General features: G+C 42.9%; 1 protein-coding gene across 1 annotated transcript; it reads right to left on the bottom strand.

The window, feature by feature from the left end:
• Nucleotides 1–51,195: 51,195 nt before the first annotated feature.
• On the bottom strand, nucleotides 51,196–137,434 carry MYOZ1 (myozenin 1). The gene is made up of 6 exons (XM_030203401.1): nucleotides 137,286–137,434; nucleotides 119,864–119,954; nucleotides 89,167–89,354; nucleotides 69,653–69,914; nucleotides 66,176–66,350; nucleotides 51,196–51,873 (listed from the first exon to the last, which is right to left on the bottom strand). Exons 2-6 carry the CDS (start codon nucleotides 119,931–119,933, stop codon nucleotides 51,642–51,644), a joined length of 927 nt encoding a protein of 308 aa, XP_030059261.1. The 5' UTR covers nucleotides 119,934–119,954; nucleotides 137,286–137,434; the 3' UTR covers nucleotides 51,196–51,641.
• Between the last annotated feature and the right edge of the window lie 6,745 nt (nucleotides 137,435–144,179).

The raw sequence follows: 144,179 nt of genomic DNA, 5'->3' as shown, positions 1-144,179 counted from the left end.
AGTAGGATGTTGCAGGGCAGCAGGGAGAATGAGAGAATAAAAAAGGATGCTGCGTACTAAGAACAGTGGGGGAGATTAGTAATAGATGATCAGTACTAAACTACCACTGAAGACAGAAGTGTTGATGCCAGAGCCACTACTGCCGATGGGATGGAAGCGTCACTTTCAGACAGGGCACCAGTTAAACTACATCTGGACCTGAAGACACTGAAACGGATTGGGCCTAATACTGATCTCTTTGTGGTAGAGCTGCCAAGTTATCCATTCCAGGAGGGAGACTTAGTTCAGTCCTAGATTTCTGCAATCTTTATCCTGGTGCATTATGGGATATGCAACACTGATTTTAATAGATAAAATCATGAACTACAAATACTACCCAACTTTGGGATGTAAGCTTAAAACCAAAACCAGCCAAAAAGTCTCCCTTCCTGGAATGGGTAACTTGACAGCTCTGTTGTGGTATCCAGATGCTTACTTTCCCTTCACCAGATTGGACCCCATTCACTTATCACAATTCTCCCAGTCCTCTTACTCAAACAACTTTCCACCCAGTTTGTAATTTTTCTTCTAAGGTTCAAATTAATTAGCGTGCTTTACAGAAATCCAGATAGAATACTAAATCAGTCGACTGCAGTAGATGCTGCCCGGCTATTTAAAGAAATTAATCACTTAGTAGTATCAATTACACAGCTTTTGTCAAAGCTAGTTTGCATATTTTGACAGGTGCCACATTCACTTCAAGTCCTTTCAGCCAATCGGTGATCACTTTCGGTATTATCTCCACCCACTTATTGGCATAGCCATGCCCCTTCCCATCCATTCTCCACCCATTTTGATGACCTCACAGGAAAGTCATAGGCCACATCCCAAAATACCACAGAAATGCCCCCTGAACACACACCCTTGGTGGACATATCCAAGATGGCTTCCATCTGTCTGAAATCTTGATGACATCCAAGTTAAACCACATGACAGGAAGTGACATCATAGACACTGTTGCTCCATGAGTGGGCTTTTGTAGACATTCAGACAGTTGACATGAGTTTTGTTAAAAAGTAAGAGCGGACGTATCAATACAGTTTTAACTTTAAGCCAAGTGACATTTGCATCCCATAAAAATATACTCATATCACCCCTCTCCTCAAGTCCCTTCACTGGCTTCCGATCAGATACCAAATACAGTTCAAGCTTCTCCTACTCACCTACAAATGCACTCGATCTGCAGCCCCTCCTTACCTCTCTTCCCTCATCTCCCCTTACGTCCCTACCCGTAACCTCCGCTCTCAAGACAAATCCCTCCTTTCAGTACCCTTCTCCACCACCGCCAACCCTAGGCTTCGCCCCTTCTGCCTCGCCTCTCCCCATGCTTGGAACAAACTCCCCGAGCCCATACGCCGGGCCCCCTCCCTACCCATCTTCAAATCATTGCTCAAAGCCCACCTCTTCAATGTCGCCTTCGGCACCTAATCACTACATCTCTTCTCAGGAAATCTCATATACCCCAACTTGACATTTTGTCCTTTAGATTGTAAGCTCTTCTGAGCAGGGACCGTCCTTATTCGTTAATTTGTACAGCGCTGCGTAACCCTAGTAGCGCTCTAGAAATGTTAAGTAGTAGTAGAAGCTGGTGGTGGCTGGACTCGACACATTACATTACATTCAACTCAGGTCAAGTAAGTGAAGGCCTAATCCCTAAGGAGAGGAGAGAGAAGAAAGAAAAAAGTAAATGTGTATGTGGAATATGTTGACGAACTCAAGGAAAGGAACTCATGAGGAACCCTGGGGGAAAATAAACTGTACATGAAGCGCTAGGATCAGTCTTACAATACAAGTGGCAGCAGTATGCTCTCATCTACTTATTAAGAATGGGAGAGGCAGAATTGATGATATTCAAGCCAGCTGAGACTTATTTAATGCCATTCTCAGTGTGTTATGATATGTGTCATTTCAGACTACAGCTACAACTTGTGGAAGAATGCAAGTGATCAAACATCTCTTTCTCGTCAGCATTGAAGGCCAACAGTTATGAAAAGCAATTGTGAGCACAGGAAAAGACATGGGAGAAGCTGGTAGACAGGAGTCCTAGAAAAATGGAGGGGAAACAGCAAGAGGGAGATGGAAGGGAGAAAGCGGAGTTTATAGGAGAGAAACAGTATATGCAGGAAACCAATACATTAGTGTTTAACTTTCAAAAAGGAGACTATGTTAAAATGAGAACGATGAAAAAAAATTTAGAGGAGCGGCTGCGAGGGTCAAAAATTTACATCAGGTATGGATGCTGTTCAAAAATACCATCCTGGAAGCCCAGGTCAAATGCATTCCGTGTATTAAAAAAGGAGGAAGGAAGCCCAAACGACAGCCGGCATGGTTAAAAAGTGAGGTGAAGGAAGCTATTAGAGTTAAAAGAAAATCCTTCAGAAAATGGAAGAAGGAACTGACTGAAAATAATAAGAAACAGCATAAGAAATGTCAAGTCAAATGCAAAGCGCTGATAAGGAAGGCAAAAAGGGACTTTGAAAAAAGGAATGATTTGGAGGCAAAAACATATAGTAAAACTCTTTTTAGGTATATTAAAAGCAGGAAGCCGGCAAAAGAATTGGTTGGACCGCTTGATGACCGAGGGGTAAAAGGGACAATCAGGGAAGACAAAGCGATGGCGGAGAGACTACATGAATTCTTTGCTTTGATCTTCACTGAGGAAGATTTGGGAGAGATACCGGTGCCAGAAATGGTATTCAGAGCTGACGAGTCGGAGAAACTGAATGAAATCTCTATAAACGTGGAGGATGTAATGGGGCAATTTGACAAATTGAAGAGTATCAGATCTCCTGGACCAGATGGTATCCATCCCAGAGTACTGATAGAATTGAAAAATTAACTTGCGGAACTATTGTTAGTAATATGTAATTTATCTTTAAAATCAAGAGTAGTAACAGAAGATTGGAGGGTGGCCAATGTAACGCCAATTTTTTAAAAAGGTTCCAGAGGAGATCTGGGAAATTATAGACCGGTGAGCCTGACGTTGGTGCCGGGCAAAATGGTAGAGACTATTATAAAGAACAAAATTACAGAGCATATTCAAAAGCATGGATTAATGAGACAAAGTCAACATGGATTTCGTGAAGTGAAATTGTGCCTCACCAATCTATTACATTTCTTTGAAGGGGTGAACAAACATGTGGATAAAGGTTAGCCAGTTGATAATATCTGGATTTTCAAAAGGCATTTGACTAAATACCTCATGAAAGACTCCAGAAGAAATTGGAGAGCCATGGGATAGGAGGTAGTGACCTATTATGGATTAAAAACTGGTTAAAGGATAGAAAACAGGTAGGGTTAAATGGTCAGTATTTTCAATGGAGAAGGGTAGTGAGTGGGGTTACCCAGGGGTCTATGCTGGGACCACTGCTTTTTAACATATTTATAAATGACCTAGAGATGGGAGTAACTAGTGAGGTAATTAAATTTTCTGACGACACAAAGTTATTCAAAGTTGTTAAATCGAAAGAGGATTGTGAAAAATTACAAGAGGACCTTACAAGACTGGAAGACTGGGCGTCTAAATGGCAGTTGACGTTTAATGTGAGCAAGTGCAAAGTGATGCATGTGGGAAAGAGGAACCCAAATTATAACTACGTAATGCAAGGTTCTACATTAGGAGTCACCAACCAAGAAAGGGATCTAGGTGTAGTCGTTGATGATACGTTGAAAACTTCCGACAGTGTGCTGTGGTGGCTAAGAAAGCAAATAGAATAGGTATTATTAGAAAAGGAATGGAAAACAAAAATGAGGACTTTATAATGCCTTTGTATCGCTCCATGGTGCGACCGCATCTCAAATATTGTGTTCAATTCTGGTCACTGCATCTCAAAAAAGATATAGTGGAATTAGAAAAAGTGCAGAGAAGGATGACAAAAATGATAAAGGGGATGGGATGACTTCCCTATGAGGAAAGGCTAAAGTGGCTTGGGCTCTTCAGCTTGGAGAAAAGACGGCTGAGGGGAGATATGATAGAGGTCTATAAAATAATGAGTGGAGTGGAACAGGTAGACATGAAGAGTCTGTTTACTCTTTCCAAAAATACTAGGACTAGGGGGCATTCGATGAAGCTACAAAGTAGTAAATTTAAAACGAATCTGAGAAAAGTTTTCTTCACTCAATGTGTAATTAAACTCTGGAATTCGTTACCAGAGAATGTAGTAAAGGCAGTTAGTTTAGCAGGGTTTTAAAAAAAGATTTGGACAGCTTCCTACAGGAAAAGTCCATAGACCATTGTTAAAATGGACTTGGTGAAAACCCACTGCTTATTTCTGGGATAAGCTGCATAAAATGTTTTGTACTTTTTTGGGATCTTGCCAGGTGCTTGTGACCTGGATTGGCCACTGTTGGAAACAGGATGCTGGGCTTGATGGACCTTTCGTCTGTCCCAGTATGGCAATAGTTATGTACTTATGTAAGAGGAGGAAAGACTGAGAAGGAGGGGTTAGTACTATGGAAGAGGAGGAAAGGAGAGATAGGGAAGACAAAAAGAGATGGAGGGTGAATGAAGAATGAAAGACAGATGAGAGGGGAGGTGTGAGGAAAAAGATGAGAAGAAATTGAAGGAGAAAGTAGAAAAGAACAAACTCAAGGAATTGGAGGAAACTTGGGGACAAGAGTACTGAGGATTTACAACTAGGGAAGTGTTAGGCTGGGATGTGAAACGGGGTGTAGAAAGGGAGGGGCTAGAAGAATTGAGAAGGAATGGAAAAGGACAGAGAGACATAGAAAATTAGACAGAAGAAAGGGATAGGTCTGAGAAGGGGGTGAGAAGATGAAAATAAGGGAACCAAGGAAGAATAAAAAGGGAAATGAGAAGCTGGGTAGGGGTAAGACACAAAAGAAAGAGGCTGAGTAATATGGAAAGAGATGGAGCTAGTGAGCGGATGACAGCAGAGAAAGATAGATGAGGACTGTGAAATGGAAGTTAAGTGCAAAGGGTGAAAAGGAGGAACAGAAGTCTGGGGGGGAGAGAGAGAAGGGGAAATTAAAAGCTGATAGGCAGATGAGAAGAGGGGAAGACTGAGGACCAAAGGTGAAAGAAAGGTAAAATTAGCTGAGTGGAGAAAGAAGCAGAGAAAAGAATGGAGGGAAAAAGATGAAAAGAGAAAAAAAATCAATGACAGAGATAAAGCAAAGAAAGTAGAAAAGAGAAGAAACAGAAAATGAAAGAGGCCCTTGAAAATGACAAACATTATCAGAAAGAAGAAGAAAGTGAAACTGAGGCTAAGACTTTGAACTAGAAAACAAAAGGGGTCAACATTTGTGATTTAAGCATGCAGGAGAGGCTCCTGCCTGCTTGAACACAGCTCAGGAGCCATCCTTGAATAATTCAGTGGACTTAAATGCATACTGCTGTTGAATATCCCCTCTGACTGCTGCAGCATTGTGTGGTTAGTAGTGTGGTAATTCATGGGCAGGAACAGGGAGAATCCAGTAGTTATGCAGGCACCAGCTATATTCAGTGCCAGTGCACAAATAGCTAACCAGGCAGATAGGACCGCACAAAACGGCAGTTCTGACATTACCCAATTAGCTATGTAGGTGCCAGCACTGAATATCGGCCAGCCGCATAACTTCCAGGTCGGCAGCTGACCTGGATATGGCCCTGGCACTGAATACAGCACGTGGTGGCTTTAAAACCATTGGCCAGTTAGACTGAATATTAGGAAAAGGTAGGGGGGAAAAAGGCATTTTATTATTAGTTTTTAATGTCAGCTTTGAGAATGTTCATTTCTTATATCTTTGTATTTTGATCGATCTAGGAGAAAATGCATTTTAATTTTTTCTTGCTTTGGTATTAAGACTACATACAAAGTCTGGTTTTCAGGTTTCCATTTCAGTTTTTGTCTGTACGTTTCTGTTCCTAATTCAAGGTCTTTGGGCCCTGTTTACTAAGCTGCGCTAGAGGCGCTTTAGCATTTTTAGCACCCACTAACCGTGTAGACGCCCATAATATTCCAATGGGTGCCCACACGGTTAGCATGTGCTAAAAATGCTAGTGTACCTTAGTAAAAAGGGTCCTTTATTTACTAAGAGTTGGTCTGTGCTTTGAAAGTTTGACAAATGGGGTATTCTGCTAACATATAGCTTCTGTATAGGGATGTGTACCGGTATTGTTTGAAATGCTGCCAGGGAGTGAGTTAGTGGTTTTGCACTGAGAGGTTTACTATATAGTTTATGCATATCTTTTTACAGGGCTTTGTGTTAATTCACAAATGGGACCTTTTATTAAGCTGTAGTAAGTGCTAGCGCGCGCATACCATAGCTTAAAATGGCTTACTGCAGGACACGCTCAAGTGTCCTTTGGAATTTTATTGTGGAGTGAGCACAGCTATACTACCATGTGCTGATTAGCGTGTGAGCCCTTACCACCTACGAAACAGATGTCGGTAAGTGCTAACAAGCTAATTTTTTTTGTTTGTTTTTAACTGCCATGCACTAATGGCAAACTTAGCACATAGCCATTATTTGGAAAAAAAAATGGAAAATCAGCCATTTTACCACTATGGTAAAAATAGCTTTAGTGCATGGAAAAAAAACAGCGTAAAGGCGTGCTAGGGCCACCTTTTACTGCAGCTTATTTTATTTATTTATTTTTATTACATTTGTACCCCGCACTTTCCCACTCATGGCAGGCTCAATGCGGCAGGCAATGGAGGGTTAAGTGACTTGCCCAGAGTCACAAGGAGCTGCCTGTGCCGGGAATCGAACTCAGTTCCTCAGTTCCCCGGGACCAAAGTCCACCACCCTAACCACTAGGCCACTCCTTAGTAAAAGGACCCCAAAGTGTATGTCACTGAAGAGAGGTGCTACTGAGGGAAGACAAGAATTAGAATATATTTTTGCATGTCAGTTGAAAGAGAAAATATCCTAATTCTACTTTGCTCCCATTGTATAATTTCTGTGGATATAGAGTAAGTCAGACAACTTGTACTGAGATTCTATTGTATCTAGTACAAATTCCAAACTTCATTCTGATATAGAAGTTAACAATGCTATAACATAAGTTTAATTGAAGTCATACTGGGTGGTTGAAATTGGTGGGGTTATTTTTATTACTACTGTACCGAAGACCCTTGAGACTTTCTTGTAATATCTTTTAAAAGACATGTAGGGGCAGGAGTGGGAAAGGGCTGTGCTGTGTGCATAACAAAATAAAAACCATACAAAATAAAATAATACAATCAAACATCTCTCTTACTCATCCCACCTAACACAAAACGTTAGAGCCTTTTTACTGAAGTGCAGTAAAGTTTTACACTCGCCGTGCAATAACTGCAAAGCCTTTGCAGTAACTTTTAGGAGCACTTCCTACAAAGGAGTGGAGAAGTGGCCTAGTGGTTAGAGCACCCGTCTTGCAATCCAGAGGTGGCCGGTTCAAATCCCACTGCTGCTGCTTGTGATCTTGGGCAAATCACTTAACCCTCATTGCCTGAGGTACAAACTTAGATTGTGAGCCCTCCTGGGACAGAGAAATATCCAGAGTACCTGAATGTAACTCACCTTGAGCTACTACTGAAAAAGGTGTGAGCAAAATCTAAATAAATAAAACTTCCCATCCAAATAGAGACCTTTACAGAGTAGTGGCAGATAGGAGGTGCAAATGCATCCATGCTATCCGCATCAGTAAGAGCTGTAACTCTGGGGTTCTCAAACCAGTTCTTGGGACACACCAAGCTATTAAAGGATATCCTGGGGTAATTCTGTGCAGTCTGCCTTGCAGGCACAGTGACACAAATAATGCAGGCAGCCAGAAAATGACTACCTCCCTCCCTCCACACTCACAGTCCAGAGAAGGAGCTGCACAGCCCCAGGGCAGGTTGCTTCCTCCTCTGCTGCCTCAGTTCCTCAGTTCCCAGCAGTTCCGCATGGCTGTATAGAGGCCCGAGTGGCTCAAAGGTACAGTCAGGCCTGGGACAGCAGCCTGACCTGTGGCTCTCCTCCTCCTACAGCTCTAGCCCAGTGAGTGTGCAGGAGTGGGGAGGGGCTATGGAAAAATATGGAGTGTGAAGGAAGGGGAGCTAGACTGTGGATGCAGGGAGGGGGCTGGAAAAAAGATGGGTGCAGGGAGGAGGGCAGGAAAAATATAGATGTGTGTGCTGAGGAGCTGGAAAAAATAATGCTGGGGGAGCCTGGAAAGAGGGTGGATGGAGTGTGTGTGAGGGGGAAACTGGAAAAAAGATGGAGTGTGGATGCAGGGAGGGGAATGAAAAAAGTTGGATAGAGTTTGGGGAGCTGGAAAAAGGTGGATGAAGTGTGTATGCGCCATGGGAATGGAGTGGAAGTCTGCATGAAAGTGAATTGAAAACTGCAGTGGGGGTGGGGAGGTATTTTGTTCCTGGGGGAGATGCTATCCCTTATAATAGGGGAATTCTGCACACACAAAAAATTACAAATAGAGTGTACCGAATTTTACAGAATTCTCAATTTTTTCACAGAATTCCCCCTGGAGTAGAATATGCATGAGACAGATTTGCACATAATGGAAGAGGTGGGTACAAAATTATCTCATGCATATTCATTGTGGATATCCTGAAAACTACTACTACTACTAATTAGCATTTCTATAGCGCTGCTAGGGTTACACAGCGCTGTACTAGGTGTGTCCAGAGGACTGGGTTGAGATCCCCTGCTGTAACTTCATGAGTGCTAACTGAAAGATGCAGTTCAAGTCTATTCCCTGCCTGTTTCCGACCTCACTCCAGCTGTTACCATGTGAATTAATGCACACTGTCATGCTAACATGGTAAATGTTACTGCTGGCATGCGTGTAGTAATTCACACAATAACTGCTTACTGTACTTCAGTAAATAGCACCTTTATCTGTCAACTTATTCAGCACCCACCTCAAAAAGATCACTAGATATAATGCATGGAAATGTAACTTTGACCTGCCATCCTCCATACTTAGCTTGGTCCCTGATAACTTTCCAAAATTTTCTGTGTAGCGCAGTGGTTTTCAACCCAGTCCTCAGAGACCACCTGGTCAGTCGGGTTTTCAGGATATCCACAATGAATATGTACAAGATAGACTTGCATGCACTGCCTTCCAGTAATGCAATTCTCTCTCATGCATATTCATTGTAGAAACCCTGAAAACCCAACTGGCGGGTCCCCGAGGACTGGGTTGAAAACCACTGGTCTAGAGACATCACTTGAGAAAAATGTTTCCTTTGACACCACTGTGCCAGAACCCCACATCTGAGGGTGCATTTTGTGCTGCCTGCTTTGGGCACCAAAATACCAAGGATATCTACTTGGAAAAATAATCATTTTCTCCCACAGATTTTCTCCTGTTTTTGTTCTTGTAGCAAAAATAAATTCACAATAAAAATACAACAAATGGAAGTCTCTATATTTCCAGCTGACCCAAGATGCTGGGAATTGAACTTGGGCCTCCCACACAGCATATGAACCATCAGGCTTGCCCATTCATTTCAAATTTTTATTGCTAGTGAAAATGTTATTTCCACTAACTTTGTATTTTAAATTAAACTGTAAACAAGAGTACCACAAAAATTTCCAGCTACTGCTTTGCAGCAATAAATACCAGTTACTGCTCGTTTGGGTATTTATCATTTTTAAAAGTGATATTTATCCCACAGCCGTCAACAATAACAGAAAATATTATCATTTGCCAGTGTGGCATTTGTACAGAGTAGTCAGCATACCAAGAGCTTCTGAGTTCCAGCAGCTAGTAAAAACATTTTTTTAAAGCATATTAATTGGATTTTCATTCCACTTGGCATACAACTCCTGTACTGGCTGCTGTTAGTACAGTATTATTTGGGTGGCAGATGGATCTAGTCGAGGGCTACTACACTTTCCGGGAAGCACTTAAGTATTTGCTTCATATCTGAAACAATCTTCCTCTATACTCTGGGCAAGTCACTTAACCCTCCATTGCCCCCTGGTACAAAATAAGTACCTGAATATATATATATAAACCGCTTTGAATGTAGTTGCAAACACCTCAGAAAGGCGGTACATCAAGTCCCATTTCCCTTTCCCTATACAGCGTTAAAAAAGCACAGCATCTCCGTGTACCACAAGTAACAGTACACCTTTCTTTTTAGAGCAGCAGGTATTCCTGCAGTACTGGATGCGGGGGGTAGACTTCGCCATTTCTCAAAAGAGACCCAAAGCACACATATAATGCAGCCTGAGCCTCCCATAAATTCACACACAGCACAACCAATTTCCCTGCAGCCTGAGCCTCCCATAAATTCACACACAGCACAACCAATTTCCCTGCAGCCATCTTCCAGGATCGATTTCTTCCAACCCCTATAAGAGGGAAAGAACGAGGATCACACTACTGCAACCATTCTTTTTAACCTACAAAGTAGCGCCTCCTTTCTCCATACACCCAAGGGACTGAAACTCCATACATAGCCCAAGAGGAAACTTCCCTGGCATCACTTCAGATTGTTTGACTCTCCGCCCTCCCTTAACTTTAACTACAAGGTGAGCCGACTGGAAGCATCGGCACTGCTTACTAGAAAGGGTGGTAATTACCCTAGGAAAATATAAAAGCACAGCGAACGGAGTAGCGGGAAGTTAGTTTGTCATTGTGCGCGGGACTCACCAGTTGGGGGAGGGGGTATTATTATTATTTTTTTAACTCTAGAGTGCTGCTGTTCCAACCTTACGCACCTTCTTCCTCCTCCTGCTCCAGATTCTATTTCTTACCGCACGGCTAGCGCTGCTATAGCTACGGGGCAGCTAGGGCAATCACTTCTCGCGGGAACACCTTCGGCTCGCTCTCGTGCGCCCACTGCGCCGGCCGGCAGCTGGCCGGAGGGACGGAGGAGGTGTGGACGACCCGTACACGGTTGGACACCCGGGAGATCTCGCGAGAAGCTGGTGGCGACCGGAGAGTGGCCGCTTTGTGTTCGACTCCTAGATCTGGTCGAGTGAGTGACAGCCCGGCGGCTGAAGGGAGGGGAGCGATAAAAAAGTAACTGCGTGTGTGGAATATGGCGACCGATCTGAAGGAACGGCGCTCAGGAGGGACCCTGGAAGAAGAAAAAAAAAAAAGCCATGTACGTGAAGCGCCGGGGTCATTCTTGTTATACAAGTGGCAGTACCGCGCTTACGTCCGCCGAGCTTTAAGCCATCTGTGACATATTTAATACCATTCTCAGTGCATTATGGTATATGTTGTTTCGGGTTATAGCTACCACTGTGCTATGGAAGAATGCAAGTGACCACAAAGTCTGTCCAGAAACAGAGGCACTTGGTCAACACTGAAGACCAGAAGTTATGTAAAGCAAATGCAGTTAATACAGTAAGAGGAGGTGTCAGCCCCAACACGTCTTAAAAAGCATATACTTTCTCTAGAACATTAGTTGCCCAGAATATTAAAAAAAAAAAAGTTGGCTAAGGAATGACACTTAAATCTAGAGCCTGACTACTAGAAAAACGGGGCACTCTTCTAGCATTCAGCCTTTTCAGCTGTTGCAAAACCAGTACACAAAGATAACTGTCAAACTGCCCCAGAGGGAGGGTAAAAAGAGTTGCCCCTCAATTCCTGCTCTGCTGCCACTTCCTCCTGCCCTTTACTGATCATAGGCCAAGGTACTGATAATCAAGTGGCCATGGGGCCTAAGGAAAGTGTGTCCTTCCCAACTGCAGCTGTTTGTAGTGTACTCTTAGTATGATATTACAATTCTATTACAGTGCAAGAGACAGGATAGGGGAGAAGAGAAAATAAAATTAAACAAAAATATGAAGATTAATACAATGCACAGCAGAAGGCAGGACGCATAGAAAAAGAATGCAAAGGGATAAGGACAGCAAAGGTAGACGGTGAAAAGAATCCAAATGAGGGGAGGTAGTGAAGAAAAAACAAAAGTGTGAAAGTGCTAGATAATCAGAAGCAAATGCAGGTGCTAGAGGCTATTAGTGCCCCATGATCAGAGCCCCCAAATGCATGGAACAATGTGCTCACAGGCTTTGACCACAAGTAGCATGCAAATGCATGCTAATTGGTATTTTATTATTCCTCCCCAATGATCAGCAGGCAGCACACCAAACCCTACACCTGCTCAGAGCTGGCATTAAGGTTTGCAGACCATTGAGGAGGAATGGTCAGCCCTGTCCAGCATGCTAGCAGCCCCCCCTTCCCCCAATAGAAACCTCCCCCCACAGGAACCCCATCTCAAGCCAGCGACACGGGGGCTGGAGGTCTGGCAAACACAAGCCCCCCAACCTGATAGTCTAGCAGCCACCTTCCCCATCCTCCCCCATACCTGAAGTGATAGAGGAGGGAATAGTACACTCCCTCATCCAGCGCCACCTTGAAAATGGTGCCCAGCCCTGCCCAGGATGCACCAGGCAGGGCTGGGTGCTGCCATTTTCAAGGCGGCGCTGGAAGAGGAGGGAGTGTACTACTCCCTCCTCTGTCACTTCAGGTATGGTGGGGAAGGAGGCTCCTAGACCACCAGGTTGGGGGGCTTGTGTGTGCGGCCCACTGGGCCACTGGGGCTTTTATTGTGGGGGGGGGGGTTGGGGGGCTGGTCATCCACCGGATCTCCAGCCCCCATGTCGCTGGTTTGGAATGGAGGTTTGTGGGGGCAATAGGCTACCTGGGCCTTTCATTGCAGGGAGTTCCCACAGACCTCCAGCCCCTTTGTTTGACAGGTCTGGGCTTTTGACAGCCCTAACCTATCAAACAACTGCGGGAGGATTGTCCATGAGCGCATGCTCAGGCACAATCCTCCTGCACTTTTGCCCTATAATCAGAGATAATAGCGTGCTTAAATTTGCATGCTATTATCTCTGATCATAGGGGCGGTAAAGCCCCGTTCTGTTCAGCGCTATTTTTAGAGCACTGGAACAGCATGGGGCTTTTGATCATCTGCCCATGGGTTGGGACTATTATAAAGGTATCCTGTATGGAAAGAGTGGAACCAAACAAACTTAGCCATGCTTAGATGGCAACTCCAGTAATTGGGAAGCAAAGCAAATGCCAGGCAGATCTCTACAGTCTATGCCCTGATTGTGTCTGGACAGATCTGGATGTGCCGGAGTGGGGCTTCGATGACAGCTTCAGTAGCTGGAGAACAAAGCCAGTGCCAGGCAGACTTCTACGGTCTGTGTCCTGAAAATAGCAAAGACAAATCAAGATCATGTATGCATATGTAATATCTCATCATTCCTTATGCTGTGAGTTTATCTTGTTGGGCAGACTGGATGGGCCTTACAAGTCTATACCATCATATACTATGTTACTATGAAGGTCTGGTTTGGGAAGGAGTTGCTGTGGCCCTGCATCAGTATTGAGGAAGCACAGCAGACATTAACAGTCTAAACCAGAGAAACCAGCAGTACCCTGCGTAAAAGTAGTGTGCCTTCTAGTTCCAGATTTGCCCAACAGGGTCAATCCAGGCATGGGTTTATCCTATTGTGTGTATGGACGTGTAGTCTTTCTTTTTTTTTAGGGTGTACAGACATCATATGGGTCATAGTCTGCAGCAGGGCTATCCTATACTTTTTATTTTTTGTCCAAGTATCTTTATTACATTTGAAACAAAATAGTAGCAACAATAATAAAGACTTTGCAAAACCTCCATTGAATTAGGCATAATAACAAAAAGAAGAGACAAACTAGGTATATATACAGTAAGTATTGGAATTTAAATGGTTACAGACCAAAATCAAACAAAAATTTGCCTTAAATATATTTCTTGTATTTGTAGAATTGACTGCCACCAAAAATGAACATTAAGGGAATTATGTTTCCAATATGCCAATATAGCTTTTTGTGCAATGGATAGAAGTAAATCAAAATATATTAAATAGTTTAGTATGATAAGGTGGGAATGAAATCTTAAGATTACTAGATTTGAGTATCATTATAGTCAGTATCAAAACTAAGTTGAAAGATACTGGAGATGAACTTCCAAACAACCTGCCAGAAACAAGGGTTTTAGTACATAGAAGAGTACATAGTACATAGAGAAGAACATATGAGCCTAAGTTTCTTGTTCCAATTTACAAACAAAGAGGATATGAATCCAGTTTGGCAGCTTGATGATTAATGAAGAATAAAGATTGAAGAGTCACTGCAGAAGCTAAGGCTCTATTAGAAGTTGGCCAGAAAGATCTCCACTGTGTTGGGTGTCAGAGAGACTATTAACTCCTCAGACCATAAATGTTCCAAACCTGATGATACATTTGAGGTCTGATCTCGTAGCAGCTGATACAGTTTAGAAGCTTCATGGCCCGACGCACGGAGGAGTCCTATTAGGCTACTCAAAGATGGTTGATCTTTCAGTAATTATTGACTTATGGAGCCAAGCAAGGTTTTGTAGTTGAAGCCATTAGCGTGCACTAAGCTTTAGTAAAAGGACCCCTTAGAGTCTAATTCTGTTAGACAAGTATGTAAGTGAGAAAAAAAAACAGATGGTTCTTCAAATACGCTGGGAAGGTGCATACCAAAAAAACTACCTGTTCCTCCTATCCTATTCCCACCCATCTACGTAGCACTATCTCTCCTACTGTCATCCCTTTTATCTGTCATATCCTCAATCTCACTTTCCACTGAGACTGTTCCTGATGCCTTCAAACATGCCGTAGTCACACCACTCCTCAAAAAATCTTCATTGGACCCTACCTGTCCTTCCAACTATCGCCCCATCTCCCTCCTCCCTTTCCTATCTAAGATACTTGAGCATATTGTTCACTGCCATTGTCTTGACTTTCTTTCATCTCAAGCTATTCTTGATCCACTTCAATCTGGCTCTCACCATCTTCATTCAACTGAAACAGTGCTTCCTACAGTCTCCTGGTCAGATCCAAAGGTCTCTATTCTATCCTCATCCGTCTTGATCTATCTGCTGGTTTTGACAATGTTGATCACCACCTACTCCTTGATATGCTGTCCTCACTTGGATTTCAGGGCTCTGTTCTTTCCTGGTTTTCTTCTTATCTCTCCCATCGTACTTTTAGTGTATACTCTGGTGGATCCTCCTATCCCACTATCATTTGGTGTACCTCAGGGATCTGTCCTGGGACCTCTTCTTTTCTCCATCTATACTTCTTCCCTTGGTCTGATCTCATCCCATGGTTTTCAGTATCACCTTTATGCGGATGACTCCAAGATCTACCTCTCCACACCAGAAATTTCAGTAGGGATCCAGGCCAAATTATCAGCCTGCCTGTCTGACATTGCTGCCTGGATGTCTCACCACCATCTGAAACTAAACATGACCAAGACTGAGCTTCTTATCTTTCCCCCTAAACTAACCTCTCCTCTTCCCCCATTCTCTATCTCTGTGGATAACACTCTCATCCTCCCTGTCTCATCAGCTCATAACCTTGGGGTCATCTTCGACTCCTCTGCACATATTCAACAGGCCTGTCATTTCTTTCTCTATAATATCAGCAAAATTCATCCTTTCCTTTCTGAGCACACTACCAGAAGCCTTATCCACACTCTTATCACCTCTCGCTTAGACTATTGCAACTTGCTTCTCACAGGTCTTCCACAAAGCTATTTCTCTCCCCTTCAATCTGTTCAAAATTCTGCTGCATGACTTATATTCCGCCAGTGTTGCTATGTTCATATTAGCCGTCTCCTCAATTCACTCTGCAGCTGCTCAGTACCTGTCCACTCTTATCTCTCCCTACACTCCTCCCCAGGAACTCCGTTCACTGGGTAAATCTCTCTTATCTGCACCCTTCTCCTCCACAGCTAACTCCAGACTCCGTACCTTTTATCTTGCTGCGCCATATGCCTGGAATAGACTTCCTGAGCCGGTAGGTCAAGCTCCATCTCTGGCCGTCTTGAAATCTAAGCAAAAAGCCCACCTTTTTGATGCTGCTTTTAACTCCTAACCCTTATTCACTTGTTCAGAGCCCTTATTTTATCATCCTCACTTTAATATTCCCTTATCTCTTATTTGTCCTGTTTGTCTGTCCTAATTAGATTGTAAGCCCTGTCGAGCAGGGACTGTCTCTTCATGTTCAAGTGTACAGCGCTGCATATGTCTAGTAGTGTTATAGAAATGATAAGTAGTAGTAGTAGCATCAGGAAATATTTAACTAGGAAGTTAAAACTCAATAGAGATGAAACCCAATGTCTCATTTTCTCGTCCCAATACAATAATGTTCCCCCCTCGGCAATTAACGCACAGGGTTCATCCCTTCCAATCTCAGACCACTTGAAAATCTTAGGCATAACAATTGACCGCAACCTAACGCTAGCAAGCCAGGCAACACGACCAAGAAAATGTATCACACTATGTGGAAGCTCAAACGTATAAAACCTTACTTTCCCAGGGATTCATTCCACAACATGATCCAAACCATGGTGCTAACCCATGTAGACTACTGCAATAGTATTTACGTAGGCTGCAAAGATCAAATCATAAGAAAACTACAGACAGCACAAAACACAGCTGCCAGACTCATCTTCGGATAAACACACTTCGAAAGCACAAAACCCCTCCTAAGAAGCTTACATTGGCTTCCTATTAATGCTTACATAACTTTCAAAATATGCTCAATAGTCCACAGAATCATCTACGGACTCGCACCAGATTACATGACAGAACTTATCGATCTACCAAGAAGAAATGTGATGAGAACAGCAAGAACCTACCTAACCCTTCACTACCCCAATTGCAAAGGTATAAAATACAAATCTTCACGTGCCGCCAGCCTCTCGTTTATAGGCACATAACTTTGGAACTCACTACCCAAAGACCTGAAACTCACAGAAAACTACCTACAATTCAGATAAAACCTGAAAACACATTTTTTCAAGAAGTCTTTCCCCCCTGGATCTGCCTAATCCCACACCACCATACATCACGAAAAGTTCAGAAATGGAAAACAATAATATTAACCTTTCTCACAATATGCTGATATATCAACCTAAGCGTTTATTGTACTTCTGTATTATGTACTAGACTACTACAAATCTAAATTTTGTAACCGCCTTTTTAACAATATGTAAGCCACATTGAACCTGCCATACAGTGGGAAAATGTGGGATACAAATGCAATAAATAAATAAGTCTCAATAACTAGCTGGATAGAAAGATAATATATATGTCCAAGGCACCCATGGTATTCATTTTCTGAAGTATCTTAAGTATCTGGGCAGTATCAACAGTGACAAAATGATTCCAGAAAGGATCCCATCTGCACAGCATTTCTAAAGGTGTGCTACCTTTGCATGTTTATGACATACTGTGGGTTTGGTTCTGTTGCACAAGTGGCACTTTTTTTGGGACATGCAGTCTGGAAAAATAGGTACTGCAAAATCAAATAACTCAATTTTGAACAGATGTACCCCAATTGGGAGCCCAAGGTCCTCACCAAGACCTGCCCTGTGCTATGCAAAAAAAAGAAAGGAAACTTGAAAACATCTGAAAACATAATTGGCTGACATTCAGCCCACAAAGGCCAGCGGCTTTTAAACTGCTGACTGCTGTGGTATAAATTAAGCCTGGATATTAAATGCTGGGCCATGACTGAGACTGATATTGAAAATCCAGGTCAGTGGGGCTACCTGTAAGTTACCCATACACCAGCCAATATTTCCAGCCTAACTTTGGGCCTCTTATGAGGCAGCACTAGCGGTTCTCGGTGCAGCAATGCCGAAAAAGCCCATTCACTTTGAATGGGCTCTGTTGGCATTCCTGCGTGGGAACCGCAAGTGTGGCTTAATAAAATAAGTCCTTTATTTCCTTACTTACCTGGTTTGCAGACTGAATATCGCCACTAACCAGATAATCCTGGCTCCACCTAGACTCCGCCCCTGGACCACCCCAGCACTGTCTGGACAGTACTGTGGTGGTCAGAGAAAATATTCAATGGCACTGCCCATTTAAGGGCCACTGAATATCCCCACTCAGCCCTCACAGTGCAGTTTAACTGGGGCAGGAGTCTCCCCTGTTAACCCCACTTACTTGTACCTAGGTCTCATTACATAAAATGGGACCTGGGGTAAAATAGCATGGGTTGGTGATAAAACAACATGTTAATAACTTTGTCCCTTAATCTGACACAAAGTCAGTGCAGATTGGAATGGCAGCTGGACTGTTGCATTGTTTCTTTAAAAATGAAAAAAAAAAAAAAAAAGATTATGAAGCACCTACAAGTAATTTGTAAGATCATTATAGCAAGGTAAAATGTGCTGTTGTGTTTCTTATTCAGGACCGCTGTAACCACCTATGGGACTCTGGGATACACTTTTGTGAATGGGACCCTCCTCCCCATGCTATCCAGACCAGCAGTGCAGCTTCCTTATCCCCAGAGCCATCAGCTGTTCAATCTAGATAGCATCTCCACCCCTCTGGACCTGGGAAGGGAGGTGAGGGAAGGAAGATGCCAAGCATAGCCCATCCCAAAAAGTGAGATTTAAGGCCAGTGAGTGAGGTATTTCTCATGGTGCATTCCGGGTATAAATCTAGCATAGTGGCAAAGGAACCAAGTCTTGAGGAAGGGATGCTGGCTACTTTTATCGACAAGTAATGCCTTCATGTGAACCTAAACATAGATTTCATGGCATGTTACATATTTTAAACTAAACCATTTCAAGGACTTAGCAACATTAACCACATACATATCTGTGGAAACAATTCAACTATATTTAAAGATTCCTCAAGATGAGACACCAAAGAAGGAAAAAACACTCCACAGATGGAATCAACCAGGACATAGGAGCCAACTTTTCAAAATTATTGGGGGTGCTAAGGCCAATGAAAATAACCCCTCCCTGGACACATACAAGGAATTTTCTCAATATTGGGGGTGCTCAAGCACCCACAGAGTCGGCTGCAATGAACAAGGATAAAACAAAAGTGGAGCACACAATCCATTACTGAAACCAGAGAATACTTATTGCTAGCATCAACAACATCTGCAAGAAGACAGGCACAGCTGTGTTTCGGCGCAAATAGTTCCTGCATCAGGGGTCAGATAAATTCTCACAATAGAATTAATACAAATTGCTTGTAAGAGTGAACACTGGTCAGAAATCCTCAGTCCACTGTGGGATATAATATCAGTTTAGAAAACCACTGTGGAAACAAATAAAATATTCTGAGTTAGCATGCCATGAAATGTGCTCATTGTTGCTGACTCAGCATTTTTGATTTGTATCCACAGATTTTCTAAACCAACGGATATTAGATCTCACAGTGGGCTGAGGATTTTTGACCAGTGCTCACTCTTGCAAGCAACTTGCAAGCATCTCTTACATAAGTGCACAACTATGGAATGGGCTTTCAAAAGCTGTGAAAACAATCCACGACCACTTGAACTTCAAAAAATCACTAAAACCAACCTCTTCAAAAAGGCCTACCCCAACGACCCCACGTAACCCTCTTCATCTACCAAAACACCATGACTATGATCGCACAGGACAACACGCAATCTTCATCCATTTTGACCCTCCACTTATACCTCATACGATCACTATACAACTTTGTATTTGTTATCCACCGACTGGGCAAACGCCTTTGACGGTACTTTGCAAGCCACATTGAGCCTGCAAATAGGTGGGAAAATGTGGGGTACAAATGCAATAAATAAATAAATAAAATTCCTTCCTAAATGACCCAACATAGGCTGTGTTTCGGCACACAGCGCCTGCATCAAGGGTCAGTGAAGTGGTAATGTCTAGAAAGAAGCTAAGGCTTTCTGTAATGCTGACAAATTCGATGATTGTCCCGCTTTTTACAAAACTAGTATGCTGGATTGTCTGGTGAGACTGAAGTCAGAGCCATCCCGTTGAACTTTGATTAATAAATCAAAAAAAATTTAAACCTGATCAGACACATCAGGACTGCCACCTCCATATACATCAGATCCTGCAAAATGTTCTAAAGCCCTGTCTCATATTATAACAAACTAAAATTATATGAATGTTTTGATGTAATCTCAGTAAGACCAACACAAATCCTTGCACTACAAAACACTATCCAAAAACTTATGCAAAACACAATCAGAACCTTAATCTACTATAAGAGCACTAACTCCTAGTAGGACTCAAAGAGGAACAAATGTTATCTGTGAAAAGGCAGCATTGTAAATTACACTGGGCTCTAAAACTCCATTGCGCCACCTAGTGAGAAAACAGAACAAACAGGATTGCTACAGATCTCTAGTCAGAAACAACTTGCTAGCAGAATATCACACCTTGGTCACACGCACAACACACAGACCTCAACAAATATGAAACAAGGGACCACAGATCAGCAATAGAAATATGAGGACAAAAGCAAACAGAGAAATAGAAACTGAAGTGCAAGATATCAAAGATGTATATTTCCAAAAACTGACATATTCCAATTAATAAATTAAAAATAAAAACACCCATTTCTACCTTTGTTGTTTGAATATTCTACTTTTCCATTTGCTTTGGTCCCATGTCCCTTTTCTATTCTCTGTTTTTTTCCTGTCCATTTTATATTTCTTCTCTCTCCATATCTATCCATCTTCACTTTGCATCCCTATTAGTCCTGTCCAGCATTCCTTCTGTGCAGACCTGCCAATTCTCCCACTTTCAGTGGGAGACTCCCACTTTGGTGGGTCATCTCCCGCACTCCCGCAAAAGCGGGAAAGTCTCCCACTGAAACACTGCGCAAGGGGATCCACTGCCAACGCTGCTTCTCTCTTGAGCAGCTGCAGCAAAACAAGAAAAACAAGCATGGGGCCACAGCAGCCTTCAGGCATGTGCTGTCAACTCTGCCGGTCCTCTGCCCCTGGAATGGGAAATCAACGTCAGCAGGGGCAGAGGATGGCAGAGCTGACAGCGCATGCCTAAAGGCTGCTGCGGCCCCGTACTTGTTTTTCTTGTTTTGCTGCAGCCAGGAAACACAGGGTACTGGGTGGAAAGGGGAAGGGGAAAAGGGTTTCTAGAGGGAGGCAGGAGGTGATAAATGGAGAGAGCAGAGGAGAGAAAAAGAAAGAAGAGTGGGGACACTGGATGGAAGAGGGGTACAGAGAGAGAGAGAGAAAGGAGTGGAAAGATAGGGAGAGAAAGAGGGGACCTAGAAAATGGCAAGGGAGAGACAAGCTGCTGGGGAGAAGGAAGGGGAGCAAAGGGAAGACCCTGGCTACTCAGGTGGAGAGAGAAAGAGGAGAATTGTTGGGTGAAAGGAGGGAGAGAAAAAGGAAAATATTAGAAGGAGGGGGCAGAGAGAGGGATGACACTTGATGGAAGAGGGGTACAGAGAGAGAAAGAAAGAGAGAGAGATAAATGGAAAGATAGGGAGAGAAAGAGGGGGCATAGAATAGGACAGGAGAGAGAGAAACTGGGGGAGACCCTAGCTGGTCAGTTGGAGAAATGCTGGATGAAAGGAGGGAGAGAGAGGGAAAATGCTGGAAGAAGGGGCAGAAAGAGGGAAGATGCTGAATGGAAGGGTAGAGAGAGAAAGAGGAAAGACACTGGAAGGATGAGGAAAGAGAGAGGGGACATGCTGAATGGAAAAGGGTAGAGAGAGAGAGAACTGGTTACAAGGAAGGGGAGATAGAGGGAGACAATTGATGGAAGGACTGAGAGAGGGTAGATGGGTGGAAGGATGGGGAGAGAAAGAGGGATGACACTGGATGGAGGATAGGAGAGAAAGAGGGAAGGTGCTGGATGGAAGGATAGAGAGAGAAAGAGGATACGCTGGATGGAAGGATGCAGAGATAAAGAGGGGGAGAAAGTGGAAGGATGGGGAGAAAAAGAGGGGAGATGATGGATGGAAAGGGGGAGAGGATAGAGTTAGTGAAAGACCAGAGACTAAGAGGACGGGCATGGGGAGAACAAGGGCGAGGAAAAGATGAAAAGCCATAGGTAGATGAAGTAAAAAGAAGGAAATTAAAGAATGGATAGTAAGAGTGAATTAAATCTGGACAGAGAGAGAGGCAGAAAAATAAATTGAAGAAAACAAAAAGGAGAGAAAAATAACAAATGGACAGGAAACCCTGGCATGAGAGTTAAGAAAAGATGAAGGCAGGGCCGCCGAGAGGGGGGGGACAAAAGTCCCCGGGCCCGGGCCTCCAGAGGGGGCCCGGCACCACCGCAGTTCGGGCACGCCCGCCCTCCGTCGCTCCACCGCAGTTCGGGCCCGCGGCCCCGCCCGCCCTCTGTCGTTCCCGGAAGTTGGAACTATCCTTAAATGCCTCCTTTCACCACCTTCGCAGCAAGCAGCAACAGGGCAGGCCACTCCTTCCTTCTGTGTCCCGCCCTCGCCTGACGTAACGTCCGCGAGGGCGGGGCACGGAAAGAAGGAGAGGTCTGCCCTGCTGCTGCTTGCTGCGAAGGTGGTGAAAGGTGGCGTTTAAGGTTAGTTCAGGGCCCGGCCCAGTAGTGGGTGGAGGGGTGGCCCGGCGACGACGATGACTTCGGGTGGTGGGCCCGGGGGCGGCCTTGTCCCGGGCCCGGATCTGGCTCTCGGCGGCCCTGGATGAAGGAAAGCAGAATCAAGAGACTGGGACCAACAGAATTAGAAAAAGTAAATGGCCAGACAACAAAGGTACAGAAAATAATTTTATTTTTAATTTAGGATAAAGTAATGTGGTATTATTATTATTATTAACATTTCTATAGCGCTACCAGACGCATGCAGCGCTGAACACCTGACATAGAGAGACAGTCCCTGGTAGCTGTATTAATAAGGTTAATAAATGCAAATAAAACACAAAATAGAAAATAAGCTGATACCTTCAGTGATTTTAAAACATTTTTTGATTAGCCTTCAGAGACCAGCACTTCCTTCCTCAATTCAGGACAGGATAATATAAGAGCATTATACTGTCCAGACCTGAGGCAGGAGGATTTTGCTTCTGAAAGCTAATTGAAAAGTGTATTAGGCTAGGAAATAAAATATTTTCTGAAATAGCCATGGGATTGAGGTGTTCAAGGGGGTGGAGCCATGTTTAGTGGGTGGAGCCAAGGCAGAGTGGGGCAGGGGTGGAGGAGTGTACTAAAATCTCCCTCTCAAAAATTGGGACCCCTTGGCAGCTCTGTCTGTGTCCTTGTCCCTCCTATCTTCCCTCTATGCACCATCTGCCCTTTCAGTGTCCCTATCTCCTGCTTTTTCTAGCAATGCTTCTCTGTGTCCCCATTTCCATCCCCCCCCCCCCCTTTTCCAGCGCTGACCTTCCATGTCTCCATCTCCTCTTTCCTTTGCCAACATTACCTCTCTGTCCCCATCTCCCAGGCAGCCTTCTGCCGGCATCGGGAACTTCCTTCTGGCATGTCTTTCCTCCTCTGATGCAACTTCCTGTTTCTATGTTGGTTTGATGTGCCAGAGGGAATGCCCCAACTTCCGCAGAAGGCTGCCTGTCTTAGTGCTGCCAACAGAGAAGGACAGAGGACATGGGGGAGAGGGGGAGGAAGAAAGAGAGAGAGAGAGAGAGAGAGAGATTTGGACTTACAGGGGTTGGAGAGAGAGAGAGAGAGGGAGATACACCACACGTGGCCTAAATTTACCAATGGGCAACTGGGTGGTTGGGCCTTCTTTATGCGGAGACCTGGGGCAGCTTCCCTTTGCCTATTAGTTAGAGCAACCCTGTTCTTATTAAATGAAAAGTGGTACAAAAAAATATTACCCTCTACCAACATAATCGTGGTCACTTTTTACTAGTCAGGCAGAGAACAGAGGTCTTCTTAACATTTTGTAAACACACAACAGTTTTAGTCAGAGAAACACAAAGTAGTGTATGTCATTTCCTTGAGGTACAAGTTCTGATGCATTAGGAAAATGATCAAATGAATATCACCAGACTAGAGCTTCCAAAGGTTGGGGCCAATAGATAGATATAGGTTTGAAAAACATGCATTCCTCTTATCTATATATATTGTCAGCAAGCACCCCTCCGTGCTGTCCGCTCTTGCTTCGACACCTCTCTGTGCTGTCCGCGCTCCGCTCAACACCTCTCTGTGTGGTCTGCGCACCTCTGAGCACCTCTCCGAGCTGTCCTTCTTCGCCCACACAATTGGGGCTAATCCATCTCCTCAACAGAACTGTTCCGGCTCACTTGCAAAAAGCAATTCACAGTACTGTTTATTCTGCAGAGCACTTTTATTTCAGAGCCCCACCAGCAGGCGCATAGAGTATGCGCTGTATTCCAGCTGCTGGTCTCTGTACAACTTACTTCCCTTCTTCTTCCTCTCTCCCCACAAGCCCCCAACAGTTCCCAAAAGTTCAGTCTTGAGACTCCAAACCCAAATGAAATAGACCTTTGAGTCAGTCAGTTCCTCTACTCACTTTCTCCTACTGCCTAGGAGATAGAGGCATTTTCTCCTCCCTCACTTGTCAGCCACCAACACTCTGACAACCTCCCACAGAAAATGTACAGACTGACCTTCTTCATGTAATTACCCTCTGTCCTGAGCAGAAGAACTCCATTTGCTCTTGTTCAGCTTCTTTCATGGCCTTTTCACAGTCCTCCTCCAGCTCAATCTCCTCCCACTCAGGGTTGCCAGGTGGAAAATATTTTTCCAGCCTAAAGGAGCCCAAAATCCAGCCCAAAACCCGCCCAAACTCAAACCCCGCCCCTGACACCCCCGCCCCCGCGTCATCACCCCGCCCCCGCCGTCATCAACCCCGCCCCCGCCGTCATCGGCCCCGCCTTCCCCGTCACTAACCCCGCCTCCCACGTCACTAACCCCGCCTCCTACGTCACTAACCCCGCCCAAAAACGTCACTAACCCCGCCCACCGCGGCCGAAAAAGCCACCTAAAAAAACCGCCCGAAGCACAAAAACCAGCCCAAAAAACCGCAACCCGCCGCGGGCAAAAATTTCCCGCGGCGGGTCGCGGAAAACCGCCCAATTGGGCGGTAAAACCGCCCACCTGGCAACACTGCTCCCACTCCATGGAGTCTTCCCCCACCCTCTCTCCCAGGTGCTGCTCCTCCCCTTGATTGTCCTCCATCTCCCAATCACCTGCTGACCTTTCTGCCTGCTGGGAGTTGGAGTGCTGTCCCTCATGTTCCCTCCTCCCTTGCAAGTGCTGCTGGGTTCTGTAGTTCACTTCCTTTCTTGCAAGTCTCCTACCCCCTTTCCCCGGCAGAGAGTGATCTTCCTTTCTAGGCCTACTGCCCCTGTCAGTTCTTCTCTGCCTTCCCTCTACCTCCTCCTTACATACCCCCCCCGCTTAAGAACCTTTTACCCTCCCGGGGCTTGACTCCTTCAACCTCCTGCCCGGCCATTCGGGACAAAATATCCACATTCCCCAATAGTTTGCCTGCCCGATGCTCCACCCGGAACTGAAAGGGTTGCAAGGACAGATACCAACGCATAAGTCTGGCATTAGCGCTTTTCATATGCATTAACCATTTCAGGGGGGCATGATCCGTAATAAGCCTAAAGGGCCGTCCCTCTAAATAGTATTGACACATTTGGGTGGCCCACTTAATAGCCAGACACTCCTTCTCAATGGTGGCATATCCTTTTTCATGAGGAAGGAGTTTACGGCTCAAATATAACACAGGATGTTCCTCCCCCTCATGAATCTGAGAAAGTACTGCCCCCAAGCCCACCCCCGAGGCATCCGTTTGCAGCACAAAGGGTTTGTCCCATTCAACTGCCTTCAGTACCGGATCCTCACATAGCGCTAAACGCAACTCTTGAAAGGCTTCTTTCTCCTCCTCCCCCCATTTCAACTGATTCGGCCGATTCCCTTTCAGCATATTTGTTAAGGGCTCAGCCTGTGAGGCAAAATGGGGAATGAACCTGCGGTAGTACCCGACTAGCCCAAGGAAACTCCGCAGCCTTTTTTTGGTTGTCGGATAAGAAAACTCCCTAATACTTTGTACTTTATCCAACAAGGGTTTTACCTGCCCACCCCCCACCTTATAGCCCAGATATTTAACCTCCTGCTGGGCGAAGTGACATTTCTGGGGATTAAGTGTGAGACCTGCCTCCCGGAAAGCTGTTAACACCTTCCTGACCTGCCTCATGTGTGTAACCCAGTCCTCACTATGGATAATGACGTCATCCAGATAAGCCGCAGCATAACTCTGATGAGGCCGTAAGACCCTATCTAGCAGGCGCTGACAGGACGCCGCTGCGGAGTTTAATCCAAACGGCATCCTCTTAAATTGAAAGAGCCCCAAGGGGGTAGAAAAGGCCGTCTTGGGCTTAGACTCCGCAGATAAAGGAATCTGCCAATATCCCTTGGTCAAGTCCAGCGTAGACAGATACTGAGCCGACCCCAACCTATCTAATAAATCCTCAATACGAGGCATAGGATAGGCATCAGGCGAGGAGAGGGCATTAACCTGGCGGAAATCAATACAAAACCGCCAGGTATCGTCTTTCTTAGGCACCAGCACCACTGGACTTGACCAAGGACTATATGATTCTTCAATAATACCATACTCCAGCATTTCCTTCACCTGTCTAACCACCTCTTGTTGTTTCACCGGGGACAGCCTATAAGGTCTTTGCCTAACCACCCGGCCCTGATCTGTAATAATCTCATGCATGCTCAAATGTGTCTCCCCCGGACAGGGAGTAAGGACATCCTGGAACTCTTCTAGTAGTGCCCCAAGTTCCTGCTGCTGATCCTTATTTAACTCCTCTGCAATGTGGGGCTTCAGGGACTTAAAGATGTCTGAGATCTGAGGCCCCAGATCCTCCTCCTCCATCGCCTTAGTCCCGCCCCACAGCACCTTCCTTTCCCTCCACAACTTTAACACATTCACGTGATATGTTTGCTTTCTCCCCCTCTTATTCCTCACCTCATACGTAACGGGCCCCAATTTCTTAGTAATCACCCCCGGTCCCCTCCACCGACTTTCAAATTTATGAGGGCCATCTGCTATCATAATTATGACCTTCTCCCCTTCTGCAAACCCTCGCTCTTTCACTCCCTGATCATAATATGATTTTTGATATTCTTGACTTTTACCCAATTTATCCCGGGCGTAGCCCCCCAATCGTCGCAACCTACCCTTCAGGTCAAACAGATAAGAGACCACCGTACAGTCTCCTCTATCCGGTGGCACCCATTGTTCCCTCAGGATATCCAAAATTCCCCGCGGGCCCCTCCCATACATTAATTCAAACGGAGACACTCCTAATGAAGCCTGCACACTCTCCCTACAGGTGTATAAGACAAATGGCAAGAGGCGATCCCACTCATCCATACAGCTCCCCAACCCTCTACGCAAGAGAGTCTTAAGAGTCTTATTAAATCTCTCTACCAGACCATTGGTCTGAGGATGGTAAGCTGCGGTACGGATGTGTGCAATACCAAACGCCTCCCATACTTGAGCCAATGTACGGGAGAGAAAATTAGTGCCTCTATCAGTAAGTATTTCCCGGGGAAACCCCACCGTACAAAAAATGTGAATCAGCTCAGCGGCAATCACCTTAGCTGACACTGTACGCAGGGGCACCGCCCACGGGAAACGGGTGGCCATATCTAACACCACCAAAATATACACAAAACCCCTCCGTGACTTGGGGAGCGGTCCTACAATATCCATAGCCAGGCGGCCTAGCGGAACCCCAATACGAGGCAAGGGACATAAAGGCGCCCGCTCTGGCCCCCTCTCGGCTACCTTCTGACAGAGCCCACAGGAATTGCAATACCCTTCCACTTCTTTATAAACCCCTGGCCAATAAAACCTTCGCAAAACCTGGTCCAGGGTACCCTGTGTCGCCTTATGTCCCCCCAGCGGGTGATCATGAGCTAATCTCATGATCAGGCTACGAAACCCCTTGGGTATCACCAACTGTTTCTGCCACCCGCTCCCTATTGCCGAGCTAACTCTAAATAGCAGCTCCTTCTCCACCCTAAAATGCGGGGAAGAGCCCCCCTCCCCTTCTCGGGCCCTACTCCAGGCGTACTGCAAGGTCCCGTCAGACTCCTGCTCCCTCTGAAAAGAGGGAAACTGCTCTAGGAGCTTCCCCAGGTCCCTTGGAAAATCTCCTTCCCCCTCGACCTCTATCATGGCCTGCCTTCTTTTCCATTGAGCTCCCTTATTTTGCCGGACCCCTTTCCTACTTTTCCCCAGGGTACCAAAAATCTCAGGATGAAAGGGAAAAACCTGATCCAAAGGAAGAACCTTCCCACCCTCCTGCTGTGACTGACCCTGAGCCCGGGTAGTTACAAAGGCTTTTCCCCCTTTCACATATAGGGAAAAAGGGGCCCAGTCCCTCCCCAGTATCAGGTCCTGTGGCAGCCGAGACAACACCGCTACTAATATCCGGTGTGCCCCCATAGGCCCTTTTACGGTCACCCAATGTAAAGGATACCTAGTACTAGCCCCATGAATGCATTGAATAGCTACCTCCCCCTGGCTAGCCCCTCTCTGATCATACTTTCCCTTACTTATACGGGACCATAACCTCCTTGAAAGCATAGATTGGTCAGCTCCCGAGTCTAACAGGGCCTCCACTTTCACCCCCCCACCTCCACGACCTGAGTAAAGGGATTGGACACCTGTTTATAAGAATGAGAAGTAAAGCCCTCCTTGGCCCTACAATCCTTCCTTACGTGCCCTTTATGCCCACACCTATAACAAATACGATCCCCGGCATACCCCGAGACCCCCATTCCCCCTTCACCCATACCGGCCAGTTCCCTCTTTGCCTGCAGAGGCTTAGCCCCTGTCATATATCTTTCCTTTCCCGCCCGCACCCCGCCCCCACCCACATGTTGGGACTCTAGAAAGCATTCCATACTTTTAACAGCTTCATCCAAAGACCCACAGCCCCGCCTAATCAAGTCCCTTCTCAATTCTGCTGGTAAGGCCTCCAGAAACTGCTCCAACACCAGCTCTAACATTACTTGAGACACAGTTTTTTTCTGGTTCTAACCACTTGGTGGCCAAATCCAGTAATTTCTGGGCCAAGCCCTGGGCGTCTCTCCTTCTGCCCACCTCCACTCTCTAAATTTCCTTCGGTAGGACTGCTTACTTAGCCCATACCTGTCCAGAATAGCCCATTTAAGCTTAGCATAGTCCGCAATCTCAACAGCCGGGAGACTGCGAAATGCTGCCAGTGCCTCCCCGGATAATGCCGGAGCCAGTCTCATAGTCCATTGCTCCCCTGGCCAGGCTGCAGCAACCGCTACCCGTTCAAATGCCCCCAGGTAATCCTCTATGTCGTCCTTATCGGACAGCTTACCCCAGGGTAACCAGTTCATCCCCGTCAGGCCTCCGGTCAATGGTGCTCCTCCCGTTGCAGCTCCCTCTGGCATCGTCGGCCCTGGCTGTTCCCGTGCTCCTCCTTTCAACAACTCCTGACACAGTTCCAGAAGCGGCTGTTGCTGGGCCCTCGATGCGGCCAAGGAGTCCTCCATCAATTTGTGTGCCAGTTCCTGTTGTTTTTGGAATTGATGGGCCATGAAGGAAAACATCTCCTTTGGATCCATTGTGCTGGCCTTCTTCTCTCCTAGACAACACACAAAAACAACAACCTCCAAGTGCAGCTGCTTTTATAGGTTTGCCACCCTGCAACCACACCCATGCATCAGCAAAATCCCTTTCCAGCCCTGCTATATGCTCACCGGATAGCCCAGGATTTTGCGCCTTGCTCCTCCTTCTCTTGGAGAACCAGGAAGTTCTGTCAAATATCCCACCGCTGCCACCAAATGTCAGCAAGCACCCCTCCGTGCTGTCCGCTCTTGCTTCGACGCCTCTCTGTGCTGTCCGCGCTCCGCTCAACACCTCTCTGTGTGGTCTGCGCACCTCTGAGCACCTCTCCGAGCTGTCCTTCTTCGCCCACACAATTGGGGCTAATCCATCTCCTCAACAGAACTGTTCCGGCTCACTTGCAAAAAGCAATTCACAGTACTGTTTATTCTGCAGAGCACTTTTATTTCAGAGCCCCACCAGCAGGCGCATAGAGTATGCGCTGTATTCCAGCTGCTGGTCTCTGTACAACTTACTTCCCTTCTTCTTCCTCTCTCCCCACAAGCCCCCAACAGTTCCCAAAAGTTCAGTCTTGAGACTCCAAACCCAAATGAAATAGACCTTTGAGTCAGTCAGTTCCTCTACTCACTTTCTCCTACTGCCTAGGAGATAGAGGCATTTTCTCCTCCCTCACTTGTCAGCCACCAACACTCTGACAACCTCCCACAGAAAATGTACAGACTGACCTTCTTCATGTAATTACCCTCTGTCCTGAGCAGAAGAACTCCATTTGCTCTTGTTCAGCTTCTTTCATGGCCTTTTCACAGTCCTCCTCCAGCTCAATCTCCTCCCACTCCATGGAGTCTTCCCCCACCCTCTCTCCCAGGTGCTGCTCCTCCCCTTGATTGTCCTCCATCTCCCAATCACCTGCTGACCTTTCTGCCTGCTGGGAGTTGGAGTGCTGTCCCTCATGTTCCCTCCTCCCTTGCAAGTGCTGCTGGGTTCTGTAGTTCACTTCCTTTCTTGCAAGTCTCCTACCCCCTTTCCCCGGCAGAGAGTGATCTTCCTTTCTAGGCCTACTGCCCCTGTCAGTTCTTCTCTGCCTTCCCTCTACCTCCTCCTTACAATATAAAACTCACCCTCAACGTTCTATTGTCTGACATCACTGAAGCCAAGGTTCATAAGTTCGAAGCTCTGGAGCCATGAAAAACACAGTCTTGGGGCCCCGCCCTCACGTCAAACATGATGACGTTGAGGGCGGAGCAATTCACTCACACGACGGCGGCCAGGGCAGCGCAATGGTGTCACTGACGACGAAGGTGCTTTGGGTGGGGGGGCCAGAGTCACACATCGACGGCGACCACGGCGGCACAATGGCGTCACTAACAACGAAGGTGCGTTGGGTGGGGGGGACAGAGGAAAGCCTTGCTAGCGCCCATTTCATTGGCTCCAGAAACAGGCCTTTTTTTTACTAGTGTTATTATAAAAAAGGATGTATGGGGAAATGGCTGGGACAGGGTTTTCCCACACTGGGCAAAATTAGTGGATTATATAATAGTTACACAAGGTTTACATCCAAACATATTAAAGGGCAAATAAGGAATGTTGGGGTTAAAATTCTTAAGTCTTCCCTTTGATATGTTTGAATGTAAACCTTGTGTAACTATTATACAATCCACCAATTTTGCCCAGTGTGGGAAAACCCTGACCCAGACATTTCCCCATACATTCTTTTTTTATAATAACATAAAAGGAATGCATGTTTTCCAAGACTACTGTACACACTGAAGGTATGCCCAGTTTCATGTTGCTCTCTTATGTAAGACATGCAACTCAAGTTTCTTGTTGCTCAATGTTGTACCATTTGAAGCTCAACATTTTCCTCTCTCTAAAACTGCATCATCTGCTGCTTTGTGGGAAATCCAAATACCGATGAGCAAAACTAGTCTGGTAGGTAACAAGGCATCATACGCTGGATTAAATACGTCCCAAGAAACAGGGATGATATGCTGTAGCAGGTCCTGACATGACAATATATTTTTAATCAATCAATTGCTTGGTTTACACACATTATAGGAAAAATTTCCCCATGTCTGTGTAAGGAAGACCTGGTTATCTTACACATTCCCTCATATACTAAGACCACCTTTTCCACACAAAACGGCTTGAATACCTTCTACATTTGTTGGACTCAGTTTTGAAAATGAACACTGTTAGAGTGCACTTTAGTGCAATTGGCGTTTATCACCAAGATATAGAAAGAAACCCCCTCTTTGTACAGCCTTTAGTTGTTGAAGTCATATGGGGCGTGTTCCTATTGAAGCCTCCTATCATGCCTTCTTCAATGCATAGGACCAAGCTCCCTTTGAGCCACTTGATACCTGTAAACTGAAGTGCTTGATCTGAAAGATTTTGTTTTTGGAGGGGGGTGACTTCAATGTGCAGAGAATGTGAGCTCCAGGCTCTAGTAGCTGATCCACCTTACACTAAATGTTTTATTAAGAAGGTGGTTCTGTGCAAGGAGTGGCCTAATGGTTAGTGCAGCAGGCTTTGATCCTGCCAACCTGGGTTTGAGTCCCACTGCAGCACCTTGTGATCTTGGGCAAGTCACTTAACCCACCATTGCCCCAGGTACAAAAACTTAGATTGTGAGCCCTGTAGGGACAGAGAAAGTACCTGCATATAATGTGTACAGTGCTGCGTATGTCTAGTAGCTCTATAGAAATGATTAGTAGTAGTAGCCCTCATCTCAAGGTTTTTCCTAAGATAGCATCAGATTTCCCTCTTGGCCAGTCCTGCTGACATTTTTCCTCAGGCCTCATGCCCACACAGATGAAAGTGTATTGCACACATTGGACTATTGCATGCATATTTTAATATATTATTAAAATCATTTTTATCCATCAACGATCTGCTTTATATATTTTCCATCTTGGAGTTTGCAGATCGTCTGCCCCTTTGTTTCCTTGGACCTTTCCTCCACTTATGGCCAGGCAGGTTTGACTTTTGAGGGTCCATTTTACATTCACAGTATCAGAGATATGGTAGTGCTGGTAACCCACTTAAGATCTGCCTCCATGGAGGAAATTTGCACAGCTGAGACACAGTCTTATTTTCATTCATTCACAGCCCACTACTGTTTGGAAAAGGATTTCCAACATGAAAGCAAGTTTGGCCAGTCTGTCCTTTAGAATCTCTTTGGCAGTTAGAACCCAACTCCATTCCCCACCCAGGCACATTTATTTTTTGTTACAGTCTGCCTTCCAAAAAAAAAAATAAAAGGAACATGTACAAAAGACTCCTTGCCACCAAAGATAAATTGATGTCTGTTGTTGCAGTGCATTGTTCTTTATTCCCCTTTATTCTGTTGAAGGCAGCCTGTAGCTAGAAAGTCCCCCAGGCACATTTTTTTTCTGTCACAATCTCTCTCCCCCCCCCCCCCCCCCCAAATAAAAAAAGAAAAGAAAAAGAAAAATGTACAAAAGGCTTTTTGACACCAAAAATATGTTGATGTCTGTTATTGCAGTGCCTTGTTGTTAATTCCCCTTTATTCTGTTGAAGGCAGCCTGTAGCTAGAAAATTGCATGCTATGAGGACTTGCTATCCTGCTTGTCCTTGGAGGAAACCAAGGGGTTTACTAAGCTGTGGTAAACGCTAGTGCGTGTTTACTGCAGCTCAAAATGGCTTACCACAGGATGTGCTCAGGCATTCTGTGCTAAGTTTGAGACCTGCATGCTAAAACATATTTTTTCATTTTTCTGGGAGGAGGCGTGTCTGTGCTAATCAGTTAGCACATCTACATTACTGCACACTAACTGATTAGTGCAGTGCGCCCTTTTTGCCTACAAAATGGGTAGCGGTAAGTCCTCACACAGTAATTGTTTTTAATGGCAACGTGTGTAATGGAAGTGAATTTTAAAAGATTGGTTTTCAACTCTATCTGCCTTGACAGACCAGTGCACTTGGGGCCTGTATCTTTAATTAGAAGTAATTCTGTTTAATTTATTGTTTAAGTGCTATCTTAAAGGATTGCTTTTCAATCCTGTTTTTGTCTGATAATACCCTCTGAAATCTTGTCTTTTGACCGAAAGTAACTTTCCTTGTGAATACAAAAATAAGTTGGAATGTGGAAGATAAGGCATGTCTCTAACCAATTCAGTTTGTGCAGGGGGGAAACAGGATGTGCTCAGTGCTCAAGAGAGGAGCCATCTGGCCAGTGGTTTGTTTGCTTGGGCCGGAAGCATGTGACTGCATCCTCATGTACATTCTGTAACTTTCCTTTGGAGGCGTTCCTTTAACTTTCCATAGTTTTGGACATGAGATCAGCGCCTAATAAAAAGGGAGGGCTTGTCACAGCACAGTGGGGTTCATCTGTGAGCAACATACGGGCTACGCAGAAATCTGTTCCTGGTCCAAAAAGCTCCTAGCTCTTTCGCTGTGTGTGTGTCGGGCCCTCCTCAGCTCATGATAACAAGAGCTTGGACGATGGAGATCAGTGATGATTGTATGTATGTAATTATTGTTTCTTTCCTGGTCAAACAACTCTTTGCATTGCTTAGATGTAGAGGCCAGTGATGTAATAATTGTCTTAATCATTGTGTTTGCTTCTTTTCCTGGTCTAAGAGATGAGAGATCAGTGATGTAACCATTGTTTTCATATAGCTAATCACTGTATATGTGCTAACCAGTATATATATGTATATATTAACCAATTGTAGAATCTAGCTTCCTCTAATAAAGGTTTCATTTACTCATTACAAATTCAAAAGAATCCACGGTAATTATTGGGTAGTCTGTGTTAGTGAGACAGGCTGTAAATCCATAGCAGATCAACGTGTTAATGGCAACATTAGTGCATGACCATCAAACATATAAATGGCAAGTGACCGACTCACCTGCAAATGCGCAGTAGAGACTTCTCTCTCTGTCCTGCCCTCGCGTCAAGACGTGATGACGTCAGAGGGCGGAACAGAGAGGGAAACTGAGTCAGACTGTCGGCCGCTGCCGCTGGAGCCTGGAAACGAACATCGCGCGCACCAGGGGCGTATCTGCGTGGAGCCACAGGGGCCTGGGCCCCCGCAGATTTCGCCCTGGACCCCCCTACCACAGACCCTCTCCACCTCCCCCTCCCGCCCGCCCGGCACCAACCCGTCGCCGATCTTTGTTGGCGGGGGACCCCAAGCCCCCGCCAGCCGAAGTCCTCTCTTCCGTGCAGGATGCAAGTTTCAACGCTTCCTGTTCTTCTGAGTCTGACGTCCTGCACGTACAACGTACAGAACGTCAGACTCAGAATTTGGAATTCAGTCTGACGTCCTGCGCGTTGTATGTGCAGGACGTCAGACTCAGAAGAACAGGAAGCGTTGAAACTTGCAGCGGCGCAGCCTGCATGGAAGAGAGGACCTCGGCTGGCGGGGATTGGGGTCCCCCGCCAGCAAAGGTAAGTGACAGCAGCGGGGGAGGGTGTCATTGGTGGCGAGGGGGGGGTCCGGAAATGGCGGGGGGGGATCGGTGGCGCTGGGGGGGGGCTAAAATGTGCCCCCTCCCTCTGGCTCTGGCCCCCCCTACCGCTCGAGTCCAGATACGCCCCTGGCGCACCCCAACCTCCCCCTCCCGCCATCCCCGCTGCCGCTCCCACCCCCCCTCCGTATCGGGCTCCCTGCACTGACCTGACAGCGCCTCTCACCTCCGTGTGGAAGCGCTGCAGGCAGCAGCAGAGAGATCTGCTGCTGCCTGCAGCACTTTCACAAGGAGGTGAGAGGCGCTGTCAGGTCAGTGCAGGGGGCCTGGCACGGAGGGGGGAGGGAGCGGCGGTGAGGAGGGTAGCTGGAAATCTCACCCGTTTTAACGGGCTTAACGGCTAGTTAATACAAAAAATAGAAAATCGTCCATTTTAATTTCTGTGGTAAAAATGTCCTTAGTGTGTGGGAATACCCAATGTAAAGGCATTATAAGGCCACTTTCTATCACAGCTTAGTAAAAGGACCCCCAAGTTACTTACCTTTAGCTGGTGAAGACATATCTTACTATTCACGGAAAACACTTGCAATAGATAAGTAGCAGTTCTTTCACAAAGGGGCTAGGGAAGACTCAGGTTGAGTATTGCTGCTAAATAGGAAATGTGTTTTTGTTCCATGTTTACATTCAACTTTTGAGCTGTGAATATTTTCTTTTCTTTCTGCTTTGAAAGATAGCTTATGGAAAATCAGCCCTTTAAATTCAAGTATAACAGGAAATCAGCCCTTTAAATTCAAGTATAAAAGGTTTTTCCATCTTATTTCAAACAATAGTTAACCATTGCACTATTAAATCATCCTCCCAGAGCTTTCAGATATGCTTACAAAAGTAGAAACATGTGATTAAATTTTTGGAGAGAGACTTTACACCACTCCTGTTTTTTTTAGCTTTCAGCTCACTATAGGAATCATTGTCCTGCCCTTTTTTTTCATTTGAAATTAGCGTTACAGGTTAAAAAACCAAAACCAAAATCAGGAAGAATGTCAAAAAGCCAGAAATGACTTGGAGACTTCCTTAAGTAATTAGGTTACTTGCTAGCCAAAAATAGCACCACAGATCTTTAAAAATTATCTTTTGTGCAGTCTTTTTCTAGGGGTTGAGAAGAACCCCGTAAGTCCTACATTAAAAAAAAAAGTATATAAGAGGTGACTGGTGTTTTAAATAGGGAGAAAATTGGAAAATACTATAAAACAAATAAGAAGGGTCCTTCTGGATAGGGGAGGCTAAGGTGTAGGCCCACACTGAAAAAGGAAAATGAAAAGACAAAAGTCAAAAAGATACAGGGTACCAATGGGTGATTTAAATAAAAACAACTTTATTAGATGATCCCCACAATTAGTTGTTACAGTCATTAAATCACATAAAAGCAATTCAAAATAGAAAGAACAAAATATTCGGTTTCAAGGCCTTGGACTTCAGAGTACTTCAAGTCCAAGGCCTTGAAACCGAATATTTTGTTCTTTCTATTTCTTCTTCTCTGCAGGGGTCCCTAGGTGGAAACTTCCTTTTCTCACATACTTGCTGGTAAGCCCATTTTACAGACTCTAGCTTTCAGCTTCAGATGGTAGAGTGCCCAAGTTAGGCATCTCTACTGTATTAGTGTGTTGGACAAAAAGCACCACTCTCTTTAGCATCTCTAATCTATGCAGGGGTATATCTCCCTGATTGTGGTACAGTTGGGAGAATTGCTTGCTCTTCTTCCAAAAAGTACAAGTAAAGGTACTGAATAAAAAAAAAATGTACTTAAGATATACCCCTGATCTGAGAGGTGAAAGATGCACCTAGGAAATAGGTTCCTTCACCTCAGTACTGTGTCTACTCAGGTGTGAATTGGAGGTGCACCTGGTATGCTGCAGATTTTCTGTTTTTAGCTAGCTAATTCAGTATATAAAGTCTAGTGTGCTTTGGCTGGCTAAGTCAATACACCAACATTTAATAATTGTGCTAAGGAGCCAAGAACAGAAGGAAGCCTCTGGGCAAAGAGCTAAAAAGGTTCCTCTGATCCTGTAGAAAAGTGAGGATTCAGAGGACAAGCTCAGGAGCTGAATTCAAGGAAACAGACATTCCAAGAATGGAGGAAACTTCTTAACCCTGTGTGACCAGGTGCCAACAGTTAAAAGGTATCTGATTGGTTACCTGTTTCCTATCGAATCACTTACAAATTACTACTCCTGATTTACAAAGGTCTTCATCCATCTGCCCCCGAATGCATTGCCAATTTACTCATTCCATACTCCTCTCCCTGGCCTTTATGCTGCTCCCAACAGGCTCTCCTTCCACCCTCTGCCATAAGGCTTGATATCACAAGCCATGGCCTTCGCTTATGCTGGGCCTAAACTCTGGAATACTTTACCTCCTCATCTTGAATCTGACTCCTCATACCCCACCTTCAAAAAGCTTATAAAATCTTGGTTTTTCAGTTCAGCCTTTCCTTCATGATGCAGAGTATTTTCCCTTCTTCCCCCTTTTCTCTCTCACCTATTGCTCATTCTGGACTTTTAATGTTAACTGCCTAGCTGCCATATGGCGATTATCAGTATATCAAATAAAAGGAAATAAATAAATAAATACGATGGAGCTTTCTTTTACTGGGAGGAGAACCAGATTGTGGCATGGAGAAGATATTTGCCTAGAAGTGAGACCAAGAAGAACTGGACTGTGTCTTATAATGTTTATATAATACTAGTAAAACATGCCTGTTTCTGACACAAATGAAATGGGCACTAGCAAGGTTATCCTCCGAGTTCCAGCTTGGCCCCCTCCCTCCCCCCCTCTCATTCGAGTTCCAGGCCCCCCTCCCTCTCCTCTGAGTTCCTGGCTCCCCTCTCCTCCAAGTTTATAGTAACATAGTAGATGACGGCAGAAAAAGACCTGCACGGTCCATCCAGTCTGCCCAACAAGACAAACTCATATGTGCTACTTTTTGTGTATATCTTACCTTGATTTGTAACTGTCATTTTCAGGGCACAGACCGTACAAGTTTTCCCAGCACTATCCCCCCTCCCAACCACCAGCCCCGCCTCCCACCACCGGCTCTGGCACAGACCGTATAAGTCTGCCCAGCACTATCCCCGCCTCCCACCACCGGCTCTGGCACAGACCATATAAGTCTGCCCAGCACTATCCCTGCCTCCCAACCACCAGCTGCACCACCCAATCTCGGCTAAGCTCCTGAGGATCCATTTCTTCTGAACAGGATTCCTTTATGTTTATCCCACGCATGTTTGAATTCCATTACCGTTTTCCTCTCCACCACCTCCCGCGGGAGGGCATTCCAAGCATCCACCACTCTCTCTGTGAAAAAATACTTCCTGACATTTTTTTTTAGTCTGCCCCCCTTCAATCTCATTTCATGCCCTCTAGTTCTGCCGCCTTCCCATCTCCGGAAAAGGTTTGTTTGCGGATTAATACCTTTCAAATATTTGAACGTCTGTATCATATCACCCCTGTTTCTCCTTTCCTCCAGGGTAAACATGTTCAGGTCAGCAAGTCTCTCCTCATACATCTTGTAACGCAAATCCCATACTATCCTCGTAGCTTCTCTTTGCACGGCTTCAATTCTTTTTACATCCTTAGCAAGATACGGCCTCCAAAACTGAACACAATACTCCAGGAGGGGCCTCTCTCCCTTCCCCTCTGCCCTCCGAGTTCCAGGCCCCCTCCCTCTGGCTCCTCCGAGTTCCAGGACCCCTCCCTCCGAGTTCCAAGCCCCCTCTCCTCCAAGTCCCCAGCCTGGCCCCCCTACCTGTCCTTTGAGTTCCAGCCTGGCCCCCTTCCTCTCCTCCGAGATCCCCTCCCTCTCCTCCGAGTTCCCCTCCCTTCCCCTCCCTCCCTGTCCTCCAAGTTCCAGGCCCCCTCCCTCCCTGTCCTCCTAGTTCCAGGCCCCCTCTCTCCCTCTCCTCTGAGTTCCAGGCCCCCTCCCTCCTTCTCCTCCCCTCCCCTCTCCTCCGAGTTCCATGCCCCCCTCTCCTCCGAGTTTCAGACCCCTGTGCCTCCCTCCCTCTCTCTCTCTCCCCTCCGAGTGGCAGCCCGATTTGCGTTGCCCTCCCTCTTCTCCCAGTCCTCCGCCTGCCCCTCACCTTCCTGCGTGCCACCCAGAATTTAAAAGTTTTTACCTCGGGTTCCAGCAGCGGCAGTGAAAGGCGAGCAGGCATAGTGCTTCAGCCTGCCTTCCCTTCTGTCTCAGCTCTGCCTCTGGTCCCACCCTCATTTCCTGTTTCCGGAAAGGCAGGACCAGAGGCAGAGCTGAGAGAGAAGGGAAGGCAGGCTGAAGCGTCGTGTCTGCTTGCCTTTCACTGCTGCCGCCGGACCCCGAGGTAAGAACTTTTAAATTCTGGATGGCACGCAGAAAGGCGAGGGGCAGGCGGAGGACTGGCAGTAGAGGGCGGGCAACGCAGGTCGGGCTGCCACTCGGAGGGGAGAGAGAGAGAGGGAGGGAGACGCGGAGGTCTGGAACTCAGAGGAGAGGGGGCATGGAACTCGGAGGGGAGGAGAGGGAGGGGGGCCTGGAACTCAGAGGAGGGGGGGCCTGGAACTTGGAGGACAGGGGGAGAGGGAGCGGGCGATTCTCCTGCGATTGTATCCTCACCTCCAGCGTTCTGTGGCTGGCTGGTGCTGGTTTCCCTTCCCTCTCACTGATCCGCCCTCTGATGTGATCACATTTAGACGTGAGGGCGGACCAATGGGAATTGTGTTACAAACCCAGGCATCCAGGCGTAGAACGTTGGAGGTGCAAATTATTATATAGGATGTGGCTCTTACCAGTGCCCATTGTTTTAACCATTTAAAGGCTTAAGGGGTTCAGAACAAAAGTGAGACATTTGTGAAAGAGGAAGTGAATGGAGTGAGTAATCCCATGGGCCAAGAATCCTGAATTCCAAGGTTGGTTCTCTAGATGAAACAGAGTTATCTCCCCGAAGTGTGTATCCCTAATCTCCTAACATATCATGCAAACCCTGTGAGGAGCCAAAATCTGTGGGGGCTACACAATTACCCCTGGTTGTGAGTTTATTAAAAAACATTGTTTATGTTTGAATCTGTTTATTGAATCTGTTATGTTGGTGTTAAGTGAGTACAAGGTAAAGGTAGAGGCGTGATAGGTGTGCAGAGGGCTATAAGAGTCAAGGCCCGTGGTGCTCCGTTTGGTATAACATGCCTCTATGTATCACGTTGTTGCCTTTTGTTCTGTACCTGTTCATTATTTGGAAAAACTTCAATAAACATTGTTTATGTTGTCTTTTTATTAGAGTTCCAAAATATGTGATCTTGTTAACTCCAAAACATCTTATGGCCCTGGGATTGCTTCAAAAATATCTTTTATTATTGTGATTATAAGATCATTAATGCTGTGGTCTGGTCCTGAAGTATATTCTCTCAAGAATGTGTTGCATCTCTCCTTTTTGCTCCCAGTATGTATAGCTCTCCAGGATTTCAGCACTCCAAACTTGTGATTTTAAACTTTTTGCATTAAATTTTGGTTGCTAAAATCTGGACTGTTCCTTGGGCTTTCTTAAATCATACTTAATATTTTCTACTTATCAGGAACATTCACCCTTCTAAAGTTATTGTCCTCTAAAATGAAGAAGGAAGCCACTTATTATTATTTTTTTAATGGAAGCTGACGACATCCAGAGATCAAATAATGTCTCTTAGTTACTATTTAGGGACAGATCAAAGGGCTAGATTATGTCACTGTGGCAGATTCAGCTTCTTTCAGAAGATGAGCAGATACCTGCAGAACCACTGATATATTTTCTTTTGGAGTAAACATCTCTCTGTTTTGTTTTTAAGTTGTTAGATAATTTCTATTGTCTTTTATTGTTTATTGTAGCCATACCCATTGTTTTTATAATCTTCTTCCCAAACCACTCTTTAATTGGCTGTACTGTATTGACACATTGCATGGATAAGTGTGATGCCTAATCTGAGTTGGTACAATACCACATTGAGTCATAATAGTGGGAGAGACTACATAAAAGCTTTCTGAAATCTTTGTTACTACTATCACCTCAGGAATTAAAGCAAAAAAACAGAACTAAAAGAGGTAATATAATTATTATGTTTAGAAAGAAACACAGTAACGCAGAACAACAGTAGATAAGGATCATTACATTATATTTGTAGTGCATTGCCATAGACCCCAATTGATGTTTGATCTCTTCATTTATTTGTGGCTAAGGAATCTCTGCTTATCCAAGGCTTTCTTGATTTCTGTTATTATTGTTGTTTCTACCAGCTCCATTTGGTGATTCCACCACATATTTTCGGATGTAGCTCATGAGTCTGGACCACCAAAATGGAGTTACTGCCCGACTACCACGTGGCTCTTGCGGTAATTTTATTTTTGATGTGCGTCTGATACGCGCATCTGAAAAATATTTTTTATTTTCAGATGCGCATAACAAACGCGTGCCAAGTGTCATTTGATGCGCGTAGGTCATTACCGCCTGGATTCTTTACTGCTAGGTCAATGGCTGGCGGTAAGGTCTCAGACCCAAAATGGACACACGGCAATTTTGATTTTGCTGCGCGTCCATTTTCGGCAAAAATGTTTTAAAAAAAGCCTTTTTTACAGGCGCGCTAAAAAAATGGATCGGTGCGCGCCCAAAACCCAGGCCTACACTACCGCAAGTCATTTTTCAGCACGCCTTTGTAAAAGGACTTCTTTATTTTTAGTATCCCACCCTATGGGAAGCCTTTTGGGCAGCTTACAATTTAAAATAACAGAGGCAAAAACAGAGAAGTCAAGTTAAAACTCTAGACACTGAGACATGAGTTGCAGGATAAAGGGTAGAACTACAATATTAGTAGTACATTGAATATTAATTGCCAGGCACTTGACTACGCCTCAAGCATTCTGTAAATCAGTTCTTTTATATTTACTTAGGGATATTTTTGGTAATACTACTAGTTCATATTATAGGATTAAGAACAATAGAGGGAGATGTAGAGCTAAGTAGACAGAGCTGTCCAGCCCTGATGCTTACAATAAGTAATGTAATAATGTGTGATAAAATTAACAGTATGATCCATGAATGTTTTATGTGACTTGACAGCATTAAATTATAGATGAACATGTCTCGTTATTTTTAAAACTGAATAACAGTTGCCAAAGTGTTTTGGAAACCAAGCTATGCTTTATGGCTTCAGCAGTTGTACGTATATCATAGAAATGTTCTCTGTATTTCAAGAGTGCCCTCTGCTACTGCCACATGTACTCATGTTTCACCATCCTTGCATATCTGTGGTGTACTGTTTGGGAAATTATCTGCTGGATTCTATATAGCGTGTATAGAAATCCGCGCCAAAATGCAGGTGTATTCTATAACAACGCGTGTAACTGAATTGGCTAATCAGCATTGATAACAGCACTTAACGAGCAATCATGAGCACTAATTGGCAATAATTAGAATTTACATGTGCAAGTCGCTAAATGTATTCTGTAATGAACTGTGCCTAAATTCTAATGCACATAGTTCAAAAGGGGAGTGGCTATGAGCGAGGAAATGGCATTCCAAAATTTACACGCATAGTTATAGAACCTAGCCCAGTGCATGTAAATCTACAAGTAGGAATTTATGCCGCATTTTTGTTGGTGTAAATGGAGGTGTGTAGTTTTAGGCACTGGGATATCAACTAAGTGTATTCTATATACCGCACCTAAAGCTGCAAAGGACTCAAATACAAATCAACCTACGCATCCGGCTTCTCCTATAGAAGCACACAACATTGGAACGCACTACCAAAAGCCGTGAAAACAATATATGACCATCTAAACTTCTGGAAACTACTAAAAACTTACCTGTTCAAAAAGGCATACCCGAACGACCCAACTTAAATGCCTCAACTCTTCATCACAACAAAACCAAAGCTCGTTTGGACATAAATTACCTCTTCCTCCTTATGATTTCTAAATCTGTCTGTCACGCACAAACTTTACTCTACCACAACTTCACTCTGTATTTGTTCATACCGATATTGGCGATCGCCTCTACAGTACTATGTAAGCCACATTGAGCCTGCAAATAGGTGGGAAAATGTGGGATACAAGTGTTACAAATAAATAAATAAAATAAATCTAGGTGCCGCTTATAGAATATGCTTAGGTGGAAATGTTTACCGTGTGGATTTTTTAGGTGCCTTATATAGAATCTGGCCATATAATTTTCTGTAGCAGGGCGCCTGCATTTATATACCCTTGTAAATGGATAGAATACTATCACTTATGAACATAAGGTTACACTTACTGCCTAAGTGACAGCAGGGTAAGTAAGTGCCATTCTACAAATGGCATGCGTAAGTGGCATCACATGTAATTGCAAGGGAGTATATACATGGTTAGAACATGGGCAGAGCTTCCACTTACATACATAACTTACACAGTACTTTCAGTTATACAGTCCCTGCCACGTGTATACTACCGCAGTTACATCAGGTCTATGGCTAGTGTAATTGCAAGCATGTTAGTCACATCATATTATTTAAATACTGACTCTTGACTTGACAGTGGGCGTGGACAGTTTACAGGATCTTTTCAAGGGTTAGAACTTAAAATCAATCCACTCATTTTTTAATTTGTAGGGTTGTGTTCATGTTAAAAAGTGAGTTCTAACTCCACAAAAGTGGTTGTGTCACCCTGTTTGGTAGATTTGTTATTGCTGTTTCTCCTTTTTTATTAGAAGGCAACTCATATCTAGGGGATCCCAGCAGTGGGACTGGTGATTCACTTTCTTCAGAGAAACTGAAGTTCCTTATCTGTAATAGGTGTCTCTGAATGTCAAACAGTGCTGCCGGTAACATCATTCCATCAACACAATTAGTGTTTTCTTTCTTTTTAGAGAACACATTACAGGCAAGCAAGGTTACTAAATTGTAACGTCTTTGTTATCTTTATTGAAAGCTTGCATGCAGTCCCACACTACAGATTTGTTGCCAGAGGTAGCTGCATACTTGTTTTACAGAAATTATGGGTATGATTGCCCAAATTCTTATTGGTCTCAGGAGGATAAAGAGAGCCAACCTGAATAGCAACCTTTCTAAAATAAGATATTCAGATATTTGTGATAAACAGATATTCTTCATAGACCAAATAAAGATATTTAGAGAACAATTAAAGGGAAACACCATCTATTTATGCCCCCAATACTAAGATGTGCCTTTTATGTGAGAAAAATAAGCTAACCTGCCTAATTCAACCATTTCTTTTAAATGGAATTTTAGCTGCCTGAAAGTGCAAATTTTCATACCACGTGCGCTTTTGACCGCATAGAAAAAAGGCATTTATAGGTGTGTTATCAAACTGAATACATATACATTGAATTTCTGAAAAATTGTGTGCATTGAAGAAATGTCACTATCTTGCCCAACTTACTCCATTGTTTTGAAATGTTTAAGAATGCAATCTGATATTTAATCATTATGTAGACAGGTATCTTCTTTTAAAAATTGACTTCTTGTATGCACTAGCTCTTCTGCGCTTGTGTTTTTGTCAACCTTATACCGTTTATCAGCACTAGCCTTTAGATACATCACCCCTTTGTTTAGTTTCTCTGTCTCCCCCGTTTTTATGCTCCTTGTTTCTTCGTATCATACTTTTTCTCATACAGCTCACCGTTCTTGTTTTTTAGCTCCACCATTTTGGCACTTTTTTATTCTTGCTTTTGCTCGCATCCTTTTGTGTCTCCCCTTTTTTTTCACAGTTTCATTGATTATTTCTGCTCAGTGCTCAGCATACTCACCAATCACTAGTCTTTATAAAGGTATGCACGGTTTCCCTTCTTTCTATTTTTGTTGTTGTCTTTTTTTTGTTATCTTCTTCTTTATATATATATATACTAGCCTTTGAGCCCGTAAAAACGGGCTATTATAGGAAGGGGGGGTTGAAAGGCCTGCCCCCGCCGCCGAGTTTGCCGCTGCCCCTCCCCCTCCGAATTTGCGCCCCCCCCCCCCGAGCCGTCAACACCCACCTTCCACCCGGCTGGGTCCTCGCTCCGCTATTGAAACAGCGAGGGTCCGGGAACGCAGCACTGACCGGGTAGAAGGTGGGTGGCGGCGGTGACTCGGGTGGGGGGAGCGTTAGACGGCGGTGTCCCTCCCTCAGAAATGCGCAGTACAGACCCTCTCTGTTCCGCCCCCCGTCATCACGTATTGACGTGGGGGCGGGGCAGAGAAGGTCTCTACTGGGCATTTGTGAGTGAGTACGACACTCGCCTTTTATATATATTGATATATGATATATATATATCTATATATATCTATATATGTCTATATATCATTCACTTTTTGTGCTTTTCACCACTCTAGGCTCGATTTGGTTTCATGTCTATGTAGCTTCAGTGATCTGGCTTTTACAATATACAGGTTGGCATTTTTATTTTATTCACTTATGTATGCATGTATTACTCAATATATTTTTACATAATCTTTTTTAAATGTTTAGTATTATGTTTTTATCTATTGAATATGTCTTATCCTTTTTTTGTTGGTTATATTAACTTGTTTATCTCCTGATTGGCTTTTACATTATATACTCCCTCACCTTCCAGAATACATTTCATGTAATATACATCCTTCTTGGAGGATGATTTTTAACCCCTTTTTATGTGCTTCACATTTATATAATTTTACAATTTAATAATTAGCACCTTAATGTATATGTATCTTTTTTACATTCTTATGCTCTTATTATTTTATACATTTTTACAGCATGTTCAATGTTTTTATGTACCAAAATTATGTATCTTATTTTAATTTATAGACTCCTGAGGCAAGTTTTGTTCACCGAAACATGGCTCCATGTCAAGCCTTATTTATTAATAAAGAATCACTTTTTACCACTCACCTCCCTGGTGTTTTTGGAAGTGTCGTGTTGATCACGCTACTTTTTGTTTTTCACTTGTCCTCCCATAGCGAATCTAGTTTCTCCACTTTTGTCCTTTTTCCCTTGTTTTATTCAGACATACAAGTATGTGTGTAATTTTGCAATTAAGCACCCTAGTGAAAAAGTCCATGAGGCATATTTTCAAAGCACTTAGATTTACAAAACTAACCTCAGGGCCACTTTAACCACCTATAGGGCCCTGGGCAAACTTTTATGGATGGGCTTCTCCCCCCCACCCCGCCCCGCCCACCCTTGCCAGAAGCACAGCTTCCTTAGCCCCTGCCAGCCAGGCTGCTTCCCACTGAAACAGTTGAGGCATAAAGGCATGGAGCCACTGTCTAGGTAACTGTGCTGATGACTATGTTGGTTCTGCACCGTAAAAACGGAGTTTATGTTAGAAAAGGTAGGACTTTCAAAGCCATCAGCTGTACAGCCTAGACAGCAGCTCCACTCCAATACTGCTTGCTTACATGCTTTCTTGTTTATTTATTTGCTGTAAGCAGTGGGGTTGACAGGGGTAATGCTGGAAAAGGGAGGAGATGGAAACACAATGATAGTGCTAGAAAAGGGGGGAGATGGGAACACAGGGTTTTTTACAATTTTATTTTATTTTTACTGGAAGCAGTGGGGCTGGCGGCGGTAATCCTGGAAAAGGAGAGAGATGGTAACATGGGGGGGGGGGGGGGGGTGGTAATGCTGGAAAAGGGGAGATGGTGAGATTGAAGGCCAACGAGTGAGATTTTTCTCCTGGTGCATTTGGAGTATAAATTTGGCACAGAGGTGAAGGGACTGAGGAAGGGCTGCTGACTACTTTTATTGACAAATAATGCCTTCAAGTGAAACTAAAAATGGACTTCTACATTATAGCATGATACATATTTTAAACTCAACTATTTCAAGCACTTACCAACTCTAAACCACATGTACATCTTTGGAAGCAATTCAACTATTTTAAAGACCCTTCATGAGCTAGTGTCTCAAACCTGATCAGACAAAAGTCTGCTATAAGATAATTTCTGATATTATAGCAAACTAAAATTATATTAATATTTGATGTAATCTCAGTAAGACCAACAGGCAGAAATACACTCCTATCAAATTATGGAGTTCTTTTTTATTTTAATAATATTTTTATTGTGAACTGCTGCAATCTTTTTTTAGAAGAGGTGGTAGATTAACAAATTTATGCTTATGTTTACTACGTGGTGCTATGAACGCATTAGCGTTTATAACGCATGTAAATGGTGTACGCGTGTTAAACACTAATGCGCCCATAGAAATGTATAGGCACATTAGTGTTTAACGTGCCTTAAATTTACAGATGCATTAAAAATGTTAACACACCTTAGTAATCATACCCCTTAATAAATATAAACATAAACAGATACCAACAACAGCACTAACTCCCAGGACTCAAAGAGGGGCATAATCGAATGGGGCGCCCAAGTTTTCATGAGGGCGTCCTCGCAGGACGGCCCCCGCGAAGGGGTGGGGAAACCCGTATTATCGAAACAAGATGGGCATCCATCTTTCATTTCGATAATACGGTCGGGGATGCCCAAATCTCTAAGGTCGACCTAAATGTTGTCGACCTTAGAGATGGTCAACCTAAATGTTGAGATGGTCAACTTTAGAGATGGTTGTCCCCGGTTTTCAGCCATAATGGAAACCGAGGATGCCCATCTCAAAAATGACCAAATCCAAGCCCTTTGGTTGTGGGAGGAGCCAGAATTCATAGTGCACTGGTCCCCCTGACATGCCAGGACACCAACCGGGCACCCTAGGGGGCACTGCAGTGGACTTCATAAATTCCTCCCAGGTTCATAGCACCCTTAACTTGGGTGCTGAGCCCCTCCCCCTCAAAACCCACTCCCCACAATTGTACACCACTACCACAGCCCTAAGGGGTGAAGGGGGGCACCTACATGTGGGTACAGTGGGTTTCGGGTGGGTTTTGGAGGGCTCACATTTACCACCACAAGTGTAACAGGTGGGGGGATGGGCCTGGGTCCGCCTGCCTGAAGTGCACTGCACCCACTAAAACTGCTCCAGGGACCTGCATACTGCTGTCATGGAGCTGGGTATTACATTTGAGGCTGGCATAGAGGGTGGGAGGGGGTTGGTGACCACTGGGGGAGTAAGGGGAGGTCATCCCTGATATCCTCTGGTGGTCATCTGGTCAGTCAGGGCACCTTTTCACAGCTTGGTCGCAAGAAAATATGGACCAAGTAAAGTCGGCCAACTGCTCATCAGGGACACCCTTCTTTTTTCCATTATCGGCCGAGGACGCCCATCTCTTAATCATGCCCCGGTCCCGCCTTCGCTATGGTGCCGACACGCCCCCATGAACTTTGGTCATCCCCGCGACGGGAAGCAGTTGAGGACGGCCAAAATTGGCTTTCGATTATGCCGATTTGGACGACCCTGACAGAAGGACACCCACCTCCTGGTTCGTGTCAGAAGAATGGCGTCCTTCTCTTTCGAAAATAAGCCTGAAAGTGGAACAAACTTATCAATGAATAGGCAGCATTGTAAATATTACACCAGGCCCTAGAACTCCAATAGACAACCTAGTGAAAAAAAACCCCCAAACAAACCCAGGACTGCTACAGAAACTACATGCTAGCAGAATACTGCACCTGAATGGGTCACAAGCAAAAAATACAGACAGACCCTCAAAAAATATGAAACAAGAGACTACACATCAGTAGTAGAGATATGAAGGCAAGAAACCAAAGTGGAACATCAAGAAATCAGACTCTGCATATACAGAAAACAGAGAAATAGAAACTCAAATGCAAGATATCAGAGATGTGCATTTTTAAAAACTGTCATATTCCTAATATGAAATTCAAAATAAAATACCTTTTTCTACCTTTATTGTTTAAACAATTTATTTTTCCATTTGCTTTCGTCCCACTGTCTCTTTTCTGTTTCTTCTGTCTTTGCAGAGTCTCCTGGCCATCTGGCATTTCTTCTCTCTCCGTGTACACCATCCTTCCCTCTGCAGCACCCCAATTTGTCCTGTCCAGTATCTTCCTTCTGTGTCCCTTGTGCCTATCCTACCCCAAATTCAGCATCTGCCTTTTCTGTGTCCCCATCTTCCCCCTTTCTAATAGTGCCCCTCTGTGTCCCTATTTCCCCTTTGTCCCGCACTGCTTCTTTGAGTTCCGCTGTCCCTATCCTCTCCTTGTCTACCATTGACACTCTACATCCCTGTCCCTCCCTGCCCAGCATTTCATTTTTATATCCTTATCTCTCCACATGTTAAACTTTTACCCTGTCTCTTTCAGCACTCCCCATCCACCTTGGGGCCATATATCTCCCTGGCCTGCTCCTGTGGTCCATCCTCTTTCTCCTACCTCCCCCCCCCCCCAAAGTCTTGCATCTTTCACACTCTCCCATCCATGTGATCATTATTACTGCCCTGAAAAGTCCTCTCTGGCACCGGTGACTGACAGTCAGCCTTCTGCTGGCATTGGGGCCTCTCCTCAGGCATGTCCCACTTCTTTAGAAAATATGAAGTTGCATCAGAGTAGACAAGATGTGCCTGAGGAGAAGCCCCGATGCCAGCAGAAGGCTGGCTGTGTCAATTGCCGGTGCTGGAGAAGACTTTTCAGGGCAGTAATAATAACCATGCAGATGGGAGAGAGAGGGCAGAAGAGAGAGTGAAAGATGCAAGACTCAGGGTGGGGTGGGGGCAGAGAGAGATATCAGACTCAAGGATAAATTGACCAATAGACAAGGGGGTGGCTGGCAGTGGCGGCCCTACCATTAGGCCACCTGAGGCAGGGGCCTCAGGCAGCATTGCCCCTGCTCTTCCCTCCCCAACCCCTTCCCCCAAATTAAAATTTTCTATTCTTTTCTTGTTTTTTTTTTAAATAAGGCGGCGGCAGCGACTCCCATAGGCTGCCCTGCTGCTGGTCCCAGCTCCTTCTCTCTACTGAGGGCAGTCCACCTCCAAGGAAACAGGAAATTACATCAGAGAGACGGGCTGCCCGCAGTAGAGAAAAGGAGCTGGGACTGGTGGCAAGGCAGCCTATGGGAGTCATTGCTGCTGCCTTCTTTTGAAAAATAAGAAAAGAATATAAAAAGATAATTTGGGGGAAGGGGGTTCGGGAGGGAAAGGTGGGAGGGGTGACGGAGGAGGAGATGGGGTGGCAGTTTATTTTCTGCCTCAGGCGGCAGATTGTCTTGGGCCACCTCTGATGACTGGGCCTCCTTTGTGTAGGGGCCTTGGGCAGCTACCCCCTTTGCCCATTGGTAAAAGCAGCCCTGAGTGACCTATGGAACTTTGTAAGTCTAAGTGCTTTGAAAATGAGCCTCCATGTATCTCAAGCTCTATCTTACAATTATATCTAAATATTTCTCAAGGTTTTCTACCATAGAAAATACCAAACTGCTCTCCTGGTTTGCAGTGAGTTTAAAGTAATTTACAAATAGCAGGCCTGGCTTAAGACATGACCCAGGTCAGGCACTAGCTCATGGTGCCAAAAGAGTGCCTTCACAGCGGTGAGTGTGCTGTTCTGAATCCCCTAGCAATGGTACAAGATTACCACTAGGAGTCAGTAGCTTCATTTTGATGAAGGCAACCACCAGGGCAGAAGTAAGTGAGGATCGTTCCTGCCTCTATCACCTCAGAACTCCTGGGGTGAGTTAGTGTTCCAGGGGTGGGGGAGAAGGACCCACTACTTGGAATGGAAAGGGGTGGAGTTTAGAAAGGGGGGCTTTGAAGGAGACTCTCTTACATTTTAACCTCACTTCAGGCTTGTGGGGGTCATGTTTGATCCACAGGGCCACCAGAGGTTAGATATTTCCTTGAGAGAGGGCTTTCCAGGAGAACTCAGTCAGGTCAGAGGCTCTTTAAATTTTAAGTGCCATCACACGAAGGGGCCCACAATATTTTTATGGCATAGGAAAATAACTACAGTTCTAAAGCTGTAGGATTTTTTCCAAGTAAAGCAGACCCGCAAAATCATTATTGTGCACCTGTTTTTGTTTTCTTTTTGCATTAATGAGCTGCTGTGCATGAGTTTGTGTCACGGCAGCTTAATATGTAATATTTGCACAAACCTTCATGCAAAGCGTGCTTCATGTAAAAATTTTCAAATACAAAATGTAATTTTTCTGAAGTGATTTTGCAAAAATACACTTTGCCCTAAATATAGCATAGGACTCTTGCATTTTGGTGTTTTTGACTATTTCTAGGCATTTTGCACTATTTTCTTTTGTGTGAAATGCAAGTCACTTGGCACTTTAGTACATAGGCCCCATGGTAGGACCTGATGCATGCAAGGGGGATGGAGTTCGCTGGAAGAGACCTGATGCGTGTAGGTGGGTGGGCACTGGCTCGTAGGGAGCTGATGTGGTCTCCATGATGGGAGTACCAAAGTTAAAAAAGTGAATAGTTGCTATTTAGATAAGAACTGGAGAAAAATATAGCTTTCATCTTCTGGTGTTTATTGAATTTAATTAAAAGGCACAAATGAAAAAAGGATCAATAAGGACTATACTTTGTACTGAGTTCTAGTGCTTGGTGGCCTGACTTACAAAAGGCTTTCAGCTAGATGTACAACTTAGTAGACACTTCACGTCAATCCAGCCTTGAGCAGCAGAAACTGCCTTTACTGCTTTTCCTCCTTCTGTGAATGAAAAGTTAAGCATTTGCTTTCTCACTCTCTCTGTCTCTCTTACATTCTCTTTCATGCTTGCTCTCTCCCACTGACTGCTTTAGAACCGACTAACACCACAACAAAGAACAAATTTAGATCATAATGGGGGAACTCAGGCTGCAGTTTAATGCACAAAGCTCATTATGATGTGGTACTGGGACTAGGTCTATCTCTCATGTATCTGCAGGAGCACAGGTGTTCTCTTTCTGGAATTTATAATTCTTCTGTTTCTCCATCCATTGGTACATTGTGTTCAGCGTTGAGGTGATTCATCTCACCTGACCCCAGCCAAGGGACTGGGGTCCTGTTGAAAGTGGGCCTGTTGGTCATACCCTGATCATAGATTATAACAGACACAGGTTCTACACGACCAGCATCAAACTCAGGCATGTGGAAGGTCATTAGTTTTGATGCCTTCTCGTATCCTCCATAAGGCATGGCAGTCCTGGGAAGAAAGGAGGGGAATCAACAATTATTAAAAGCATGCTTAAAATTGTCCATTTTTAAAATGTCATGTGTAATTCTAGAGCTCTACTGCAATTAAAGGTAGCATCTCTGCATTTCAGCTATCCAAGGAATGCTTATTTCTTTAGTATTCTGCTGCTAGCAGAGTCTGGTTTTTCAGTCTTTCAATTTCAGTTTTTGTTTTCATGTTTCTGATTTTAATCTGCAATCTGGAGTGGAGGAGTGGCCTAGTGGTTAGGGTGGTGGACTTTGGTCCTGGGGAACTGAGTTTGATTCCTGGCACAGGCAGCTCCTTGTGACTCTGGGCAAGTCACTTAACCCTCCGTTGCCTGCTGCATTGAGCCTGCCATGAGTGGGAAAGCGTGGGGTACAAATGTAAAAAAAAAAAAAAATCCCTTATTCTGATATTAGGTAAAGGTCCATCTATGTTCTACATGTGTGACCAATGTTCAGTATTTCAGCTAGCATGTAATTGTTTTTCTAATTGGGCTGGCTCCAGTCTGTTCCACTTTTTATGTCCGTCTTCTCCTAAATTCTTTTCCAGGTTTGCCTTTCCATTTCTTCCCTCGCCTCTTGTCTTCTTCCATTCCTTCTCTAAATCTAACTGATGCTATTTTTGTAATGTTTTTTTTCTCACTGTTCTTTTCTCTGTCTCTATATCCATCCACATATGATTTTACACGTCATTCTCCCTTTCTCACACCCTCTAGACCTTAGTTTCCTTTTCACTTCTTATCTACCTACTGTTTTTCCCCATTTCCCTTTCATTCCATTTCATGCAATCCCATTGCCCCTTCTGTCTTTCTCCCTCCCCAATTTCCTATCCTTCCTCTGTGTTTCACCTATTCCATAGGCCCTCATTTCTATATTCTGCATCTCATATCCTCACCAGCCCTAGCTCCATTTCTGTCTCCTTCCTTCCTTGTCTCCAGGTCAATTTCTGTCTCCGTCCTTCCTTGTCTCCAGGCCATTCTATCTCTTACCCTCTACCCCATCTCTTATTGCCTCTCTTTCATCATCTTTTTAACCCCATTTCTACCCTCACTCAACCCCATCAGAGACTAATCTCTGTCATCTCCCATACTTCCACAGCACCCCCATTCTTTTTCAATGCATCTCATCCACTTTCCAATCCTTCAGGTTATTAACACTATGTCTCAACCTCTTCCCACACATCATCCCCTTTCTCTTACCTCCATTTCACATCCTTACTCATACTCCCAGTCCATCTAACCACCCCCCATTCATACCTATCACTTCCAAATTCCCATCACCATTCCCTAGCACCTCCCCCACACTTTCCCCTACAAATTCCCACTCAGCCTCTCCTATCTATACTTTCCTACTCTGTCTCCCCATATTCCACTCAGTCACCAAATCCCAGTTCTTTCAAGTCCCATCTATTTTCTGCTATCTTCTTCTCTCCTCCCAGTCCCAACCAGCGTCTGCTTTCCTTCCCCTCTGACATCTCCCTGTCACTTCCCTTCCACCCCCAGCATACCCTTCCTGCCCTCCTATCATGTTCCAGCATATCTCCTATCTCTCCTGTCCCCCCCATTGGTATAGCATCTCTCTCTCTTTTGTCCTTCATTCTCTTTTGGGACAAGTCATTTAGCCCTCCAAGGACTGAAAAATACCTACTGTACATGAATGTAACTTGCTTTGAGCTACTATTGAGAATGATGTGATCGAAATCCAAATTCAAAATCCAGTACCAAGCATAATATAAAATACTGCAAATGTTATTGAGGACATACATTGCAATTCCACCATACCATAATAGCACTAACTTCTAGAAGTCATACAAGAAGAGCCTACCTAGGAAATGGCAGCACCATAAACATTGCAATGGGCACTATAACATCAAGGAAAACTAAATAAGACACATTAGTACAGATAGATCCTACTCAGATATTCAATGCTAACAGAAAACCTGGTCTGTTTCAGACACACAGAACACACATAGATACTCACACAGTATAGAATAAGTAACCACAAACTAAAAATAGTAATGTATAGAGGAAAATTAAACTGAACCCCCAAGAAGCCAGACTCTGCATACAGTGCAACACCAAAGAAAGAGAAACAATGATGCAAATCCCTTGTACTGTGCAAAATACAAAGATAGCAGACATACATTTCAAAAATGAACAGATTCCAATCACTACATCAAAAATTAACAAATAGAAATAAAATAAAATATGGAAAATAAGATAATATATATTTTTTAAAATTAGACTGACAATGCATTTTTGGTTAGCTTTCAATGGCCAAAAACTCTTCTACAGGTCAGGACAATATATTGCTGTTATAGTATGCTGTTGTGATCTGAGTAAGGTAGTTCTGTTCTCTGAAAGTTAGTAGACATGTATTAAAATTAGTCCAATAAAAAGGTACTATCTTATTTTCAATTTTTTATTTGTATTTATTAACCTTTATTAACATGACTACCATACTACTTTATCCTATACTAAAAATTAAAAAAATGTTCTACTTGTGTTGTCTGGCCATTTACTTTTTCTAACTGTGTTAGTCCCAGTATCTAGTTTCTGCTTTCCTCCAACTGACTCTCTTGGCAGAGTTTCCTATCCATTTGCCATTTTTCTAGCTCCTCCTTTTCCTTTCAGCTTTCTTCAGTTTAGTTTTATGCCTCTCTGGATAGTAAGAATGAATTAAATCTGAAGAGTCTTCAATGTAGCTCTTTTACTGCACTTATCTAGAACTTTTCAACTCTTTCCCTTACCCCAGTTCTCCTGCTCCCCATCGTCCCTGGTGTAAATCCTTGTTTCTATATTAGGCGCAGATCCCCCTTATTCTATAACAGCATGCAAAAACTGTAAGAATGCCCCTGATCCGCCCATGACCCTCCCATGGTCGTGCCCCCATTTTGGAGTCACACATAAAATTATCATGCAGATTCCCATGACTAAAAATGCACATGTAAATTTCAATTAATGCCCATTAGTTCTGATAATTGATTATTAGCACCCAATTCAGTGCTAATTGGTTTGTTGTTCAATTAAATTGTGCCTGCACTCAAATTTGCATGCACAGTTTTAAGCGCCATTTATTAAATTTCAGCGTAATTGTTTTTATTTCCCCCTTCCATCCAGCATTGCTCCTCTTTCTCTTTCCCCCTTTCCATACAGCATCTCTCTTTTTCTCTCTACCCCTTCCATTAAGCATCTCCCCTCTTTCTTTCTTCTTCCTTTCTCTCTCCTTATTCCATCCAGCATCTCCCCTCTTTCTCTCCCCATCTTTCCATTCAGTGTCTCCCCTCTTTCTCTCCAGCATCTCCCCTGTCTCCTCATTCTTCCATCCAGCATCTTCTTTCTTTCTGTCCCTCATCCATCCAGCATCTGTTCTTTTTCTCTCCCCCTTCCCGCTCCCCCTTCCATCCAGCATGTCCCCTCTTTCTCTCTCCATGTTCTTGCTCCCCTTCCATCAAGCATCTTCCTTCTCTCTTCCCTTCTCTTACCCCCTTCCCCTCTTTCTCTCTCCCATCTCTCTTCCCCCTTCCATCCAGCGTCTCCTTCCTCTCTCTATCTCCCGGTGTCTTCTCTTCCCTCCCACATCCACCCTCGGCATCTTCTGTTGCCCCCTGCCCCTGACACCCCAGCTACTGCCACTTCCTAGGACCAGAAGCAACAGAACAGCATAAAGCAGTCATGGGCTACAATCTCTATACATGTGACTGCTGACTATGCCCCAGAACAGAAATCTGACATCAGAGGGGCAGAACTGGTAGTCGTGACCATGAAGTTTGCCCCATGACTGCTTTGGGTTGCTTTGCCACTACTGCTGCTGCTCTAGAGAAGCAGCAGCAGCAGTGGGGGTGATAGCAGGAGGGAGCTGGGGAAGGGCATGGTCTGATACCAGGTGCCTCTGATTATGGGTAGTGTTTCTGCTTGAGGTGCAAAAGGGGTGACAAAACAATGGTTTGGGATATCATTTTCCACCCCAAAGTGATGCCTATGGTGCTGCTAAGTGATTGAAATAATTTAATTTAAAATATTCAAAGTGTCACTGATAATGTAACAGCTGTTACAGACTACTTAGAAATCCTTTGATAGGCACACTCAAAGGCTTTACATATTACGTATGCGACAGATTTGCATGCCTGTCACTTCAATTATATGCAGATCTCTCTCATGCATATTCATTAGGGATATCCTGAAAACTTGACTGACTAGTGGTCCCCTAGGATTGGTTTGAGAATCACAGCTCTAATACAGCCTGTGGGTGTCAACATCTTAAATTCATCCCTGACTAAAAGCCATATGAAATGAGACTTAAAATATAAAGGTGCCCTTTTGCTAAGCTGTATTCAGCAGCTAATGTGGGTTTTACTACATGGTAGGCATTACCACAGACCTGCATTAATGCAGCCAATTAGGAAAAAAAAGCCTGCCATAGCAGCTTAACATGGGCGCAAGGGCGGGGCGGTGGGGGCGGTCCGCCCCGGGTGTCAACGGGTGGGGGGGTGCTCTGTCCACCCCCCCCCCCGGCGCAGCGTCTCTTACTCCCCCCGACAGTCCCCACCTGCCTACCAGCTGAGCTCCGGCCGGCACCTCCAATCTGCAGCGCTGCTGACTTTAAATGAAGAAAACCATCTCGTCGTTGGCCCTTCACTACTGAGTCCCGCCCTCTGATATAACTTCCTATTTCCTTGAGTGCGGGACTTCATTCTCTTTTGGGACAAGTCATTTAGCCCTCCAAGGACTGAAAAATACCTACTGTACATGAATGTAACTTGCTTTGAGCTACTATTGAGAATGATGTGATCGAAATCCAAATTCAAAATCCAGTACCAAGCATAATATAAAATACTGCAAATGTTATTGAGGACATACATTGCAATTCCACCATACCATAATAGCACTAACTTCTAGAAGTCATACAAGAAGAGCCTACCTAGGAAATGGCAGCACCATAAACATTGCAATGGGCACTATAACATCAAGGAAAACTAAATAAGACACATTAGTACAGATAGATCCTACTCAGATATTCAATGCTAACAGAAAACCTGGTCTGTTTCAGACACACAGAACACACATAGATACTCACACAGTATAGAATAAGTAACCACAAACTAAAAATAGTAATGTATAGAGGAAAATTAAACTGAACCCCCAAGAAGCCAGACTCTGCATACAGTGCAACACCAAAGAAAGAGAAACAATGATGCAAATCCCTTGTACTGTGCAAAATACAAAGATAGCAGACATACATTTCAAAAATGAACAGATTCCAATCACTACATCAAAAATTAACAAATAGAAATAAAATAAAATATGGAAAATAAGATAATATATATTTTTTAAAATTAGACTGACAATGCATTTTTGGTTAGCTTTCAATGGCCAAAAACTCTTCTACAGGTCAGGACAATATATTGCTGTTATAGTATGCTGTTGTGATCTGAGTAAGGTAGTTCTGTTCTCTGAAAGTTAGTAGACATGTATTAAAATTAGTCCAATAAAAAGGTACTATCTTATTTTCAATTTTTTATTTGTATTTATTAACCTTTATTAACATGACTACCATACTACTTTATCCTATACTAAAAATTAAAAAAATGTTCTACTTGTGTTGTCTGGCCATTTACTTTTTCTAACTGTGTTAGTCCCAGTATCTAGTTTCTGCTTTCCTCCAACTGACTCTCTTGGCAGAGTTTCCTATCCATTTGCCATTTTTCTAGCTCCTCCTTTTCCTTTCAGCTTTCTTCAGTTTAGTTTTATGCCTCTCTGGATAGTAAGAATGAATTAAATCTGAAGAGTCTTCAATGTAGCTCTTTTACTGCACTTATCTAGAACTTTTCAACTCTTTCCCTTACCCCAGTTCTCCTGCTCCCCATCGTCCCTGGTGTAAATCCTTGTTTCTATATTAGGCGCAGATCCCCCTTATTCTATAACAGCATGCAAAAACTGTAAGAATGCCCCTGATCCGCCCATGACCCTCCCATGGTCGTGCCCCCATTTTGGAGTCACACATAAAATTATCATGCAGATTCCCATGACTAAAAATGCACATGTAAATTTCAATTAATGCCCATTAGTTCTGATAATTGATTATTAGCACCCAATTCAGTGCTAATTGGTTTGTTGTTCAATTAAATTGTGCCTGCACTCAAATTTGCATGCACAGTTTTAAGCGCCATTTATTAAATTTCAGCGTAATTGTTTTTATTTCCCCCTTCCATCCAGCATTGCTCCTCTTTCTCTTTCCCCCTTTCCATACAGCATCTCTCTTTTTCTCTCTACCCCTTCCATTAAGCATCTCCCCTCTTTCTTTCTTCTTCCTTTCTCTCTCCTTATTCCATCCAGCATCTCCCCTCTTTCTCTCCCCATCTTTCCATTCAGTGTCTCCCCTCTTTCTCTCCAGCATCTCCCCTGTCTCCTCATTCTTCCATCCAGCATCTTCTTTCTTTCTGTCCCTCATCCATCCAGCATCTGTTCTTTTTCTCTCCCCCTTCCCGCTCCCCCTTCCATCCAGCATGTCCCCTCTTTCTCTCTCCATGTTCTCGCTCCCCTTCCATCAAGCATCTTCCTTCTCTCTTCCCTTCTCTTACCCCCTTCCCCTCTTTCTCTCTCCCATCTCTCTTCCCCCTTCCATCCAGCGTCTCCTTCCTCTCTCTATCTCCCGGTGTCTTCTCTTCCCTCCCACATCCACCCTCGGCATCTTCTGTTGCCCCCTGCCCCTGACACCCCAGCTACTGCCACTTCCTAGGACCAGAAGCAACAGAACAGCATAAAGCAGTCATGGGCTACAATCTCTATACATGTGACTGCTGGCTATGCCCCAGAACAGAAATCTGACATCAGAGGGGCAGAACTGGTAGTCGTGACCATGAGTCTGCCCCATGACTGCTTTGGGTTGCTTTGCCACTACTGCTGCTGCTCTAGAGAAGCAGCAGCAGCAGTGGGGGTGATAGCAGGAGGGAGCTGGGGAAGGGCATGGTCTGATACCAGGTGCCTCTGATTATGGGTAGTGTTTCTGCTTGAGGTGCAAAAGGGGTGACAAAACAATGGTTTGGGATATCATTTTCCACCCCAAAGTGATGCCTATGGTGCTGCTAAGTGATTGAAATAATTTAATTTAAAATATTCAAAGTGTCACTGATAATGTAACAGCTGTTACAGACTACTTAGAAATCCTTTGATAGGCACACTCAAAGGCTTTACATATTACGTATGCGACAGATTTGCATGCCTGTCACTTCAATTATATGCAGATCTCTCTCATGCATATTCATTAGGGATATCCTGAAAACTTGACTGACTAGTGGTCCCCTAGGATTGGTTTGAGAATCACAGCTCTAATACAGCCTGTGGGTGTCAACATCTTAAATTCATCCCTGACTAAAAGCCATATGAAATGAGACTTAAAATATAAAGGTGCCCTTTTGCTAAGCTGTATTCAGCAGCTAATGTGGGTTTTACTACATGGTAGGCATTACCACAGACCTGCATTAATGCAGCCAATTAGGAAAAAAAAGCCTGCCATAGCAGCTTAACATGGGCGCAAGGGCGGGGCGGTGGGGGCGGTCCGCCCCGGGTGTCAACGGGTGGGGGGGTGCTCTGTCCACCCCCCCCCCGGCGCAGCGTCTCTTACTCCCCCCGACAGTCCCCACCTGCCTACCAGCTGAGCTCCGGCCGGCACCTCCAATCTGCAGCGCTGCTGACTTTAAATGAAGAAAACCATCTCGTCGTTGGCCCTTCACTACTGAGTCCCGCCCTCTGATATAACTTCCTATTTCCTTGAGTGCGGGACTCAGTGAGTGAAGGGCCAACGACGAGACGGTTTTCTTCATTTAAATTCAGCAGCGCTGCAGATTGGAGGTGCCGGCCAGAGCTCAGCTGGTAGGCAGGTGGGGACTGTCGGGGGGAGTGAGAGGCGCTGTGCCGGGGGGGGGTTAGGGTCTACACTAGGGGGGGTGCCGACGCCAGGAGGGTGCTGTTCCACGTTGGGGGGGGGGGCGCTGTGTTGCACTGCACCCGGGGGGGGGGTGCGCGCAGCGGCGATCCGCCCCGGGTGTCAGCCAAGCAGGGAATGCCACTGCATGGGCAGACAGAGGAATGTACATTCAGGTATAGTAGGTATTTTTTTTGTCCCTGAAGAGCTCTCAATTAAAAAAAAATCACAGTTAAAGTGGGGTTCAAATCTGGGTCCCCTGATTTTCAGCCCACTGTCCAAACAATTAGGCTACCCCTCTGCTTTGTATAGAGATCTATGTGGTTATTTTATAAGATGGATGTTCCTATGCTGCCACAAAGTTCTCTTGTTCCTCCCCCCCATTCATAATTTGAATGTTTCAGTTTGTAAAACTGATATTCGCAATGGGTGTCTCCAGCACATGGACATTCATTTCTCATGTATGTAGACAGATCCTGTTCTAAACTCCATGAGGAATGGACGTTCATATGTGACATAAAGACTTGGATGTCCAGATTCCGAGTTGGATGCCTTTTTTAAAAATTCTGCTTCATACTATTAACCCCATTTATTACTAATTAGGTCTCATTGAATAAAATGGGACCTGTGCTAACTTAGCACAAGTTAGTGGTAAAATAACACATCTTAATGGTAGCCCTTATTGATAACTTACCCCCTAACTATAGTAGGACTAACAGGTAATCTTGCTTCCTATTTCCCTGTATATGAAAATAATCCAACAAAGGAAGTAAGACCAGCTTCTTTCCACAGCCTGATTGAAATCCTGATTAGTAGTGGCCAAAGACCACCTACCTTCCAAATAATCACTTAAGAGGGAAGTTCTCAACATGGGCTACTGTTAAGATGGGTTATTTTACCATTAACTCATGCTATTTTAGCACACTACCCAATGTACTAGAAATTAGGTCTCATGGCATAAGAAGGAACAACAGTAAAATAACCTGTCTTAACAGTAACCCATTCTGATAACTTCTTCCCTTAGGGCTACCATTAAGATGTTTTATTGTACCACTAACTCATGCTGTTTTGGCACATGTCCCATTTTATGCGATGAGACCTAGTTTCTAATAAACCAAGTTAATAGTAAAGAACACATCTTAACAGTAGCCTACATTGATAACTCCCCCCCCCCTCGCCCAAGTTGATAAAAGATTCATAGAAGGATGGTAGGTAGCATGATTCTTTTTCTTATATGTTGGCTGTTTTTGCAAAACATTTCATAGCTTTTAGTGTCTCGGTTTCTAAAAAGCATTTTAAATGTTTTAAAATGTGCCTTCTATATATTACTAAATTCCAGCTTATTCTGTTGAAAATAAGATATCAAACCTTGGAGATGGAACTAATTCCCCATTTATTAAATTGTTCCTAGAGTCCGAAGACTGCCTATAAAGCAGTTCACTTGAACATCATACATGCTGGGTGAGGAGCATAGCCACCGAGAGGCCGCAGTCCAACCCGCCATCCGTCATCGACCATCTGCCACCGGGCCGGGCCCCCTCCATTGAAATCACAGCGCCTCTCCCCTCTGTGTAAAAGCGCTGCAGGCAGCAGGGCAGCAGGGCAGCAGATCGCCTCCCTTTGGGCCTCCTTCCCTCCCTGTGTCCCGCCCTTGTCTGACATAACTTCCGTGAGGGCGGGACACAAGGAGGGAAGGAGGGCCGAAGGGAAGCGATCTGCTGCCCTGCTGCCTGCAGCGCTTTCACATGGAGGTGAGAGGCACTGTGATTTCAATGCAGGGGACCAGGCCCGGTGGCGGACGGAGGGGGGCAGGTGGAGGGGGAACGGCGGCGACCTTGGGAGGGGGGAGCAGCGGGGGCAGCCTTGCCCCAGGCCTAGCCCAGGCCCAGTCTCTTGGCAGCCCTGGTGAGGAGGCACTGCTGTTTTACAGTGAATAGTTAATAAATAGAAAAGAAAAGAAAATAGAAAAAGTTTGTATCTCTATTGGGCTAACCTAATACAGTTTTGAACCAGCTTTTAACTGTCTTCCTCCGGTCAGAAATATATGAAAGATGACAATATCAGAATATATAAGCGAAATATAAAAGCATTCCAATGACTGTGTCATGGGGGATTGGGGTGGGGGTAATCAGAAAGTAACACAGCAGTATAAATGTATAGTTTATAATGTTATTGGAAACCCAGATCTCTAAGATTTCTTTTGCTGATGTCAAAATATTTCATCATGTTAACCTCAAATGTCTTATGTCCCTGGATTGTCTTAAAATGTTCTCTTAGTGTTCAGGTCATAATTCATCGATGCAGTGCTCTGGTCTTGCAAAGTGCTGTCCCACAGATGTGTCACCTTGGTTAGCTTTGTGGTGGGTAAGTTGATTCTTTAAAGTGAGAAATGCCTGTGTGAGTTGATTCTTTAAGAAATGCTGGCAAGGTAATGTTGTACCTAAGGGGCATTTTTTTCATTGATAATATGTTTTAGGAAAATTGGAGAAGGTAAATCAGTTTTCATATTAGGCTCCCTACAAGTTGGGCAACTGAACTGGAAAGTGGTATGTGGAAGTGAATCTGTTAATCCTGAATGAGATAAACTTCCTGTTTTCCCCAGCACCTAAAGCAATATTCACCTATAAATGTGAATGCATTTTACCATGAGACCTTGTATTATTGCTAAGAAATGGAACACCTCATATCCCTAGCAGTCTGATATAAAACTTCTTACTGTACAGTATTCTTTCAAGCAAGTACCGCAATGTGTTTTAAAGGAAAGAAAGTCACAATGTACTAAAAAAATAAATGGGTCAATGTTCAGCCAGTGGTTGTCAGCTAAAATAGACCCCCCTGATTCTGTAAAGGTTGCCAAAAATTGTGCGTGCAAATTTAGGCGCATTCCCGACATGCACGCACAATTTAATTGAATAAGATGCCAATTAGTGCCAATAATTGGCTTTTTAACAAGCAATTATTGGCACTAATTAGATTTAATTGGGACCAAAGCACATAAAGTTAGGCATGGGATCAGTGCCTAAAATTTACACGTGTTCCAAAAAAAAGGCATGGAAATGGGAAGGTCATGGGCGTTTAGGAGCAAAACAGAGGCGTGTCTTCGAGTTACACATGTAATTAGAGAATTATGGTGCTCTGGGTGTAAATTTAGGCACAGGCATGTACACTATGTTTTCAATGGTGCAAATCACCATCCCTAAATTTACTCGTGACTTTCCGCTTAAGTGTGTATTCTATAAACCACACTGAACTTTAGGCATGACTTACAGAATACCACTTAAGCGTTTTTTTTTTTGTGACAATCTTTTAGGCACCATTTATAGCATTTACCCCTGAATATCCAGGTCTTTGGTGGTACCCAGAAGCTTTACGGGTATGGCCAATATTCAGTGCCATACCCTCATAGCTAACTAGGCAAAGTTAGGACTGTTATTTAAGTGATCCTACTTGCCCAGTTAGCTATGTTGGCAAAGGTGCTAAATATCACCAGTGCCCAAATAACTCCCAGGTCTGCCCATACTCTGTCCCGAATCACCCTGGCACTAAATAGGGAGTGCTGTGATGGTCAGAGGAGATATTCAGCAACACTGTTTGGGCAATTATTACTACTACTACTACTACTACTACTAGTACTACTACTATTTAGCATTTCTATAGTGCTACAAGGCGTACGCAGCGCTGCACAAACATAGAAAAAAGACAGTCCCTGCTCAAAGAGCTTACAATCTAATAGACAAAAAATAAAGTAAGCAAATCAAATCAATTAATGTGTACAGGAAGGAGGAGAGGAGGGTAGGTGGAGGCGACTGGTTACAAGTGATTACGAGTCAAAAGCAATGATAAAGAGGTGGGTTTTCAGTCTAGATTTAAAGGTGGCCAAGGATGGGGCAAGACATAAGGGCTCAGGAAGTTTATTCCAGGCGTAGGGTGCAGCGAGACAGAAGGCGCGAAGTCTGGAGTTGGCAGTAGTGGAGAAGGGAACAGATAAGAAGGATTTATCCATGGAGCGGAGTGCACGGGAAGGGGTGTAGGGAAGGACGAGTGTGGAGAGATACTGGGGAGCAGCAGAGTGAGTACATTTATAGGTTAGTAGAAGAAGTTTGAACAGGATGCAAAAACAGATAGGGAGCCAGTGAAGCGACTTGAGGAGAGGGGTAGTATAAATAAAGCGACCCTGGCGGAAGACAAGACGGGCAGCAGAGTTTTGAACCGATTGGAGAGGGGAGAGGTGACTAAGTGGGAGGCCAGCAAGAAGCAGATTGCAGTAGTCTAAACGAGAGGTGACAAGGGTGTGGATGAGGGTTTTGGTAGAGTGCTCGGAAAGAAAGGGGCGGATATTACGGATGTTGTAAAGAAAGAAATGACTGGTCTTGGCGATCTGCTGGATATGAGCAGAGAAGGAGAGAGAAGAGTCAAAGATGACCCCAAGGTTTCGAGCTGAGGAGACAGGGAGAATGAGAGAGCCATCAACAGAAATAGAATACGGGGGGAGTGGGGAGGTGGGTTTGGGGGGAAAAATGAGAAGCTCAGTTTTGGTCATGTTTAATTTCAGGTGGCGTTGAGACATCCAGACAGCAATGTCAGACAAGCATGCTGAAACTTTGGTTTGGATGTAAGGTGAGATATCAGGGGTAGATTTGGGAGTCATCAGCATAGAGATGGTGGGAAAAGCCATGGGATGAGATTAATGAACCAAGGGAAGAAGTGTAGATAGAAAAGAGGAGGGGACCAAGAACAGAACCCTGAGGTACGCCGACAGGCAGAGGGATAGAAGTAGAAGAGGATCCACCAGAGTGAACACTAAAGGTGCGAAGGGAGAGGTAGGAAGAGAACCAGGAAAGGATAGAGCCCTGGAATCCAAGTGAGGACAGGGTATTGAGAAGTATGCTGTGATCGACAGTGTCAAAAGCAGCGGAAAGATCAAGAAGAATGAGGATGGAATATTGACCTCTGGATTTAGCCAGTAATAGGTCATTGGAGACTTTAGTAAGCGCAGTTTTGGTTGAGTGGAGAGGGCGAAAACCAGATTGTAGTGGGTCAAGAATAGCATGTGAGGAGAGAAAATCAAGGCAGCGGTGGTGAACAACACACTCAAGTAATTTGGAGAGAAAAGGGAGGAGGGAGATGGGTTGGTAATTAGAGGGACAAGTAGGGTTGAGTGAAGGCTTCTTAAGGAGAGGTGTGACCACAGCATGTTTAAAGGCAGTAGGGACAGTTGCAGTGGAAAGTGAGAGGTTGAGAATGTGACAGATAAAAGGAATAAGAGCAGGTGAGATGGCATTAAGAAGGTGGGTGGGAATGGGATCAGAGGAACAGGTGGTACATTTTGAGGAAGAAAGGAGAAGTGTAGTTTCCTCTATAGTAACTTCAGGAAAGGAGGAAAGGAGGAAAAGGAATAAGGGGAAGGAGAGAGAGGGGAACAGACTAGTGGAGGGAGAGGTGGCGAGGTAGAGAATTCAAGGTTTATCTTTTGAATCTTGTCATGAAAGAATTCAGCAAGGGTCTGAAGAGATAATGAAGGGGGAGTTGGGGGAGGGGGCACCTTGAGGAGAGAGTTCAATGTGGTGAAGAGAAGTCGAGGGTTAGAGCCAAGAGAGTTAGTCAATTGGATATAATAATCCTGTTTGGCACGTAAAAGAGCAGATTGGAAGGAGGTCAGCATGAACTTAAAATGTAAGAAATCAGCAAGGGCCCGAGATTTCCGCCAGAGGCATTCGGCGGAGCGGGTACAGGAACGTAGGTAGCGGATATTAGAAGTCAGCCAAGGTTGGGGTTTTGTACACCTTATAGGGTGTTACCATTGAATATTACTTCCCTCTGCCTTCAGCACAATTTAACCAGGGAGGGGACTTTCCTGTCTTGGTTAAATCATTTTCAATATCGGACCCAATATAGTGAAGGAAGAATCCATTTCCAAATCTGTCACTGGGAAGTCAGGTGTGTAGCCAGGTTTTGACTTCAGGGGGAACAGATTTTTGTAAAATAGGTGCTGTTTTTTTTCTAACCGTAACATTTCTAAAATCTGCATAAGTGTCTTTTTTGTTCAAAATATTTTTCTATTCTATTCTGCATCTTGTATACTGCTGTATTCCCCTCCTTTTTGTTTTTTCCTTCTCTCTTCTTTCCTGTTTTGCAATGGAGTTCTATACCTATTTCTTTTGTACCATGTCTGTCGTTGTTAGTTACTCCCCCCCTTCTCTTTTTTAGATTGTAAGCCACCCAGATAGTTTTTCTGTTGGGCAGGGTAGAAAATCCTCATTAAACTTGAAACTTGAAAATCCATTTGGGGTGTGGCTTCTTCCTTTGCTCCCCTCTCCCCTAGCTACACCTCCGTGTGCAGTATTGTCTTCCTTCTGTGTACTCACCTGTTGAAGGATTTGTAGCGGCTCAGTTCAATTCTGGGATCATAATTCAGTAAATCTATGCCGAGGTTAGCTGGCTGATGGGTACTGATGCCCATTGCTTTTTCCCAAGGAGAGATGTACGTCTTAAAAACGGTGATTTGTTTCCCTCCTGCACCTGTTTTTTGATCTTGCCCACCTAAAAACAACAGCAAGGAAAAATGTGAGCCAGAGAGAAGAGATGAACTAACAACATGTAGGTGTTATTTACTTCAGGTAATAGTATGATTTTATAACAGCTCAGATAAGGAGTAACATCGGGAAAATATTTCTTCACTAAGTGGTCCTTTTACTAAGCTTTGAGGAAAAGGGCCCTGCAGTAGTGGCGGGGGCCATTTTTCCTACACTCCAGGGCCCTTTTTACCAAAGCGGGTAAAAAGCCCCCCCCCCCCACACAAAATGGGCACGCGGTAAGATAACCCTTTACCGTGAGGACATGCGGCAGGAAGCACTTACTGTCAACCATTGAGGTGATGGTAAAGGCTCCTGTGGTAACCCGGCATTAACCAGTCAGCATGTGGTGATGCCTGAGATCTGCCATTTCCCGGAAAACCAGAAATGGCACGGGCTCCATCCGGAACTACCGCTGGTGGCCACATTGGGCCAGCGGTAGTTCCATTTTAGCGTGCAGTAAGCTCGCGTTGGAGTTACTGCCACTTTGTAAAAGACCCCCTAAAAGAATGGTGGATGCATGGAACTGCTTCCTAGTAGAGGTGAAAATAAAAACATGAGGTAAACACAAAGGACTCTTGGGTATGAAGGGAAGAGTAATGACCAATTGGAATCTGAAGTGCCATAACAGGAATTAAGGGGCCCTTTTACCAAGCGGCAGTAAGCCCAATGTGGGCTTACCGCTTGCTCTTTCGGGACTACCGCTGGCCCAACGCGGCCACCAGCGGTAGTCCTGCCCCAAGAGAGTGCCATTTCCAGGGGAAAAAGAAAACCCCTGGAAATGGCTTGCATGGTGATAACCCAGCGGTAATTGGGCATCACCGTGCGCTGCCCAGTTACCACAGGGTTTACATTGGAGCCCTTATCGCCACCTCAGTGGGTGGCAGTAAGAGCTCACTGTCGCATGGCCATGCGGTAAGATATCTCTTACTGCATGGTCAAGTGTGCCTGGGATCTTTTTACCTGCTGCGGTAAAAAGGGCCCTGGAACTTGGGAAAAATGGCCCCTGCTGCCAGCGCAGGGCCCTTTTTCTTGCAGCTTGGTAAAAGGACCCCTAAATCAGGCAGAGAGAGGGCCCTTAGATCTTTATCTACTGTCACATTCTCTGCTTCTGTAGTGGAATATCTCTTATGTAGTGTTATTCTTCAAGCTACTCAGCTAGTTTATGTGAACAACTGTCCTGCATTTGGAAACAGCAAGATCCTGGTTTTTCAACTGGGTTTAAATATTTTCCTTGAAACTGCCAGTTATAAACAACTAAAAGGTGTTACCACATTTAAAGTGTTGAAAACTATGATATTTTGCAAGTAAGAATAATGGCTGCTACACCTGCTTTGGATTGAAGATGAGTATTGTTACTTGCTCCTGTTGGCCCAATGAGCAGCTGAATCAAAATTTTTTTTAATTTATCAATTTCAAAATTACAATAAGGAAAATTATAGTACACTGAGGAAAAAGTACTTAACAAAGAAAGACAATATTCAAAATGAATTAGCTACTGTTCTTAGTCCACAATAAAGAGGAGAGGAACCAAAAATGGTAGATATGGAACAAGGAAAGAAATATTTAAAGAAACTAAAGAGGTTGTCTGCTGATGGGTGCAATATCATTTTCAACAAAGCTCAGGGGAGCTTCTTTATCAAACAGGCATATTTGAGGTTAAGGCTCTTCAACTGGGAAAAGAGATGGCTGAAGGGACTCTCCAATTATGTACTGCTTAGGACAAACTTGAAAACCCTACTCTTTAAGGGGTATGTTTACTAAGGTACGTTAGCATTTCTAACGCGCCTTTAAAGTTAAGGTGCATTAAACATTAACGTGCCTATACATTTCTATGGGCGTGTTAGAGTTTAACACACGTAAACCATTTACGTGCGTTAAAAATGCTAACGTGCCTATAGCACATAGGCGTAAGAGATTCTTGGATTTATTTTAATGTTTACTGTATATTCATACAAGAGTTACGATGAAAATCAGTATAAGATTGCAATCTTGTTTATGTATTTTGATATACTTGTAATTTTCCCCAAGGGTCTGCTTTGGTTTTCCTTCCTGTAAATCACTCAGAACCATTTGGTAAAGAGCAGCATATAAGCTTGCTGTAATGTAATGGATATAATAGAGATCTGCAAAATCTTGAGTGGAGAAGAACGTGTAAAAGTGAATTGATTTTTTACTCTTTCAAAAAGTACAAAGACACGGGGACATTCAATGAAGTTACATGATAATACTTTAAAATCAAATAGGAGGAACATTTTTTTACTCAATGAATAGTTTAGCTCTGGAACTCGCTGCTGGAGAATGTGGTAACACAGTTAGCACATCTGGGGCTTAAACAAATTTGGACAAGTTCCTGGAGGAAAAGTCCATAGTCTGCTATTGAGATAGATGTGGAGGAAGCCACTGCTTGCCCCAGGATTGGTAGCATGGAATCTTGCTACTTCTTGAGTTTCTGCCAGGTACTTGTGACCTGGATTGGTCACTATTGGCAGCAGGATACTGGGCTAGATGGACCATCAGTCAGACCCAGTATGGCTATTCTTATGTTCTTAATGTTCTTATACTGTTAGCTATATGGAGGCCCCACAATCTGCACTCTAATGGAATATATCTTGTTAGAGGTATTCATAAGCCCAATGTGCAGTGGGCAAGCACAAATAATATTAAGATAAGCAAGGCTTAAGTCAAAATTTAATTTTGAAAATAAAAAAGTTCACCTGTGTTCGTTTCTCTTCAGACAGTCCTTTGTAAGTGTGCCTTCGTTCTCCTGCTCATTAAGAGAGCTGTCATTAAGGAATCAGGAGAACGAAGGCACACTTACAAAGGACTGTCTGAAGAGAAATGAACACAGGTGCAGCTCCCGAAGAAGCCTCGAGTGAAACGGAAGCGCTCTGTTGAGGTCACCGCGATAGCAGTAACGTTTCCAGATAAGTGCCTTTCTTCGTTAAATAACAGCAAGAGAAACGCATTAAAAAAAACAAAAATCTTGATAAATATTCATAAAATGTATAAAATTCACAAAAAAAGCTAAACTAGCACAGGAGGTATTTTAGACCTATGAGGAGGTTCGCCCAGCTACTGTGGTACATTATAAACTCCATAGCCTGAGCTTCTGAGGTCTTTTCCTCCTTCACCACACAAAAATAGGGGTAATTATAGTACCCGGAGTAAAACCACACTAGCTCACAAACAAATATAGATTGTTTTCTAAGACTGCAAGGTATTGCATTAGTTTTCTGTGTAGCTCATTGTGCATAGAGGAATACTTGCCTGTTCCTCCTGTGCTCCCACTTCCCCCAGTCTGTGCACCTCCACCACCTGGACCACCAGCTTGGCCTGCTCCACCTGCCAATCCTCCAGCAAAGCTTCCACTCCCAGGCTTGGAACCAGGTGCAGAAGGATGCTGATGTTGGCCATATCCATATGATCCCATCGAGCCAGAAGCAAACTGACCACGCCCATAAGGAAGCCCATAACCAACTCCTCCTCCAAACTGTCCTCCAACAGATGGGATGAACTTCTGAAAGTGATCCTGGTGGAGAAGAAGAAAGACGGTAAAAAATGAATCAAGATAATTTTCTCACATGTAACAGTTAAATGATATGTTAGGAAAAGGATGCTCCAGTAGATAAGTCATTGCTGTTGTGCACACTACTACTGATACATTTGCAAAGTTTTTTTTTTCCTGTTGAAATAGGACAGTGTGTTTTGCATACTACATGCACTATTAAATCCTTACAGGTCCCGGTACTAGAACAGCAGGTGATGCTATTCATACAGATTAAAGAGAATTTTTAGAACTATGTAAAAGCAGAAGTATCTACCTTGCATTTTATTTTGCCTCACAATGTTATAAATTATTTCTTTCCAAAACACATCAGCTCACGTTCCAACCCCATTTTGGGACATGTTTATCCTGTTCCAAAACATCTGGTGTTCACCGTCCAAATGTTTTTCTATTGAATTTGATTCTTATGAAAGATGCCAGATGGACAGGGCAGTGTAAATATCTGCACATCACCCTGCCAATGTTTCTCAATTCTATTCCGGAGGAAACGTCTCAAAAGATAAAAGCATAATTCACTCTTGTTGATTCTATATTTAACCTCTGGTGTGAGACTACCAATGAGAAAGCCATTTTGGTAGCAATTTAATGGCTGCATCAGAGAAATGGACACCTGTCCAGTAGGAACTAGAATAAGGGTCTATATTCAAAGCGATTTAACTGGCCAGAAACAGCTCCTGACTGGTTAAATCACTTGTTCGGGGCTAATCATTCATTTTCTGTGGCACTTAACCGGTTAGTGTCAAACTCTAAACCAGCTATTTTGGGGGTGTTCCAGGGCAGAGTCAGCATTTGGGCAGTTAAGTGCCAATATTCAACACTTATCCAGCCAAGGCCATCGCATAAACAGGACTGTATAAAAGTCATCTCTATGTGGTGCTCCATAGCCGTTAAGTGCTGAGTATTGCACGTAACCATCTATGCTTTAGCTGGCTTTGGAAACCCAGAAATTCAATGCTGAAGCCCGGACATGGCCTGGCATTGAATTTCTGGGCATAACACCGGTGGCGCTCAGCAAAACGCTGAGTACCACTAACTAAATATCAAGCCCTAAGACAATAAACTCATTTCATATCAACTATGAGGTAACTTTTAGATCATAATAATTTCCAGTTACCACCAACCATAACACATTAGAGTAGGTCATTTAGGGACCCTTTTATAAAGGTGCGGTATGCTTTATGTGTGTGCAGCAAGCGCCAAAATGAGACTACCACCAGGCTAGCGTGCCCCCTGGTGGTAATTTCATATTTGGCATGCGCCCATACTGCCAGGACAAATATTTTCCTCTCTCATGTGGCATTTCCAGCGTTAATCGGCAGTTGGCACATGCCGACTGTTTACCACATGTGCGAGCCCTTACCGCTAGATCAATGGGTGGCATTAAGGGCTCAGGCAGTAAATAGGCACACGCTGGTTTCAATTTTATTGCAGGTCCTTTTCCTGGCCCATTGAAAAAAAACCTTTTTCCCAGATGTGGTAAAAACTGGCCCGGCATGTGCCAAAAACATGCAAACCACACTACCACAGGCCACTTTTTGCCGTGGCTTAGTAAAAGGACCTCTTACATATGACAGCACTCACCAAGCAATTCCATCCTCTTGGGTCCATCCTTGCCTTGTTTAAGAGAGGGAAACAAGGGAATAATTTTTTTTGTTGTTGTTACATTTGTACCCCGCGCTTTCCCACTCATGGCAGGCTCAATGCGGCTTTTGAGATAGAATATTATAATAAGAGATGTGAGGGTCCCCTACTGCTGTAAGTGATATTTTGAAGGGCTAGGAGAGAAAATTTGCCTTTTTTTTGTGGATGACATGAAGATCTGCAACAGAGTGGACATCCCACAGGGAGTAAGCAAAAGTGAGATGTGATCTACAAAGTTCTGGTCAATTGCTTGGCAGTTAACCTTTAATACAAAGAAGTGCAGAGTGATGCATTTGGAGTGCAAAAGGAACTGTATTTGCTAGGAAAGGAGCAGAGGGGAGAGTTTGATGAAAATAGACTAGAAGAGAAACCTTGAGGTATCAGTGTCTGAGGATCTCAAGGCTGCGAAACAATGCAACATGGCGGTGGCTAAAGCCAAAAGGATGCTAGGTCGCATATCGAGAGACATAAGCAGAATAGAGGAGGCCATATTGCTCCTATAAAGTATGTTAGTGTGGCTTGACTTGGAGCACTGCATTGTTTTTCAGGCTTGCTAAGGACATAGAGACTGGAATCAGAACAGAGGATAGTGATCAAAATTGCAAGAGGCAGGGCCACCGAGAGACTGAGCTGGGCCCTGGGCAAAGCCGAGCCTGGTGCAAGGCCACCCCTAGCCCCCAGCCCCCTCCTCAAGGATCGCCGCTGCCCCACCTCCGCCTCCGCCTGCCCCCCAATCGCTACTGCTGTCATGTCCCTTTCCTGTTCCCAGGCCGCCGGCGCTGCAGTCCCCAGTCTCCACCTATCGCCTGGCTACGTCAGGAGTTGGGGCTCACAGAAACAGATCAGCGAAGGTGCTGGAGACCGGTGCTGAAGAAGACTTTGGCTGGCGGGGGTTGGGGAACCCCGCCAGCAAAGGTACGTGGCGGCGGTGGGGGAGGGTTGGCGGTGGGAGGGGGGGTCAAAAGTGGCGGGGGGTCGGCGGCGGCAGGCAGAGGTCGAAAGTGGCAGGGGGTTTGGTGTCTGGGGGAGGTGGGCTAAACTGTGCCCCCTCACCTCGGGCTCTGGACCCCCCTCCCGCCCAGGTCTGGCTATGCCCCTGCAGTCTACAGGCCTCACCTGTATGGATTGGATGGCCAGACAAAGCTCCTCAACTGACTCCTGCAACTCAGACAAGTATTGGTTCAGGTCTCCTAGATGCTTTCCTCATGCAGCTAGCACCATAGCAGTTTGGTAGGAGCCACAATGGCCATGACCAGACCTTGATGTGAAGAGGATACAAGAATAGCAAGTGGGTGAGGTCTACAGGTTAGTTCTTCATGGATCAGGGACACTCCATATCCGTGGAAAATTAGGCAGCATCTTCTACCTGTAGTGGTCATCTTCCTTTCAGGTTGAGTCTTCCAGTGCTGGCAGCCACCAGGACTCAGCTGCCGAAAGTCCTAAGCCTGGTTTACAGTGCCAGATACCAGGGTAGCCCAGAAGGAAGGCAGAGAGCACAAGAACTCACCAAGAAGACATTTCATAGATGCAAAGCTGGAACTCAGCAGGGTACAAGGTTCAGGGGGCTTCTACGGACAAGAATCAAATGCAGAGAGGGAGCCAAAACATACAAAAGCTGCAGACCAAGCTCTGGCAAGGAAATCAACTAGTGTTTATATAGATATCTAGACAGAAACAAGATAGCCTCCAGTAGGAGACACCAACAATGGGGTGAATAGTAATGACCAGCCTCCATGATGAAACACGCTGACTTCTACTGGTAGTAGGCCAGAAGTTCTCACCAGCAAAGCTTTCCCTGAATCTACTGATGTTCTTGCAGGCTGGCGGTGAAATCTCACATCACACCCTTGGAGTTGTCTCCCAATCTAAATTTTGAAAAGATGGAGGAGGTTCCTTGCAATGATGTGAAGCTTCTAGTAATTTTTTTTAAGCTGGAGAGATCTTTTTCTTGCATTAACTCCATCAGTTGATGTTACCATATATGAGGATTTATAATCTGCTGTCCACAGAGAACGCCTGTTACAAATAAGTAACTTGATTGTTCAAATAGGAAAACCCTTACTTTACCCTTATGCTTACCCATTACAAACAGTGCAGAAAAATGAAAATAAGCTGACTAGGGAGAGACAAACTTTCATGGCAGTGCACTCGCAACTATTTTGGACTCTCTTCCCCCCCCCCCCCCCCCCCCCCCATATGCATGTTTTTCTGTGAGTGAGGAGGGGGTGGGTGTGTGAATGCGGGGCGAGGAATAGTGGCTAGGTGTAGAGGCTACATACTTTCCATATCCCCTTGCACTTTCCCTTTTCCCCCGTAATTTCTCTCTTCTCCCTCCCTGCTGCTCTTTCTCTTCCCCCATGCCCTCCCTCTCTCCTTCCTACCTTCCCTCTCCTTGTCCAGGCATGCAGCACTCCATGGTCAGGATCTGAGGGCTGCTGGGGCAATTGAGTTAATCTGTAGCTCACAGCATGTTGGTCAGGGCTAAAAAAAATGTGGTCTTCCACCTTTACCATTTTGTTATTTCTTCAGGTGGCAAGGCCTCCCTTTCCTGTCACTACACTACATATTTGCAGCTGAAAGTAGTAATAGTATAATCTTTATATTAGACTTGCATATCACATATGCAGAGCAGATAACACACTAAAAAGGACTAATGTACCCAGTCTTTTCTTTCCTTCTTTATGCAAGATATCATTCAGCAAGTAAGTTAGAATAAGGCCCATAGCATACCCAGCAGGGGCTTTTGGCACTTTGCTAAAGATGGTTTAGAAATGTTGTTCCAAATCTGAAGAACTTGATGGAGTCTTAAAGGAGTTTTCAGGAGCTGAAATGTTGGAAATACCAGCAGAACACAGAAACATGGACAATAAATGCAGAGGACTTTGAAGTTATGACTGTCTTTATTTCACTGAAAAGTGATAGCAGATCAGCTTCTCATCTTCCTCCATACTCCAACTCTGGCAGTATTATCTTGTGCCAGTTTTGCACCTGTTGCATTCATTCATCTACAGACACCAAGGAAATGATGTTTTAAAAACTTTTATACTAAGTCATGTTAGCCTTTTTAACGTGACTACAATTAGCGTGCGTGCTAACCGTGTAAGTGCCTATAGGTATATTGTAAGTGCATACACGGTTAACGCGCGTACATAGTTAATGTGTTAAAATCGCTAACGCACCTATAACGTAGCTTACTAAACAGGGCCCCCAAGTGCAATAAGTACAAACAAAATAAGGAAAACATAAGTACATAAGTAATGCCACACTGGGAAAAGACCAAAGGTCCATCGAGCCCAGCATCCTGTCCACGACAGCAGCCAATCTAGGCCAAGGGCACCTAGCAAGCTTCCCAAACGTACAAACATTCTATACATGTTATTCCTGGAATTGTGGATTTTTCCCAAGTCCATTTAGTAATGGTTTATGGACTTGTCCTTTAGGAAACCATCTAACCCCTTTTTAAACTCTGCTAAGCTAACCGCCTTCACCACGTTCTCCGGCAATGAATTCCAGAGTTTAATTATGCGTTGGGTGAAGAAACATTTTCTCCGATTTGTTTTAAATTTACTACACTGTAGTTTCATCGCATGCCCCCTAGTCCTAGTATTTGTGGAAAGCGTGAACAGACGCTTCACATCCATCTGTTCCACTCCACTCATTATTTTATATACCTCTATCATGTCTCCCCTCAGCCGTCTCTTCTCCAAGCTGAAAAGCCCTAGCCTCCTTAGTCTTTCTTCATAGGGAAGTCGTCCCATCCACACTATCATTTTAGTTGCCCTTCGCTGCACCTTTTCCAATTGTACTATATGTTTCTTGAGATGCGGCGACCAGAATTGAACACAATACTCAAGGTGCGGTCGCACCATGGAGCGATACAATGACATTATAACATCCTCACACTTGTTTTCCATACCTTTCCTAATAATACCCAACTTTCTATTCGCTTTCCTAGCCGCAGCTGCACACTGAGCAGAAGGTTTCAGTGTATTATCGACAACGACACCCAGATCCCTTTCTTGGTCTGTAACTCCTAACGTGGAACCTTGCATGACGTAGCTATAATTCGGGTTCTTTTTTCCCACATGCATCACCTTGCACTTGTTCACATTAAACGTCATCTGCCATTTAGCCGCCCAGTCTCCCAGTCTCATAAGGTCCTTCTGTAATTTTTCACAATCCTGTCGCGAGTTAATGACTTTGAATAACTTTGTGTCTTCAGCAAATTTAATTACCTTGCTAGTTACTCCCATCTCTAAATCATTTATAAATATGTTAAAAAGCAGCGGTCTTAGCACAGACCCCTGAGGAACCCCACTAACTACCCTTCTCCATTGTGAATACTGCCCTTTTAACACCACTCTCTGTTTCCTATCCTTCAACCAGTTTTTAATCCACAATAGGACATTTCCTCCTATCCCATGACCCTCCAATTCCTCTGTAACCTTTCATGAGGTACCTTGTCAAATGCCTTTTGAAAATCCAGATACACAATATCAACCAGCTCCCCTTTGTCCACTAGAGAAGAAGAGAGATAGTAAATAAAATAAATACACTCTTAGGAAATCAGACTAAAACATGTCTCAGTTAGCTTGGAGATCTTATACTAATAACCGACTCATAATGACACTATTTATTCTCCCTATCCAATATTAGTCTTTCCAATTGCTCTGGCTCAAAGAAAACACATTCTACATCTGAAAGAGTAATTAAACATTTTGAGGGAAATTTCAAGAAAAAAAGTAGCACCTAATGCTATAATTCTAGGTTTAAGTAGAAGAAATTGTTTCTGTCTTAATTGAGTATCCCTAGATACATCAGGAAAAACATGGATCTTCCCTCCACAAAACAGGAAATTTTTCTTTTGAAAGTAATTCTTCAAAACTGTAGCCTTGTCCATTTCTGAAGAAAAAGCCACCAAAAGTGTAGTTCTGGAGGCCATGTTAGCTTGAGAAGTGTCGAAAAAAGTAGTCCAAATTTTCCATCTCATTAACCATCTGTGACAGAACCTTACTTGGCAGGTAATAACACTTAGAAAAAAATCATTGCATCAACATTAGCCAAAAGTAACAGTAAAATTAAGAAATCTCAAATTAGTAGCCCTAAATTGATTTTCCTTTCTTTCCAACTGTCTATGCAAGTACAAGCTATCCACTTGCTGCACTACATTCACCTGAGATTCTTACTTCTTACAAACAGAATCAACTGACTGAATCTTAGTGTCCAACTCATCCACTTTATAGATCACTTGCTGAGAAAATTCACAGAGCTTTTGTACTAGACCACTTAATATTGTCTATGTATATTTAGCCACTTTCCAAATGTCCAATAAAGTGATTTGAGAGGTTCCAGGCTCTTCAGCTGGAACTTCTATAAAAAAAACTCCACTGCTTTCAAAGGTTGAGATTGAGGGAATCATGGCAACGACTGTTGCAAAGATAAGTCTCTACCTTCAGGGGAAAAACTAGCTTGGGACAAACCCCCAATAGGAGAAGGTAGGGAGGAAATGGGAGGAAGGGAGGAATATCTCTCCCCTGAACTCATAGAGACACCAGACTTATTCCCTTTGGCCAGGGAGGAAGAAGGAGCGTTTCTATTTAGCACAATCAAATGTTTCTCAATGAGACCAGGAGTAGAAGGAGTGTTTGCATCCAAATGTTTAGTTTTAGTCTTCTGTGTCCCCATAATATACTAAGGATAAGAAAACTGTACCTCAGGTACTGAGGAAGATAGGAGCAGCAGCCAGGAGAAAAGGGCAAGGTACCTAGGCCCACCACAGCTCCACTAGGGCTCCAAAGGGGCTCACAAGAGGCTTACTGTGCCCCTTTGGCCACGCCCTGTAGCTGCACTGCAGGAAGCAGCTGATTTAAATCTCTAGTGCCGGTACCACAAGGATGTCGTCAGCGGGACCGAAGATGACCTGGGAAACTCTCTGGTGCAGTTCCAGTAACCCAGTCGCAGCACACACTTCTCTCCTCCTCTCAGAAAATGATTTTAAAATCCATTTACATGCAAAAGGGTGGTTTTGTATTGAAATACCTTGTTATAAAATTTTCCGGACTATATGCAGATAAAGAATGCATGCAATACCATTTGTACATGGTGAACAGAGGTATTCTCAGATGCAGAGTCTGGACTTGTTTGCATACCTTTAGATTGCCAAAGGTATGTGCATACATTGTTGAAAAAAATATTGTTTACACAAAATAGCAAGTATAAATATGAGCATTGTTTCAGTGGGGTAATTTTCAAGAAGAAAAATGTGGATTCTTTCTCTTGGAAAATCGAAAGGTATGTATGTTCAAACCCTGCTCCAACCACACCCCCAGAAACTGTAGATAAAAGTATGCATGAAATTGCATTATAGGGGTTGAGGGAGTGAGTGGTATATGTCTGGGTTTTCATAAGATCACTCCCTCACTGATGCTGAGAGTGAGACATCTTAGGGTAGGTGGACCTAACCTGATTGGGTGGGGCTCAGGCAGGGAGGAGCAGAACAGAGCAGGGATGCCCTGAGGGAAGGAAATCTCCCAGGGTGTTTCTGTTGGTTACAGTATCTGGGGAGAGCCCAGGGAAGAGAAACAACCCTCAGCAGACATTGATACCCTGTATTTGTGAGAAGAAAAGACTTCAGTGAGATAGGACAAGTTTCCTTAGAACCTTATGAGAATGAATGTCAAGTAAACCCGTGAAGCTGTGTCAGAGACAGACTACAAAAATCTTGAAGTTAAGAAGTGGCTGTGGCCTCCTTTTACTAAGCTGTGGTAGAAAGTGGCCTTAGCATGCCCTTACATAGGTCTTTCCCGCGCATTAAGGCCTTTTTTACTGCAGCAGTAAAATTGCTGATTTTCTATTTTTTTTTTAATTAACAGCCACACACTAATTTTGCCATTAGCACACTATCATTAAAAAATATCACTGTGTTAGCACTTCCCAACATCTATTTTGTAGGCAGTAAGGGCTCACACAGTAATCCTGCAATAGTACATGGTAATGCAGACTAACTAGCATGCACTAATGCTTACCACATCTTAGTGAAAGGAGCCCTATGTATGGAACCTGTGGAAACCATGTCCGGGACAGACTAAAGGGACCCCAAAGCAAGGGGGAAAATAGCATACACTGAATTGTGGAGTCTATCATAGACAGGGCTCAAAGTGATTGTTTGGTTAGAGCACCATTCTGTAGAGAGAACAGGTTTGGAATATCCTTACTTTGAATGTTAATAAAGCTATTGTTTTGCTTACAACCCTTGTGTATGGTTATATTTCTGAGAGTTCCAACCCTGGCCATGGAGCCTCGCTGCCACATATGGTTCTGGTTGTGGGATTTGAGCTTCTCTGTTTAAAAGAGGCCGAATTTACTAACCTCTAGGGCTTGGAGCCTTAATATAGTGGGGTAGGGGTTCTGTACAAGCTGAAGGGACTAGCCCTGCCTTAGCTAGAAAAATAAAAAGTGTATTAAGTGCTGAACAGGCAGGATTTTTTTCTGTGGTGTTTGAAGATTGTAGTGCTATAAGAGCAACAAAGAAAGTCTGGCCTGCAGTGCTCAGGTAAATTCAGCAGAGCAGTGGAGTAGCCAAGGGTGGGCTTGGTGGCCCAGGCCCATCCACTTTGGGTTCAGGCCCACCCAGTAGCAACACATCTATAATGTGGCTGGCAGGGATTCCCAAGCCCCACCAGCCAAAAACTCCCAACTGCCCCTCCTGCATACCTTTTAAATAGCAGATCTTTGCCTGCAGCAAGCAGCGACTGATACATACTGTTCGCACCGGCCCCATAGACTTTCCTCTGATATATTCCCGCCTATGCGAAAACAGGAAGTTGCATCAGAGAAAAGGCTGTGGGGCCAGCATGAGCAGTTTGTATTAGTTGCTGCTCACTGTTGGTGAAAATCTGCTATTTAAAAGGTATTCAGGGAAGGGCGGATGTTTGAGAGACCATATGGATGCAGGCAAGAGAGGGAGAGACCAAATCATTTGTGGAACAAGGCGAAGTTCTGCCCACCCATCTTGGGCCCAGGCCCACCCAAATTTGGGTGTCTGGCTACACCCATGCAGCAGAGTGTGTGTTTTGGCTGCAGTGCCAGTTCCACGTAGCCAGAGGGACTGGCAGGTTTAAAGAATAAAGCAATTAGCAAGTCTGGAGCGGAGGGTTGCAATCAGAGCCAGAGTGTCCTTGCAAAGGTCTGAGAGACAGGATTGGTTGACCCACCGAGGTCTTTACCTAATGGAAATGGACAGTGACTTGGATAAGGGAGGCCCAGCATATAAAAGGATCAGTCAAAGGAAGAAGTTTAAAGCCCAGAATCAAGGGCAGAGGATACAGAAAGTGTCAAGTCTGGGACACCTCAAGGAAAAATGGGATTGTCTAAGAGGGTCCTGGAGGCTTACATTCTTTATGGTAAACAACCAAAGCAGATACGTGGATGCTAAAACAATATTTATTAAAAATAGGTGGTAATAAAATTAGAAAGCCCGACACAGGCCGTGTTTCACCCAACTGGGCTGCATCAGGGGCTAACAGATATCTGTCTGATCATATAAATCCTGAAGAATAAAAAACCTATTCTTTGAAAGATATTTTGTGTGGATTGATGTCGAGTCTTGGCATTGGAGTGTTTTTCCATGTTGAAGCATTTTTTGGTTTAATCAGCTACACATTGCATCTCATATTTATGAATTCAACAAATAGGTTTTTTATTCTTCAGGATTTATATGATCAGAAAGATATCTGTTATCCCTTGATGCAGCCCAGTTGGGTGAAACACGGCCTGTGTCGGGCTTTCTAATTTTATTACCACCTATTTTTAATAAATATTGTTTTATCATCCACGTATCTGCTTAGGTTGTTTTCCATATTGGAGTTTGCAGATCGGTTACCCTGTTGTTTTCTTGGGCTTACATTCTTCATCCTACTTCCAGTTGTGGATATTTTGGAAGATCAGGGGATTCCAGAATCAAGCCTGGTTACTCACAAGGACCTGGTTACAGTAAGCGTAAGAGACCCAAGAGAAAGGAGTGTCAGCATGCAACCAAGAGGCTAAAGTGACAAAGTGGAGGATTAATATCCTTATGCCACAGGGAGGTGCTGTATGCCAGAGATGATGACCCTTCCCAGATGGGGGAACACCAGCAATCACTGGAAGAGAGGGCTAGGGCTATAGGCTCAAAGGAACTATAGTAAAGCGCCAAGTGATTGTTTGGTTAGAGTATTTAGCCTGTAGAGAGAACAGACTTGGAAAATCCTTACTTTGAATGCTAATAAAGTTATTGTTTTACTTACAACCCTTGCATGTGGTTGTATTCTTGAGAGTTCCAACCCTGGTCACAGAGCCACGCTGCTACAGGGGGTAATTCTTTAAAGTGGGTGCCAATATTTAAGCATCAAATACCCACGGAAATGATCTAAATACCTGCATATACGTGCAAACGTGTGCACATATTTGCATAAATGACAATATTCCATCTATGCACTATTCTATAAGAGGCGCCTCAAAACAGTGCCACGACATAGACAATTCTTATTATTGTAGTTTCAGGTTGCTTTTTATTCATCCTTTTGGTATTTTACATCATAATGGAATCCATAGCAACTGCTATTGAGTTGGTGAAGCTTGTTGACATTTTATGGATCATGCAGCTCCCAGGAGAACTGAGAATTGGACATAATTTTGAAACGCAACCTTTTGTAAAACTCCTTAGCCAGATCTGATGTGTTTCCACCAGGCAAACCAACACTAGCATGTACCCTGGCCAGGACGGGCCTCACCAAGGGGTGCATGGGGAGGCAATAACTGCCTTGAAAAGTACAAAGCCAAAGAGGGACTAAAGGCAGCTTTTCAGTGTCCAAATATTCCTCTTCCTTCTGCATCCCTAATGAGGATAACTTTCTTATTCACTTCATGAATATAGTCATGACCTTTGCAGCTGTTCCTTGCAAATTAACCCCCCCCCCCTTGCAACTTTAGCACTTAACATTGGAGCTGCAGTGATAGAGGAGGAGTAGCCTAATGGTGAGTGCAGTGGACTTTGATCTTGGCAACCTGGGTTCAATTCTCACTGCAGCTTCTTGTGACCTTGAGCAAGTCACTTAACCCTCCATTGTCCCAGGCACAAAAAAACTTAGATTGTAAGCCCTTTAGGGACAGAGAAAGTACCTGCATATAATGTGTACAGCGCTGCGTACATCTAGTAGCGCTACAGAAATGATTAGTAGTAGTATAGGGGAAATGTCCCCCAATTCAGGGGGTGTTTTCCAGATTATTGCTACATGATGGAAGGATGTGTATACCACTCTGTTCCCACAGCGCCTGGCAGTTTCTGATAAGACCACTATCTCTGTTTCGGGTTCTTATGCACTGGCCGTGCTTTGCGTAAGAACAGTGAAAAGTGATCCACTCATGAAACCAGGATCTCAAAGCCCTGATGTCACTGCTGCACCATTTTGGTGCCCTAAACAGAATGATTGAGGCCACCACATGCGCTTCTATTTCCATCTCTCTGATGAACCACTTCCCACATGCTTGGAGCTTGCCATTTTAATGTAACTTCTGATGTTACATCTCCTCCCCTAGTCCTATTCTTTGGCAGAGAAATTAAAAGCTTGAACAATCATGCTCCTTATGTTTTAATTTTTATTTATTTGTGACATTTATATCCCGCATTATCCCAAACAAGTTTGAGTTCAATGTGGCTTATAATAAACAGTATTGGATACATAACAATGAATAATGCATAAGAAAGTAATTTGTTGTAAGGAATCCGATTTTAAATTACAATATCATAAACATACTGGGATAGCTGTGGATGTTTAACATTTAGAAAATCTATTATGAATGAGAAATTGTACATGAAGCAAAGAGAAAGTTAATGGTAACTAGAGTAATAACCAATTCAAGTAATAATTAATTGTTTGAGATATGGTTGTTCTTTGTGAGGGTTTGTTTGAATAGGAACGATTTGAGGATTTTGCGGAATCTAGTATATTCCTGTATATTTCTAAATTTGGGTGGTAAGGAATTCCATTATTTGGTTCCTAGGTAAGTGAAGTCTGCAGAGTGGACAGTTTTGTAGATTGCTTTTTTGTAATTTGGGAGGTGTAGTCTGAGAGAGCTTCTTGCCTCATATTCAGCGTTTCTTTGAGGTAAGTTTATTAATGGTACCATATAGTCTGGAGCTGTGCCATGTAGTATTTGAAAGATAAAGGTGCATAATTTGAAGGTGGTTCTCGCTTTGATGGAAAGCCAGTGTAATTTGATTAATAAAGGGGATATATATATATATATATATATATATATATATATATCTGATTTGCATATAAGAAACACAGCCATGGGTCAGATATTGGAGGTAGGCATGATTGAGGTACAAATGGATATGCTTCATATAAGTATAAAAACAGGTCAAATAGGAATCTGTTTTCAAAAGGTTTATTTATTTATTTCATATGCTTTATATACCAAGTATCCAATTCCTCTTTTGGGAGACTAATGTAAAAGTTAGGTACCCAAATTGGCCCCTTTGAAAACTGACTAGAACTAATGACCTAAAAGTGGTCAGTTATATGGACTGAATTAGATGGAAAACAGGTTAGGGACTTAGGGACCCTTTTACTAAAGCTTAGTGCGTGTTGATGGAATTAGTGTGTGCTAAATGCTAAGAAGCCCATAAGTATAAAATGCAAGTAGTGCATGTTAGTAACTCTAGCTGCTGGTTTCCTAAATCTAGGCAAATTAATTATAAGCCAAAATGTAGGAATCTGAAACATTTCCTGCAAATTAGGAACCTAAGGGGGGTCCTTTTACCAAGCTGCAGGGAAGATTGACCTTAGTGAGAGCCCTTATGCAGGTTTTTCCTTGCCACTAAGGGGTCCTTTTACCAAGCTGCGGTAAAAAGGGCCCTGCGGTACAGCGGGGACCCTTTTTACTGTAGTGGATAATGACCATGTGCTAACATTGCTATTAGCGCGCGGCCTTTAACAAAAATTAGTGCATGAGCGCTTACCACCACCCATTTTGTAGGTGGTAAGGACTCACGTGTTAATCTGTGCTAAACAGTTAGTACCCGGTAATGTAGATGTGCTGATAGGTACATAAATGCCCACCAGTGGCAATCCTTGGTCAGGTGCCACTCGGGGCGGATTGCCGCTGCGCACCCCCCCACCGGGTGCAGCGGTGTCCGTCCGTCCCCGGATGCAGCATGACACCCCCCCCCCAGCGCATCGACCCCCCCCCAGATGCATTCTTACCTGCTGGGAGCAACCATGCGGCTGTCGGTTCCGCTGGTTCCCTGCTCCCTCTGCCCCGGAACAGGAAGTAACCTGTTCCGGGGCAGAGGGAGCAGGGAACCAGCGGAACTGACAGCCGCACGGCTGCTTTCTGCACCTCTCAAGCGGCGTGCACCCAGGGCGGACCGTCCCCACCACCCCGCCCTCGGTACGCCACTGATGCCCACTCTCCACCTTGAAATGCCTCCTCCACAGAAAAAAAATTAAAAATTTTTTTCTCAGTGCTGTTTGTATGTGTAAATGTCAAACTTACTGCAGGATATGGGAGTTCGCCCTGTGGTAAGCCCTTTTAAGCTACATTAGGTGCACGTAAGTGCCTCACGCAGCTTAATAAAAGGGCCCCTCAGTGAAGCACTTGCCATTCTTTTTTCTTTTTTTCAAAATTGACCTCTTATTCTTGAAACAACTCAGATTCTGTGTGTTTTTATCATATTGTTGTCACTGGGAATGCCCATCATATTGGGCATTCCCAATGGCAACAATGATATGATAAAAACACACAGCATCACAGTTAGAGGCCTAGTGGTTAGAGCACTGGTTTTGCAATCCAGAGGTGGCCGGTTCAAATCCCACTGCTGCTCCTTGTGATCTTGGGTAAGTCACTTAACCCTCCATTGCCTCAGGTACAAGCTTAGATTGTGAGCCCTCCTAGGACAAAGAAATATCCAGTGTACCTGAATATAACTCACCCTAAGCTACTGCTGAAAAAGGTGTGAGCAAAATCTAAATAAATATTTTGGGCAGCTTCACATACTACAATAAAGACTAAAAATATATTCTCCAATTTCCCATGGATGTGGAGGTCAAATTTGCCAGACTGTATAGCAGTTTCCATGCCAATAAACTCTGAAATCCATTAATAGAGCAAGGCAAAACATATCACAGCTCTTTTCCTTTATTAAATAAGTAAGTAAGTAAATAAATAAATAAATATAAAAGCTTCCACAAGACTCAGATGATTGACAGCTAGCATTAATAAATGCGTGCAACTGTATTAGCTTGTGCTAATGCCATTAATGTATATTATCAGTAGCTAGGACCCACTGCATAATATGGGATCTGTGGTAAAGTAGTGCATTATTTGACATTAGTGCATGTTAGTAAAATTAGTTGTCTGCATTTTTCCACTTGCATTTCATACAGTATATATCTCAATATATTGTACAAATATATTTCACCCCTCTTGTAATGTCTAGGGGCACATACAGCATTTTCAATGTGCCCTGGATATATGATAGAGGAATGTAGCTCTTCTACCCCATTTGCTAGGTCAGTTCAAAGATATTTGGCACCCTAGGCAAACTGTCAGCCTTGCACTGGTCTTAATTATCCTTCAGGTCCTTAGGCCCTCTCCTTGGGTTGATTTTAATTGTTGAGTTAAATTATCAAAATCTCAACACCCCTCCCTCCCTCCTAGAACAATCCTGTAAAAATACATAATTGAGCATTATGCTTTTGGGCATACTTCTACGGTCAATGCCCTGATTGTAACTGTGGTGGGGATGGGCTGGAGTGTAAATTTTAAGGGACTTCAATGTTAGCTTCAGAACTTTTCGTACAAGAACAGTGCTGCTCAGACTTCTACGGTATGTGCCCTGAGAATGGCAAGAATAAATCAAACTTGGGCATACATATAAAGTATCACATACCATGTAAAATGAGTTTTATCTTGTTGGGCAGACTGGATGGACCATTCAGGTCTTTATCTGCCATCATTTACTAAGTTACTATCGTTACCATGCAAGGAGATCCCTGATGAAGTCATCTCACAGGGTGATGCCTATTTATACTTGAGACTAGCTGTGGTGTTCAGAGGTGGAACATATTTTGTACTAACAGCCCAGAGGGTAATAGAGGATGGAAAAACCCTGGCTAATTTTAGGGGTGAAAGTCAGGCTTCTGGGACCTAGCTCATTGCAAAAGTGTACTGTCTCTTTAACCCATATAGTTATTCTTTGGCTGAGATATTTCAGACTGCTACAAGAGCATGGTTGGTTTATGTATTTGTTTCCCTCAGCATAGCTTATCAGCAGTGCCTAGAATGAACAGACACTAAAAGGCACAGTGAGATGAGAACATCTCTGATTTACTATCACAGAATAGACACCTGTGTTGTAAGCATGCTTTTTCATATTTCTGCATTTTCTTATTGACTCCAGGAATCTCCAGTATAGTCTCTACTTTGTGATCTTGCTATTTGGGACTCCATTTTAGGTCATCTGCAGTAATATCTACAGGTATACTCTGTTAATACTTTGCTTAGAATTTTTGCTTGGGACACTTTGCTGAAACATCTTGTATGCAGATACTAGAGCCCAGTCCTGTACAAGGCTGTTGCCCTAGTATTTCCCATGGCAGGGACAGAAAAATGTCCCCACTGTTTCTGCACATCTGTCTGCTGTGATTATCTTCTAATTGTGCTGATTGTCATCTGATGAATAGCAGCTATGCCAGCTCCCTGTGATTGCAGATTTCTAATAAACAGCTAAGTACATATATCTATCCTGAGGTGTGTGATATGGGTTTGTTTGCTCCTTGTAAAAGAGTCATGCAAAGAATGTGCTGCATTTGGTGTCAGATATAGGATGGCTCAGCTTTCAGATGTAAATATTCCAGACTATTAGGGATATTTGTGGTTTAATTATGCAGCCTTGGGATCATGTGCATGGCAATTGAAGGGAGTCTATTAAATGTTTTCTGAGATAGTGTAGCTGTGACAGACATTTTAGTTCCATGCAGAAAGCTTTAAATTCTAGGCAGGCACAGAACAGCAGAATAGCAAAGGAACAGAAAATCACCAAATGGGCAAAGCTAGCACTGGTTCTTCTGGGGCAACTTGTGTGACAAACTGGGCATCTCTCGTGGCTCGACTGAAAATTGATGCTGCTAAAGCATTTTTGGGTCAATGAACCTTCATGGGTGATTTAATATTTCTTGTGGCTTGGCCAGGGATTGATGTGTTTGCTCCCACTGTGAAATTAACAGCCGTCTCCTGTCAGCAATCTGTGATGCAGAGACACTCCTTGAGTAACAGAACAGAGAATTTGCAGAGATCAAGGAAACAAATTACTCACTAGAGAGGCATTACAATTAGCTGCTGAGTGAGTATAGGATCAAGAGAGAAACTGTGTGTTTTATTTGCATGCTATGTAATGATTGAATGCAGAAAATTTAAAAGCAATAAGAATTATACTCCACAATAGATATGAGAGTTAATCGGGGCTCTGGCTTTTAGCTTCTAGGGGAGTGGAATATCACAAACACAAACAGTGACGATTCTTTTTCAGCAGAGATAGAAAACCAGCGAAACAGTGCTGGTAAAAAAGAATTCATTAGCAATGGTAACACAAAGATAGAAACACTCTCAAGATTAAAAGGAATTTGTAAATCAGAACAGTTACAACTTCCGTAGCTAAGAAACAGAACTTTGAACTTCTGACTGAAGAACTTGTAAACTCAGCCACTGAACAGACATTATACAGCACAGAAAAAAATGTCCTCAGAAAGCTGAGGGCATTTACTGCTCCTTTGAGTAAGCAAGTGCAGAATAAAAATAGCATTTTATTTGATTTGAAATCTGTTCAAATGCCGAATAACATTTCAAAAGCAGAAAGGAAAGTAGAAAGAAACACAGGATGGAAAGGGGAGATTGGTATGCTCTCAGAAACCCAATATGGGAGTGGAGGGGTGGTAGTCCTTGAATGATTTTCAGAGGATTGTGTTCATGTGGAGCTGGCTAAACTAAAGGTGGACAAAGTGATGCGCGCAGATGGCATACATCTGAGGGTACTGAAGGAACTTAGAGAAGTTCTAGCAGCTCCACTGGCTGACCTTTTCAATGCTTCTCTTGGTCCTGGAGGACTGGAGAAGGGCAGATATGGTACCTCTCTACAAAAACAGAAGTAAGGAAGAGGTTGGGAACTATAGGCCAGTAAGTCTGAATTCTGTGTTACGTAAATGAATGGAAACACTTTTAAAACAGAAAATAGTAAAGGTTTTGGAATTCAGTGGATTACAGGTGCTGAGGCAGGTCTTGTCAGACAAATCTGATTAATTTCTTTATCCAGAGAGTTGGATCGAGGGAGAGCGCTAATTGTGGTGTATTTAGATTTTAGCAAAGCCTTTGACATTGTTCTGCATATACGACTACTAAATAAACTAAGTATCCTCATTATGGGCCCTAAAGTGAATGATTGGGTTAGGAACTGCTTGATTAGAAGGTGACAGAGGGTAGTGGTAAATGGAGCTCATTCTGAGGAAAAGGATATTACCAGTGATGTGCTGCAAGGTTCGGCTCTTGGGCTGGTTCATTTAACATTCTTGTAAACAATATTGCTAAAGGGCTTTCTGGTAAGGTTTGCCTCTTTGCAGATGATACCAAAATCTGTAATAGGGTAGACACCCCTAATGTTGTGGATATCATGAAGAAGGACTTAGCAATGCTAGAGGAATGGTTTGGAATTTGGCAGCTTAGATTTAATGCTAAAAAATGTAGGGTCATGTATTTGGGCTGCAAAATCCAAGGGAATGGTACAGTTTAGGGAATGAAGAACTTTTGTGCATGAAAGAGGAGCAGCACTTGTGTATGATTATATGTGATGATCTTAAGATGGTCAAATAGGTAGAAAAGTCGATGGTACAAGCTAGAAGGATGCTTGGGTGCATCAGCAATATCACGCTGCTGCACAAGAGATCAACTGAATATCACTGGCACCTGCATAAGCCTTGGCTTCTCCCCAACAAGACCCCTGGCCCACCCCTGACAGGCCCACTTTTTGGGGGGCTGGTCAGTGGCGATATTCAGCGGCACTACCCGGTTTAGTGCCGCTGAATATCAGCGGTTGGGCAAGGACAGGCGAGTTAAGCGAGCCAGAGCCTCTCCAGCCCACTTAAATCACTTTGTATACCGGCCTCATTAATTGTAACCAAAGGAAATGCTTTTGGTGACATAATGGATATGATAGATCAATGTATCCATAAATTCGATATATGTAATTGCAAAGATGCTTAAGTGTACATTTAAATATTAAAAATCTTTCATGAAAAAAAAGAAACGAAAATTACTCACTCTCCATGCTGGTAAAAATATGGGCTATTGGTTCTTTGAGTTTGTGTAATTTTCAGAACTTGTTGTTCTGATTTAACTGCAGTTGCTCTTTTGCCATTCCCCAGAAGCTCCTGCACTAGATGATTGCCTAGTTTGCCTAATGGCTAAGCCGGCCCTACCCATTTTCAATAAAAAATGGTTTTTCTTTCCACTTGAATCTGATTCTATCATTGCAACCTACCACAGAATTGTCAGAGAACACATCAGGATTATTCTCATAGATGAATTTCTCCACTCGCTTCTGGCGTAGTTTGAACATTTTGGATCCTTTATTGGTGAGCAGTGACAGTTCCTCCAGCATGATATCCCTCGGGACGCTAATCTTTTTTCCTAGATTCAGATTGGTTTCATATTCTCCTGCTCTGGAGGCTGCAAAACACAAGCATCACAACTCAGAAAATATCTTATAAAAAAGGTACTCAAAAAAAAAAAAAAAAAAAAAAAAATATATATAATAGATAACATGGATTAAATAAATCAAAGCCTTGTCTTCCAAAACACTTTTTCTAAATCATTTATTATTGCATAATAGCTAATTTGTTAGCTCCTAGCCTAGAGGGCTGTGGTAAGACTGCACAAGCAAGACAAGAAGCAGTAAATTGTCAGTAGTGTCCCTACCAGCAAAGTTACGTGCCGAATTTTCAGCTGACACAAAAAAAAACTTATTTTCAAAAATGAAGTACCAGTATAACTTAAGGTTTTTGAATATCAGTTTGTTACACCATCTACATTGGATGCCCATTAAGTCTGAGGGGGTGGGGATGGGAAGATTTGAAACAGGGCTTATTTGATTGGCTTTTTACCTGAGCTTAATTTTTATGATAGATGTCTTGAAATAAGAATCAGTAACTCTCAGACTTGACCCAACTCAATTGATTGCTCTCAACATATGAAAAATGTTATCCCTAAGATCATTATAAAAGTCATGATGGTTGATTGCTGCCTCATAAATCACTGTAAGAGAAGTAACTTGGTTAATGTTCAAAATAAATGTAATACATCGCCACCTTACCTATTATCAGCACTTTTTTTGCTTATATATGCTTGTTTAAATTTCGATCACGCTATTCTTTATGTCATCTCCACCTTACCTTTATCAGCACTGCTTTCTACATATATCTACTTGTTTAAACTTTGATTACGCTATTCTTTATGTAATACTAACTGTTATCTCCCAATCTACTATCTACCAATAACAATACATTGTAAGCTACATTGAGCCTGCAAAGAGTTGGGAAAATGTGGGATACAAATATAATAAATAAATAAAAATACTGTTTCTTATACACCGATACCCAGCTATTATGTTAATGCTAGGCCAATTAATAACAAAACAGCAATACTTAGAGATTTGTTAATAGACAATCAACCAGGTTTCTTGTTTTTAATGGAGACATGGTCAATGACTAACGAAGATCCGAATCTGAGAGACATCTATCCCCCAACTTATAGAGTAGTTCATTTACCAAGATTGAGGGGATTTAGAAATGATTCCATAGTGACTTTTTAAAAATTCTAAATCCCTAAGGGGTCCTTTTACTAAGGTGCGCTGAAAAATGGCCTGCGCTGGTGTAGACGCGTGTACAGGATGCATGCGGGTCTGGTGGTTGGGAGGCGGGGATAGGGCTGGGCAAACTTATATGGTCTGTACCAGAGCCGGTGGTGGGAAGCGGGACTGATGGTTGGGAGGCGGGGATAGTGCTGGACAGACTTGTATGGTCTGTGCCAGAGCTGGTGGTTGGGAGGCAGGGCTGGTGGTGGGGAGGTGAGGATAGTGCTGGACAGACTTGTACAGTCTGTGCCAGAGCTGGTGGTTGGGAGGTGGGGCTGGTGGTTGGGAGGCGGGGATAGTGCGGGGCAGACTTATACGGTCTGTGCCCTGAAGAGCACAGGTACAAATCAAAGTAGGATATACACAAAAAGCAGCAAATATGAGTTATCTTGTTGGGCAGACTGGATGGACCGTGCAGGTCTTTTTCTGCCGTCATCTACTATGTTACTATGTTATTTTTCAGCTCACGTGCAATAAAGACCTTTTTTGCCGAAAATGGATGTGCGGCAAAATTAAAATCAGCGCACATCCATTTTGGGCCTGAGACCTTACACAGCCATTGACTTAGTGGTAAGGCCTCACGTGTTAACCGGGCGGTAATAGTCAGTGTATGTATACTGCCAATTACTGCCCAATTAGCACAACACAGTAGAAAATAGAAATTATTTTCTGCCGTGCATATTGGATGCACGTAGAAATTAGAATTACCACTAGGGGCACGCAATAGCTGGGTGGTAGTTCTAATCTGATTTGCATTGTACACATGTATGCACCTACGCATCTTAGTAAAGCCCCCATAAATTCTTTAAGTACAGCATGTTTAGAAATTAAGGATGATGCTTTTGCTGATTCATTGGGTAGTATTTTAGTTTATTGTCCCCCAGGGACCTGGTCAAAAACAAGATATTTTTAATGACTTTGCTAGTTCTAATTTTTAAAATTCTGACCTTATTTTATTTAATGGGTGATATTAATTTACATTTAGAGAACAATTTAGATTCAAAAACTAATGACCTATTAGGATTTTTTGGACCTCTTGGTCTTTTCTGTCTCAATAATCGAGAAACACAAGAGAAAGGGCATACCTTGGATTTAATAGCACATTTTAGCCATGAATCAAATAATTTTTTGGTATAACTAAACACTTAGCAATCTGTACCTTGGTCTGACCACTATCTATTAGATTTCACTATAAATTGGAAAGACAACTATATAAAAAAGCAAAAGGTGGTCTAAAAGTCCAAAAAATAGTGTAATATTTAAGGAAAGAAATGGAACCCACTGATTTTTGGAGTAAGGCAGATAAATTGTTCACTACTGATAAACAACAGGTGGATGTTATTATTAAAATTTGGAATTTAATAAGCATAGACATTTTAGATGAGATAGCTCCTCTATCAGAGAAAAGGCGAACCATTAGGGAATCATAAAAATGGTTTACAAATGATTTGTTACTACTTAAGCAAAAATGCAGAAGATTAGAAAGGATATGGAGAAAAACTCATGCCCCAGATGATAAAAACAATTGGAAAAATGCAGTCAAGATATATAATTTCAAATAACTTGCAGAAAAAAAGACTATTTTAGTGTTAATTGGATTAGAAAACATAGATTCAAAAACTCTTGAACCTAGTCAATTATTTAACGATAGAAGATATTATCACTCTGTCTGGTCAGATTTCCCCTACTGCAGATTATTTAGCTTCCTACTTCAGGAGGAAAGTAGAATCACTTAGGGGTCCTTTTAACAAGCTGTGGTGTGGTTTGCTGTGCATTGAGGCCCCCTTTTACCACAGAGAGTAAAAAGACTTTAAAAAATGGAAATGGCCGTGTGGTAAGTTAAGCACTTGCCACATGGCCATTTCTTGAGGGAGCCCTTACCGCCTCCTATTTACTGCGCTAATCCAGTGGTAAAAAAACTATATTTTCCAAGCACCATAAATGGCGTGCGGCACACACTGGAACTGCCGCCATGCTCCTGCAGTAGAGCTGATTTGCCAAGCACAATTGCTGTGGTAGCCCTACCATGGCTTTGTAAAAGAGTCCCTCACAGATCAATTAAATTCTAGTATAATTGTTAGAAACTTTAATACAAGATCATCTGAAAGTCCAGTAGACAGAATATTGAATAATTTTTCCTTAATTACAGATGCTGAGGTACAACTTTTGTTTAGAAAATATTCAAAATTCAGTGGACACATGCCCTTCCTTCTTAGTAAAAACTTTGACTCCAAGTTTTATAGATGTGCTGAAATGCTGGTTAAACACCAAATTTCAAGCAGGGAATTTCCCTAATTTTTGTAGTAATATAATCGTAACTCCTATACCTAAAAACACAAAGTGGGAGTTGCAGGATGTGACTAATTATAGATCAGTTGCCTCCAATCCTTTTTTTAAACAAAATTATAGAGGGCTGAGCTGCTAAACAACTCAAGATCTATCTAGATAAATTTAATATCTTGCACTCCTCCCAATCGGGATTTAGAAAAGACTTCAGTACAGAAATAGTATTATGTTCCATTTTGGGTGTCCTCAACTGCTTTTCGTCGCGGGGATGACCAAAGTTCACGGGGGCGTGTAGGAAGCATAGCGAAGACAGGACTGGGGCGTGCTTAACACATGGGTGACCTTGGCCAATAATGGAAAAAAGAAGGGCGTCCCTGACGAACACTTGGCCGACTTTACTTGGTCCTTTATTTTTACGACCAAGCCACAAAAAGTGCCCTAAATGACCAGATGACCACCGGAGGGAATCGGGGATGACCTCCCCCTACTCCCCCAGTGGTCACTAACCCCCTCCCACCCTAAAAAAAGATTTTTAAAAAATATTTTTCCAGCCTCTATGCCAGCCTCCATACCCAGCTCCATGACAGCAGCATGCAGGTCCCTGGAGCAGTTTTAGTGGGTACTGCAGTGTACTTCAGGCAGGCGGACCCAGGCCCATACCCCCCTACCTGTTAAACTTGTGGTGGTAAATGTGAGCCCTCCAAAACCCACCAGAAACCCACTGTACTCACATGGCAGTGGTGTACAGTTGTGGGGAGTGGGTTTTGGGGAGCTCAGCACACAAGGTAAGGGAGCTATGCACCTGGGAGCTTTTTCTGAAGTCCACTGCATTGCCCCCTAAGGTGCCCAGTTGGTGTCCTGGCATGCCAGGGGGACCACTGCACTACGAATACTGGCTCCTCCTATGACCAAATGGCTTGGAATTGGTTGTTTCTGAGATGGGTGTCCTCGGTTTCCATTATGGCCGAAAATCGGGGATGACCATCTCTAGGGACAACCATCTGTAAGGTCGACCTAAATGTTGAGATTTGGGCGTCCCTGACCGTATTATCGAAATGAAAGATGGCTGCTCATCTTGTTTCGATAATATGGGTTTCCCTGCCCCTTCGTGGGGACGTCCTGTGAGGACGCCCTCAGGAAAACTTGGGCATCCCATTCGATTATGTCCCCCCATGGGCCCTGTTTACTAAGGCACGTTAGCGTTTTTAATGCACCTACAATTAGCGCACGCGCTAACCGTGTAAGCACCTAAAGGGATATTATAGGCACGTCCACGATTAATGCATGTACATGGTTAACGTGCATTAAAACCATTAACATGCCTATAAAGCGGCTTAGTAAACAGGGCCCTGTTTAAGGTGAAGATGAAAGGAATATTATCAGAGACCTGGCAGTCTCGATGTGGGGTCCCACAGGGATCCCCACTTTCCCCCATCTTATTTAATATCTTGATGTATTCACTGGAAGTCAACTGGATCAGATAGGTGTTGATTCATTTATTTATACTGATGATATTTACCATAATGTTTCCCATACCACAAGACGAGGATGCTACTCTAAAAAGGTTAAAGGAATAGATAGTTGGGTCTTAGCCCACAGACTGAAATTAAATAGCGAAAAGATAAAGTTCCTGCTAATTGGAAGCTCTGATCACATTTGGACCCATCAAGATTCCCAGATTAACACAGAGAAATATAAATTTGATACCTCTGTGTGGATTTTAGGAATTCTTAGAGATAGTCAAAATTATCAAAGGGCCTGATATTCAGTGCTATTTAACTGGCCAGGAATGGCTCCTGATGAGGAGTGGAGGAGTAGCTCTTGGTTAGTGCAGTGGACTTTGATCCTGGGGAACTGAGTTTGATTCACACTGCAGCTCCTTGTGACTCTGGGAAAGTCACTTAACCCTCCATTGCACCAGGTACAAATAAGTACCTGTATATACTATGTAAACCACTTTCAATGTAGTTGCAATAACCACAGAAAGGCAGTATATCAAGTCCCATTTCCCTTTCCCGGCTGGTTAAATATTGCTTAGCCAGCTAAGTCCTAATATTCAGTACAAGATAACTGTTTGTCTCCACTGAATATTAGCGCTTACCCCCAGATTCCATATAGCATCCAAATCAGCCCGGATTCTGTAACAATGCATGTAATTTAACAAGCTAATGAGCGCTGATAACATCCCTTAACAAGCAGTAATAAGCACTAATTGGCACTGGTTAGAATTTAGATGAACAACTCAATAAGCATATTCTGTAACGATGTGCGCCAAACTTCTAACGTGTGCAGGCAAAAAGGGGTGCAGTTATGGGCAGAGAAATGGGTGTTTCGTAGGCATTCTGCAATTTACATGCCTAGTTATAGAATATGACCCAGTGTGCCTAATTCGCATTGGACATTATATATTCCTTTATTTCCTTGTCCCTTTTTGTACCTGTTTACTCTAACCTTACCTGACCCTTATTTTAAACTGTATTTGTTTAACATCTACCGGACTTGGTGATCGCCTTTACGGTATAATGTAAGCCACATTGAGCCTGCTAATGGGTGGGAAAATGTGGGATACAAATGTTACAAATAAATAAATAAATAAATCTACGTGCTGAGAATTACACCACATTTTCATTGGTGTAAATGGATGCACATAGATTTAGGCATTGAAATATCAACTAAGTGCATTCTAGAATCGGCACCTAAATCTAGGCACCGATTATAGAATATGCTTAGTCGGCACTGATTTCAACATTGATTTTTTTAGGTGCCATATATAGAATCTCCCCCTTAGTGCATAGTTGGCTATCTGTGAATACTCAAGCACTGGCCGGCTAAGCTTAGCAGGCAAATTGGACTGCATAAATAGCAGTCCTTTCTTTGCCTGCTATGAACTTAACTGGCCAGTGCTGAATATCCACATAGCTGGTTAAGTTAGAACCGGCCAACCCCCCCCCCCCCCCCGCGCCCCCCGATATTCAATGTGGTCACCAGAAATGGCATGGCATTGAATATCCAGGGTCAGCGCCAGCAGTGGCAGCCAACCACAGTGCCTGCCACCGGCTGAATATCGGGGTAGAGGGGGGAATTCTTTTGTGCTATTAAGGAAACTGAGTAATCAGGGAATATTTTGAAACATCTGTCTTTAGATTGGTTGCATAATCATTGCTACTGTCTCAAATGGATTACTGTAATATTGTTGTCATTCAGACTGTGCTAAAGCTTTAATTAAGAAATGACAAACAGTCCAGCACATAGCAGCCAGATTACTAGTTTCAGCTCAGAGGTTTGACAGTTCACTCCTATTTTCCTCAAACTCCATTGGTTACCAATTGAGGCTAGGGTTAAGTTTAAAATATGTATGATGGGTTTTAAAATTCTATATAGTTCTGCTCCACTTTGCATGGCTCATTTTATAAGACTGTTAAATGGAGGTGGTGTACGGTGTTTCCGCGAACAGATTATCTTAAGTTTTCTGATATTTTTTAGTTAAATATAGTAAGATACTATCATCATCTTTCTTTTATCAAGCAGTAACAGTGTGGACTGCACTGACAGTCTCAATTAGAATGTTGAGGAATTATTTGACTTTTTTTGTTTCAAACTTATGTTTTATAGAATCAAATAATTTGATTTGGGAATATGACAGTAACTTGATCTATGGTGGTGAAGGCAGTTAGCTTGGCAGAGTTTAAAAAGGGGTTAGACGGTTTCCTAAAGGAAAAGTCCATAAACCACTACTAAATGGACTTGGGAAAAATCCACAATTCCAGGAATAACATGTATAGAATGTTTGTACGTTTGGGAAGCTTGCCAGGTGCCCTTGGCCTGGATTGGCTGCTGTTGTGGACAGGATGCTGGGCTTGATGGACCCTTGGTCTTTTCCCATTGTAGCATTACTTATGTACTACGTTGGGGTCCAAGAAAACAACAAGGCAGACGATCCGCAAACTCCAAGATGGAAAGCAACAGAGCAGATCAGTGGAAAATCAACATGAATTTTATTTTAAAAAACTTTAAAAAGCCCGACACAGGCCGTGTTTTGCCCAATAGGGCTGCGTCAGGGGCTACAAGAAAACAAATAAAGCACACAAATAAACTGATAAAAGTAAAAACCCAGCTGAAAACATATTTACACCATGACAGGTGTACGAATTTAGAATATATAAGTGCATGCCACAAATATATAAAATATATAATAATATTAATAAATAATAATATTGAAAAGTAATGTAAAAAGCTGTATATATACATACAAAGGTGAATTAGATAAATATATGACCAAACATGGCAATTGTGAATATAAATAAATAAATAAAATAGACTATCATGTTAAAGAATACATTCATAGTATTAACTTTCACTAAAATAGGTAATACAATAGGTATTGAACGGTATGTGATCAATAATTACATATAAAATATATCAATCAGAATACAAAATAATATGATTTTTAATAACACCAATTTAAGGTATTAAATACAGTTTATAACATTTCTTATAGAGCGTTATCTGAGACAGAAAAGAGTATTTTGAGTAAAGGCTTGTCATTTATACCAACACAGCCTGTGTCGGGCTTTTTAATGTTTTATTAATAAAATTCATGTTGATTTTCCACTAATCTGCTCTGTTGTTTTCCAACTTGATCTATGTTGGACAGTAGATATTTGGCTATGAATATGGTAATAGTATGGTTATTGAAATTCCTTAGCGGTGTCCAAGCCTATTCTCTTATTTGTCATCTGCATAGAACCTAATCAAGGTATCTGCGAGCTATAGGAATTAAGATGTCATGTAATTTAAAAAGGCTCCAGTGGTGATGCAGTGAAATATGTCCCAGTGAGCCTGATGTTGATTCCCAGGAAAATGATAGAAGCTGTTCTCTTTAGATAAAAATTTACTGACCATATGAATAGATACAGCTTTATGGGAATAACTCAGCATGGGTTTAGCAAAGAGAAGTCTTACCAAATTATTAGACTTATTTATTTATTTATTTATTTAGATTTTGCTCACATCTTTTTCAGTAGTAGCTCAAGGTGAGTTACATTCAGGTACACTGGATATTTCTCTGTCCCAGGAGGGCTCACAATCTAAGTTTGTACCTGAGGCAATGGAGGATTAAGTGACTTGCCCAAGATCATAAGGAGATGTAAGCAAATGTGGATAAAAGATATAGGAGGCAATTCTAAAACTGTGTGCTAGAAATTAGGTGCCTCAGTTTTGCGAGCTGTGCAATGATTCTATAAAAACACATTAGTGTAAGTCAGAAGAAATGTGCATATATTTATCTGCTAACCCTGAGACCTGGTCTTTGGCATTGTAAATGTTGATGCCTAAGTTCAGTATTTACACACATAACTTACAGTATTCTGTAACCTGTGCATGAATGTGGAAGACACACCCATGCCCCTCCCATATGTACACTCCCCTGGCAGTTATGTGTTAACCCCCAAATTCTATGGGAGGGCACCTTAAGTCATGTGTGTTAATTTGGCCATGTGCTGATAATTGGTACTTAACCAATTAGCGACACTAATTGGCTTTAATTAGAATTTATACACACAACTTTCTGGGCGTATTCTATAATGTGGTGAGTGTAAATTCTAATGCGCACAGTTGAAAAGGGACGTGGCCATGGGTGTGGAATGGGCAGGTTGTGGGCATTTCAAAAAACTATGCTCACTATTATAGAATACATCTGATCTGCATCTAACTTAGTTGTAGCTATTTAGGCCTGATCTTAGGTGGCCTAAATGGGTGTGCCAAAGGTTTAGACACAAGAATGGAGAGTAAGCATATTCTATAAACTACTCCTAACTTTAGGCATAGTTTATAGAATCATGCTAACCGAGTGGTTTTACGGCACCATATATAGAATTTCTCCCTAAGCATATTGTGAGTGTATGTTATAGAATACCGGTCTAATACATACATGTGTAAGTGTGCATCATACACACATATGTGCTAGTATTCTCTATCATACTTGCACAAATGGTGCCTAGTTTTAGGCACACTGTTATAGAATGAGGGGGATAGTGTATTTGACAAGATAGAATTCTATAATTTACACTTGCACCTGCGTTCTCAACCCATGTGCACCCCCATTAGCAAAGTGGAGTGGAGGAGTGGCCTAGTGGTTAGGGTGGTTGTTGGAATTTATTGTATTTTTACATGCATTGCCTGTCACCTATTATTTCTCTGTGATTACTCTGTGACCTCTGATGTGAATTACTTAGAGAGGTCACACAGCTATGCAACTTCCTGTGGGGGTTCAGACACAGCAGATGCAGCACATGGAGCACATGGAGCTCATGATCTCTCCTAACCTGAGAGGATCTATGGTGGTGTGAGCATCCATTACCATCTAAGCACATGGAAGGAGCTGATAAGACAAATGTATAGTAATATGTATATATAAGCCTGTCTGATTATAATCTAACTGCAAACTGTGAGTAAACAGATGTTTTGTTACTTCAACTTTAAAGTGACTCAGCAGTGAATTATTCAGGGGTGAATGAGAGAGAGATGAAGAAAGAAATTAACATTTCTAAAGCTGAAGCTGTGTGTACTAAAATCTGCTAATTATTTACTACAAATAATCCAACAAAAGGGTTAAGGGCCCAGGGCCAGGAATTGAAAAAGAAGAGAAATATTACCAGGCAGAAAAAAAGGCCACATTTTTCTCTTAAGTTTTAAAGGAAAGATTCAGTCTGTCTCTCTCTCCCCCCACACAGCAGACAGAAGGCTAAGAAAATGGCTGAGGGAAGAAATTCACTATTGTTCTATTCTCTCAAGGTGCCTAATTAACTGAGTTTAATTATCAGCAGTGGGAACTAAGATTCATATGTCTCCTTCGAGCAAAAAGATTGAATATATGCTTAGACCAAGACAGAACAGCTGAAAATATGGCTGAATGGGACAATGCAAACTATTATGTGAAGTGCATGCTTTTGGAAGCTCTCTCAGAGAAACAAGCCATATTAGTGGAGGGAAAAGATACACCAAAGGACATTTTATATAAACTGAGAACTATGTATGCAACTACATATGCAAAGCAGCAACCAATTTGGTTGGCAGAGTTGAATGAAACCAAATTAAGGGATAAAAGTAAATGTAATGATCACATTATGCATCTTATGTCTTCATTTCAAAAGCTAGAACTTTCTGGAATTCCCATGTGTGATGCATTGAAAAGAGCATTTCTTTTTACCTCACTATCAAAGAAGTTTGATGTTTTTAGGTCTGTAAATGAGGCCATTGAAGGGCAATCTTTTGAACAGACAACATCAAAACTAAGGCAGGAATGCATAATAAATGATTCTGAGGAGATGTGTTCTCAAAGCAAGTCAGAGAGAAATGAAACAAATTTCTTGGCAAAGAACAGAGGAAGGCGGAGCTATGGGAAAACTCCACCCAAGGGCAAGCTGATTTGCTACTCATGTGGAAAGGAGGGACATGTATCTAAATGGTGTAAGGAAACACAAAACACTCCCTCTAGCTCACCTAAGCCAATGGAACTAAAGAATTTTCAAACCAGGAAATGTATGAAGGACAAAGATAAACACAAGGGCTTTCTAATGGCAGAAAAATCTTTGACTATGGTAAATAATAATTCAAATGAAAGTACTTGGATTTTGGATTCAGGGAGCACATGCCATTTAACCAATTGTAAAGATTTCTTTCAGGAAATGTGTCCAGAGGAAGGTATTCTTAAAACTGCAAACGCAGGGACTGCTAAGATCCAAGCAAAAGGTATTGGATTCTTAAAATGCAAAGTGTCTAATGAAGTTAAAGAAATTCCTGTAAGTGATGTCTTGTATATTCCCCAAGCAGTTTGCAATATGCTTAGTGTATCTACATTAGATAAGAAGGGATTTGTGATTCATTTTGAAAATAGTAAGTGCACAATCTCTAAAAATGATGAAGTGTATGCTGAAGCTTTTATGCATAATGATGTTTATAAACTGAGCATTTCAGGTGAAGCCTCACATATGGCGCAAGTAAGGAAGAATGATGGTAAATGTAGTCCGGAAATCTGGCACCGCCGCCTGGGACATCGTGATTTTAAGGTGATCCAGGATCTTTACAGTAAGCAACTAGCCACAGGCATTCAGATAAGTGCAAATGCTGGTAAAATGGAGAAATGCATAGACTGTGTTACTCAAAAAGGTGTGAGACCCTCATTTCCTGCATACACAGGAAATAGGAGTAATAAAGTGCTGGACTTAATACACAGTGACTTATGTGGACCGTTTAATATCCCATCATTGGGAAATAACAGATTTGTGCTAATATTCTTGGATGATTTCTCTAGATATTGTGTGGCCTATTTGCTGAAAGAAAAAAGTCAAGTCACAGACATGCTGAAGAAATACGTAGCCATGGTGAGCAATAAATTTGAAAGAAAACCAAAGGTTCTTCAGACTGACAATGGTGGTGAGTTCACTTCACAAAGCATGCGCACATTTCTAGAACAAGAAGGCATTCAGCATATCACAACAGTAGCTTATACACCAGAGCAAAATTCTGTTGCAGAGAGAAAATTTAGGTCACTTGTGGAAATGACCAGATGTATGCTGTCAGATAGCAATCTCCCTAAAAGACTATGGGGGGAAGCCATTCTCACAGCAGTGTACCTACAAAACAGAATGCCAACTAAAGGCGCTGAGCGCACACCACATGAGACATGGCATGGTAGGAAGCCAAACCTGTCACACATAAGAACATTTGGAAGTACAGCATATGCTCATGTACCAAAGCAAAGAAGGCATAAGCTGGATTCCACAACAGAAAGGGGCATTTTAGTTGGCTATGCTCCAGGACACAAAGGATATAGAATTTTGAATCTGAAAACTGGCATTGTTGGCATAAGACATGTTACATATTTTGATGAAAACAAAAGGGTTGATAAAGGCTGGATTATCCCAGATGAGCCTTATCATCCAGAATATGAAACTAGAACCATAATAGACATGCCAGTGTATATAAATGCCATACCAAGGCAGATGTCTGAAAGCAACTCATCTGTATCTAACGAGGAACAGGCAGAGGAAGCAGACACAGAAAGGATCATTGAAGAAGACAGTACAGTTGGAGAAGGGGAATCAATTGGAGAAGAACTCTCAGATTTAGAGGATGCGGAAAGGTCAGACCAACCTGTTGTCAGACGCTCATCCAGGGAAAACAAAGGTGTTCCACCCCTAAGACTGTCTTACTTAACAAAGTCAGCAGAAGCTCAAGAGCCCTTAACATGGGATGAGATTGAGAAAATGCCAGCAGAAGAAGCTGCTGAATGGCATAAAGCTGCACAAGAAGAAATTGATGCATTGGATAAAAATAATACTTGGATTCTTACAAAATTACCTCCTGGCAAGAAAGCTATAGGATGCAAATGGGTATTCAAGTTAAAAAGGAATGCACAAGGAAAAGTGGAAAGGTATAAAGCCAGATTAGTGGCAAAGGGATATCTTCAAAAATATGGAGAAGATTTTGATGAAGTGTTTGCACCTGTAGTGAAACACACGACAATAAGAACACTTCTGAGCATTGCAGTCTCAAAAGGCATGCAAGTCAACCACGTTGATGTGAAAACAGCGTTTCTTCATGGAGATATAACTGAAGACTTGTACATGGAACAGTCAACAGGTTTCATAAATACAAAACAAAGACAGCTAGTGTGTAAATTAAACAAAGGTCTTTATGGATTAAAGCAAAGTGCAAAATGTTGGAATGAAAAATTGCATGAAATATTGACAAATTTAGGATTTAAGCAAGGTGAAGCAGATAAATGTTTGTACACTAGGTGCACAAATGGACAATATGCATACATTTTAGCTTTTGTTGATGATCTGCTCATTGCAAGCAAAAGTGAGCAAGAGTACAAGGACATTGTAAAGTGTTTAAACCTGAATGTTGAGATAAAAGAACTTGGTAATGTGTCATACTATCTTGGTATAGAAATTGAGAAACAAAATGATGGTTCTTATCTTCTAAGCCAGAAGCAGAAAATAAATGAGCTTATTGAAAGTTTAGGTATGCAAGATGCCCAAGTTGTAAGCACTCCCATGATCACTGATTTTCTGAAGGATGAAACAGTAAGAGAACCTTTACCAGATAACATCCAATATAGATCAGCCATAGGTAAGCTTTTATATCTAGCTACCACATACAGGGCTGATATAGCAAATGCAGTAGGAATTTTGAGCAGAAGGGTCAGCTCACCTACCAAATCAGATTGGACTGCAGTTAAAAGGATGGTAAGGTATTTAAAGGGTACCATTGATTGTAAATTAAAGATTTCAGCCAATAGTAATCCAAAACTAATATGTTACTGTGATTCAGATTGGGCAGGGGATCATTCTGATTATAAATCCACAAGTGGATATGTGTTTATGTATGGAAATGTACAAATTTCATGGGCCAGTCATAAACAAAGTATTGTGAGTTTGTCTTCTACAGAAGCTGAATATGTGGCAGCATCGGAAGCGTGCAGAGAACTGATGTGGATTGAAAAACTTTTGCTGGATTTTGGTATAGCTGAACAGAGACCAATCCAGATAATGGAAGATAATCAGAGCTGCATCCGACTGTCACAGAATGACAAGGTTCAGTCACGTACCAAGCACATCGCAACGAAATACCACAACGTGCGAGAGTTGGCGAAAGAAGGGGTCATCAGTCTACACTATTGTCACACCAGTGAGATGACAGCTGACATCATGACCAAACCGTTACCCAGAGAACATTTTGTGAATCTGCGTATAAAGCTTGGACTTTGTATGAATAAATAATTGCATGACAGTTATGCATGAGAAGGGGTTTGTTGGAATTTATTGTATTTTTACATGCATTGCCTGTCACCTATTATTTCTCTGTGATTACTCTGTGACCTCTGATGTGAATTACTTAGAGAGGTCACACAGCTATGCAACTTCCTGTGGGGGTTCAGACACAGCAGATGCAGCACATGGAGCACATGGAGCTCATGATCTCTCCTAACCTGAGAGGATCTATGGTGGTGTGAGCATCCATTACCATCTAAGCACATGGAAGGAGCTGATAAGACAAATGTATAGTAATATGTATATATAAGCCTGTCTGATTATAATCTAACTGCAAACTGTGAGTAAACAGATGTTTTGTTACTTCAACTTTAAAGTGACTCAGCAGTGAATTATTCAGGGGTGAATGAGAGAGAGATGAAGAAAGAAATTAACATTTCTAAAGCTGAAGCTGTGTGTACTAAAATCTGCTAATTATTTACTACAAATAATCCAACAGTGGTGAACTTTGGTCCTGAGGAACTGAGTTCAATTCCTGGCCCAGGCAGCTCCTTGTGACTTTGGGCAAGTCACTTAACCTTCCATTGCCTGCCATGAGTGGGAAAAAGTGCGGGGTACAAATAAAAAAAAAAGTACTCACCATGAAATCATGGTGCATACTTTTCTGCACTTAACCCATCTAAATGACTAGAATACCACCACTTACGCACCTTCATGCCACCTGAAACTAGGCTGCTCCTTAATGAATGACCCCTTTACACCCTAATTCATTAAAAAGTGCTAAAAAATGTGCATGCAAATTTGGGCATTTACCCAATTTCATGTGCAATTTAATTGAATAATAAACTAATTAGCACCAATAATAGGCTTAACAAGCAATTATTGGCACTAATTATATTCAATTAACATGTAGCACATAAATTTAGGCACACAATCCATGCCTAAATTTTATGCGTGAGTCAGAAAGGGGTGTGTGGAAATGGGAGGGCCCTGGGTGGATTGGGGCAGATCAGGGATATGACTTTTAGATACATACATCATTATAGAATAAAGGAAAGGGAAATGGGATTTGATATACCACCTTTCTGAGGTTTTTGCAACTACTTTCAAAGTGGTTTACATATATTCAGGTACTTATTTTGTACCAGGGGCAATGGAGGGTTAAGTGACTTGCCCAGAGTCACAAGGAGCTGCAGTGGGACTTGAACTCAGCTCCCCAGGATCAAAGTCCACGGCATTAACCACTAGGCTAAGCCTCCACTCCATTTTTAAATATAAGTGTGGGCATTTGCACCACGTTTTCGTGTGTGCAAAATAGCTACACCTAAATGTAGGCGAGATCCCTGGGCTTAAGTGCTATTCTATAAACCATGCCTAAATTTAAGTGCACTTTATAGAATACTGCAATGTGCTTTTTTTTCAGCGACAAGGTTTTAGGCATCATTTATAGAATCCCCCCCCCCCCCCCCCTTAATGTGGAAAAGTACAAATTCGATGAACACAGAGAAAAGTAATCCCAATTACAGATTCATAATGCTGGGTTCTGTTTGGGGAATTATCACCCAAAGAAAAGATCTAGGTCTCATTGGCGGCAATTCTATAAAGGATACCAAATGTTATGCGCCAAGGTGCAGTGCATTGAGCGCAAATTCTATAATAGCATCTGGGTGTCCAGTTTCTATTGTAGAATACTAGCATAATATTTATTTATTTATTGGGATTTATTAACCGCCTTTATGAAGAGATTCACCCAAGGCGGTGTACAGCAGGAACAGTTTAACATAAAACTTAGAATTTTGTTAACAGCATAGCAATTGTAAAATAAACATAAATACAATAAATGAGGTAAACTTGAAAACAGAAAATTGAAACCTAATAATATAACTACCATGAAACAGTATCAAAAATATACACATTTAATAGCACTGGAATTCAAATGCCAGAGACATAAAACAATGATACTAATGATACACCTAATAAGCATACATTAGAACATTCATCTAACAGATATGATGCTGCAGATTTTCTACAATTTTCAACTTGAAAGAAACGAACCCATGATGTTATTACACAGAATATATCTGGGATGTTGATTTATCTGATCCTAATGTATTTCAGCTGTGCATTCGACCTTATGGACCTTTTGTTGTGTATCTGCGAGATGTGGAGAGATGGGTGTTAGTGGTGTTGTGTTATGCTGGATTGTCATCTTTTTGGCTGTTTTCTCAGTGACGATGGCAGGTTTTCTGTTGGGCAAGAGGACTAGAATATGGGGTACTCAAAGAAATATTCTTGTCATTAATATTATTTAATAGCTTTATGAAACCACTGATGAGACTGCTTTGAAGACAGAGTGGAGGAGTGGCCTAGTGGTTAGAGCACTGGTCTTGCAATCCAGAGGTGGTCGTTTCAAATTCCACTGCTGCTCCTTGTGATCTTGGGCAAGTCACTTAACCCTCCATTGCCTCAGATACAAACTTTTATTGTGAGCCCTCCTGGGACAGAGAAATATCCAGTGTACCTGAATGTAACTCACCTTGAGCTACTATTGAAAAAGGTGTGAGCAAAATCTAAATAAACAAATTGATGATATACAACTAATCATTCCAGTGGGCAGAGACTGGCCCCATAGCAGCAGGAAATAACATGTAGTGCTTCTCCTGCTGCTAGTCCAGCAGGAGCCCAGGTGCTTTGGCACTTGGCACAAAGATTGGGACTCCTATCACTTCTCCAAAAGATCATATTTAGTGCAGAATTCTCCATCCAATTGATCCTAAAACATTTTCTAGCCAGTGAGAAAGCTTTCCTTGGAAACAAGGTAGAATATATTTTCCTTCTGGTAATCATTCACTTCCTCTGCATTATCCAGAATACACAGATGTACAGGTTTAATTACCGTCTGTTCAGTTACTGTATTCATAAATCTAACATTTAGAAATTATCTTACAGGATCAGATACAGTGGAGAATAAAATGATCTATAAATGGGAATAACTAGTGAGGTAATTACCCCCCCCCCCCCCCCCGATTTACAAAGCTATGCTAGCAGCTGTTGGTGTGGTAATACCGACACAGCCCATGCATTAGTGGCTTTGTAAACAGGGGGGTAAATTTGCTGATGACATAAAGTTATTCAAAGTTGTTATATCACAAGAGGTTTGTGAAAAATTGCAAGATGACCTTATGAGACTGGGAGACTGGGCATCCAAATGGTAGATGATGTTTAATGTGAGCAACTACAAAGTGATGCATGTAGGAAAGAGGTACCCAAACTATAACTACGTGATGCAAGGTTTCACACTAGAAGTCACCACCCAGGAAAAAGACCCAGGTGTCATTATTGATGATATGTTGAAACCTTAGCGGAGGCTAAGAAAGCAAATAGAATGTTAGGAATTGTTAGGAAAGGAACGGATAACAAAATACAACATATTATAATGCCTTTGTATCTCTCTATGGTGCAACTGCATCTTGAATACTGTGTGCAATTCTGATCACTGCATCTCAAAAAAGATATATAGCGGAATTAGAAAAAGTACCGAGAAGGATGATGAAAATGATAAAGGGGATAGGATGATTTCCCTATGAGAAAAGGCTAAAGAGCTTATTTATTTATTTATTTGTAACATTTGTATCCCACATTTTCCCAACCATTAGCAGGCTCAATGTGGCTTACATTATACCGTAAAGGCGATCGTCAAGTCTGGTAGATGTTAAACAAATACAGTTTAAAGTAAGGGTCAGGTAAGGTTACAGTAAACAGGTACAAAAAGGGACAAGGAAATAAAGGAATATATAATGTCCAATGCGATGTAAGTTATTAATGCATTGCAGAGTTGAGGCATTTAAGTTGGGTCAGTAGGGTAGAACAGATAGGTCTTTAATAATCGCCTGAAGTTTTGATGGTCGTGAATTGTTTCCACACTCTTTGGTAGTGCATTCCACATTTGTGTACCTAAGTAAGAAAAATTCGATGCATATGTTGATTTGTATCTGAGTCCAATGCAGTTTAGATAATGGAGGTTCAAATAGGTACATGACGCTCTGGTTCTGTTTCTGGTCGGAAGATCTATCAAGTCAGTCATATATCCTGGGGCATCACCGTAGACAATCTTGTGGACCAAAGAGCAGATTTTGAAGGTAATGCGATCCTTGATTGGGAGCCAGTGCAATTTTAATCGGAGAGGTTTAGCGCTATCGAATTGTGTTTTATCGAATATCAGCCTGGCAACTGTGTTTTGGGGTGTCTGGAGTTTCTTCATAAGCTGTACTTTACATCCCGCATATAATCCATTGCAGTAATCTGTGTGGCTCAGAATCATTGATTGTATCAAGTTAGGGAAAATTTCCCTCGGGAAGTAAGGTCTTATACGTTTAAGTTTCCACATAGAATGAAACATCTTCTTTATAATGAAGTTAACTTGGCTCTCAAGTGTAAGATGGCTATCAATAATAACACCTAAGATTTTGAGGTTATCAGAAATAGGAAGAGAATAAACAGGAGTGCTTAGGGTTGTGGGTTTATAATTATTGTATGGGGATGAGAGGATAAGACAATGTGTTTTTTCAGTGTTTAGTTTTAGTTGAAATGAGTTAGCCCAAGAATCCATGATGTTCAGACAGCGCGTGATTTCATTGGAGATTTCAGAAAGGTCATGTCTGCAGGGGATATAAATTGTAACATCATCTGCATAAATGAACGAGTGAAGTCTTTGACTGGATAAGAATTTGGCCAAAGGGGACATCATTATATTGAAGAGTATTGGTGATAATGGGGAACCTTCAGGTACTCCGCAATGTGCATTCCACGGTGATGAAATGTTTGTTTTTGATTTAACTTGGTATGTTCTGGTGGTTAAGAAACCCTAGATCCTTGAGCTTAGGGCTCTTCAGCTTGGAAAAGAGACAGCTGAGGGGAGATATGATAGAGGTCTTTAAAATACTGAGTGGAGTGCAACAGGTAGTTGTGAATTGCTTGTTTACTTTTTCTAAAAATACAAGGACTAGGGGGCACGCAATGAAGCTATTAAGTAGTACATTTAAAAAAAAATTGGAGAAAATATTTATATATTCACCATGTAATTAAACTCTGGAATTCATTGTCAGAGAATGTGGTAAAAGCAGTTAGCTTAGCAATGTTTAAAAATGTTTGGATGATTTCCTAAATAAAAAGTCCATAAGCCACTATTAAGACGGACTTGGACTGGGGATCCAAGATGGTCGTCTGACCAGACGTGTGTGCGAGAGCTCCAGAAGCTTACCTTTGAGGATTGGCGATATGGAGCGCTCCCCAGGCATAATGGGGAAGAGAAAAGGTAAAACTGCTGCTCCTACCTCCTCGAGCGCAGTTAATGTACCCACCATATCGCAACCCACGCTGGAGAGCTTCGGAATCCGCCCACCGGGAACGCCGGCTCAAACTTCTAGAAGTTCCATAACGCTATCTTTGGAACACAGTACAGAGGGAGCTACATTGAGCCCCCCTTCCAGTTTGACCCCTCCGCAACCTGGAAGGAGTAGCGGAGCTGAGAGAGGGCCATACGAGGGAGCGTCCAGAGTTGGCGACTTTCCGACGGCTGTGGGAGGACCAGCCCTTGCTTCTACCCTAGGTACTATAACAACAGAAGGGGGTTATTTATCCCTAGGTATAATCCAAGGAGAGTTTTCCCCTGGATTAGTAAGAGGTTCGTTAAAACCCGAAAAAGTCACTATGGACACTCTCCGGGAGGCCATCCAAGGGGTAAACACATCTCTACAGCAGATATTGAATTATGCCCAGACTGAAATAAGTCAACTAAAATCTACTAATGCACAGGTATCCATTAAGGTTGAAAACCATACTGCTAAAATGAAAATTTTTGATTCTGAATTAAAATCTATGCAAACTACTGTGGTCTCTGTAATTAAGGAAAATAATGCCCAGGCACGTAAAATGGAGTATATTGAAAATCAGCTTAGAAAGAACAATCTAAGATTTTTGAATTTTCCTTCATCTTCGTTTATTCCACCTACTGAACTTTTGAAAAAGTATTTCTTAGAGATTCTGGATATTCCTTCAGAAAGTCACCCTCCAGTGACTAGAACACAATCCTGCTTATAATCGAACGAGAAAAACGCCCAAGTTCCGACCTAAATCGGGAGATGGGCGTTTATCTCACAAAACCGAATAAAGCGGTATAATCGAAAGCCGATTTTTGGACGTTTTCAACTGCACTCCGTCGCGGATGCGGACAAAGTTGATGGGGGCGTGTCAGAGGTGTGGCGAAGGCGGAACTGGGGTGTGGTTATCTGCCGAACAGAGATGGGCGCATTTCACAGATAATGGGACAAAAGTATGCGTTTTTAGCTAGAATTTAGGGCACTTTTCCTGGACCCTGTTTTTTCACGAATAAGGCCCCAAAAAGTGCCCTAAATGACCAGATGACCACTGGAGGGAATCGGGGATGACCTCCCCTGACTCCCCCAGTGGTCATAAACCCCCTCCCACCACAAAAAATGATGTTTCACAACTTTTTATTTTGACCCTCAAATGTCATACCCACCTCCCTGGCAGCAGTATGCAGGTCCCTGGAGCAGTTGTTAGGGGGTGCAGTGGACTTCAGGCAGGTGGACCCAGGCCCATCCCCCCCTACCTGTTACAATTGTGCTGCTTAATGCTTAGTCGTCCAACCCCCCCAAACCCACTGTACCCACATGTAGGTGCCCCCCTTCACCCCTTAGGGCTATAGTAATGATGTAGACTTGTGGGCAGTGGGTTTTGAGGGGGATTTGGGGGGCTCAACACAAAAGGGAAGGGTGCTATGCACCTGGGAGCTCTTTTACCTTTTGTTCTGTTTTTGTAAAAGTGCCCCCTAGGGTGCCTGGTTGGTGTCCTGGCATGTTAGGGGGACCAGTGCACTACGAATCCTGGCCCCTCCCACGAACAAATGCCTTGGATTTATTCGTTTTTGAGCTGGGCGATTTCATTGTCCATTATCGCTGAAAAGCAAAAACGCCCAGCTCACAACTTGGCGAATAAAACATGGACGTCTAATTTTTTCGAAAATACGCTTGGGTCCGCCCCTTCACGGACCCGTTCTCGGAGATAAACGCCCATGGAGATAGGCGTTTCTGTTCGATTATGCCCCTCAATATCTTAAAAAACTCACGCGACCAACAAATAGAACACCAGAACAATTGCAAAATCTGAATTTAACTGATTTTCTTGAAAGGTCTGAAATTTCAGATCGAGCTACATTGCTTGTAACTTTTGCACTGGAGTCGGACAAAAATTTGGTATTGCGTACTTATTTCCGGAAAATGAATGCTATCTTTATGGGAGCTAAAATTTAGATCTTTCCAGATCTAGCGAAAGAAACTATAGTTAGGAGGAAAGAGTTGATGGTTTTTAAACCAAAAATTCTTTCACTCGGTGGAACTTTTTTTGTTAAATTTCCTTGTAAGTGTATGATTTCTTTGTATGGAGTTAATTGATGTATTGTAAGCCACATTGAGCCTGCAAAGAGGTGGGATAATGTGGGATACAAATGCAATAAATAAATAAATAAAAATAAAAATTACCTTTTTTCTTCTCCCAAAAGATTACAAGAATTTATTACTGCTAGAGAGAATGTGAGGGATACCCCTGAAATGGTAACTTCCAGTTAAACGTACTGTCTAGGCTGTATGCTCCTAAATTCCTTCTGGTCAATGTGATGTATTATATAATGTTTATTTCTGATATGTATTTTGATACGTGGATTTATTTCCTATTCTTGGATCCACCTATTGTGGACAAATTATTTTAAATTTTTCTTTCTTATTATTAGATTTACTGTATTATATAGAATATTGTGAATTTCTAAAGCATTTTGATGTAATATCATCTTTATGTGATTATATTAAAATTAATAAAAGATTAATGGAAAAAAAAAGACGGCCTTGGAAAATCCACTGCTTATTTCTAGAATAAGTAGCATGAAATCCATTTTACTCTTTTTAGATCTTGTCAGGTACTTGTGACCTGAATTGGCTTCTGTTGGAAACTAGATAGTGGGTTTGATCTACCTTTATTCTGTCCCTGTATGGCAATGCTTATGTCCCTATGTTATTACCAACTAAGGTGGCAAGGACATGTCCTTTAGTGGCCCCACAACTCTAAAATAAGTTGCCTGAGTATATCTGAAAATAGGTAGATATTTTGGACTTTCATAAGAAGGTCACAGCATGGTTATGGAAGCAAACATTTACCCCCCCCCCTCCCACATTTACTAAGCTGCGCTAGCGGCTGCCTTGCGCTAATGCCAACACAGCCCATTCACTTTGAATGGGCTATGTTGGCATTGCTGCACGGCTTAGTATACAGGGGGGTTAGAGAGAATGGATGAGGTAAGGGGGAGGATTCTTTGGGTTAGGCGTATATTTTGTATTGGGTTAGAGAGTACAGTAATGGTTTATTTTGTGGGAAATGTATATGTTGGATGATTTTATCAATGTTGTGAATTGCCTTGAGGTTTTACTAGAAGTGATTAATAACTTTATGTAATATAACTACTTCCATTGATAAGAATAGATGCTTATTGAAATTCATTACTCTGGGCTGGGGGACCAATTTGGAGAAGCTTTTTCAGCTTACATGAATGAGAATGGAGTGCAAAAGCAAAAGTTGGCCTGGGTCATCACAACCCCTTGAGCAGATCCTGAAGATGATCAGTAAACTCCAGAGGAAAGTTAGACTGAGATAAAACGGGTGAGAGGGGGGGGGGGGGGGACTGTCCAGAAACAAAGCAGATGGACAGAATTTCTACCAAGAGCGGGAGACAGAGAAAAAATATGTAAATTGAAAGCGGGACGATAAGTGAGAGCCATATGGTATAAGAAGGTTAAGGAAATGAAAAGCAATCCAATCCCATCTGGAATCTTTTCTTATGATATTTCCGTACAGTTCTGTGCTTTCACAATTGGTTTAGGCTGATAGACAGAGGAGGGCAAACACTAGCATTTTGGAAGGCTCTGAAATTCTCAAACGATCTTACATAACCAGGTCATTGGATTAAGACAATATGCCCCTAGATTTATTTAAAATAAGTACTGCAAAATGTTGTGGACAAAAATGGATATGAGCAAAGAATATACACAGAAACATGACCTAAATATACAATATCTTTGGAACCTGCACATCAGGTCCACTTCTAGGAGAGGATCATCAGATGTTCCACTTTTGCATCATTTTGTCAAATCTTTTATTTTATTTGTCATAGATTTATATGGTTAAATCTGACGTAAAGGATTCAAATTTATGTTGGTTCTACATAATATTTTATATTATACATGGTTAAGCTACCAAACACAAACATTTTGGAATTAAATCTGGAATTATTTAATTTAAATATTGAAACTCCCCCCCCCCCATGATATTGAGGAGCATTTTCGATAGAATGTGTAAATCAAAATTTGGATGTTTTACAAAAACAGGTCTAGCTCAAAACGTCTAAATTTTAGTCCTAGACATTTTTGTTTTGCTCCATTATGGCTGAAAGATGTCTAAGTCTTAGGAAGGCCCAAGCCCCACCTTGAACATGTCCCTGGCATGCCCCCTTGAGATTTAGATGTTCTTCTGATGGACTTCAGAGAAAAATGTCTAAAAAGAGGTTTCGAAAATACTGATTTGGACGTTTTTGTGAGATAAACATCCAAATGCAGACTTAAGTCACTTTTTGGACATTTTTCTCTTTAGAAAATGAGCCCCGTGGAGGGGCGTAATCAAACGCGAACGCCTATCTCCATGGGTGTCTATGTCCGAAAACGGGTACTTGAAGAGGCAGGACAGACCGTGTTTTCAAAAAAATGAACGTTTTTCAGCTGGGCGTTTGTTTTTTTTAGCGATAATGGAAACTAAAAATGCCCAGTTCAAAAACATCCTAATCTGAGCCATTTGGCCATGGGAGGGGCCAGGATTCACAGTACACTGGCCCCCCTGATATGCCAGGACACCAACTGGGCACCCTAGAGGTCAGTGCGGTGGACTTCAGAAACAGCTCCCACATGCATAGCTCCCTTACCATGGGTGCTGAGCACCCAACCCCCCTCCCCCAAAACCCACTACCCACAAATGTACAACACTACCATAGCTCTTAAGGGTGAAGGGGGCACCTACATGTGGGTACAGTGGGTTTTGGAAACCTCCCATTTACCAGCACAAATGTTACAGGTAGGGGGGGGATGGGCCTGGGTCCACCTGGCTGAAATGCACTGCGGTACCCACTAAAAGTGCTCCAGGGACCTGCATACACGCAGGCCTCTAGGACTTGTTGCTGCTATATAACATTGGCACACCGGTTGACACCTGAAGACTAATCTCTCCGAAAACGTCCTTTATTGGAATAAGCACGCTTACTCACAGTTAACTGCAGATCAGAGGTTGTGCCCCACTGGCAACGAGTCCAGCTGGTACTGAGATGAGCAGTAGGTCAGAGCAGTGGCGTAGCCACAGGTGGGCCTGGTTGGGCCAGGGCCCACCCACTTAGGGTTCAGGCCCATCCAACAGTAGCATATGTTTAGTGGTAGTTGGTGGAGATCCCAAGCTCTATCAGCTGAACACTTCCCTTTCATGGTAAGCCAAAGTGGAAAGAAGCGTTTTCCCACCAGCTGAGATTTTTTTTGGTGGTGGTGGTGAACACTTTGTGCCCACCCACTTCTTGCCTAGGCCCACCTAGAATCTGTTGTCTGGCTACGCCCCTGGGTCAGAGCTGGCAGAATGGTGTACAATGCCCTCTTTCAGCCACATTCAAGGTAAGAACTAAGTTCTGTAACGTGGCTAACACGTGAAAGGGATCTAAAACTGGCTTACAAAAATGGCCACTACCTCATGGACTACCGGAAACAAACAGGGCACACTCTGACCCAGTAAGCAGGGGGAAAAGCACCATGGGAGTAGAGTCTACCAACTACCAACATCATGAGCATTTAACACAAGCTAGTGGAATCATGGAGCCCAATACCCTACACCCACCACAATGCATTGCTGATGTGACTCTGCAGTGCGCATAACAGAAAAGGTGTCACACTCATCCGAGAGCCACATCAGAACCAGGGAAAGGCTGTCACAGGATAGAACACATTCTGCTGTCATGGAGGTGGCATTTGAGGCTGGCATAGAGGCTGGAAAAAAAGTTTTTAAAGTGGGTTTTTTTTGGTGGGAGGGGGTTAGTGACCACTGGGGGAGTCTGGGGATGTCATCCCCGATTCCCTCCAGTGGTCATCTGGGCAGTTGGCGCACTTTTTTGGGACTTGTTCATGAAAAAAAGGGACCAAAAAAAGTGACCCAAAATCGCGGTAAAAACGCCTTTTTTTCGATTATCAGCTAAAGACGCCCATCTCTCTCCTTGGCCGATAACCATGCCCCAGTTCCGCCTTCACCACGCCTCTGACACCCCCCTCCCCCGTCAACTTTACCCATTTCCGCGACGGATTGCAGTTGGAAATGCCCAAAATCGGCTTTCGATTATACTGATTTGGGCGCCCACGGGAGAAAGAAACCCATCTCCCGATTTGGGTCGCAATATAGGCGTTTTTCTCTTTCGATTATAAGCAGGATAGTCAGTTAGGCAGTCTATCTCTATAAGTCAGACTTCTGAAAGTGCAGTCATAATTATATATAATAAGCTATCTGTTTAAAGTTAAAACTGCTGTTTCTGCATTTACACTAAAAAAGATAAGTTGTGTGGACAGTAGCTGAATATTGCAGCAATCCATATAACATTTGCCTCAGTCCTGCAGGAATGCCTCTGCCCCTACTCAAATTCTATGAATACATTTTGGCAATATATTAACTCATATGCCCAAAATGTATCCATTTGTTGGAAGCTGATTTTCAAATAAAAGCACTTTAGGCAGTCAGAAGCCAATGATGACCACATAAATGCTTTTGACTATCAACCACTAAGTGTATTAGAGTCAGTAAAGGGTACAAAATCTGTGAAAAGTGTTCATGGCAGCTGCCTGGTTGGAAGTAAAAAGGAATGGAAGAAAACTGCAGGGTTGATGAAAATAACTTTAATTCCATTTTTGCATACTTTTAGCAAACCATGCTTCCAATTTAGCGTGCAGTTTAGCTATTGTACATTCTGCATCTCATTACCTTATTATATTGGAAGTAAAACTTCACCTAGTACTAAATAAAATTATTGCTAAAAATGTTTGTGCTGATTTTTACTATATTATATCAGTTGTATTGTTTGTAGAACCCATAATTAGTATTATAATAACATTTTCTATTGAGCCAGTAGTTTTTTTTCCTGTTCCTTTAGGTTTCCTTCTTAACTGAAACTGATGTCTGACTTAAGATGCCATTAAGTCCTCTTTGCAAATACTTATGGTTTCCCCATAATTTTATATCCTCTTCCCAGCTTAATCCAGCGACAATCATTGGCCAAGAGCACAGACCATGGCTCCCTCCAGAATCCAGCTAACATAGGGGCCCTTTTACTAAGCTGCGGTAAAAGGAGCCCTGTGCTATTAGCAGTGGATGTTTTTGCCAGAGCAGGTGAAAATAGACAAAAATGAAATGGCCATGCAGTAAGTTCGCATTTGCCATGTGGCCATTTCGGGAGGGGGGAGCACTTACTGCCACCCATTGAGGTGGCAGTAATGGCTACTGTGCTAACCCGGTGGTAACCGGGCAGCATGCAACACTGCCTGATTACTGCCAGGTAACCCCCTGCGGACATATTTTTTCCATATTTCCACTAGCGTTGGAAATGGCATACGCTGGGGGTGGAACTACCACTGGCACCCGCATTGGGCTGGTGGTAGTTCTGGGTTGCCATATAGCAACCCTTTAGTAAAAGGACCCCATAGATCCTAAGCCTACCCATTATCTCCTCAAACCCTTCTCTCTTTCATTTGCCCTTTGGGAAATGGCTAAGACTCCTTCCTTCCTTGGCTTTTGGGTACTGCCTTGTCAACATCTTCCACTCTAGCCAACTTAGAGAGTAGAGACTGGACTTGGAAATTGATCTGAGGTTCTTTGCATGACAGTTTGCAGCTCTTCTCAATGTCTAAACCAATACGGAGAAGGCCAAAGGAAGACAAGGAACGCTGCAAGAGTTACATGTTGATAATGATTTTTATTGATTTATTAACCCAACATGATTGTGTTTTGGCATGTACCTGTGTCAGGGGGCCTTAAGTACTGTGCAGTCAAAAATCTATGTGTGACAATCCACATTTATTCATTCTCACACAAGAAATTGTTCCACTCCGATGCTCCAGCCTCAATCATATCTACTATAATAAAAAGCACCTCCAACGTTCTGAAGCTGACTCCGTGGCAGCAGGGCCGTGCCTAGGGTCTCTGGCGCCCCCCTGCAGACTATCAGTTGGCGCCCCCCCCCCCCCATGTGGCACAAGATGCAAAGGAAATAGGAGCTGAAAGATGGAGTGCATCTTTGTGGGATTGCTCAACAAATGATCGCTCACCACTTGCCACACTGACAGGAGAAGAAGGCAGGACACTGAGGGAACCAACGAGTGGGAAGGGAAGGGAGACGTCGGCAGCGCTTTCACTGATGCTGCTGCGACCATCGGAGCCTTGGAGATAAAAGGTTTAAAGGCCTCGGCGGCGCGGAGCTTAGGTAAGCGGCGAGGGTAAGCACCACGGCGGCGCCCCCCTGCAGTGCTTACCCCGCTTACCGTGTTGGCACGGCCCTGCGTGGCAGTGAAGGGTTTGAAGGGTTTGTGCTGCCTGCTGTATCCATCTCCTGACCTGACGTTTGCGTGCTTTCTGGTTCATCACAACCAGCAGTGACCAATCATTGGAAGGGAATGCTGCAGAGCTTCTAGGCAAAGGAACACGATGTCATACGCATGAGGGTGTCATTGTCCCTCCCTTCCTCCCTCCCTACCTTCCAGTTCCAGGCCCCCTCCCTCCGAATTTTAAAAGTCATCTTCACTTACCAAATTGGGTTTATAGTGGACAGCAGCAGCGGTAAAAGGCGTGCGGCTCGGCCCTTCTCTCTCTCTCTCAGCTCTGGTCCCACCCTTGCGGAAACAGGAAATGAGGGCAGGACTACAGCTGAGAGAGAGAGAAGGGCCGAGCCTACACGCCTTTTACTGCTGCTGCTGACGGCCGCCGTAACCCCAACTTGGTAAGTGAAGATGACTTCTAAAATTCGGAGGGAGGGGTCCTGGAACTGGAAGGGAGGGAGGGAGGAAGGGAGGGACGACGACCCTGGAACTGGGAGGAAGGGAGGGAGACCCTGAAACTTGGAGAGAGGGAGGGAGGGGGACCCTGAAACTTGGAGAGAGGGGGGACCCTGAAACTCGGAGGGAGGGAGGAACCTGAAACTCGGAGGGAAGGGGAACCTGAAACTCGGAGGGAGGGAGGGGGGAACCTGAAACTCCGTTCCCTGGAACTCGGAGGCAGGGGACGACCCTGGAACTTGGAGGGAGGGAGGGAGGGGACGACCCTGGCACTCGGAGGGAGGGAACGACCCTGAAACTTGGAGGGAGGGAGGGGGGACGACCCTGGAACTGGGAGGAAGGGAGGGAGGGAGGGCCCATGGCACACACTGTTATTCTCACACACACACTCTGTCTCTCACAGATACACTCGCATCCAGTCTCACTCTCTCTCTGTCACACACACACACACATTCGCACATTCACTCTCTCTCACACAGTCACTCTCACACACACTCTCTCAAACATACACACTCCGAGGAAAACCTTGCTAGCGCCCATTTCATTTGTGTCAGAAACGGGCCTTTTTTACTAGTGAGTTAATATTTAAAAGTTATAACACTCTAAAAAACAAACAAGAATTACATCTCACTAGTATCCGGATTTTTAAAAAGTTTGGATAAGTTCCTGGAGGAAAAGTCCATAGTCTGCTATTGAGATGGGGGAAGCCACTACTTGCCCTGGGATTCGTAGCATGGAATGGTGCTCCTAATTGGGTTTCTGCCAGGTACTTGTGACCTGGATTGGCCACTGCTGGAAGCAGGATACTGGGCTAGATGGACCATTGTTCTGACCCAGTATGTCTATTCTTATATTCTTATGACATGATTCCATGGTGTTCATGACCACCTAGATATGCCGGCTGCATACACATATGTATTTTAAATTGGTTTTTTTTTTTTAGTCTATTGGCATATCTGGGCAATCCTGAGCAACAGGGAGTCATATTGTAGACTTACATTATTAGAGCATTATAATTTTTAAATATCAGCACATATGATTGATGCTGGAGCATCAGAGTTTGAACAATTTCTTGTGTGAGAATGATTAAATATGGATTGTCACATATAGATTTGGATTGCACGGTACTCAAGGACCCCTGACGCAGGCACATGCCAAAACATAGCCTTGGTAGGTCAATAAGAATCATCATCAATGCAGCATTCCTCATCTTCCTTTGGCCTTCTCTACTTCTGTTTGGACAATGAGAAGAGCTGCAAACTGTCAAGCAAAGGACCTAACTTCAATTTCCAAGTCCATTCTCTCTACTCTTCAAGTTGTCTAGAGTGGAAAATACTGAAGAGGCAGCACTCACAAGCCATGGAAGGAAGAAGTCTCAGCCATTTCCCAATGGGCAGATGCAGAGAGGAGGCTTTGATGGGATAATGGGTAGATGTAGGATCTTATTAGCTGGGTTCTGGAGGAAGCCATGCTTTGCTTGTCTTTCTTTGGCCTTCTCTGCTTCTGTTTTGTCTTTGACATTCTGCAGAGTATGGTTCTACTTCTTCTTTTCTGGTTTGCAGTTCTCATTGAGCCACTATACCAGCCCATGTTGCTCCCTCTTGATGAATTAAGATCATGCAGTATTAAAAGATGACAGTACTGTGTTTGTTTTATGTTTTATACTTATCTTTGTGGAAATAAGGGTCAGTAAGCAGACTAAAACAATAATCACGATTATACACTTATCTTTAAATCAATGAAGTCTTTGACATTTAAATATATTGTGAAAATCGGAAGATTTTCTGGTCCTAAACGGAAATTATAAGCAGAAAGCCCAGTCACAATAGGAGAGAATTAGCATAAAATGACAGTGCTGATGCTATACAGTCTCTCTCATCCAGAAGAGGAATGCAATGGGAGGTAACTTCATCATTCTACAGGCAGGAGTAAGGAGAGGGGGACATGCTGATTCAGCGGACTGAAAGAAAAACAGAGACTGTGCGAAAGGCGAACCAATCCTAACAGTTGGAGATATGAGAAGCAGGAGAAGGAACAAACAAAGACAGATATTTCTGGGATTTGCAAAAGCTGTGTCCTCACGATTTATCTCCATGATGAGCTTTGTGGATCTTTTCCTCTTGTTGGGTGCTGGGGTACCTGAGAGAGGCATAACTGGTCACTCTGGTTCAACCTGTAATACAAAGGAGAAAGAAGCAGTCAGAAATGGTGGGCCAGAAACAGGGCTGTGCCAAGGGTCTGTGGCGCCCCCCTGCAGAAGATCAGTTGGCGCCCCCAGCGCCCCCCGCAGACAGACAGTTGGTGCGCGCACGCCCCTCCCCCCCGTGAAAATGATTGCTGCCCTCCCATCCACGCTCCTCTCTCCCCTGCCCTCCCGCTCCCATGTCCCAACTGCCCGCCCTCTTCTTCCCCCACAAGATCCCTTTTAAATTTACCTCCATCCGGCAGCGAAGGCGCAGCATCAGTGAAGGAGGCGGCGCTCCCGACGTCTCTACTAGTCTTCCCTTCGCTCAATGTCCCACCTTCTTCTGACGTCATTTCCTTGACGTCAGAAGAAGGCGGAACACTGAGTGAAGGGAAGACTAGTAGAGACGTCGGGAGTGCCGCCTCCTTCACTGACGCTGCGCCTTCGCTGCCGGATGGAGGTAAATTTAAAAAGGATCTTGTTGGGGGGGGAGAAGAGGGCGGAAAGTTGGGACATGGGAGGGCGAGGTAAGCATGGTGCGTCGGGGCGCCCCTCAGAGGACGGCGCCCTCCTGCCGTGCTTACCTCGCTTACCGTGTTGGCACAGCCCTGGCCAGAAACTGAACCACAGACTCCTGAGGAGTGAAAGAACCTTGTCAAAATTCATATTTATATTCAGTACAACTTTAGAGATAAAATGTTTTTTTTATATGAAAGAGAATACTGACTACCGTTTTTCTTGTATTTCTGTGCAACTGAATGATTGACTAGGGACTCCCCGGCTGAGACATGGAAAAACAGGAGTTCTTTTTGCTCTTGTTCAGATTCATTATGAAAGACAGTGAGATATCGACATGAGTTTCAAACGGGGCTTTTTTTGAGGGGGTACTTGGGGGTACTGAGTACCGGCACCTTTTCCATTGTCTGCTAAAATTAACCCATAGACTCCAAGTTTTAATGAAAGAGCTCAGATTCTACACACCAATTCTGCCTTGTCACAGTTTCTGTGACTGGTTGCAGGGGGCCTGGGTATTGTGGGGTGGGTCCCTCAGTGATCACCTCACCCCTGAAGGGTGGACTAGCATTTGAGTACCGGCACCTATTTTGCTAGAAAAACGCACTGGCTTCAATCCTTTGTGGTTAAATTCAGATGCTGTCATTGAATAAGTTCTTGACAGAATATAATATTGATCCCTGCCTTATATATTAAAGAAGTGCTGGGGGTGGGGGTTCAGAATTAATATATTCTGTTTCTCTCCCCCTTCCCCAATTTGTTTTCTTAAAACAAATAGAAAAATATTTTTTTAAAAATCCTGAATTCAATGATCAACAGTCCAGCGAGACCCTGCTGAGCTGCATTTCCTATTCTTTTTTGGCTCCTTCCTGCCATTTGTTAAGAGCTTGGTCATTGGTGAAGAATTATAAAATCACACCTACTGAGAAGCATACAGATGTCTTGAGGTGTAATTCTGTTTAAGATGCTCTGATGCACTTTTTGTCCTCAACATACAATCGGCACTATATCACAATCTAAGAATCATAGTAATAAACAGCAATCTTAGGGGCCCTTTACTAAGGTGCGTGTCTACAGATGCCCAATGCATGCCAGTTTGGAGTTATCGCCCGGCTACCGCGTGGCTCTTGCGGTAATTTCATTTTTGACTTGCATCCAATGCGTGCATCCAAAAAATAATTTTTATTTTCTGGAGAATATCCGCAATGCGCACCAAGTGGCATTTGGCGCGCATAGGTCATCACCGTCTAGTTAACGCGTGAAACCTTACTGCTAAGTCAATGGCTGGTGGTAAGATCTCAGACCCAAAATGGACGTGCACCAATTTTTATTTTGCCGCTCATCCATTTTCAGCAAAAATTTTAAAAGGCATTTTTTTGCAGGTGCACTGAAAAATGGATCTGCGTGCGCCAAAATCACACACCTACACTACCACAGGTCATTAGTCAGCACACTTTAGTAAAAGGACCCCTTATTGACCATCTCTACCATGAGCTCAGTATGATTTACAACAATATGAGTAGCAAAGCAAAATCCTACTCATTTGAGTGGTAATATGAGAAAACAGTAATTCAACATAGTCATTGGACATAATACTAATGAAGAATGTTTGCAAGAAACCAAAGTTTTCAACAATTTCCTGAATCTAAGGTCTTTTTGCTCACAGCTTAGACCTAAAGGTAAAGAACTCCACAGGGTCGGAAATGTAGAGCTAAAAAGTTTCTTCTGGGTAGAAACAAGCCAAGTAGAAGCAGTAGAAGGAAGTTCAAATTTATTTGTTGATCAACCGCTTAGATGACGACCCAAATCTATATCTGAATTTCTGGACAATACTCCGACTTAATTCTAGAGGTTTTTTTTTAAATGAATCTGTTTTCAAGTGTTGTTTTTGCCCATTGATGAACTTGGTAGTATTTGTACAGCAGTAAATTATGGGAGCAAATTATATAACTGTGTGCATGCCTAAAAAGTATTCTTATGCTTTTTTTCCCTGGGCACACTTTGTTGAATATACAAAACAAAAATACGTGTGTATTTCTCTTATGAAAAATACTGCTGAGAATTTATGAGCTAACATATACCCCTACTCTTTGGAACCTACAAATTTTCTGGGAGGAACAAAAATCTATCTTTGATTTAAATACTCTTACTCCCTCAGGGTTAAACAGTGAAATAGATTTTTGTCCTTTTCTGTAAAAACAATACACAGGTCAGATATCAAAGATACACTCATCCAGTTATGATTCACGTCATTTTCAACACCTTTAACATTTTTTGTACTAACCTATGCTTCCAGTTCACCATACTTCTTAAAATTTGGTGTGTTTAACTTCAGTAAGTATGTATATGGGCATAACAGATTTGTTTTCCTGTTCTTCAATAACACATTCACCAGGGCATATGTTATAATTCATCACACATCTTTATTAGATATATATACCCTTGCTTATTGTGCAATCATATCTTATCTAAAAGATTTTCTTTTAAGTTATGATTTTGCTCAAAGTCCAAACACTGCTATTTTTTAGTTTCTTTACTATTTTTCTGTTTCATTCTCATTCTACTTTTGGCTGAGTTTTAAGGCATAAAGATTTATGCATTCTTTTGTTATACCACATTTGGGGGCCCTTTTACATGGAGGGGCATTTTAGAAAGAAACATCCAAGTTGGGATTTGGACGTCTTTGTAAAACATCCAAATTCGGGGGGGGGGGGGGGGTGGATGGACCGTATTTTCGAAAAAAGATGGACATCCATCTTTCGTTTTGAAAATGCCAAGGACGTCCTTGGATTTGGACGTCCTTAGAAATGGACATCCTTAGACATGAACGTCTTCGACTTTTGGCGATTTTCAAAACCAAAGATGTCTATGTCAAAAACGTCCAAAATGCAAGCCATTTGGACATGGGAGGAGCCAGCATTTGTAGTGCACTAGTCCCCCTGACATGCCAGGACACCAACCGGGCACCCTAGAGGGCACTGCAGTGGACTTCAGAAATTGCTCCCAGGTACATAGCTCCCTTACTGTGTGTGCTGAGCCCCCCAACACCCACTACCCCCAACTGTACACCACTACCATAGCCCTTACGGGTGATGGCACCTAGATGATGGTACAGTGGGTTTGTGGTGGGTTTTGGAGGGCTCGCTGTTTTCTCCACAAACGTAACAGGTAGGGGGGGTATGGGCCTGGGTCCGCCTGTCTGAAGTGCACTGCACCCACTAAAACTGCTCCCAGGACCTGCATGCGCTGTCATGGACCTGAGTATGACATCTGAGGCTGGCACGAAATATTTTGAAAAATGTTTTTTGAGGTCGGGAGGGGATTAGTGACAACTGGGAGAGTAACGGGAGGTCATCCACGATTCCCTCTGGTGGTCATCTGGTCATTTCGGGCACCTTTTGGTGCCTTATTCATTAAAAAAACACGTCCGGTTGAAAACGTCCAAGTTTTACTTTAGGACGTCCCTGCTTTTTTTGATTTTGGCTCAAAGATGTCCAAGTGTTAGGCATGCCCAAGTCCCGCCTTCACTACTCCTCCGGGACGCCCCCTTGAAATTTGGACGTCCTTGCACGGACTGCAGTTGGAAATGTCCAAATTCAGGTTTCGATTATACCAATTTGGATGTCTCTGGGAGATGGACGTCCATGTTCCGATTTATGTTGAAAGATGATCGTCCATCTCTTTCAAAAATGAGCCTGTGAGCCATGTAGGCATCTACGCATGCCCAACGTGCACCAAAATGGAGTTACAGCATGGCTACCATGTGGCTCTTGCGGTAATTTCATTTTTGGCATGCGTCTGATATGCGAAACCGAAAAATTTCAAACGTGCGCATCGGACGCGCACCAAGTGGCATTTGGCACACATTGATCATTGCCACCCAGTTACCGCATGAGAATTTACTGCTAGGTCAATGGCTGGCGGTAAGGTTGCAGACCCAAAATGGACGTGCAGCAATTTTGATTTTGCTGCATCCATTTCAGGCAAAACATTTTTTAAATGCCTTTTTTACAGGCGCGCTGAAAAATGGATTGGCACGTGCCCAAAACCCATGCCTACACTACCGCAAGGCATTTTTCAGCGCTCCTTAGTAAAAGGCCCCCTTGTTTCTTAATTTTTATGTCTGTATAACGTATGTTATCATTAGCCTGATACATATACTATTTCTCCCCCTTGTTCTTTGATGCCTAATGCAATACATTTCTACACATAGCCACATAAATCAGTGGTCCTTATCGTTTTTTTAGTTCACTCATGAGTTCGCTGTGGATGAGACAGCATACGATTACTGTATACATGCCTTTAAGTTTTTTTCGCAGTGTTCCTTTATAAGTGCAATGAGAACAGCAGTCTATTTCTCTTCTATATATACACACAGCTGTTAGTTCATTTATTTGTATAATTGAGGATCATGCCACTTTGAACATTCTTTTATTATTTGTAAGTTTCAAATAGGGTTTTGTTTTTCATGTTTTGCATATTTTTGAATATATTCTTTTTATTTCCATCCTACATCTAGTTTTAGTTTTATATCTCTCCAAAGCCGGAAGAAGTTACCTTATATTACTACACCACTAGTTTTATTACTTTGTTCTGTTTTCATTACACCACTGTTCATACTGAGGAAATTATATCATTGTCTCTCTATATGTCATTTTTGGCAGTTTTGGCACCATTTTGAACTTTTAAAAGATGATACCCTGACCACAGTACATTTTTACTTGGTTCATAATCGACAAACACAGAAGAACAAAAGACTTCCGCACAGGAAATCCAAACCAAGCAAATACAGCGGGGGTGACACGAATGATGATGCAAAAACAAAACATCCAATGGACTCCTGAAGCAGGCTTCTGTGGTTGAAACATGATCTGTGTCGAGTCCGTTTTACTTTGAATAAAGCTTCTGATGTGAACTCTTTGATTCTATTGGACGTTTTGTTTTTGCATCATTGTTCGTGTCACCTCCGCTGTGTTTGCTTTACTTGGTTCATAAGCCACACTATTAGAGGACGCACAGATCTTCTATACTTTATGTATGGTCTTTTTCAAGGTAAAAAAAAAACTTTTTCACATTTTTTTTTACTTCACTCGGGGTCGCTTTTGTTTCTTTAGGCGATATGCCATTCTTATCAATAGACGTTTAAATCTTTAGATTGGCCTATTTTAATATTCAGACTGACCATACAGTTCTATACTAGCATCATCCCCGGGTCCTTTTTTTCATGTTAAAGTGTACAGCGCTGCGTACACCTAGTAGCGCTATAGAAATGATAAGTAGTAGTAGTATTATGTTTATTTATATTTTGGATTTGTTTTTTTACTATTGTGCATATCACTATACATTATCGGAGGTTTGCATATAGTTTTGCCTATGTAACCCTATTATTTAAATAGAAAACGCAATCTTTCAGTGTATACTATGTGATGGTGTAGACATCAAACAATTCGAACTCTTTGTTAAGTTAATCACAGCATCATCCTTAGACCATATTTACCTTTAAGCTTTTACTGTATTTTTGTAAGCTTTTTCAATTTTCGGATCAGCAAGCCCTTCCATTTTTAGCATTAGTTTTCTTTCCAACAATACTGCTGCTGTTTTTTTACATTTTGTTTTATTATCAATATGCCTCTTTGGCAATGTTTATCAAGATTGCACACCACTAGTAGTCTGTTTATAATGATGCATTGTCTGACCACAGCAATTTGACATATATAACCCTCTGTACGTTATCGACATTCTGTCTAAGAATTGCATTTTTTTTCAAAATGGAGCTCTTTTTTTAAATGAGGCATGGAGATTTTTTAACTCATAACCTTTCGAATAGTATATGCACAGAGCATGATAGGCATGGAGGGGCTTTTTCAATATGACGTCTAAGTCTGACTTTGGACGTTTCACTCAAAATGTCCAAAATCTGAATAGAAAAGAAGGTCATTTTCAAAAAAAGGTTTTGTGATCTGGACGGGTTTTTTTTGGTCCATTTTCAAATTAAAAATGTCAAAGTGTGAAATACACAAAATCAAGCCATTGGGATGTAGGAGGATGTATCTTATCTTCTCTATCCCATTATAAAATCTTTTGTACTTGTCCCCTACCGGACTTGGCAAATGCCTTTACGGTATTATGTAAGCCACATTGAGCCTGCAAATATGTGGGAAAATGTGGGATACAAATGTAACAAATAAATAAATAAATAAATAAAACCAGCATTTTTAGTAGACTGGTCCCACAGACATCCCAGGAGATAAATGGGGCATCCAAGGGGGCACTGCAGTGGACTTCAAAAACATGATCCCAGATACACATCTTACCGTTGCTCCCTTATTTTGTCTGCTGAACCCCCCAAAACCCACTACCCCCAACTGTACACCACTACAATAGCCCTTATAGGTGAAGGGGACACCTATATGTGGGTACAGTGGGTTTCTGGTGCGTTTTGGAGGGGGCTCACAGTTTCCACCACAAATGTGACAGGTAGAGGGAGATAGGGACCTGAGTCTCCCAAACCATGAAGCACTGCACTGACCACTACACTACTCGGTTTTCAGCCAATTTATGCTGGGGGCTTCTTGAGGCCTTTCCTCTTTATATTAATGATATCTTTATATTAATGATATCTTTATCTTAAAATTGCATATTTAGTTGGGACAGACCTATGCTCTGTGCTCAGAATCTCCTAATCGTCTAGATATTGGACTTTATAGAAAAACATCTAAAAATTTGTTTTGAAAATATTGATTTGATTTGTGAGAAAAACGTCCAAATGCTGCTTTATGCCACTTTTTAGACGTTTTTCTTTTTTGAAAATGAGCTCCATTGTCAATTATTCATAGTACTGCATCCTTTAACATGACACATTTCAGTGTACATATTCATATTGGCGTTAGCTGGGTTTGATATTTTCAGATAACAAATCAACAACCCAATAAGTTATCCTTGTTCCCATCATATATTTACTAACATTTTTGAGTACAGATTTGCATAACAAGATCAAGATCAGTAAACACATGTCTCATCAGTTAGTTTTCATAATATGGATCTATTGCTCTTGTCCCGTATTCTCTATGCACTCAAAGTTTTTTTCATTATGTCCTTATTGGCAATTTATCTATACTGCATACTGGTATATAATAAGCTTTAATAACTTTTGGCAGAGAAGAATTTGACATTTTTAATATTTCCACAAAGTATTTCCTTAACATTTCTCTAGGAGATATGTTTGGAACCTTGTGAAAATTTATCATTCAAAGATTTCTGTTTTGCAAGATGTTCTCAATTGTCTGTAATTTATTATGAATCAGAGTATTATCCTTAATAATTGCAGCATTGTGCTGAAGAGCAGAATCATCTTTATCTCAGAAAACTGAAAACATTCAAAGATTTTTTAAAACTCTTGATCATGTACTGATAATTTTGACTTAAGTTCAGATTCTGCTTATTAATAAATGTGAATTGTAAGGACAGTAGCTTACTGAATCCTTCAACTGCAGTCCATATCTAATCAAGGAACATTACAGAAGAATGCTGAAGGGCAAATTCAAACAACAGCATTGTCTCCTCCATGATCCCTTCTCCAGACTCCAAACTAAGCTCTCCCCCAACAGCACTGGGAGGAGCAAAGTCTCTGTGACCCAGAACTGCCTGGTCTCCAGGGCCGATGTCAAGGGCTCCGGCAAAAGTTGGAGTGCCAGTAATGCTGGTCTCTTCAGATCTTTCTGATGCAAGATTGGGGGGCGGGGGTTGTCTATTGTATGGGCTCAAACTCGTTTCAAGGACCAAGGGAACTGCCCTTAATGGCTTCTCAGGCACTGTCAGTGGTCAACTTCCAAGCATCTCAGCCAAACTTGAGTGTAGCACATGATGATCAATGGGACCCAAGGTAGGTGCAGCCGGAGGTTCTTCCTTACCTTCTTGGCTGCTTTTCTTTTTTTACCCATAAGGGAAAGGGAAAGGGGATGGGATTTGATATACTGCCTTTCTGTGGTTTCAAAGTGATTTACATATTATATGCAAGTACTTATTTTGTACCTGGGGCAATAGAGGGTTAAGTGACTTGCCCAGACTCACAAGGCGTTGCAGTGGGAATCTAACCCAGTTCCCCTGGTTCTCAGGCCATTGCACTACCCATTAGGCTACTCCTCCTGAGGAAAACAGGTGAAGCTCAAACTATGCTATCAGTCATATTGCTCTGCTCCTCTGAAACAGTTTTTCTACCAATTTACAGTGAAAAAAATAAATCATGTGACAGACCTCACACCAAAATATGTATGAAGGAGAGTCACTTTTAAGACCATACCTAATAGTAAAAAACTATTTTTGGTCCTGGCTCCTCCCCCATACCCTACATTAACAAACATAATACTACTATTATTTATTATTTCTCTAGCACTTCCTTTTCCTTAAAGCTTACAATCTAGTCAAGACAATATACAGGACAAAATTGATGCTGTTGTTCGTGCATCCTTCTTTGCACTTCATCAAATCCAATCTCTCTGTTCTCTCTTTTTTTCTGATCTTATCCATACTCTTCTCCTGGCTTTGATTATCTTACGTCTTGACGACTGTAACTCGCTCTATGCTGGCCTCTCCCTCCATTCCCTGAAATGCCTCCACATTATCCAGTCCACTGCTGTTAAATTGCTCCACTGGGCACACCATTTTGGCCTTGTCACCCCCTCTTGGTTTTCGAGCACTGGCTTCCCCTTTCTTTTATGATCAAATTTAGAATTTTGGTTCTTGTTTTCAAAGGCCACCTCCTCTCTGTTCTTGCCTAAATCAATAATCTTTTGATTGCTTATTCCCCAGGTCATTCTCTCTGATCTGCCAGCCATAATTTACTCACCCTCCCTTCTCTTTCTTCTTTTCACCTCACCATTTCCTGTGAAAAGGCCTTCAGCTACATTGGACCAAAGTTGCGGAATGCTGTCCCTCCTCACCTCAGGACTGAAAACCTCTTTTCATAATTTTAAATCTCTTCTTAAGACCTATCTGTTCTATGAGGCTTTTGGCCTCCCACCCATCTAATACTTTTCTTTACTGTCTGATTCCTCTTCCCGCTCTCTTCCCCCCATTCCTGCCTTGTTGTAGTTCTCTTTCTTTTTATTGTACACTGTATAGATGCCATTGTCGGCAGTGGCGTAGCTAGGGTAGTTGACACCCGGGGCCGGTCATTTTTTAACACCCCCCCCCCCCCAAATCCAGTACTAGGCATACCGAGAATACAAAACACTCAGGACCTATAGCGCAATTCTACCATACCATAAGCAGTCATTTCTACAAGTCACACAAGCATCTTAAACACTACAGTGAGCACTAGAACATCAATTCACCTATTGTAAAACGAAAACAGACAGATTAGTACAGATCGTCGATCCTGCACAGTCAATGCCAACCGAAAGCCATGTCTTTTTCACAAACACAGATACACCTAATCCACTATAGAATAAGTAATCATAAACTTTCTATTTAGACAAAAGTTAAACTGAACCCCCGATGCCAGACTCTACATACAATGCAACACCACAGAAACAGAAAATGTCCCCTAGTACTGTGCAAAATATAAAATTTGAAAAAACTAACAAATCCGATCACTTTACAAATTAACAAATAGAAATAAAACAAATATAGAAAATAAAATACCATTTTATTGGACTAATACATTTAGCTTTCAGAGGCCAAAACCTCCTTCCTCAGGTCAATACAGTATAGTGCTGTTATAGTATCCTATCCTGACCTGAGGAAGGGGGTTTTGTTCTCTGAAAGTTAAGTCAAAATGTATTAAAAATTAGTCCAATAAAATGATTACCTTATTTATATGTTCTATTTATAAACATTTATTAACACATAAACACAGATACAATACTATACCCTAAAGCAAAAAAATAAAAAATATATATTTTATTTACAGTTTGTTGTCTCTGGTTTCTGCTTTCCTCATCTTCTTTTCACTGTCTTCCTTCCATCCAGCATCTGACTTCGCTCTTTCTCTGAAATCCAGTGTCTGCCCTCTCTAATGTCCCTTCCTTCCAGTGTCTGCCTTCTCTCTCTGCCCCTTCCATCCACCATCTGCCCTCTTTCTCTCTCCCCCTTCCACCCACCATCTGTCCTTTCTCTCTGCCCCTTCGATCCGTCTGCCCTCCCTCTCCCATCCATCCAGGGTCTGCCCTTCCTCACGCTCTCCCCTTCCATCCAGGGTCTGTCCCCTCTCTCTGCCCCCTCTTTTCAGCCCCCTCTTTCCACCTGCACCTAGTTCCAGTTCCAGCCCACATCTCCCACCTACCACCCTTTTCAGCCCCACTATCCCACCAGTCCTCAGCCCTTTTCTCCCATCAGTCCTGGGCTTCAGCCCCCAGCCATTTCTCCCTGTCCCCTTTTCAGCCCCTAGTTTCAACCCCAGCCCTTTTCTCTCACCAGTCCCGAGCTTCAGCCCCAGCCAGTTCTCCCTGTCCCCTTTAAAGCCCCCAGTCTCCACAGTTTCAGCCCCTGCCCCTTTTTAGCCCCCAGTTCCAGTTTCAGACCCCTTCTCCCATGAGCACTTCCCTCCCCAGTCCCCTTCTCACCTCTGAGCACCCCCACCCTCTCCAATCCCCTTCTCCCCTATGAGCACCCCTCCTCTGAACTCCCCCACCCCCTCTCCAATCCCCATTCTCCCCTCTGAGCACCCCCACCCTCTCCAATCCCCATTCTCCCCTCTGAACTCCCCCACCCCCTCTCCAATCCCCTTCTCCCCTCTGAGCTCCCCCCCTGACCTAGTCCCGTCCCCCCTCCATTGAAGCCACAGAGCCCTCTTCTCCTGCCACCGCCTGCCTTTTTTTTGTTTGTTTTTAAATCCATGCAGCCACGCAGGCAGCGCTTCACGTCTGCCCTGTGTGTGATGCTGTGAAAGAAGTAAATCGCCAGCGCTGGCTTCGGGCCTTCCATCGATGTCCCGCCCTCTTGTGAGGTAACTTCCTATTTCCTCGAGGGCGGAACATCGAGGGAAGCCCCGAAGCCAGCGCTGACGATTTATTTCTTTCACAGCACACACAGGGCAGAAGCGAAGCGCTGCCTGCGTGGCTGCACGGATTTAAAAACAAAAAAAAAGGCAGGCGGTGGCAGGAGAGAGACGCGACGGAGCACCCCCACCCGCGGACACCCGGGGCGGACCGCCCCCACCGCCCCGCCCTTGCTACGCCACTGATTGTCGGATATGTTGCAGTATATCAAGCATTGTAAATAAATGACTTATAGCCCACCAAGTCTCAGCATTATGCGTAGCATGCACTATTGCAGTAATGCAGTTTAGTGAATAGGGACTTAAGGGGCCTTTTACTAAAGTGTGGCTTAACATGTTTTAATGTGGGACTTTCCTGTACACTAAACCCAGATTTAAGGTAGCATTTTTAAAGGAGTTTTTCTTTTTTTTATTTGCAGGTTGTACGCTAATGTTTCCATTAGTGTGCATGTGGTCACGTGAGTGACCAGAAGGCTTGGAATCTTCATAAAATACAGATAACAGGTAGTGAAAAGATCAAAAGAAAAGCTTTATTTCTATACAAAGGGAAAAATAAAGAGGCTTGTTTCTCCACAGGTTCTGCACTCTCAGTAAAGTCTTTCAAATGCAATTCTTGTACTCTGTCCCCAACAGGTTTCACACTTCACCATACACTGCTTCCCCGCATGAATTAGGGCCCCTGTAGCTTGTCCCAGACACAGCTCTCACAGGTTAAGCAGTCACTTCTCAGAGTCTCTTAACTTAGGTTCCAAGGAGTTTCTCCTGCCTTACTGGAATCTCTTCTTCACACAACCTCAGGGGTAAAAATGTCCACTGAAGGCCACTCCACTTCCCCAGACCCTCCCCAGGTACTATAGCGAACAGGACATGCTGGAAGGATCCTTCCCTTCTAGAGACCTCTTGCTTCAAGGTCTCACCCTGGGAAACTTCTTGCTTCAGTACCTCTCTGAACTGTTCTGGCTCAGGGAATTTAACCACCTCCTTGCCTGTGCCCCACTCCTCTGACTCAGCCTCTGACACAGCAGGTTTAGTGCCACCTGTCATAAGGTGGCTAAACTGAAACCTCAGTGAGGGAGTGTTACTAGGAACATCTGCCGCTATACCATTCACTCTCTCACAGTGCGGTACATAGAAAAAATTAACGCGGGAGAATTTACCACCTCCTGTTTAGGAAGTGGTAAGTGCTCACGTGTCAACTCTATGTTATCCAATTAGCATGTGCTAATCCTAACATGCTAGCTGGATAACAAGGGATAGCCCAATTTCCACCTGTGACACATCCCCTCCAAAAATATTAAAAAAAAAATAGGTAACATTTATAGAATTCTTGATATATGAACATTTGTTTATAGGAGCTTCTTTTTAAATAAAGAAAATTACGCTTATAAGAACATTTTGGGAAGTGCCGATGGGTTCTTTCTTCTTCCAAACAGGCTCAGTGGGGCCGATATTCAGACTGTAGGAGGTAGCTGGGCTACCTCATGCAGTCTTCACAGAGCCCAGATATTCAATGCTGGGCCGTTTCCAATGATTGGCATTGAATATCTGGTTAATTTATTGGCATTGAATATCCAATTTCTAGCATGATTGGCATTGAATATCTGGTTTATTTATTGGCATTGAATATCCGATTTCTAGCATGAGTTTGGTGGCCATGTTTGGCCATGTGAATACCTAGAAATTCTTTGGCCGATTCCAGCTTAACTGGCCAGTGCTGAATATCGGCTTGGTCAGTTAAGACCAAGCCGATATTCAGCACTGGCCAGTTAAGCTGGAATCGGCCAAAGAATTTCTAGGTATTCACATGGCCAAACATGGCCACCAAACTCATGCTAGAAATCAGCAGATAGTTATATTGCATGATATAACCAGCTATCTGCCAGCTGCTAACCTCAAATTTTCAGTGGGTCATGGCCAGCCATGTCACGCTGAAAATTCGCTGATAGCTGGCTAAGTACCATTTAACCGGCCAAATGCCACTCTTGGCCAGTTAAATGGTTTTGAATATTGGGTAGAGTATTGCTGTCTAGAGCATTAGTTCTCAACCCAATCCTTGGAATACACCCAGCCAGTTCAATTTTCAGGATATCCATAATAAATGTGCATGCGAATCTATCTCATGTATATATGTAAATATTGTGGATATCCTGAAAACCTGACTGGATGGGTGTGCCCTGAGGACAGGGTAGAAAAGCACTGATCTAGAGAACTCAAAATTATATTGCCTTTTTGGCTTTATAATTCCATTTTAGATCTTATTTCTAGGTCTCCTTTATTTTACCTTTTTTTTCATTTACTATATATTCTATAAGGCTTTTTGGTGATGATAATTAGACACCTTTTTAGGGACAAACTTGCATTTTAAAAATCTTTCAAGTTTACCCACACACTCACACCCCCTTTCACCATCCCTCTGGCAGAGTCAATATGTGCTGTGAAATGGTAGTTGGACTGTTCCACTGTAAACTGCAGGGAACCTTGTAATACTTAAACTGGAGGACATAGTAACAGCTGTTAATTTAAATAAGGATTAGCATGGCATCACTTATTTATGCTTAGATTCATAACAGAGCATGTAACTAAGCAGGGGACACCTACAAATAGCTGCAAACACTAATATGTCCCCAGGAATTACATTGAAAGCAGAATGAAAAACAAGGAGCCAAATGCTTGTTTCAACTGCAATTTGAATTATGCAAAAATGTCATTTGTTAGCTGTGCCACTTAAACCTCTCTGTTCTTTCCTTTACAAGCTCAGTGAGGATCCTTCCAGTGAAAAATAATGATCTTTTTAAGGACGTTTGTCATTGCACAACATCCATGGGAGCAATTTCAGGTGTAGAAGAATGCTTTTTACAGTTTCACCATACTCCTGTGACATTAATCCGTAGCAGTTACTTTTATATTGAAGTCTCCAATGACTAATGCACTTAATACTATACCACTTCCTTGTGACATTTTACTTGGCTCAGCTGGTGTTCTTATAATAAACTCTGTTTGCATGAGGTGTCAGTGAGCCATCTTTTCTTGAAACAGTTTGGAAATCAGTTGTTTCTTAAGCCTGTTGCCATACATTGAAATCTGTGTGTTCCACTATAAAAAAAATCCCCTTTCTGATAAATGGGTAACCTCTCCGCTTTGCTGCTCTTTTTGTTCTATACAATTGTGCCCCAATGCCTGAGCTCCACTTGGTTTCTGTCAGCCCTTCCTTATAACACCCTTCCTCTGTGCCTACTTCTTAGCAACAGCCTTATAAAGTTATGTGCACTTCTGATTGAGCAACTGCCCAGTAATATATCACCAGCAATGGGCAAGTGCAAGCTCAAAACTTTCCGGTAATAGTAACACAAAGCTGCAAGGTTTCTTTTTGCAATATATAATTGACAGAAGTCTTTTTTCAGATTCATTTTTTAAAAGAGTTCTAGCACTTGTGTTGGTCCTGGAGAAAACAGGATTGTTGTCCATTTGCTATTTTGTAAATAGATCAATGCATGATCCAGTGATGTTGGTCATGAGATTTTCAGACAACTGGGTCTCTTTTTCAACCAAAGGTGCCTATGTGATCTTGACAGATCACATATGTCTTTAGGTAATTCCTATGTGGTACAATTTCCTTCATTCAGTGGCAGATTTATTTAAATCTGATCCCACAGTAGCATGGAGGAGTAGCCTAGTGGTTAGAGTACTGGTCTTGACATCCACAGGTACCTAGTTCAAATCCAACTACTGCTCCTTGTGATCTTGGGTAAGTCATTTACCTCCATTGCCTCAGATACAACATTAGATTTGAAATACCCAGTGAACCTGAATGTAACTCACCTGGAGCTACTACTGACAACGGTAAGAGCAAATACAATGATACCTCGGTTTTCGTCGATAATCCGTCCGAAAACAATCGGCGAAATCCGAAACCGAGGCAATTATTTCCATATGAATAAAAACACTAGAAAGCAATGGAATTGTTTGGCTAGACACGCGGGGTGATGCCCACATAATGAGAAACAATACCACACTGAGCAGGAGAATGCGTTTTCGCAAAATTAGCAGCGAGGTCACATGGGCATGCCAATGAAATCCAAGACAAGGTTTTTGTGGAAAAAATTGACGAAAACTGAAACCAACAATAACCGAAGTCAACGAAAACCGAGGTATTACTGTAAATGTATTCCCTTATTGCAGAAAGCTATTTGATCCAAAAGATATAGTATTTTCTAGTATAATACATTTCTCTCTTTCCCATATCTACATTCCCTGTCATTATAGTCTAGCATATACTGTAGAAGCAACATTATTTTGGGAAATTTATTAACAAAACAGAACTGAATCAGTTTTTCCCCAAATGCAGTCCATTATAATATACACAATAAAAACTCACGAGAGTTATTTGCATGATGGAGCTGTATCTTACAGTTAACTGACATATTTTGGTTATGTTGAAAACTAGACTTGCTGATAACCCTCGAGGACCAATACTGTACACCCCTCAGAACTCTGAAGTATGTCCCACAAACTAACATATTCAGGGCCATAATCTGAGCTTACTGTAATGAGAAAATGCACTACTTGATGCTGTGCTCCTGCATAAACTATATATGCATAATAGAGGCAGAAGGTGCAAACTGTCTGTCACTAGTGGGCAGTGTGCACGTGTACACTGCATTGGATTAGGGAACATAAGGGAAGGAACATAAGCAGGTGCCATAATGGCAAGTTTATGAGAGTCACACTACAGAAGCTGTAGAGGGAAAAGGGCTGCACCAGAGGAAGGACCACAGGCTGAACTGGAAGCAGGAAGGAAGCCAGCCTCACAATGATAATGACTGCTGAGGCTTGGGGTTGGGGTGGACAGTTTTGAGACTGACTGATGAGGACAGGGAAATGGGGGGGGGGGGGGGGTTGAGAAAGAGTGGTGGCTGGAGATAGGTATGGAGGAAGGGGGTTCCGAGTGATGACTAGGACAGGGAGTGAGAGAGGAAGCTGATAGTGCTGGTTGGGGAAAGGAGAAAGGGAGGAAGGGGAGGCCAAGAGTGATGGGTGGGGACAGAGGTGAACGAAGGGGGTTTGAAATTGACAACTGGGGACATGGAGGGAGGAAGAGGAGACGAGAGTGACAGCTGGGGATGGGGAGGCTGGAAAAAAAGCTGGGTTCATACTTGGGCTGGGCCTGGGGCTATGGGGGGGGGAAGGCAAATTTTTAGGACAAGGGTGATGGAGCCAGACTGCAGAGAGGCCATTTGACAAAGACAAAGGGTATCAACACCCTCCTCTGGTCAATTTCACTGTGTCAGCCAATACAATTTATATTCCAGGATCTCTCAAGAACATGGTTCCAAAAGGCATGGGAGTTTTTAATGGCAAAAGACGCCTATTTTTTTCAAACCTTGAACCCATGAAACTTCACCCCAATGAGAAGAGAAATGATTTGCATTTCAAGTCTCATCAAAATCTTCATTTTGGAGGGAAATAAAAGACAACTGTAAGTGTGTGAGAAAAGAGGAATATCATCGGAGCCTGGAGAAGTCCCTGGCAGAGAGCTGCAAGCCAGAAACTCAGAGGAGGGCTCTGGTTACCCAGGCAGCATTCCGGAACACAGACCCTGAGTACATCTCCTGCTTGGGGCTATTGTGCAACCTCAGCAGAATATGACTGCACTATGTTTGAGGTTAAACTGTTTTATCAAGATTATAAAATCATGTTCACCTTTTTTATTTTGTATCCCCCCCCCCCCCCAATAATCTCTTCTTTCCTCATCTCCAGTTCTTCTATGTTAATATCCCAGCTCATGGCTCCAATAACAGAAAAGCACTTACCTTAGTGCAGAGATCTGGGGGTGGTCAGAGAGATCAGCCTGGAGAAGATTCCTGTGTGTAATGTGGGCTATAGTTTAGGGTCCCAGAAGAAGGAGTTGGTGAAAGGGGAGTCTGCACAGTACAAAGTGCTGATGCAAAATGCAGCAAAATTTGACTCCTGAAGGTTGCTTGCAGAGGCATCCTGGAGTTTATTAATAGTAAAAGGAGTGTGGGGGGTCTCAGATAGCAACAGCTCAGAACAGAAAAGGAAAAATAAATCTTAGCAAGACATGAGCAATGTTAAGTAGTAGAGTTAGGTGCTTAGATTTTTATACACTACATTTTATTAGCTAACAAGAGTTGCACATGTTAAAAAACATCTCTCTTCTTATCAGAGGACTGCCTTCCAAAGATTCAGAGGCACACCAACATCTCAGTTTTGTTTCATGCTCCTAAATTTTACAGAATCATCAATACAACACCAGATCCAGAAAAAAAGAGATGTCTCTCAATGGTCACAGGCACAGAGAGGCTAAGCCTAGAAAACAAAGGGACATAGTAGCAAGCAGGAGTAGAATAAAATGTGTGGCTTTATTTAAACGTATTAAGTGCTATATTAATTACATTCATATATGTGCAAAGTCTGTTGCATACCTTAATCCAGATACGGATGTGATCATATCATTCCCTCAGAAAGTATCTTAGAAAGGGCTTGATTCATCATTTAGGAGAAGTTATCAACATGGGCTACTGTTAAGGTGTGTTATTTTACTACTAACTTCTGCAGTTTTATGCAATGAGACCTAGGGGTCCTTTTAGAAATCTGCGGTAAGAAATGGTTTTAGCTGTTATATTGGCCACTCTAAAATCTTCCAGTACCATGCTTGATTTTAAAGATAAATTATATGTTATTAAAAATAGTTCATTTTTCAATTCTATCAATTCTCTAGGATGTATACCATCCGGTACAGGCAATTTGCTACACTTCAATTGGTCAAATTGCTCCATTACATCTTCCAGGTTTACAGAGATTTGTTTCAGTTTCTCTGAATCATCAGCATTGAATTCCATTTCTGGCACTGATATCTCTCCCACATCTACCTCGGTGAAAACTGAAGCAAAGAATTAATTTAATCTTTCCACTATTGCCTTGTCTATTCTGAATTCTCCTTTTACTCCTCAGTCATCTAGTGGTCCATCGGATTCTTTTACCAGCTTCTTGTTTCTAATATACCTAAAAATGTTTTTACCACGTTTTTGCCTCTGATGTAATATTCTTTTCAAAGTCTTTCTTTGCCTTCCTTATCAGCACTTTGCATTTCTTGCCATTCCTTATACTCTTTCCTATTATGTTCAGTCGGATCCGTCTTCCATTTTCTGAAGGATTTTCTTTTACCTCTAATGGCTTCCTTCACCTCACTTTTAAACCATGCTGGCTGTCATTTGGCCTTCCCTCCTCCTTTTTTAATACATGGAATATATCTGGTCTGGGCTTCCAGGATGGTCTTTTTGAATAGTAGTCATGCCTGATGTAAATGTTTGATCTTTGCAGCTGCTCCTCTAAGTTTTTCTTTGACTATTCTCCTCATTTTATCTTAGCTCCTTTTTGAAAGTCAAATGCTATAATGTATTGGATTTCCTGTGTGTACTTACTCCACACAGATTATATCAAATCTGATTATGTTATGATCACTGTTATCAAGTGGCCCCAGCAATGTTACCTCCTGCACCAGATCATACGCTTCACTAAGGACTAGGTCTAGAATTGTTCCCTCTCTTCTTGGTTCCTGGACCAGCTGCTCCATAAAGCAGTCCTTGATTTCGTCAGTGAATTTTACCTCTGTAGCATTCCCTGATGTTACATTTACCCAGTCAATATCAGGGTAATTGAAATCACCCATTATTATTGTGTTCCCCAGTTTGACAGCCTCTCTAATTTCTGATAACATTTCTGCATCTGTCTGTTCATTCTGGCCAGGTGGGCAGTAGTACACTCCTATCCTGATCTTTTTCCCCTTTACATATGGAATTTCTATTGTGATGCAGCAGCTGCGCCAGGACCCCAGGGATCATGGAGGTTAGGAAGTAACCAGCTGCTATACCCAATAGAATCCCAAAGGCACAAAACAAAAGCAGAAACAAAGGCTAAAATAAATCCTTACCTGAGAAATGTGCCATCTGCTTCCAGCAAAAGTCTCTTTTACCAACCACAGGAGCTTTGGGGGAGGGGCAGCTGGGAACCAGATGTGAGAGAGAGGCTCAGAAGGCAGCAACATCAGCTGGGAGATGTAATACAGAAGCCTGTTTCTTCCTAGGTGGGAAAAGTATTAAGCTAATCATCATAGCAGTTCCAGGAAATAGCCACTATAAGAAGGAGTGGCCTAGTGGTTAGGATGGTGGACTTTGGTCCTGGGGAACTGAGGAACTGAGTTCAATTCCCACTTCAGGCACAGGCAGCTCCTTGTGACTCTGGGCAAGTCACTTAACCCTCCATTGCCCCATGTAAGCCGCATTGAGCCTGCCATGAGTGGGAAAGCGCGGGGTACAAATGTAACAAAAAAAAGATGCGAGGATGGGCTGAAAATCCCTGTATTGCTAGTCCCAAAGGGAGAAAGGATGGGTTGACCTGGGTTTGATAATCTGAAAAGGAATAAAAGGCCAAAGGCAGGTAAAAGCCAAGCTCAGCAGACTAGAGAAAAGTCTGGAAGGAAAAGGCCTAGGAAGATTGTTGTTGGTAGCCTAGAAGAGGTTTAGAATTGCCCTGATGTATGAAAGGCGTTTGGAACTGTCCTGTCTTATGAAAAGGGTTTAGAATTGCCTTGGATTATAAAGAGGGTGTGGAAGTGCCCTGGGTTGTGATCAGGGTGTATAACTGCCCTGGAGTAAAAGAAAAGGGGTTTGGAATTGTCCTGGATTGTAAAATGAGTTTGAGAACTGCCCTTGGTTGGGAAAAGGGGAGTGTTGTTTGGGGAACTGCTCTTGGATATAAAGAGTAGCCTTGACGTAACCCAGCTAGAAGCTTGGGAGTGCAGTTTGGGACAGGAATAATAAAGGAAGAAGATGTGTTTAAAGTTTATAAAGAAACCCTGTATGTTGTATAAGGTATTTCCTACAAGCTTGTAACAAGGGGTAAAGGTCTAGTTGACTTTGGGGCTCATTTTCAAAAGAGAGAAATGTCCAAAAAGTGGCACAAATTGTATTTGAACGTTTTTCTCACAAAAACATCCAAATTGTTATTTCTGAAACCAATTTTTAGACGTTTTTCTATGAAGTCCATTTGAAGTGCATTCAAATCACAAGGAGACATGTCAGGGGTATGTTAAGAGTGGGATATGAGTGTTCCTTTTCTGCCATAATGGAACAAAACAAAAATATCTAGGGCTATAAGTTGGCCGTTTTGGTTTAATGAATAAGCCACAAAAGTGCCCTAAATAACCAGATTACCACGGAAGGGAATCAAGGATGACCTCCCCTTACTCCCCCAGTGGTCACTAACCCCTTCTCACCCCCCCCCCCCCCCAAAATGTGACTAAAAACATTACTTACCAGCCTCTATGCTCAGGTCCATTAGAGCAGCATGCTGGTCCCTGGAGTAGTCTAGTGGTGGGTGAACCCAGGCCCATACCTCTCCCTACCTGTTACAATTGTGGTGGAAACTGTAAGCCCTCCAAAACTCACCAGAAACCCACTGTACCCACATATAGGTGCCCTCTTCACCCATAAGGGCTATTGTAGTGGTGTACAGTGGGTTTTGGGGGCTCAGCAGATAAGATAAGGGAGCAATGGTGACATGTGTATCTGGGAGCATTTATGTGAAGTCCACTGCAGTGCCCCCTATGGTGCCCTATTGCTCTCCTGGGATGTCTGTGTGGCCAGTCTACTAAGAATGCTGGCTCCTCCTACATCCCAATTGCTTGATTTAGTGCGTTTTTCACTTGGATGTTTTTTTTTTTTTTGAAAATGGACCAAAAAGATAAATGCACAGAGCACAAAAACATCTAGCAAATAGCTATAAAAAAAAAAAAAAGACAGACATTTTTCTGTTTTGAAAAGGGCTATATTCCCACTTTTAGCAAAATGTCCAAAGTTGGACTTAGACGTTCCATTACTAGGCAACCCAACCGACAACTGAATATAAGCCACATTGAACTGAAACTTGTTTTGGATAATTGTGGGATAGAAGAACGAATAAATAAATATCGAAAATGCCCCGCTTTCTGTTATATAATTGTGCTGGGATGCCAAGATATACTTTTATTGTATTATTATCTCTGGGAGGTGAAGAGGGCAGTCTTGTTTAAGAGAATGAAAGTTGTGATAACCAGAATAAATGGTATATTACTAACCTTGTGAAGGCTTGGTTATTTGTAAGGCAGATGCCTAGGCCAGAGAGGATGGCTGATACCTGAGAAGTTAAAGTAGTGGGCAAGATAGTTCAGCCATAGTAGAAAGGGAGTCCCTCAGGGCTAGCCTTTTCCACTACAGAAATTAGACCACTCAAGTGGCCTACTAGGGCCCCCCCCCCCCCTAGTAGTGATACTATCCATGGGGATTTCAAGATATGTTTTGTGTCCTGCAGAATTCGATTCAAGGCCCTCCTTAAAGTATAATGCTACCCCTCCACCAATTCTATCCACCCTATCACTGCAATATAATTTGTACCCTGGTATGACAGTGTCCCATCAGTTATCTTCCTTCTACCAGGTCTCAGAGATGCCTATTTTATCTATCTTTTCATTTAGTGCAATATATTCTAACTCTCCCATCTTATTTCTTAGGCTTCTGGTATTTGCATACAGACATTTCAAACAAATGTTTGTTGTTCCTATTTACAATTTGCTAAACAGTTGACAGTGATAATTTGCAATCTTGAAAACCTGTCTGCTCTTTTTTTAAAGACACCTGGAGGCATATTTTCAAAGCACTGAGACTAACAAAGTTCCACCATAGTAACCTACTCTGTAAATCTGTGTTTTGAAAATGAGCTCTCTGGTCTACTATGGTCTCTATTCCAACCTCGCTATTGGCATAATTTATTATTTATTAAAATTGCTATATCACAAGAAAAACAAGAAAACAGAAAGGAATGCCATTTGTGAATGGGAAAGAACAAACTACCCTTATCATGCAAACAGTAATCACAATCACACAGATGGCAGCATCATAAAAATGTGTATACAAAGACAACGAAAACACAAACGAAGAGATAATAGTCAAATATACATATAGGCACAGACAAGACTACAAAATCAACATCCCTCACAACTCAGCCCAACCCTGTTTTGGTCACATCTTTTAAAGACACCTTGTTCCAAACTATACGCTTTTGAGTGACTTTCAGCCTTCCCCCAGTTTCTAGTCTAAAAGCTGCTCTATCTCCTTTCTAAATGTTGATGCGAACAGCCTGACTCCACCCTGGTTAAGGTGGAGCCCATCTTTCCGGAATAGGTTCCCCCTTCCCCAGAATGTTGCTCAGTTGCTAACAACTCTAAAACCCTGCACCATCGCCTCATCTATGCATTGAGACTCCGGAGCTCTGCCTGTCTCTTGGGCTCTGCAAGTGGAACGGAGAGTGGTATTCTATAACAGTGTTTCCCAAGTCGGTCCTAGAGTATCCCCTTGCATTCAGGTTTTCAGGATATCCACAAAGAATATGCATGAGATTGATTTTCATATACTGCCTTTGTTGTATGCAAATATGTTTCATGCATATTTTTTGTGCATACCCGGAAAACCTTACTGGCAAGAAGGTGCTCCAGGACCGACTTGGGGAAAATGGTTCTATAACACTGCACACAATTTTTGGAATGCCCCTGATCCGCCTATGCACCTCCCATGGCCACACCCCCTTTTGGGTTGTGCTCTATGGGATCTGGGCACACACTGTTATAGAATATCGCATAGCAAGATATATGCACAAATCCAAATTCGTGCCAATTAGCACCCAATTGTTGGCACTAATTGGTTCGTTAGCCAATTTAATTGAGCACACATCTTGGACTGGCGCCCAAATATCGGCACCCAAAATTGGGCACCATATATAAAATCCAGGGGGTAATGTGTACAGCGTTATGTACATCTATTAATGGTATAGAAATGATAGTGGTTATTTATTTATTTGTTACATTTGTATCCCACATTTTCCCACCTATTTGTAGGCTCAATGTGGCTTACATAGTACCAGAGAGTCGTTAGCAGACTCCGGTGTGAACAAATACATTTTATGTTGTGGTAGGATAAAGATCATGTGGCAGAGCCACAATAGGAATAGTAGAGCAGAATAGTTATGTTAAGTTCATTACGTGCTTTACTTTTATTGTGTAGCCGGGATCAGGCATTTAAGTTGGGTCGATAGGGTATGCCTTTTTAAACAAGGTGGTTTTCAGTGTTTTACAGAAGTTTAGGTGGGCGTATGTCATTTTCACGGCTTTTGGCAATGCGTTCCACAGCTGTGTGCTTATGTAGGAAAAGCTGGATGCGTAGATAGATTTGTATTTAAGTCCTTTGCAGCTTGGGTAGTGTAGGTTTAGATATGTTCATGTTAATTTGGATGTGTTTCTGGTAGGTAAGTCGATTAAGTATTACTTCTGTGAGAGAGAACTGCTTGTAAAATGTGGCCAGGATTAGTACAGGACTCCCCAAATCTCTTCCACCACTTCCAATTGCTTCTCACAGTTAGGAGGCAATTTTAGAAGAGTTAACTACTACTACTACTACTACTACTACTATTTAACATTTCTAAAGCGCTGCTAGGGTTACGCAGCGCTGTACAATTTAACAAAGAAGGACAGTCCCTGCTCAAAGGAGCTTACAATCTAAAGGACAAAAATGCAGTCAATCAAAATGGGGCAATCTGGATTTCCTGGATAGAGGTCCAATGGTTAGGTGCCGAAAGCGACATTGAAGAGGTGGGCT

Source organism: Microcaecilia unicolor, chromosome 5, assembly GCF_901765095.1.
Source record: "Microcaecilia unicolor chromosome 5, aMicUni1.1, whole genome shotgun sequence".
Taxonomy (NCBI): Eukaryota; Metazoa; Chordata; class Amphibia; order Gymnophiona; family Siphonopidae; genus Microcaecilia; species Microcaecilia unicolor.
The sequence above is the reverse complement of the archived record's forward strand: the minus strand, read 5'-3'. Positions and strand labels throughout refer to the sequence as shown.

Bases quoted from the DNA above. Each gene is read 5' to 3' on its own strand.
- MYOZ1 (XM_030203401.1), bottom strand. From the start codon at position 119,933: ATGCCTCTCTCAGGTACCCCAGCACCCAACAAGAGGAAAAGATCCACA. The intron at 66,351-69,652 runs GCAAGTATTCCT...TGTTGTTTTTAG, and splicing joins TGGGAGCACAGGAGGAACAG to GTGGGCAAGATCAAAAAACA. The intron at 51,874-66,175 runs GTGAGTACACAG...CTTTCTTCCCAG, and splicing joins CGCTACAAATCCTTCAACAG to GACTGCCATGCCTTATGGAG.